The sequence below is a fragment of the Heterocephalus glaber genome, unplaced genomic scaffold (genome assembly GCF_053883595.1).
Source record: "Heterocephalus glaber isolate CG9 unplaced genomic scaffold, H.glaber_assembly_v1.0 deba00001447, whole genome shotgun sequence".
Lineage (NCBI taxonomy): Eukaryota > Metazoa > Chordata > Mammalia > Rodentia > Bathyergidae > Heterocephalus > Heterocephalus glaber.
The window spans coordinates 5490226-5628969 of NW_028258299.1; the positions used below are offsets into that span (position 1 = coordinate 5490226).

General features: G+C 55.4%; 3 protein-coding genes and 2 long non-coding RNA genes across 21 annotated transcripts; 2 read left to right on the forward strand and 3 right to left on the reverse strand.

Annotated features, from left to right (window-relative positions):
- Nucleotides 1–878: 878 nt before the first annotated feature.
- Nucleotides 879–24783, reverse strand: Slc2a5 (solute carrier family 2 member 5). 4 transcript variants are annotated; one of them, XM_087214605.1, is made up of 13 exons: nucleotides 24725–24783; nucleotides 21672–21752; nucleotides 10358–10456; nucleotides 10026–10186; nucleotides 7543–7667; nucleotides 5547–5699; nucleotides 3578–3703; nucleotides 3313–3500; nucleotides 3105–3215; nucleotides 2592–2693; nucleotides 1980–2055; nucleotides 1641–1768; nucleotides 879–1563 (listed from the first exon to the last, which is right to left on the reverse strand). In XM_087214605.1, exons 2-13 carry the CDS (start codon nucleotides 21705–21707, stop codon nucleotides 1360–1362), a joined length of 1509 nt encoding a protein of 502 aa, XP_087070731.1. In that variant the 5' UTR covers nucleotides 21708–21752; nucleotides 24725–24783; the 3' UTR covers nucleotides 879–1359. The 4 variants fall into 4 exon arrangements, with proteins under 4 accessions (XP_087070731.1, XP_087070732.1, XP_087070734.1 ...); XM_087214606.1 differs by lacking the exon at nucleotides 24725–24783 and having other exon boundaries at nucleotides 879–932; nucleotides 1333–1563; nucleotides 21672–21851; XM_087214608.1 differs by lacking the exon at nucleotides 10026–10186 and having other exon boundaries at nucleotides 24725–24743.
- An 8571-nt stretch (nucleotides 24784–33354) lies between these two features.
- On the reverse strand, nucleotides 33355–47754 carry Gpr157 (G protein-coupled receptor 157). 3 transcript variants are annotated; one of them, XM_004863924.3, is made up of 4 exons: nucleotides 47237–47754; nucleotides 38084–38297; nucleotides 36234–36431; nucleotides 33355–36081 (listed from the first exon to the last, which is right to left on the reverse strand). In XM_004863924.3, the coding sequence occupies exons 1-4, from the start codon at nucleotides 47617–47619 to the stop codon at nucleotides 35887–35889; spliced, it is 990 nt and encodes a 329-aa protein (XP_004863981.2). In that variant the 5' UTR covers nucleotides 47620–47754; the 3' UTR covers nucleotides 33355–35886. The 3 variants fall into 3 exon arrangements, with proteins under 3 accessions (XP_004863981.2, XP_021099212.2, XP_087070736.1); XM_021243553.2 differs by having other exon boundaries at nucleotides 33355–36115; XM_087214610.1 differs by having other exon boundaries at nucleotides 35687–36431.
- Nucleotides 47755–52759: 5005 nt separating this feature from the next.
- On the reverse strand, nucleotides 52760–86101 carry LOC101718530 (uncharacterized). Its single transcript, XR_015452521.1, has 3 exons — nucleotides 83518–86101; nucleotides 54911–59264; nucleotides 52760–54683 (listed from the first exon to the last, which is right to left on the reverse strand). It is a non-coding gene; the product is annotated as an uncharacterized LOC101718530 (long non-coding RNA).
- Nucleotides 72076–76700, forward strand: LOC147827374 (uncharacterized). Of its 3 annotated transcripts, none has more exons than XR_015452524.1 (3): nucleotides 72076–73191; nucleotides 73293–73511; nucleotides 75325–76700. It is a non-coding gene; the product is annotated as an uncharacterized LOC147827374 (long non-coding RNA). The 3 variants fall into 3 exon arrangements; XR_015452523.1 differs by having other exon boundaries at nucleotides 72076–72909; nucleotides 73091–73511; XR_015452522.1 differs by having other exon boundaries at nucleotides 72076–73511.
- An 18545-nt stretch (nucleotides 86102–104646) lies between the features above and the next one.
- On the forward strand, nucleotides 104647–128109 carry H6pd (hexose-6-phosphate dehydrogenase/glucose 1-dehydrogenase). 10 transcript variants are annotated; one of them, XM_004863661.4, is made up of 7 exons: nucleotides 106400–108754; nucleotides 108944–110046; nucleotides 112433–112514; nucleotides 113020–113656; nucleotides 114830–114947; nucleotides 125127–125396; nucleotides 126371–128109. In XM_004863661.4, exons 3-7 carry the CDS (start codon nucleotides 112489–112491, stop codon nucleotides 127732–127734), a joined length of 2415 nt encoding a protein of 804 aa, XP_004863718.1. In that variant the 5' UTR covers nucleotides 106400–108754; nucleotides 108944–110046; nucleotides 112433–112488; the 3' UTR covers nucleotides 127735–128109. The 10 variants fall into 10 exon arrangements, with proteins under 10 accessions (XP_004863720.1, XP_012920582.1, XP_004863719.1 ...); XM_013065128.3 differs by lacking the exons at nucleotides 106400–108754; nucleotides 108944–110046 and adding an exon at nucleotides 104684–104802; XM_087214611.1 differs by lacking the exon at nucleotides 112433–112514.
- The last annotated feature ends 10635 nt before the right edge of the window (nucleotides 128110–138744 follow it).

The window sequence follows — 138744 nt, forward strand, 5'->3', positions numbered from 1 at the left end:
TTGTCAAGACCCCAGCAGTTTTTTGTTGGGGGGGGCAGGGATCTCACCATATAATTTAGGCCGGCCTTGCAGCTGTGATGCCCCTGCCTCAGCTTCCCTAGTGCAGGGATTATAGGTGTGCACTGCCATGGCCGAAGCCTCAATGTTTCTTCCAACTCATCTCCCTCTCCAAGTCTCTCCCCTCTGGCCTGGCTGCCAGGCCTGAGGATTATCTTTATGACCAAGTTCAGGCGTAGTGGGACTCGCGGGACCCACAGAATCTGCTACAGCCCCCCAACTTCCTAGCTCCATTTTCTCACCACCTTATGTGGGGTCCCCTGGAACAGGAACATCCATTCTTCAGCTTCTGGCTGTTGCTCCACCCTGGCATGTGTGGGTAGTGGTCTCTCAATGTATTTTATTTGTGTGTTTGTGTTCAAGATTTGTTTTGAGACAGGGTCTCACTATGTAGTTCAGACTGGCCTCGAAGTCACTATGGAGCCCAGGTTGGCCTGGAACTTGTGGTGCTCCTGCCTCAGCCTCCCCAGTGCTGGGGTCACAGGTGTGGCCCACCCCACCCACTGTGCAAGTCCTCTTTAGGCATGCTCACTGCAACACTCACTCACAGGCCCCTTCCCTCTGGTCTCTAGCCTGTTCTGCCACATTGAACTAGGTAGGAGGCCTCTCCTCTTCCCTCCATCCAGCCTCACCGCTGGGCTGCTTGACATTGACCACACACCCGAGGTAACGACTCCCAGCTTTGCAGCCCACTGTGTGCCCACTCTGGCTTCCTCTGGGGCAAATTCCCAGTGTCTCCTCCACCCCGAGCACCTGGCCTTGTGCGGGAGCGGGACCACCCTCCCTCCTCGACCGCTCACACAGCAAGCGTGCATCTTGGCCCAAGTGGTCAGCTCCGTTTTATTGACTGCACCGGCAGGTCCATTTCCACGCGCCTGTAGGAATAGTGATTCCAACTCAGTCACTGTTCCCCAGGGACTGGTCCGCAGCTTTCTCTGTCATGTTCCTGACACCCCACTTTCCCGGAATGGGGTCAGATCAAAGCATGCATTCAGAGAAGGGCCGGTGTCACGGCTGAAACTGAATTCCTCCCCCAGCCCTGCGCTAGCTGCTTGGGTCAGAAAAGCCGCTGGTCTCCCGCAGGTGTGGCCAGCGGCTCTCCCCACACTCGGGGCTGGCAGCTGGCCATGCTGCAGGGGACGGTGGGCACTGAGGACAGCACAGCAGCCTGCCACACAGGCCCCATGGGGCAGGGCTGGCGGCCACATCCCAGCCCTGGATGTTGCAGACAACTGGACGTCAGGAAGCGAATCCCAGGAAAAAATGTGGACCGACCAGAAGCCAGGCTCGTCCCCGGCTCTGTCACTGCCGAGAGGCGGCCGGAGGGAAGTCGGCCAGCTCCTCCTTCTCGGCGTGGACCTGGGACACCTTGTTCATCTTGGCGAAGGTCTGGTTGATCTCGATGAAGGTCTTTTTCTTGGTCTCGGGGATGATCAGGGAGATGTAGATGGTGGTGAGCAGGCAGATCACCGCGAAGATGATGAAGCTGTAGGGGCCCAGGCCCTCCTGGGGGTGGGGAAGGAGGTGAGCGAGGCCCTGTGGCCCGGGGGCTGCGGGGAGAAGCTGGGACCCGGGGCCCTCACCTGGATGAACGGGAAGACGAGGCCCACGGTGAAGTTGGACAGCCAGTGCACGCTGCCCCCGACCATGAAGGCGGCCGGCCTCGAGGACTGCAGGAAGATCTCAGTGATGAGCAGCGCTGGGATGGGGCCTGGGGGAGCAGGGGGGGAGAGGCCGGTGAGCTCCGGACCCGGTGGCAGGGGATGGGGACGCGGGGGCTGGTGAAAGGCATTGGCAGTTCTCGGGGGCGCCCATGCCCTGGTGCAGGAGGGAGGAGGGAGAAGCCACTGCGAGGAGGTGCGTCCCCTCCCCAGAGCCCATGCGGGCCACCGGAGCCCTGAAGCCAGCTCCTGGTCACGCACTGGGCCCAACGGCATGTCCTATGACGTAGATGATGACGCAGGCGATGCTGACGTAGGGCATCCAGGACAGCTGGTCCTGTGGGGTGGCGGGGAGAGGCAAGCTGTGAGCGCCTGGCAAAGAAAGACCTGGTGGGGCCGGGGATTTAGCTCAGTGGTTCTAGCGCCTGCCTCGAAAGCGCAAGGTCCCAAGTTCGATCCCCGGTACCAAAAAAAAAACAAAAAGAAAGACACGGTGGGGAGCAAGGCAGTCTGTGACCCCAGCACTCCAGAGGCTGAGGCAGGAGGATCACCATGAGTTTGAGGCCAGCCGGAACTATATATATAGCAAGACTCTACCTCAAAAAACAAGACAGCAGGGGTGGGGACCTCAGGAGCCTTGGTCCCTGGGCGCCAGCTGCTGTGTGGGAGCAGGGCTGGCACCTGGTCCCTAATCAGTGGTGTCAGCTGAGAGGGGGCCGGGGGCTGGAGGGGACACGCAGGGTCCCGAGACATTTGCTGGGCTGTATTTGCTAAACCAGGTTCATTTCTGTGCCCTGTCCTTTTCTTTCCATCCAGTGCAGGTGGCCCAGGTCCCCTTCCAGGCGGGGCCCACCCGGCTCCTTCACTCCTCACCTGCAGCGCCAGGGCCACTGTGAGCACCACGCAGGCCAAGAGGCAGGTGGAGAAGCCAAGGAGGAGCAGCAGGCGCCGGCCCCAGAGCTCCACCACGAACACCTGGGTGGGGGAGGACAGAGGGCAGGAGTTAGTGCCCTGCCTGGGCAGTGTGAGGCAGCCCTCCCTGCCCTCCGAGGGTCCAGGGGCCGTGCGTCTCCCCACATACCTGCATGCACGTGCACACTCATTGCACGCCCACACACAAACCACAGCATTTCGGAGCTGCAGCTGCCAGTGCTTAAATGAGATTGGGCCCTAATCCCGCAGCCCTGAACTTTGGGATTCCCACGGATACACGGGCGTCGGGATGCTTTGGGGAGATTATGCCCACATGGAGGGGTGGCTCCCTGCACCCCGGGGACCAGGCCCAGGGCCCCTTCATTCCCCGCCTTCGTAGCCCGGTGCAGCTGGCAGCCCTGGCTTGAGGTGGGAGTGGAGCCAGCTGGAAGGCGGGCCTCGGGCGGCACTCACGGTGCAGACGGTCATGAGCACGTTGACGGCGCCTGTGCCGGCTGTCACGTACTGCACGTCATTGGCCCCGACGCCAGCGCTCAGGTAGATCTGGTCTGCGTAGTAGTAGATCTGGAAAGCAAAGCCCGGGCTGGCAGGGGCTCGGCCGCAGGGCGTGGTGGCCTGCAGTGGCCCACACTGGCCCTCGCTGGCCCGAGGGCAGCCCTACCGCGTTCACGCCCGACAGCTGCTGCCCGGCCATGAGCACCACGACGGAGATGAGCTGCCAGCGCAGGCTGCGCAGGCGGAACAGCATCCACACGGACACAGAGCCGGCCGCCTTCTCGGCCTGGTCCTCCTGCCAGATCTCCTCCATGTCCTCGGCCACATCGGCGCGGCCACGCAGCCTCCGCAGGGCTGGGGGCGCAGGCAAAGGCATCAGCCGGGCCCAGAGTGAGGACCGAGGACGGCCACCGCCCCTCAGCCCGCCGTACCCTTCCTGGTGGCATCTTCATCCCGCTTCTCAATCAGCAGGTACCTCGGGCTCTCAGGGAAGAAGGGCAGCAGGACCAGCTGCAGCGCCGCGGGGACCCCGGTCAGCCCCAGGAGGATGGGCCAGCCTGCAAGTAGGCGAAGCAGTCAGAGGACCTGGGCTCCGTGGGGCAGACTGCGCTCAGCAGGCATTTAGCTGAGGGGGGACAGACGGGGACGCCTAGGATGGACAAAGGGACAAGCCCAGGAGGGCATGGACACAGGGACGCCTCCACCTGTCGCCCAGGGTCCTCAGAGGACAGCTGGCAGGAGCCAGCGGCCAGGCACACCCCACCTGGTCTGGCTGTCCTACCCCAGCACACACGCAGAGAAACCTGTGCCCGGGCTGCCTGGACAGCTGAGACGGAAACAATGGGAAGATCCCCAGCATCCCACGTGGAGTGAACACGCAAGCCGGGGCGCGCTGAGAAGGTGGAATTGCACTCTGCCCCGGCAGCAAGGCTGCATCTCCCGAACGTGCCGTGTCAGGCTCAGGGAGAGGTTAAAGGAACCCCATCGTCACCATGGTGGGGAGACCGAGGCATAAGCTAGGAAGCCATGGCCGTGGATGTCCCACGGAGGTGGTGATTTCTCTTTTTATGCATTGCTCCTTTACTTTTGCTTTTCCATCCTCCCGTATGTGCTTATCGGGAAATACGCGCGCCATGTTTCACCATACAAATGGTCACATGCGAGAAGGAGCAATCGGCCCCTTCTCCGAGTGGCTGTGTCCACAGCTCCCCTGCTTTTTGTCTTGGAGCAGGTGCCCCTCTCGGGCACTGGCCTCACAGCCCATCATGAATCCACTCTCCCAGCGTCCTTACCTCAAGGTACCAAGACCAGTGCCACTTTACCCAGGACAATGTCCCTCGCCTGAGCCCACTTGGTTATTTGGGAGCAAAGCCGAGATTTGGGTCCAGGAAGATTGAACCTGGCTGCTCTGGACCGAAGGCTTTGCATCCAATTTAAGGTGGCCTCCGCCTGACCCCCGAGGACACCTCTGCTCTGATAGCAGATCCCACCTACTGACATGCAGGAGAAATAACCTGGGAATGCCCGCATTCAGAACTGTTAGGGTTTAAATCTACAGGTCCCCTAGAGCCTCGTGCACGGGGGGGTCTGGGGCTGTGACCCAATGATGAGGCCTCTGGCTGGCCTGTGGTTAGGAGGCACGGTTTATCCCCTTCCCGGCTTTCTTTCCTGCCCACCATGCCCTGGTCAGCTCTCCTCCGCCAGGCCCTTCTGCTGGGCCGATCTGTCCATCTCCTCTGCCCAGGCCTTGCTCTGAGCCCCCAGTCCCCAGGCGGCACCATCCTCCGTGTCACTGAAGTCCTGCTGGCTGGGAGCTCAAGACAGGAACCCAGACCACAGGCGTGGGGGCCCCACGCCCAAGGCAGGTGGTGTCCTGGGGGTACGGTCCTTGGCCAACTGCTGGGTTTAGACCCCAAGGAGACCTTGGACAAGTTGCCCACTTTCAGGCTCTGCACTGGCAAAACCGGCAAACAGCAGCCCGTGCTTTCCTGAGCCATGTGTCCGGAAGAGGGCGGCACCTGGCCGGTCGTGAGCTCTCAGCGGCTCTGACCGCTGTGATGACCACGGCTTGAGACAAGACAGAGAGGAGAGTTATGCAGTACAACGCCCGGCGGAGGTTCCCGTGCCCCTCCTGTGGGCCAGGCCTGGGCTCCGCTGGGCCGGACTCAGCCGCCCCTGTCTGGCCTGTGAGTGGGACCAGCATAGAGCCCCAGGTGGCAGCATGGCAGGGGAGCCCTGAGCCCAAGCCGGGGACACAGGTGGCTGCCACCACTGTGCCCCAGGTCCCTGCAGAGCCGACACTGAGCACCCCAAGGGAAGTCGGGCCTCCCGCCCACGCAAGCCCATCAGTCTGTCACACACCGGGTTCAGGGCCTGGGGTGCCGGGCATCCCCGACTCACCATTCTCACTTGCCAGGGCGTTCCGAAAACCGAACAGCTGGGCCACCAGGATGCCGACGGTGATGAAGAGCTGGGGCACCACCCCCAGGGCCCCCCGCAGGTTTTTGGGGGCCAGCTCCCCTAAGTACATGGGGACCACATTGGAAGACACACCTAGGAAGGGGACACAATCAGCGAAGGTCAGTGTGGTGGAGACTTCAAAGAATCACTTTGCAATCACCTTATTCGAGTCAGAACTTCCTCAAAAGGTTAGTGGAGGCCAAGCATGGTGGTGCTTGCCTGTAATCCCAGCACTCAGGAGGCTGAGGCAGGAAGACTGCTGAGTTTGAGGTCAGTCTGAACTACATAGTGAGACCCTGTCTCAAAAAACAAAAAAAATAAAAAGTCAATGGAGAAAATACTTTTTTTGAAACAGCCTCACTACGTAGTTCAGTTTGGCCTTTTGGCCTTGAACTCCCTATGTAGCCCAGGCTGGCCTCAAACTCTTGGCGATCCTCCTGCCTCAGCCTCCCCAGTGCTAGGATTATAGGCATGTGCCAATGCCGGCTGCGAATACCTCTTTTAATTCTTAGTCCCTTACACTTGCAGGAAAGAGAAATCAGACAGGGGAAGCTTCCTCCTGACTGGGAGCTCTTGGTTCTCCATGGGGTCACTGGGGAGCACAGTCCCTGCCAAACCTCAGGGCCTGAGAGAGACCACATGTGGCTGGAACTCTCCGGCAGCCTGCACTAAAAGCCCAGGGCCCAGCCGCTGGCTTCACCTGATAAACAGGGCCAGAGGCCATGTGCACATCTGGGCTCACACCCTGTCGTTCTCAGTCCACATTAGCGACCTGGGCAGATGCTCTGCAACACCTGCATTTCCTGCGGCAGCGGGACTACTGCTGAGTCCCCACCTCTTCAGTTGCTCAGTGTCCCCGGGACGCTGGGATCAGCCTCCTCAGGACAGGTGGGATCCGACTGACAGGCTCAGGAGAGCACTCGGGAGAGGGGCGGGGTCCTCAGGAGGCCCGGGGCGTCATTTTCCCAGAGTCTGGGTCAAGCTGAGGCTCAGAGAGACCTGGGGGTGGGGGCCAACGGGGGCTGTGACACCCAGGGGGCCCCAAGGGGACAGTTTGCATTGAGGGGAGGTTGGAGCACTGCTAGCAGGTGAGAATCTGCTGACATTTGGTGACACTGAGACAGGATGGATGGGAGGCTTTGCAATTCTTCCTGAGGACAGCTCTGGTTAATACTTTAGAAAAACCCTGGCCGTGGATGCTAACTCTGTGGGCAGCAGCCTCTAGCATGTCCAAAGTGCCACCCAGCAAAGGCTGGAACCCAAGGCCGGGTGTGGGCCAGTCTTCACCATTTAGCGAGGGACCCAGGTGGTTGCTTCTTTTTCTTCTCTTTTGTTCGTTCTTTCATTCTTTTTTCTTTCGTGGGCAGAGGATTGAACCCAGGGCCTTAGTGTTGAGCTATCGCCCCAGCCTTTTAAAAAATGTTTTATTTTGAGTCAGGGTCTTACTGAGTCACCAGGCTGGGCTTGAAGTTGTGAGCCTCTCTCTGGCCTCGGCCTCCCAGAGGGCTGGGATTACAGATGTGCACCACCACACCTGGCTGGTGGCCGCCTCTTAATGGCAGGTACTCCTGACCGACCAAGGACCTGTGCAAAGGTGCCGGAGCCCAGAGCCCTACCCTGTCTGCGCTGATGGGGACATCCCGGGCCCCCAGCCCGGTGCCGGGGCACAAGTGTCACTGCCAAGCGGCTTTTGAGGTTTAGATCCCTCTGAGCAGGAAAAGCCCTGCATTTCCGGCCAAGAAGCCGACAAGACACCAAAGCGGTGAACTGGGAGCATCTTGGAGGCCCGGTGGTTGCTCCCTTCCCGCCTGCCCTGACAGTGTGGTTGTTTATTTCACTGCCAAGTGAGCCGTCTGGCTTTACACAGACCTGGCTCCCTCCCTCCTCCTTGAGGGCCCTGAACAACCCAAGGCCAAGGCTGTGTGGCGTCACCCACCTGCACAGATGCCCACCAGGAGCCGGGAGACTATGATGAGCTCGAAGGACTTGGCTACCTTGCTGCACCCCATCAAGATTGCGGGCACGATGGAAAATATGTTGTTGAACAGCAGGGCCCCTTTCCTGCAGCGGAAAAGAGCAGTTGGTTCGGCTCAAAGATTCATTCATTCATTCATTCATTCATGGCAATGAGAGAGGGAAAGGCCCCTTATGAACACCGCAGAGGGGTATTAAAATCAAGCTGATTTGTGACCTCAGTGTAACCTTGAAATCCAAATGGGGTGAGGGCCTTAGAGAAAATACAGGCCAACCTCACTGTGTCATCACAGATGCAAAAACCCTAAGTGAAATCACAGCAGGTTGAATTCAACCTCAGATATAAAATCTTTAATGTATTTATCATATTAAAGTTTATTGTAGGGGCTGGGGATTTAGCTCAGTGGCACTGCACCTGCCTCATAAGTGCAAGGTCCTGAGTTCGCTCCCCAGTACCCCCCCTAAAATAAATAAACAGAGTTTATCGTGAGGGAGCCAAGCATGGTAACAGATGCCTGCAAACCCAGCTACTCAGGAGGCTGAGTCAGGAGGCTGCAAATTTGAGGACAGCTGGAAACAAAACCAGGAAAACATAAGGATTGTGCTGGCAGGGTGTGTAATACAGCACTGTCTCAACCAAAGCAGTGAAATAAATCAACATTTCGTACCACCACAATAAAAAAATACAGCCTTAACAAACTGTAGAGAAGCTTCTTTTTTGGTACCGGAGATCGAACTCGGGTCCTTCTGCTTGCGAGGCAGGCAGTGGAACCACTGAGCTAAATCCCCAGCCCCCTAGAGCAGCTTCTTTAAACTGATAAACAGCATCGATTAAAAACCTATAAAAAGCTCCCAAACAGCACCGGGTATGGCGGTGCTCACCTGCGACCCGGCATGTGGGAGCTGGGCATAACTTCAGACACAGAATTTGACACAAATTATTGGCATCATAAAATAAGGGATGGAAATGGCACCACAGCCAGGCGTGACGGTGCAAGCCTGTGACCTCAGCTACCAGGGAGGCTGAGGCAGGAGGAGGAAAGGTTAGAGGCCAGCCCGGGCAACTTAGCAGAACCCTGTCCCCAAAATATAAAACAGGGCTCGTCTTTAAGAAAACTGCAAACAGGGCGGGGGATGTGGCTCAGTGGTTCCGCCGCCTGCCTCGAAAGCGCAAGGTCCCAAGTTCGATCTCTGGTACCAAAAAACCAAAAAAAAACAAAAAAAGAAAACTGCAAACAACTGAACCAAACAACCTAATCTCTCAGGAAAAGCTCGGGGCCTCAGATCCCATCCAGAGCTGTGTAGTTTCATTCTTAGCCCTTTCTCCAGAAACGCACAGCCTAGGTTGGTTTGCTCTTTAGTAGGTTGAGGGATGGCGCCCAAGGGCCTTTACACTAAGCTACAACCTCAGTCCTTTTTTACGTTTTATTTCAAGACAGGGTCTTGCTATGCAGTCCAGGGCAGCATCGAGCTTGAAATCTTCCTGCCTCAGCCTCCCAGAGTGCTGGGATGACAGGTGGGCACCACCACGCCTGGTAAAGTCTCTTAACATTTCCAGAAATAGCAGCAAGGACACTGTCCAGAGCCTGGCTTCACAGGTCACAGTGAGGGGGACGACTCAGAACCACAGAATCTCGCACTGGGTCTTGCAGGGGTTCAGCTGGGGCTAAACTGTGGATTTCCTGGTCCTGGGGTGACTCAGGGCAGGGACGATCTTTGTGTCAGGTCGAGACAAGCATTTGGGGTGCTTGGCCACAACCTGGACTCTGACTGGTACCCTGGCCGTGCCTTCTGTAGCCAAGCAGGTCCAGATTTGCATTTGAGGAGGAAAATGCCTCCTGGCCCAGTGAGTCCCAGGTCTCTATTGGCACCTGCTGCTCCCCCACTTCCCGTGTCTCCAGGAGACGGGGTCCCAAGTTCTCCAAATGGCTTCTCAATGTCTGATCTTTTTTCTTTTTTGGTACCGGGGATCGAACCTGGGACCTTGTTCTTTCGAGGCAGGAGGTGGAACCACTGAGCTAAATCCCTGGCCCTGTCTGATCTTCTTATAAAGATCACAACAGAAAGTAAAAAATACCAGGATGGCTTTTGCCCTCAGATCATGATGAGGATTTCAGGGTTAGGCCAAAGCTTATAAACTGACATGGAAGCTGGTGCAGTGCCCCACATCTGTAATTCCAGGGCTCAGGAGGCTGAGCCAGGAGGATTGCAAGCTGGGGGCCAGCCGGAGCAGTAGTGTATCGAGACTCTGTCTCAAAAAAAAAAAAAAAAAAAAAGTAAAAAGGACTGGGGATGGAGCTCATGGCTGGAGCGCTTGCCTAGCATGTGTGGGGTCCCTAGGTTCAATGTCCAGGACTGCAAAACAGACAGACGAAAACCTCAACAAACACAAAAGAACCTTGAGGATGGGTTCTATGAATTCCGGGGTAAAAGCCCCTCCCTTACCTGCCGAATTTATTCACCAAGGGGCCGACCAGGAGGGAGCCGATGAAGCCCCCAAACGGGAACATGGACACGGTCACAGACCACAGGAGGGTCAGGGAGAAGGACGCCATGGGCTCCCCGGTGCGGGTGTAGTGAGTCTCATTGTAAAACTGCTTCATGAACTGGGGATGGAGAACACGCGGGCCAGCATCAGCCCACCGGGTTTTGCAGAAGTGACGGCGACAGTCGGTAGGAAGCCGACGTGGGGGTGTTGGTGGCTCCCGGGGGCACAGGCAGCAGCATCAGGAAGAGGGAAGCCCGTGCCTGTGCCCCCTCCCCGAGGCCAGACCTACCTCCGAAGGTGAGTTGACCGCGGACACGTTGTACCCATACTGGAAGGACGATCCGAAGGCGGCGATCAGGGTGGCCAGGGAGAGCACCAGTGTCAGCCTCTACGAGGGAGAGGGCCGTAGGTGGGGGGCAGCCAGGGCGCGCGGCCCGGGGCTCACTCTCATCCGGAGCGGAGACCCTGGACCTGGACTCCGAGGGGCTTCCGCCTCCCAGCCACGCCCTACCCCGGAAGGGCTTCTCCCGCCAGAGGTCTCCAAGCCTCCTGCATGGCCCGGGGCGGGGTGTGGGTCGCCCCAGTGAGAACCACTAGGCCCGACGGAAACCTAATCCAACACCCAGCGGGCGCAATTTAGAGACATGGGAGAACTTTCACGCTGGGGAGCCCGGCTTGGCCACATAGCAAGTTCAAGTCCGGCCTGGACAATGCCCTGAGATCCTGTCTCAAACAACAAAGCAGAAAAAAAAAAAAAAAAGAAAGGAAAAAGAGGGAGAAAACCTTAATTACTAGCACTATTGATTGATTCCCCTGAGCCCCTGGACTTTGGGTCCAACAGGCTGAAGCTACAGGAAGAAAAATTTGCAGGGCGGGGGATTTCGCTCAGTGGTTTTGCCGCCTGCTGCGCAAGCGCAAGGACCCGAGTTCGATCCCCAGTACCAAAAAAAAAAGTTGCAGTGGTCTCCAGGGAGCTTTAAACACTACACTGTGACCAAGGCCCAGACCCAGGAAGCCACTCCACGCCTACCTGAGAGGGAACGCACTTGTAAGGAGTGAGAACCAGGAGGAAAACACATAGGACAAGCTTTGCTCTTGGGCACAGGGGTCGCGTTTTGAACCTGCCCAAGGTCACTTCCGGCTTCTCTCTGGGCCTCAGTTTCCCCCTCTCCACAGGCTGGGCCGTCTGAGGCCTCCGTCGGGCGCCCCTTTCGCGAGGGACCCACGTGCTGCCTTCTGCCACCCCGGTACCCCTGCATCTACTGTGAGCCGAGGCCTCCCTGTCCTCTGCCGGGCGGTGTCCTCCTGCCCAATCAAGGGGCCCCGGGAGAGGTGGGCCCCCCAAGGGCAAAGCCGCCCCACACCACACCACACCCCCACAAACACACAAGCAGGCTGACAGCTGTGTAAGGGACGTGTCAATCTCTTGACTGTAGCGGTCACTGCAATCTGCATGTTTCTCAGAACATCAAGCTGTACACCGCGTGGCCATACACACTCTGTTGTTTGCTTTTGTTTCATTTTATTTTATTTGTGACAGGGTCTCACTATGCAGTGCAGGCTTGCCTTGAACTCACTGAGACCCTTCTGCCTCAGCCTCCTGAGTGCTGGGGTCCCAGGAGTCCAACATCATGCCTAGCAATTGAGACAAGATATTGCTATGTAGCCCAGGCTGGCCTTGAGCTTGTGGTGATCCTCCTGCCTCAGCCTCCCAACTGCTGAGCTCACAGCATGTGCACAGACACAATTTTTATATGTCAATGATCTCTCAATACATTGTTTTAAAAAAAGAAGGGACTCCTCTCTCTCGAGGGCTCATACTCTATTCCTGTAAGTGTGTACTTTTAAATTTCTACTAATAAATCCTTTTATGTCTCTTACGACGAATTCTGAAAATTCTTTTTCTGTGAAGGGAGTTGGTGAACATGCAACCTATTCAAGGTAGGAATGGTTCTAGGAACCTCCTCAGACACTGTCGGGTGACATTTTCTCTTGGCAAGCCAGCCAAGAGGCAAAAGAAGCCCCGGGACCACAGCTTGGACTGTCAAAACATGGTGTTCACCTGAGAAATTTCATGAACACCAAACCAGCACTACAAGCAATTCTAAACAATATCCTAGAAAAAAACAATAAAGGCCACAACTCCATGAGGCCCAACAGAGGGAAGCCACCAGGCAAGGTAAGACACTAAAGGGAAAGGAGGAAAAAATAGGAAATAAAAGTAAACATCATGACAAGGATAAATCAATATATGTCAATTGTAACTCTCAATGTTAATGGCCTCAATTCACCAATCAAAAGAAATAGACTGGAAGAATGGATTAAAAAGGAAAATGCAACAATATGCTGTATACAAGAAACACACCTAACTCAAAAAGAAACTCATAGACTGAAAGTAAAAGGATGGAAAACAGTTCTCCACGCCACAGGAACCCAGAAGAAAGCAGGGGTAGCAATCTTATTTGCAGGCAAAGTAGATTTCAAACCACAACTAATTAAGAGAGACAAAGATGGTCACTACATCCTTGTGAAGGGAACAATCCAAGAGGAAGAGATGACAATCCTAAATATCATATGCACCAAACACGAATGCCCCCAACTATACAAAACAAATATTAATAGACATGAAAAATCAAATAAACACTAACACAATTGTAGTGGGGGACCTCAATACCCCAGTATCACAAATAGATCATCTAGACAAAAAGTTAACAAGGAAATTCTAGAACTAAACCAAGCTATTGAACAAATGGACTTAATAGATGTTTACAGAGTGTTCCACCCCACAAAATCAGAATGCACATTCTTTTAGGCTGCACACAGGTCATTCTCCAGAATAGACCACATGCTAGCTCATAGGACACGTCTAAGTAAATGTAAAAGAACTGAAGTTACCCCATGTATATTATCAGACCATAGTGCAATAAAATTGGAGATCAATAACATAAGAAACTGCAAACCGGGCCGGGGATTTAGCTCAGTGGTTTCACTGCCTGGTGCGCAAGAGCAAGGACCTGAGTTTGATCCCCAGTACCAAAAAAAAAAAAAAAAAGTTTCATTGGGCTGGGGATTTAGCTCAGTGGTTTCGCCGACCACTGCACAAGCGCAAGGACCCAAGTTCAATCCCCAGTACCAAAAAAAAAAACAAAAACCAAAAAAAACCCCCCAAAAATCCCGCAAACCCCCAACAGACACATGGAAACTGAATAACACCCTCTTGAACAACCAATGGATCACAGAAGTAATTAAAGAAGAAATTAAACAGTTTCTACAAGTAAATGAAAATGCCACTACAACATACAGGAATCTATGGGACACAATGAAAGCAGTTCTACGTGGGAAATTCATAGCAGTGAATGCCCATATTAGGAAAACAGAAAACTCAGATAAATAACCTAATGCAGAACCTCAAGCTCCTAGAAAAAGAAGAGCATAACGAATCCAAAGCTTGTATAAGAGAGGAAGTTATAAAGATTAGGGCAGAAGTCAATGCAATGGAGACTAAGAGAACAATACAAAAAAATCAATGAATCAAAGAGTTGGTTTTTTGAAAGAATGAATAAAATCGGTAAACTTTTAGCCAACCTTGTCAAAAAAAGGAAAGAAAAGGCACAAATACATGCAATTAAGAATGAAAATGGTGAAGTCACAACAGATCCAACAGAAATCCAGAGGATCAATACCTACTTCAAGAACCTCTACTCCAATAAAATGGAAAACACAGAAGAAATGGGCAGATTCCTAGATACATACAAATTGCCAAAGTTAAATGAAGAAGATATAGAAATTCTAAACACCTCAATTACAATGAGTGAAATTGAAAATGTAATAAAATATTTACCAACAAAGAAAAGCCCAGGTCCGGATGGCTTCACTGCTGAATTTTACAAGACATTTAAAGAAGAACTAACACCATTACTCTTTAAACTCATCAAGGAAATTGAAAGGGAAGCAATACTTCCAAATTCATTCCTGGAAGTAAGTGTTACTTTGATTCCAAAACCAGGGAAAGACCTAACCCAAAAAGAGAACTACAGGCCAATCTCCCAAATGAACATAGATGCAAAAATCCTCAACAAGATACTGGCAAACAGAATACAGAGGGTCATCAAGAAGATCATACACCCTGACCAAGTCGGATTTATCCCAGGGATGCAAGGATGGTCCAACATTCATAAATCAATAAATGTAATACACCATATTAACAGAGTCAAGGACAAAAACCATATGATTATTTCAATAGATGCAGAAAAAGCATCTGACAAAATCCAGCACCCATTCATGATAAAAACCCCACAGAAAATTGGAATAGAAGGTCTTTATCTTAACCTGATTAAAAAAAAACAACCAACAGCCAACATCATACTAAATGGTCAAAAACTGAAAACTTTCACGCTAAAATCAGGAACAAGACAAGGATGTCCACTATCACCACTCCTGTTCAATATAGTTCTGGAAACATTAGCCACAGCAATTAGAAAAGAGAAAGAAATAAGAGGAATAAAGATAGGAAAAGAAGAAGTTAAACTGTCATTATTTGCTGACCATATGATACTTAACATAGAAGACCCAAAAAACTCCACCAGAAGACTTCTAGACTTAATTGACAGATTCAGTAGAGTAGCTGGATACAAGGTCAACACTCAAAAAACAATAGCTTTCTTGTACACAAATAACAGACTCACTGAGAGAGAGTTTAGGGAAACAGTTCCTTTTACAATAGCATCCAAAAAAATGAAATATCTAGGAATCAATCTAACAAAGGAAGCAGAAGACCTCTACACTGAAAACTACAGCTCTCTGAAAAAAGAGATTGAAGAGGATATAAGAAAATGGAAAGACATCCCTTGCTCCTGGGTAGGAAGAACCAATATAGTGAAAATGGCCATACTTCCAAAACTACTATATAGATTCAATGCAATACCAATTGAAATTTCAACAATATGCTTCACAGAACTAGAGAAAACAAGCCAAAAATTCATTTGGAACCATAAGAGACCTAGAATAGCTAAAGCAATTCTAAGCAACAGAGACATGGCTGAGGGTATCACAATCCCCAACTTGAAACTATAATACAAAGCTACTGTGATGAAAACAGCATGGTGCTGGCAAAGGAACAGACCTGAGGATCAGTGAAACACATTAGAAGATGCAGAAACAACTCCAGACATGCTCAGCCACCTCATCTTTGACAAAGGGTCCAACCACCCTCATTGGAGAAAAGATGGCATATTTAATAAATAGTGTTGGAAAAACTGGATTTCAACCTGCCAAAGATTAAAACTAGACCCATATCTATCACCATGCACTAAACTAAGATCAAAGTGGATTAAAGATCTAAATATTAAGACAGAAACACTAAACTTGCTGGAAGATAAGTTAGGTAGAACTCTTGAAGACATTGGGATAGGAAAAGACTTCATGAACAAAACCTCAGCAGCACAAGAACTAGCAGAAAGAATCAACTGAGAACTCATCTTATTAAAAAGCTTCTGCACTGCAAAAGAAACCACCAACAGAGCTAACAGACAACCTACAATATGGGAAAAAGTTTTTAGCAGCTGTACCTCAGACAAAGGACTACTATCTAGAATATATAAAGAATTGAAAAAAAACAGACCCCCCAAATTCAAAGACCCAATTAAAAAATGGGCATCTGAAATGAACAGACATTTCTCAGACAAAGAAGTAAAAGCAGCAATAAACATATGAAAAAATGTTCAATATCGCTGGTCATTCGAGAGATGCAGATGAAAACAACACTGAGATTCCACCTCAGCCCAGAAAGAACGGCTGCTATCAAGAAATCACCCAATAACAAATGCTGGCAGGGGTGTGGGGAGAAAGGAACCCTTCTCCATTGTTGGTGGGAGTGCAGACTGGTGCAACCACTGTGGAAGTTAGTGTGGTGATACCTCAAAGAACTAGGACTAGAGGTCCCATTTGATCCAGCTAGTCCCCTGCTGGGTATCTTCCCAAAAGAATTAAAAGAATTATACCACAGCGATATATGTGCACTCATGTTTATAGCGGCACAGTTTGAAATAGCTAAAGCTTGGAAACAGCCCAAGTGCCCATCAACTGGAAACTGGATAAAGAAAATGTGGTTTTTTTTACAAAATGGAGTACTACTCAGACATAAAGAACGAAAAACTAGAGTCATTTATAGCTAAATGGATGCATACTGAGGCCATACTCTTAAGTGAAATAAATAGGACACAAGTGTAAATACCAAATAGTTTCTCTGGTGTGAGAAACTGATAGTGTAAACAAGAGTTAAAATGATTAAAATGAATAATGGATAATTTGAAATAGGAAAAAAGGTCCAAAGATGAAGGAGTGAAGGGAGGGGAAGGGGAAAGGAAAAACCATGAGAAAAGAAAAAAAAAAAAAGGAAACAAAATCTATGTAAATAGGGAAGGGCGCAGAGGTAATGGGGAAAAAATAAGAATCGAGATACATCATGTACAGGTACAAGTACCCAATGATAAATGTAAACGAATTGTGTACCTAAAATGTACCAATAAAATTTTTAAAACCCCCCAAAAACATGGTGTTCATCATGTGTTGTGCGCACGTACCTACTCCCCATGATGGGGGTAACCATCATGTACTGCAATATGTACTAATAAAAATTTAAAATGAAATAAAAAATAAGGCCGGGGGTTTAGCCCAGTGGTGCCACTGCCTGCCTTGCAAGCACAGGGTCCTGAGTTTGATCTCCGATACAAAAAAAAAAAATACAGAAAATGTCCATCTTCCTTTGTCTCCTTTTTAGGTCAATCAGGGTGAGACCTTTAACCCCTGGCAGGATGAATGACCCTCCTCAGCCTGAAGCAGTTCTAAGAGGGACACCCCGCCCTTCTGCACCCTTTAAGAATGAGGGACTGGTGGGTGTGGTGGCACCCCCTGAAATCCCTGTACTTCTGAAGGCTGAGGCAGGACGATTACTGAGTTCCTTTGAGGCCAGACTTGGCTACAGAGTGAGTTCAAGGCCAGCCTGAACTACATAGTGAGACCCTGTAAAGACAGGTAGAAAAGAGACAAAGGAAATCATAACCAAAAAGTTATGCTTTTAAGAAGACTGCAACTCCTGGACACAAAGTCTTCCACAGTCATCCGTTGTCAGTATTCCCTAGGTGTGTCTATGCTTCTTTTCTTCTAGACCTGTTGTACCTCAAATCCTGTAAAGATACTTTAAGGCTCTAAAGAGCAGAAGCCTGATTTTTAAGATAAAGGAATAGACTGAGAGAATTCAAAGAATATTTTTAGATAAAACATCTTAGATCACCCATAAAAACATATGGTGTGTCCCAGGGATTCCACCTGTGAAGTGGGCCACTGTCTTCATGGGAATGGCCCATCCTTTTTCTTGTAACCAAGGCCAAGTCAGAACTCCCTACAGAGCCACAAATACTATAGATTTCCGCCACCAAAATCGTACACATTCCCCACTCCAAACTGGAGAGAGGGAGAGAGAGAGAGAGAGAGAGAGAGAGAGAGAGAGAGAGAGAGAGAGAGAGAGGCACAGTGACACTTGCCTGTAATCCCAGCAGTTTGGGAATCTGAGGCAGTATAATGGAAAGTTTGAGGCCAGTCTGGGCATCCACTGGCTCATCTCAAAAGTTTAAAAAATGCAGAGCTGGGAGTGTTGGTGCACACCTGTGATCCCAGCACTTGGGAGGCTGAGACAGGAGGATTGCTGTGAGTTGGAGGCCAGCCTGAGCTACATAGTGAGGTCAGGGCCACCCTGAACTACAAAGGGAGACCCTGCCTCAACCCTGCCACCCCCCCCAAAATATTTTTTTTAAATGCAAAGGGCTAGGATATAGTTCAGTGATAGCGCTAAGTTTGCCTAGTATGTGGGACGCTCTGGGTTCAAACCCAATACCACAAAAAGTGTGGGAAGGAAGGGAAAAAGAAAAGGAAAGAACAAGAAGAAAACAAGTAAAACTTGGCCCTTCTCATTAGACTGAGACAGTCTTCTTTCACCAAATGAAGCAACAAATGGCTGATTCATTAACAGCTCTGAACAAATTAACAGGGGCTCCCCCAGCAGGAAGTCCAGAGAGGGCACCCCACAGAGAAGCCCGAGGGCCCCACTACACCCTCAGGACTGCTGGGGTGCAGAAGTAGGGGGCAGGGGGCAGGGCATGAGGAAGGTCAGCTCCAGGGGGGACAAGTGGGTGCCTGTCCCCTCCCTGCCCCATGTCTGCTAGGTCACCCCAGATGCTGGATGCAGAACAGACGTGGGCAGCTGTCCGGAGCCATTCTACATAATTTTGGGGACAAAATCATTTCACAATTAAATTATGACTAGGAGCCGGGGATTTAGCTCAGTGGTGCCGCCGCCTGCCTCAAAAGTGCAAGGTCCAGAGTTCGATCCCTAGTACCAAAAAAAAAAAAAAAATCAAATTATGACTAGGCCTAGTCTTCCTGCCTACAGGCCAGCTACCACAGGCGAAAACATAACTGCATTTTTGCCTCCGGTCACAGCTGAGACCTCAATGGTCCCGTGATGCTGTGATGCTCAAGAGCAGGATTACAGCAGCTGAAGACATCCTGGTTCCTTGAGAACCCAGTAGCAGGAGAAAGGTTTCACCTGGGGAACAAATTTCTTATCAGCTTAACTCATCCCACCTACTGTTGTAAGAAGTCTTTGCTTGGGCCGGGGATTTAGCTCAGTGGTTTCGATGCTTGCTGCGCAAGCACACGGACCCAAGTTCAATCCCCGGTACCAAAAAAAGCCCCAAGAAGTCTTTGCTCAACTTACCTTAGTCAACATAAACTCGTCATCTGCATAAGATCCTTGTCAATCTAGGATTGCCACCACCCTCGAGAATCTGATACTTCCTCATCATCCTAGGATTACTGCCTCCCTCTGAATCATCCCTTACTCCCTATGAACCCAATAAATAGCGGCAAGCTCGGGGTGCTTTCATCTTTGCTGCCCAGAGCAACACTGACCAGGCCCAGAACCAGCTTCTCTAAATCTCCTTTTCTGTCTTAATTTTTTTTTTTTGGTACCGGGGATGGAACTCTGGTCCTTGCGCTTACGCAGCAGGCATTGAAACCACTGAGCTAAATCCCCGGCTCTGTCTTAATTCTTTAATTCACCTTGTGCTGTTGTGGCTCACAGAGGACCAGGACCCACTGCTGGGGTTCTAGTAACGTCCCCTTTCCCTGTTCACTACAGGCAGGCCAGCTGGGCGTGGTGGTGCACACTCATCATCACAGCACTCAGAAGGCTGAGGCAGGAGGGTCCCTGTGAGTTTAAGGCCAGCCTGAGCTACACAGGGACAAGAAGTGCAGGCTTTGAGGACTCTACAGAGTAAGCAAAGAGCTTGGCACCCCCATGAGGGGCGCGTAAATCGGAGCTACAGCAAGGGGCTGCTTCTCACCCGCCTGAATGGCAATTCCAGAGCATGGTGACTGAGAGCCTGGAGAGGATGGGGCAGGGCGGGGCCAGGCTGGAAGTCTGGCAGCCACTCCCAAAGTGAGGCAGCAAGTGACAAGCGATTCCGCTCCTAGGTGAGAGCCCTGGGGAGCAATGTGTGTCCATGCAAAACCCAAACACAGGTCTTTATAGCAGCAGCACTAAGACTCTCAGGTGGGAGCCACCAGCAGCTGATGTGTGGACAAATATGACAGGGCACGTGCCCACGACGGCCATAAAAAGATATGAAGTACTACCGGGTGTGGTGGCACACATCTGTAAGCTCAGCACTCTGGGAGGCTGAGGCAGGAATCAGAAAGTCTTAGAGATGATGAAAATCTCCTGAATTCACTATGGCGACAGTTGTCTACCTCTGAATATGCACTGAAATGTAGGTGTTCAATTGTCTCCAGCTTTACTGAGGAAAGAACAGCTAACACACACTGTAGACACAGACAGTCTATGACTTACAATCTGTCACCTTATCAGAAGGAAGCTACACAGTTCGGAGGGAATTTGGGATTTTGTTTTTTGAGCACTCAGGAGGCTGAGGCAGAAGGATCATCGTGAGTTCAAGGCCAGCCTGAACTACATATCCAGACCTGGTCTCAAGAAAATAAAAAAGCCCAAGGCGGCATCAGTAACCACAGCCCCGGGTCATCCCAAGGCTAGGTCTTATCCATCAGTCGGAACAGCCTCAGGGAAACTTTGCAGCCTGGCCTGGCCCCCCCTCACCCTCTTTCCAGGCCACCAATCTGCTTCCGTGAGTTCAGCTATTTTTAGATCCACAAACAAGTGAGATTATGCAACTCGAGTTCTTGGTGCCTGGCTGCTTTCACACAGCATATGCCCTCCTGGCTGCACCAACATAGGATTTTCTTCTCTCTTAAGGTGACAAGGTCTACACTTTACTTTTTTTCTTTTTTCTTGGTACCAGAGATTGAACTTGGGACCTTGCGCTTTCCTGGCAGGTGGTAGAACCACTGAGCTAAATCCCCATCCCAGGCACGGGGCTTTTCTTTTTGAGACAGGGTCCAGCTATGTAGCCCAGGCTGGCTGTGAACTCAGGGATCCTCCTGCCTCAGCCTCCCGAGTGCTGGGCTGATAGGCATGCGGCACCACACCAGGCACCAACCCCTTTTCAGTTGTGAAATCCAAACAAGATAATCCCAGGGACGGCTCTCCTGAACCTGAATGCAGTGACTGAAACGCTGGGTGTTTTGTCCCTCTTGTGATCAGCATCAGTGTGTTTCGTGGGAGAAGGCATAGGTGGATGCACCCTGTGCATCCTGTGACCCAGGGCAGCCCTGCCATGGGGAATCATCCCGCCACGTCTCGGTGCTCGGGCCCTGTGGCTGCAGAGCTTAGGGGCCAGTTCAGTGTGTCTGGGGCTCTGCACCCCCACCCATTATCATCTGTTCCAGTTGTCCCAGGGCCCAGGAGGTAGACGGCGATCGATTATTCTCATCCTACAGGCGAGAAAGCTAACATGCGGAAAAGCTAAATGCTTTGCTCAAGTCCCTCAGAGCCCAGGTGTGGGAGAGCAAATAGCTGCCCGTGGCAGTAGGCTCCTAGCTCCCCAAGGCAAGCAACTCTCCCTGCGTCTGAGTACAGAATGTCTCACACAAATGCGTGCTCCAAGCAGGGCGTGGTGGCGCACGCCTGTCATCCCAGCACTGGGGAGGCTGAGGCAGGAGGATCACTGTGAGTTCGAGGCCAGCCTGGGCTACATAGTGAGGTCAAGGCCAGCCTTAGCTGCACGGCAAGACCCTGTCTCAAAAAACAAAGGAACAACAACAACAAAAACGTGTACTCCAAGCAGATGCTGTTGTGGTGAATAAAACGCAAATTCTTCGAAAGTGTTAATAAGTTCAATTTTCCTTTTTTGGGGGGGACCGTTTCTCACTATGTCACCCAGGCTGGCCTTGAACTTGTGATCCTCCTGCCTCAGCCCCCTTCAATGCTGGGATGACAGCGTGCACTACCACGCCTTTCAACAGCTGTTCCAGTGGAACGATTCTCAAAGGCATTTGTTAGAAACTTCACCTCCACAGCCCAGCCCAGCCCAGTCCCCCCCGGGTCCTTCCCGGCCCTGAGCTGGCTCTGCTGCTCCCAGGAGGCCCTGCAGTGAGGCTGCCTCGGCTCCTTCCCCAGGCGGGGGGCTCACCCCTTTCTTCTTCTGTGGGTCGGGCGGCTGCTCCATCGTTGCTCTGGAAGAGTCGGACCAGCCTTCTCCAAGGGGGGCGCACTGGATGCCAAGAAGACGAGACGCACTTTGGCCTCAGGCATGCAGCCAATTGTATTTTTATAGCCAGTCCCAGTTTGAGTAACCCCTTCGGCACCCTCGCCTAGTGCTTTCAGTTCTGCCTTTAAACGACGAGCCCAGGCTCCGCTCCAGCCCACCCCGGGGCGGGGGGGGGAGGCAGGGGAGGTCTTCAGTGTGTTCCTTCCTGCTGGTGCCCCAGGCAGGCCCTGGGCCGTGGCTGCAGGGGTTCCAGGGGCAGGAACACACTCACTGCAGCAGCCGCTGTCTCGACCCCCAGGACCCCAGGGACTGGAGACCTGCAGACTGGGTCCCAGCCAGGAGGGTGCCCCCAACTCTCTAGTGGGGAGTCAGTTTTTGCCCAAGTGTAAACCTCCTTTAAAAAAAATTTTTTTTGGTACCAGGGATTGAACTCAGGTCCTTGCATTTGTAAGGCAGGCGGCAAAACCACTGAGCTAAATCCCTGGCCCCTAAACCCCCTTTTTTGGTACCAGGGATTGAACTCAGGGCCTGGAGCATGCTAAGCACCTGCTCTAACACGGAGCTATACCCTAGACTCAGGGAACAGATTTTGGGGTTTCTTATTTTTCCTTCTTTTTCTTTTGCAGTGCTGGGCATTGAACCCAGACCTCTGCACTGAGCTACATCTCCAGCCCTTGTAATTTATCTTGAGATAGGTTGCTAAGTTGCCCTGGCTGCCTCAAACTCAGAACCCTCCTGCTTCAGCCGCCTGGAGTGCAGGGATTACAGGTGGATGCCACCGCACCAGGCTGGCAGTCATCTTAATACTAATTTTCTTATTAAATGGCAACATGCCCAAACGGAAGTACTATGCAGGTTACAGGTCATTTTCCTTTATAAGGAGCCCGGGTGGCCTGGAGATAGGATTCTCTGTGCCCTCTTTGCTATCGAGAAGCAGTAAATCCCCGCACCCCTTTACGACCAGGGCAGGGAGAGTCAGCACCACTGGGCTCTGGGTCCGTCCACCCACAGCCAGGACACTGCCAGCCCCCGTGCAGGATGCGTGCTCAGCTGCCCCAGGCCACCATGGGCCAAGTGGCCGAATCCAGAGCAAAGTCCCCCTGCCCTGGTTTCTGACTTAAAGATGCCACCGCCCGCTTTATTTGCAGTGGCGCAAATCCAGCTCCTGAGTCCTTTCTTCTTCTCGTTCACCTCGAACAGCAGCTTCTGGGTGCCCACCCTGTGCAGGGCACCAGCTGCCAGCTCGGGATGGGGACCAGGGACCCCCGTGCAGGCGCTGTGAGGAGGACGCGGTGCAGGTGACTGTCCCTGCCTAGATGTCTCTGTCCACCAGTGTCTCTCACTGCCTGTCTTCTGTTCCAGCCCAAATATTGCAGATAGGTAAGTTAATTAGCTATCTTGGAGGCAGCTAAACAGAGCTGGCCCTAGAGGCGCCAACATGGAGGACAGTGGAGCCAACATGGAGGACAATCAAGACACAGTCACTGAAAGCCAGCATTGCAAAAGGAGAGGAAACTACCACACCCATGTAGGATAATTAAATAATTATCAGTGATCATATTCTAAATAGGTATCAATCACCTGGGTGGGGGACCAAGATCTTCCAAGAAAGATCCCAACCCACCCCGACCAACCAAAAATCCTTGCTCATTCCTGTAGGAGTGTTACGTGACTTGCTTCCCCATTGGATCCTCATTTTATCAATATTACCTAAGTGACTATGCTTGTAATCTTACTAGTTGACTATAGTTTTGTCCCACCGTGAACCCGCTGTTGGGAGCAATGCTACATAATTCTAGAGAAAAATCATTTGAGTAGGCCTAGTTCTCCTGCCTACAGGCCAGCTATGGCATTCCAGACATAACTGCATTTAGGCCTGGGTCACAACTGAGACCTCAGTGATCCCCAGATGCTGCAGTCTCCAGGACAGGACCACACCTTCGGGAGACACCCTGGGAGGAACCAAATCTCCATCTGCATAGTTCCTCATTGTTCTTAGATTTCCACTGCCCCCCAGTCTTTTTACACCTTGTTTATCCCAATGTGAAGTACTGAACTCTGCATTTCACTTGTTACCTCTGTTTCCCCACGTCCTGAATAAAAGGCGCTGCAAGCTGGGGGGCTTTTGTCTTTGCTGCCCAGAGCAGCGCTGATCAGACCCAAAGCTCAGCTTCTTCTCAGTCTCATTTTTCTCCCTTTCCTGTAATTCGCTGTGTGCTGCCGTGGCTCGTGTGCTGCCGTGGCTTGCAGGAGACTAGGACTTACTGCAGAGGTTCTGGTAACGTCCCCTTCCCCTGTTCCCTGCAACCTGCCTCACCTGACCTTGTCCCCATAAAACACCTTTGAGAAGCAGGGTGAATGGGCAGACCACTTTCCAGTCTCCCTTCTGTCTCTCTTAGAAGCTCTTTCTCTCAGTGAATGTTTCCTACTCTTAACTTCCGTTGTTCCCAGAATTCATTCTTCGGTTTTAGAGAACACAAACTCATGTTTTGGATACCTAGCAGGTCTGGAGTTACATCTCTTCCCCCTATATCACTAACACCAGGGTCTCCGGCTAAGGTGTGGGAAGGCCAGAGACTTCCAATGGTTTCACAGCATTTGGAAAATTCTCCAAAAGGAAACCACCTTAATGGGGGGAGGTCACCTACAAGGGGTGAAGGGAAGGGACGGGTTGTGCAAAGAAAGAAAACGGTCAGAGGTGGACCTGGGGGTGCGCATCTGTAATCCCAGCACTCTGGGAGGCTGAGGTAGGAGGATTGAAAGTTTGAGCCCAGCCTGGGCAACACAGGAACTTCGTGAGACCCTGTCTCGAAATTAGAAACAAAACAAAACTCCGAGACCCACTTCTTAGCTGACATCGCACACTTCCCGCTCCCTGATTCAAGCTGAGCCGCCCGGCCCTGCCTCTGTTTCCTCAGCTATGACGGGGAGGGCTAGGGACCCGCCCCAGGGGCAGAGGGATTGTCCTTCAATACCTAGTTCCTGCGGGTCGGGGAGCCTGGGCACTAAGCGGGCACTAACTAACGCCACCAACGACGGGAGCGCGCGGGGGCAGGGACCACGACATGGGCGGGGCACTTGCGGCCCTGTTACCTCTGCGCAGCGCGGTCCCTGGCCTCTCGGAGGCGGAGGCCCCCAGGTCACCACCAGGCTCCACGAGGGGCAGCGAGGACCTTGTGCTCCTTCAGGTTTCTGGGGCGGGTCCGGGACAGGGTTCCCCTGAGCCCCTGACCCTCTGGGCTCTGCCCTGACTTCTGGACTAGACAGAGGACCTGACCCCTGAGCCTCTTGTCATTTGGAGTTTGAAAGGATTGTAATGCTGGGCGTGGTGGCGCACATATTTAATCCCAGCACTTGGGAGGCTGAGGCGGGAGGATTGCAGCCAGATTGTCTCCAAAAAAAAAAGACAAAAGATAAAGGGACAATAATTGTCATCCTTGAGGACATAGCATAGCCCCCCCCCCCCAGGCGGAAACGTTGCCTTGGGCCAGAAAAGTCATTACAAATTTGGTGCCAGTGGAAAAAGGCCATCTAGTGGTAGCCCTGGATTTATTTATTTATTTTGTTTTTGAGGGAGAGTCTCCCTTTGTAGTTCAGGCTGGCCGAGACCTCACTATGTAGTCCAGGCTGGCCTCAAATTCCCAGAGATCCTCCTGCCTCAGCCTCCCAAGTGACCTCTCCAGCCCTGGATTCTAAGAAGCATCTGCACAGCGGCCTATGAGGGGCACAGACCCCCCCCCCCATTTTTGCCCCCAGACCCCTTGAGGCAATGGTCTACTGACCAACACCTGACAACATCCAGAAGATCCTTCCCTACTGAGGTCTATGCTCTCCCCCCATTCTACCTTGGCTCTGCCTGTAAGGTCAGAACCAGGCACAACTGACCAGCAAGGCAGGCCAAGTCTAAGCATCAGGCCCTGAGGTTATTGCCTTCTGGGTGCAGATAGGCCAAGGGCGAGAAGGCCGTTGGCACTGAGAGGAGGGTGTGAGTGGTCGATGGGCGGTTTAGGTAGGGGAGGGGCAACGGTGGAGAGGGTGGAACCTTTTAGAGTCCAGAGGGTATGGGCCTGGGGCTGGCTGATAAACAGGGCGGTGGTGGGCCAGGGATTTAGCTTAGTGGTTCCTCCACCTGCCTCCAAAGCTCGAGGTCCAGAGTTCCATCCCTGCTACCAAAAAAAAAATATTGGAACAGGGTGGAGGTGAGAGGAGCCCCCCTCCCCAGCTGCTGGCTTTTTGTTATCTCTGTGCTCCTGTGGAGGCCCACAAGAAAAGGGTCGGAACGTAGTTTCTCAGGACTTCTTCCAGCGTGACTGGGGACAGCCTGGGCATCCTGTGGGGAGAGTGGAGAGGAGTCTGTGTGTGTGTGTGTGTGTGTGTGTGTGTGTATGTGTGTGATTCAGTCCTGCAGTGAGGCAGCAGAGGCGTCAGGAGCGTGGTGACCTGGTCCTTCTCCGGGCTCAGCTGGAGGCTTTCCTGGGACTGCAGTGTAGCAGGCAGTCAGGAGGAGTCCTCTGGATGTTATGGATCAGATCCATTCCTGGATAAAATCTGTCAAAGATTTTATTACACACGGTCTAATCAGTGATAGTAGAAAGATTGGGAGTAGGGGCCCTAACATGGGGAGAAGCCAGGGTATCCAGCCTGCTTGGAAAACACTTCCTTAGCCGCTGACAGGACCACCTTGGGCCTCTCTACTCCTGTAAAGTGTGTGTGTGTAGGGGGCAGATTTTGTGGAGCGAAGTCACAGAGGGTTCCTTGGAACTGGAGATCCTGGATGCAGAGGAGCTGAATCCGGGATTTGATCTGAGGGTGGGGGGAAGGAGGTGTTCTGCCCAGGCCCGAAGAGATTCCAGCAAATGAGCCTGAGGGGAGTGAGTCGCTGTCTTTGGCTAAATCCGGATTGTGCCAGTTCAGCAGGGAGGGAGCTAACTGCAATGTTTTGTAAAGGTAACTGGGAACCCCAGGGTGCAGTGGCTGAGGTGCTATGGCCGGGCTTGGAGAGGGAGGGGCAAGGAAGGCTCTCAGGGTCAGTGGGCATAGGCAGGAGGAAAGGAGGTGTTTAAGATCTTTGCATCGATCAATCATGGAACAGGAGGAGAGGGCGAGAAGGAAGGAAAACAATTTGGTCTGTTTGGGGGAGGAGTTACAGAGTGCCCTGAAAACAGATGTCTTAGCTAGTTAAGAGAGGCTTTGAGGCTGGAAAGATGAAGGCAGACTGAGTGAAGGAAGTGAATAAAACAATAAGACACACAAAAGCAAGGGGTTTATACATCCTCTGAAATTTGGGCCAGTCTGACGGAAGCAGGGGGGAAGAGGAGTGGGGGAATGACTTGTGGTCTAAGGGGCTTGAGGGGCCCCCTTGGCTTAGTTTTAATAAAGTGGTTTTGTGAGCCTTGCAAAACCTGGAATCCAGAGACGGGAATAGCCGGTGGTTTTCGAGAAGAAGGTGTTGTTTGGAGATTGGGTTTGGGATCTGAGTAATTTCATGTGTGTGGTCAGGGGGAAGAATGGGGGGATGTGGAGAGGCAGTGATGTTGAGTGATGGGGGATTGAGATGCCCCAAACGCCTGGGTCACTGGAGGGAGAAGATTCGGGGGAGGAGGAGGGTGTAGCAGTGGCCAGTCTGGTGACGCTTAAAGCAGGGGCCTGGGTCCATTTTTTGGATCCCTAGAGGTTTTTTTGTTTGTTTGTTTTTGTTTTTGGCACCGGGGATCGAACTTGGGTCCTTGCGCTTGCAAGGCAGGCGACGGAACCACTGGGCTAAATCCCCAGACCCCTAGAGGTTTTATTTGGCCCTGATTGCCTTTCAGCCCTTCTGGTGGGTTTCTTACAGTGGACGGAAGCAGTTGTAAATCAAAAATATACTGCTGGCAGGCAGCCATATCACTGTTATTGAAATGCTTGATCGATCATTTCTTTTTTTGTTTTTTTTTGTTTTTGGTATCAAGGATTGAACTTGGGACCTTGCGCTTGCAAGGTAGGCATCGGAACCACTGAGCTAAATCCCTGGCCCTTTGATGGATCGTTTCTGATGGGCATCTGAGGGCCAGATTGAATTCTCTTGGAGCTTTCTGTGAATATCTGGGGCCGACTGAATAATACAATGCATCCTTAGAAGAAGTTGTCCTTCTGGACTCTCAGGGTTTAGAGCAGTAAACTTGTTGAGAGTGGAGGCTCGGTGAGACATAAAGTGGGCTGGATTTTTATCCTGCATTTGCATACTTTCCTTTAATTTGTCATAAAGTGATGGAAATCCATGCGGCTTGGCCTGGGGCCCGCTGTAGCTTCATCTTTTTAATTGGACTCAAGCTGCCTGTTTTTGTCATAGGATTGAACTAGGGACCCAGTCTGTCTGTTCTCGCTCCTCGGGAGAATGTAGAAGTGAGGACGACACTAGAAGCCAGGTTAAATCGTAAGATTGCGAGAGTGAAGCTTCTGAACATATTCAGTGGGGTCTATGAAGAAGGAACCCAAGCATCTTCTGAAAGTTTTCAGGTGCCAGGGGCCTCCATTGTTCAGACCACTGGTGGCCCCACCCCCAAGTTCCTCTGCTCTGTCCCCCTCTCAGGTGGGACTCTGGCTCCCCCCCACCTGGGCTGGGGGTGTGGACGCTCTGTGGCTGTGGATGCAAAGTGACCTTATACCCTGCTGCCCGGAGGGTGGGGCCGCCAGCTTGGCCATGACAGAGGCCACACTGGACAGAGCAAGGAGATGGAGGAGGCGGGGGCCTGACCGCAGAGAGCCCCATGCAGCCCAACCTCCCGGCTGGACTCGGTAGGAGAGTGAGTTCTCCTCCACCTTGCTTCTCTTCCTCCTCCTCCTCCACCTTCTGCTTCCTCCTCTTCTTGTGGTACTGGGGATTGGACCCAGGGCCTTTGCAGTGAGCTACATCCTCAGCTCTTTTTCTCTCTCTCTCTCTCTCTTTCTCTCTTTCAAGAAAAGCTCTTCCTAAGTTGCCAGGGCTGGCCTTGAACTTGGCAATCCTCCTGCCTCAGCCTCCATTAACATATACCTGAAAGTCTGCGGGGACAGAAAGCAGGGAGCTCCAACAGCTGAGTCTCTTGTACACTGGCGCCACTGGCTCTGCTGGATGCTTGGTGCTGGCCCTGTCAGGGGAGGTCGCTGGTGTGGGGCTGGCAAAGGGGTGGCTGTCAGCATGCTGAACACGAGTATGTGCCCATGTGTTCTCCTGCACATGCCTGGCCCTGTCAGGAGCTGGGAGGAAGCCTGCAGCGACGGCAGACACCGCAGAGCCTAGGACTCAGTGGTGCCCGGTTGCCCTCTCTCATCAGAGCTTCGGGCCAGGGAGGGAGCAGAAGACACTGGGGCTCCTGGGCTGTGACACTGCTGAGCCAGACTTTCTGGCTGTGTGCCAGGGGCTGAACCGAGGGCCGATGCTGCCAAGCTCAGCTCCTCTCAGAGACACCTGGCTCCGCCCTGCAGATCCCAGGCCAGTGACAGGCAAAAGCCTGGGGACCCTCACCTGACCTCGGCACCAGCCCATGGGGCTTCACTCGACCTTCTGTTTTGTTGTTGTTTGGGTTTTTTTTTTGGTACCAGGGATCGAACTCTGGTCCTTGCGCTTGCGAGGCAGGCAGGGAACCACTGAGCTAAATCCCTGGCCCAGGGTTTGGTTTTGTTTTGTTTTTGTTTTTTGAGGTAGCATCTTGTTATGTAGCCCAGGCTGGCTTTGAATTTGTAGCGATCCTCCTGCACAGCCTGGAGAGTGCTGGGATTACAGGCGTGCACCACCACCTTCGCAGGTTTTATCAAGACCGCAATTGCTTTTGTTTGGATTCAGATTAAAAAGACGCCTAGGGATCACCAACTCTGCCTCCCAATGCGTTCTTTTTCTGTGCCATGTGGTCAGTTCCTCTAGGACATCGAAGCAGAATGCCCTGCACGCACCTGGTGTCTGCCACTGCCTGGGCTGGCAGGAGGGGCAGGGGGCAGGAAGCCTCCAAAGGCCACCTCTTCTCCGGATTCGATAAGGGCCGTCATTAGCAGGTCACAAACAGGCCATTGCCTGTACCTTGCCTGGCACTCCTCTCCTGGGAGGGCAGGGATGGACACAGCCCCTCAGAAGCCTTATGCCCACCTGGGGCACCTCCCTCACCCTGTGCCCACCCACACCCACCAGGCACCTGGGCTGCAGGTAGGCAGGCACTTCCCCAGGCCCCGTTAGCGTCCTCGCTCTGATCCTGTGCCCTGGCATACTGGGGCTCTTATCCACACTTCTGCTAAGTGTGCCCAAGGCAGGGAGGCTCTGACCACACTGGGACACACCTGGTGTGCACCCTCCAAAGACATGATGGGGTTGTCGCGCTTTCTCTTCCCAAGAACAGAATTTGGCCCCACCTATGGGCATGTACAAGGGGCACAGGATGGGTACAAAAGGGCTCCCGGGGACCCACGAACCAAAAGCATGGACGTGAGGGAGTCAGGAAGGCTCCTGGGGACCCAGGTGGCACCTGTTGATTATACTTTACCCTGGATAGAATCTCTAGGGGTTTTTTTCTGTTGTTATGGTTTAGTTTTTTGTGGGGTAATTTTGCTGTTCTGTTTTGTTTTTTGGTACTGGAGATTGAAGACAGGACCTTTGCCCTGAGCTATGCCCCTAATCCTTTCTTATTTTTTATTTTGAGATAAGGTCTTGCTAAGTCACTAAATTGCATAGGCCGGCCTGGAATTTAAGATCCTCCTGCCTCAGTCTCCCAGAGCCTGGGGATTATAGTCATGTGTCACCACACCCAGGTCACCTGTTTGTTTTTATTTTATTTTAAATTTTTATTTATTTTGGTACCAGGGACGGAACTCGGCACCTTGTACTTTCGAGGAGGCAGGTGAGGTGCCACTGAGCTAAATCCCTGGCCCCACCTGTTTGTTTTTAAACTTCATTGTTTTAAAAATTGTGATTACAAAACACATAGCATAAACCTTACATCATCTGAGGCATTTTAGAGTGCATAGCTCAGGCCGGGAGCAGCTCCGTGGTAACGCTGCCTGTCAGCCCAGAGGCCCTGGGGTCCACCCCCAGCAGGCAGAGGGGTCTTGGGGTGCAGACTCTCAGGCTGCACCCCACCTGCTGAATCTGCACTTCCGCCAGTCCCTGAGGCTCCACTGTCTTTGGGGCTGGAGGAGCCTCACTCTCTGCCTGGCCGATGCTGCTAGGCTCCTCCCCGAGCACCAGCGCCAGGGCTCCCAATCTGTGTCCCACTCTGACTCACCCCAGGGCTCATTGGGTGCTCTGGGTGCTGGTGGGGCCGAAATAGCTTTGCGCCCCTGTGGGCAGAGAGGCCCTCTTGGATCTATCCTAGCCCACAGGAAGCCAGACCTGGCTGAGTAAATGCAGCGGGACCCACCACCTCTAACCTCATGACCTGTTCTGATCAGACTGCCTGGAGTCCCCTACCTCAGGAGGCTGATGCAGGAGGGTTGCTGAAGCCCAGGAGTTTGAGACCAACACAGTGAGACTCTGCTTCTTAAAAAAAAATTTATGCCTCTTGTGGTGGCGAACACCTGTAATCCCAGCACTCAGGAGACAGAGGCAGGATGAGTTCAAGGGTGGCCTGGGCTACATATGGAGACTGTCTCAAAAAAAACCAACCAAAAATCCAAGCAAAAGTAATCAGGCTGGGGTAGCTCAGTGGGAGAGCACTTCCCTAGCATGTTCAAGACCAGGGTTCCAGCCCCAGTACAGGGAAAATCAGTAAATAGCGATTTAAGAAACGAAAAAGGATCAAAGAAGGCAATCCTGTGTGGACATTTTCCAAACATAACTTTACAAGAGAATTTCTCGGCCCTCCAAACCGCCTCCTTCCTCCCCTGTACAGAAATGGCCGCTTAGGCCCCCAGCTCCTGGGGGTCCAGCGGGGGACCCAGCGGTCTCCCTGCAGGTGCAGACGTGGGTGTCACCACTCAGTCCTCTGTGCCTGCTGAGCCCCCCTGCTCCCCACCCCAGGACCTTGCCGTCCCTCTGAGGGAAGAGAAGGTCAGAAAGGGCCGGAAGGAGGTTTGCGCTGTCCCGGATCGTGGTGAGGGGAAGCTGCAGGAAGGTGTGTAGGCTAATTCTTCCTTCCCAGGGCTGACGCTGATCTGAGGCTGTGCCTGGGGACCCCGAAACAGGGCGAGGCTCTCTGCAGGGTGAGCAGGGAGCAGGACCTTCAGAGTCCCGCTGATGACACCAGACAAAGGGACGTCCGGTGTCCCAGGCATCGTGCCAGGCACAGGTCTCATTTCAGGGTCATTAGTGGCCCCGTGCAGGTGAAATGGAGGCGGAGAGGGCAACAGCACTGGCCCACAGGGCTGAATCAGGAATGGCGGGGCCAAGTGGGAGCCAGGGCCGCAGGCTTCGGGACGGCTGCTGCTCCTTTCCTACGGGAGTTGATCCATCCCTGGAGGCCTGCCCACCTTGACGCTTGCCTGCCTGCCTGCCTGCCTTCCTTGCTGGGAATCGAACCTAGGTCCTTGTACATGATAGGCAAGCCTCTGTCACTGAGCTACACTGCCAGCCCCTGAACCACACATTCGATCTTTTAAAATTTGATAGGGCTGTGATGTTCCGTGGCACAGCATGGCCAAAAGCCCTGGGTTTAACCCCAGCGCGGAATGAGTGGATGCATGAATGAATAGCATGGCGTCTCCCTCCCACTCTGAGAGCCCACTGAGGCCCCCTGGTGGTCCTGCTGCTGCTCACCCTGCCCAGCAACACCCGGCCTGGGGCTGTGCAGTCACAGAGCCCAGGAAAGGGGCAAATTCACAATGGAGTTGCAACTCCAGCCTTTGGAGGCTGAGGCAGGAGGACTGCAAGTTCAAGCCTAGCCCGGACAACTTGACGAAACCCTGTCTCAAAATAAAAAATAAAGGTCTGGGGACGTAGCTCTGCACCAAGGCCCTGGCTTAATTTCCAGCAATAGGGAAAGAAAAGCGCCATTTCCAGGAGCTAATGGAGTTTTCCTTTGACAAAACCCAGAAAATGCAACAAAAAACCCCACTAAGTTTGGGATCGCTGTGGTCAAAGTTCCGGGATGGAGGAGTTTAACAAAAATCTTCCCGAGGTGGGGCGGGGCCTGTGGACCGGGGTCCGGCTGCTGGGGCTGGGAGACCTTCAGGGAGACCCTCCTGTGCCAGCCGTCCCTGCGCACGCACAGAAGCTGCAGAGGCAGAGGCAGGGCCACCGCGAGTCGTGTCACGTGACGCCCAGAGGGGGCGGGGCGGCTCTCAGTCCCCGGCGCCCTGGACGTGGCCTGCTGGTCTACATTGGACTGAGGGCCCAGGAATCTGTGTTTTAATCCTCCCCTGCTCTTGCCCCTCGACTCCCCTCAGGAAACCCAGGAGGTCAAACGACCTCAGCCCTTTTTGATTTTGAGACAAGATCTCACTAAATCACCAAACTGCTCAACCTGGGTTTGAACTTGTGATCCTCCTGCCTCAGCCTCCCAGAGCACTTGGATGACAGCACCACTGCCCTGGGTTTCAGGACTCTGTCAACAGGGAGGGGTGAAGACGCCCCTCCAGCTCTCAGGGACACGGAAGGCTGTTGATGTCACCTCCATCACCCCGCCCAGCCCTCCCTACACCGATGGCAATCAGTTCACCACACACACAGAAGAAAAATAATTATTTATTTAAGTTAAAACAGCATGACTTTGGCCTCCACCCAGCCAGTCAGGCTTTTCACAATTCTGCATGTGCAAAAACTCACAGTTAGTCATGGCACAATTGGAAATTTGTAAAAACAAATATTTTTGCTGTGGAGATAGGAAGGATTCTGTCGGACATAGGAAGAATTCAGCCTCAGCCACATAATAGCCTTTATATATTAAAAAACAAAACAAAACAGGGGGCCAGGGATTTAGCTCAGTGGTTCCGCCTCCTGCCTCCCAAGCGCAAGAACCCAAGTTCCACCCCCAGTACCAAAAAAACCGCAAAACCAGGACAGTCCAAATACACACACGTGCACACACGGGCAGGAAGTGGCTGGGGAATGTTACTCCAGCAAGATCCAGAAAGTGCATACAAAGCGTGCCAGGCGGGAACACTGCTGCGGCCTGAGGACCCCTTAAGGCTGAGGTCACACCTGGGTGACCAGGGGACACAGCAGATGAACGTTAACATCGCCGCCCAGGGCCTGACCAGAGTGGGAATGGAACATGGCAGCCCTAGGTGGTTCTGATCAGAAGCCCGGCCCATCCTGGATGTTCAAAACTGACTTCCCTTCCCGTCATCCTCAGTTCTACTTTTATTTGTTTGTTTTTTTGAAATGGTCCTGCTGTGTAATTCAGGCTGGGCTCAAACATGTGGCGATCCTCCAGCCTCAGCCTCCTGAGTGCTGGAACTGGAGCCATGTGCCACCACACTGGGCTCATCCTCAAGTTCTGAACCAGAGTCCCCAGCAGCCACTGCACTGGTCACTGGCCAGACAGAGGGCAGAGGCTGTGAGGTGGCCGGGAGGGCGAGATCCGGTACCTGAGCCCGGACTCCCCCTGCAGGCCTCCTCCGGTACAGCTGGCTGGGGAAACCCTGTCTCTGAGCTGCCTCGGGGTTGTGCTGGTGGGCCAGGGCCAGGGCCCGAAGGCCGCCTCAGCGGAGCTCATTGTGACCTCATTCCTCATGGCTGGTACTGTGACTCAAACTGTGAATCATTTCCTCATTTCCCACAAGTTCTTCTTCTGTTCTATACAGCTGTGCCCAGATATTTGCTGTGACGTCTCTAAGGGGTTCCAGGGACCCCAACACGGGCTGCCCATGGCCAGGAATGGTCCTGTGGGGCAGCTCCTGGCATTGTCAGAACTCCAGGGGGTGCCGCGCACTGCTGACCTTCAGACACCCGCCTCGGAGGAAACCAGAAAGGAGCCTTTTGGAATCAGTCCTCTGAATGACTCCTTCTTGATACGAATTTTGGTTTTGAGAGCAAAACAGGAATTGATCACACGGTGGGGTTTTTGTTTTAAATTTAAGCCAGGGCCGATCCTTCCAGTTTGGTGGCGTCTAACGGACTTGGAGGGGACTGGCCCACTGGGTAAAGATGGGCTTTCCCTGGGTGAGCCAGGGTAACATTTTTACTTCCTGTCTCGAGAGTCTGGGAATAGCAGAATCTGTTTTCTGGAATGAGAGGGAAGGGTTGCTGGGAGACACAGTTGTTTCTCCAGTCCCTTCTAGGGGTGGGGGTATGGCTCAGCGGTGCAGCCCTCGGCTACCAAGCACTGGGCCCTGGGTCCCATCTCCAAAAAACAAAAACAAAACCCACTTTTAATCTTTGTTCTTTTAAATGTAAAAATTCACCCCAGGATCCAAGTTGCCATGTTCCCCCCAAAACCACCAGAAAGGCCTTTTTCTTTGGTGCTGGGGGCAGGAGCAGGTGCTGCACGGTGAGGTTCCACTCCCAGCCCAAGGCTGAGTCTGAAAAACTATGCCTCTGGGATAAAGTGTTTGGGTCACTCAGTAACTGCCCAGCGGATCCTCCTGACTTGCCTGTTCTGGGTGCGCTAGTGCTAAGAATGAGGGAATTGTCTGAAACAGCGTCCTGGGGACTCCCTGAGATGCCGCCGGCCCCAGCACCAGACCAGGGGAGCTGCGTTTTACGGGACGGGGAGAGCAAGACTGTGGGTTCTGGCCTGAGTGGAAACAAGTGCAGCCCACCTTGGGGACTGGCGACCCACAGCCAGAGTCCAGGGCCGCTGGGGACACAGACCCCGGGCCCTGCGCTGGGCTGTGCTCTTGGTGGCCGTCGCATGCAGCTGCAGCAGACAGATGTGTGGCTCCGTCGGGGAACCGGCCCCGCTGTTGACCAGCAATGCTGGCCCAAGAAGCTGGGCTCCCCAGGGACTGGACGCCCTGTCACCCAGGACTCTGCTCGAGACTACGGCTGGGGACCCATCCCTGGGACCCCTGACATTTAGTCACAGGGGGCACAGTGTGGGTCTCACGAACTGTAAACAGCGAATCATGGCCTTGGGACACTGCGGGTCTTGGACTAGAGGCTCCTCGTGGGACCCTGTGTCCCCAGCTCCCTGAGTCTCCTGCTGGCCTCTGGCAGATGAACCCCAAGGGCGAGAGACACCAGCGGTGGCCCGCGGCCCGCGGCGCCGGAGGTAGAAGAGGCTGAATCGGCGCGCTCCCTCAGGGGTGGACAGCGTCACTGGGGGAGTCCCGGGGGGTCTCCTGTCTTGGAGAACGTGGGTGCCTTGGGGGGGCCGGGGGGGCCGGGGGGCCCCGGGGCGGAGGGCTGGGGACAACAGCGACACAGGGAGCAGAGCCGCATGCGGACGGCGCGGGTGCCGAGGACGAACAGGATGCAGTTGGCCCCTCCCTGGAAGGTGTTCCCGACGCCCTGCGGGGACAGAGGGGAGGCTGGCGGCGGGCGGCTGCCGAGGCCCCAGAGAATCCAGCCTCAGCCGGGGACGCTGGCCTGTTCCGGGGCGCAGGGGACCGCTCCCTGCCCCCTGGCCCCAGGGACGCCCACCCCGGGCAGCGCACACCTACGTGCAGGACGACCAGCGCCGGCGAGCGCACCAGCGGGGAGCCCAGGAGCGTGAGGACGAAGCGCACGGTGCTCCAGGCGCGCAGGCAGATGAAGACGAGCGGGATGAGCAGCAGCTTCTTGTCGGCCACCGAGGCGTTGGCGCAGGGCTGCGGCCGGCGTGACTCGCAGATGGGCCGGTACTCGGACAGCGCCTCGTGCTACGTGCGCGGGGGGGGGGGCTGAGCCTGAGCCTGAGCCGGGGGATCGCACTGCCCGCCCCGCCTCCTGGGGCGCCCAGGTCACCTCTGCACCCACGCAGCAAGAGCCTGCGCCCCCAGAGGTGAACCGCGCCTGACAGGGAGGCCCGTGTCTGGACACTGAAGACCCAGTCCGGAGCACGCTCTGCCTCCCTGGTTCCCGGGCAGCAGTCCCGAGAGCTGGACGCCCCACCCGCACCCTAAACGGCTGGGGCTCGGAGGAGGGGCAGGGAGGTTGGAGAGCTGGGGCCGCAGCCTGGGCTGCTCTGCAAAGTGAAGGCCCCCCCCACTTCAGGCAGGGTCTTGCTATGTAGCCCAGGCTGGCCTTGAACTCATACCGATCCGTCTCCCTCAGTCTCCCAAGTGCTGGGATCGTAGGTATGCAGCGCTGCATCCTGCCCACATTTATCCTTAGCCCTCCTCCTAGCTCCAGGCGGGGAACAACCTCACATTGCCATCTCCCTGCTCGTCTTATTCCTTTTGTTTCTGAAAACACTGTCCAGGTTGTCAAAAGGGACTCGCCATCTCCTGTAGGCTCAGCGGGGCAGGGCCGGGGCTCCAGGCTCCCTGCCCTGCTCTAGGAAGGGCAGAAAGCAGAAGGACACACACGGCATCTCCAGAGGCTGGAGCTCCTGGGCCTTCACGTCGTGCAGGAGAGAGAAGAAAAGAGGGAGCAAGGCCCAGCAGGGACAGAGTAAAAGACCTTGGGAAGACACTGCAATAGCAGACCCACTGCCAAGTCCTGCCTCTCCAGCCAGAGGCAGCAGGCGGGGTGCGGATCAGCTGCACTACTGAGTCAAAAGCAGAGGCCAGACATGGTGGCCCACACCTGTGATCCCAGGACTGGGAAGGCTGAGGCAGGAGAATCGCTGTGAGTTCAGGGTCAGCCTGGGCTACATAGTGAGACCCTGTCTCAAAATTAAAATAATTTTAAAAAGCAACAGAGCACCAGAAGTCTCAAGAAGACATAGATGGGGGTTCAGGGCAGAGACCAGGGGCTCGAGGTCACAGAGGGCCATGAGGAGTGCCTTTGCTCTTGGAGCAACCCCAGCACTCCAAAGCCAAACCCCAAATCCCAGGGTGAACTAAAAGACAGGACAGGAACTCCGAGGGGGGTGTCTCTCTGGCCCCCAACCCTTGCCATGTTCAGTCTTTTAACATAATTATGCTTCTAACTCTATGGGGTGGGGCAGATCCCAGCCTGAGCCCTTGCTGTAAACCCCACCTGTCTGCCAGCCCTGCTGTGATTCCAACCACCCACTCCTGGGTCTGTTTCTTTTCTTCCCCCCCGACTCTGGGGATCGAACTCACGACCTTGAGCTTTCGAGGCAAGCGCGGCACCACTGAACATCCCCGTTTCTGATCGGAGGCATCATGGACTTAGCTAACTCCTAAGTGTAAGCAACACCGCGTCCTATCCACAGGGGGGCAGTAGAGGGCAGGGCCGAGAACCCGGGCTGGGGCCCCGGCTCAGTCCCCAGCGGCCTCTTGGGCTACCAAAGGGGGATACAGAATAGGACTCCGCCGAGGAGGAGCCGACCCTCGGGCTGAGCCGGTGTGCAGCGCGTGCTGGAGGCACTGCCGTCCCCGAGGGCGCACGGGCGGGCGCCTACCGCTCTGTCGATGTGCTTCCAGACCAGGAGGTACAGCACCGGCAGTGTGACGTAGGCCAGCAGCTCCCACAGCTTCCCCGTCAGCAGCATCCACAGCACGCGGTCCTCCGCCTCCAGATCCACCCAGCACCAGCCCACCGACACATCGGAGGCGTCGTAGCCGATCTTCTTGAGGGCAACAGCCACCACGGTGATGGTCATCGGTATGCCCCAGCTGAGGAGCGACAGGAAGAGGGACGTGCTGAGGTTGGGCCATTGCGTGAATTGAGGGGTGTGCTGAGCCCAGCTGGGAGGACGGGGTGGGGGGGGTCGGGTGTTTTCAGCTAAGGCGCTGCTCAGGGGTGTGGCGTAGTCAACTGAGCTGAAGGGGGCCCTCGGGCCACCTTGCTATCTGGGGACCAGAAGCTGCTGAGGAGGAGAGAGGTAGCAGCAGCGAGGGAGGAGGAGGAAGATCCAGCAACCTTGCAGAGCAGGCTGGACCGGAGTCACCTGCTTGTGGACATAGACAGGGATGACTGGTCATGTTTCACACCTGGCTAATCAGAGAAAATGAGTGTATGTGTGTTTGCATGCATGTACATGCACTCTAAAGTTTTAAAAGCATTTATTTATTTATTTATCAATTTGAGGTTCTTGCGATGTAGCCTAGCCTGGCCTTGAACTCATGGCGATCCTCCTGCCTCAGCCTCCCAAGTGCTGGGATTACAGTCCTGTGCCACCACGCTCGGCATATACTACAGACTTATCCTGCATTTCACTGATATCAAGGATGGGAAGCACACGTCTCTAAGCAACAACAAACTACAGAGCTCTGGCTGGTCCTCAGGATGCCGCTCATTTGTGCTGGACCCTGGTGTCCACAGGGACCTGTGGTTGAGCTCAGCAGAGGCCAGCAATCCCGTTCCTCGGCTGGTCCAGCTTCCTCTCTCCTTAACGCAGGGATGGAACGGAAATGCAGGAAACCCGGAATCAGACACATGCTGGACACCACCTGGGCCACCGGGCAGCTGTTTTGCTTAGTTGGGGATGAGTTTCCATGCTGGGAAAACACTTCCTCTCCCCTGCCCCTCTCTATTTTTAGGGGTCTCTGGGAAATAAACCCAAGGCCTCGTATATCCCAGGCAGCTCTACTGCTGAGTTGTATCCTCAGCCCTTTAATTTTACTTGGAGACAGGGTCTGCTGAGTAGCTTAGACTGGGCTCAAATTTTCCATCCTCCTGCCCCAGCCTCCTGAGCAGCTGAGATTACAGACCAAGAAATACCAAGCATGGTGTGCTCGGCTCACCATCATTTTATTTATTTTATTTTATAATACTTAGACTAGAGTACGGGTTCAGCAAACTGTAGCCCTCAGGCCAAATCAAGCCCAAGGTCTGTTTTTTGTTGTTGCTGTTTTGTTTTTAATTAATTTTTCTTTTTGGTACCATAGATTGAACTCGGGACCTTGTGCTTGCAATGCAGGTGGCGGCACCACTGAGCTAAATCCCTGGCCCCATAATTAATTATTATTTTCTGGTTTTGGTTTTTTCGTTTGAGACAAGAGTCGCACTCTGAAGAACACTACAGAGGTAGGTAGCCAAGGCTACTCTCAAATTTGAGATCTTCCTGCCTCAGCCTTCCCAGTACTGGCACTACAGGCCTACATCACATGGCCGGCTTTTTATTTTGTTCTTTTTTGGATTATTTAATTTTCTTTCATGGGCCGGGGATTTAGCTCAGTGGTTTCACCGCCTTCTGCGCATGCGCAAGGACCCGTGTTCGCTCTCCAGTACCAAAAAAAATTAAAAAGAAAATTTTTCTTTTTCTGGTACCGGGGATCGAACTCAGGACCTTGCGCTTTCGAGGCAGTTGGCGGAACCACTGAGCTAAATCCCTGGCCCAGGTTTTGTTTTGTTTTTGGTACCAGGGATCGAACTCCGGTCCTTGCACTTACCCAGCAGGCGGCGAAACCACTGAGCTAAATCCCCGGCCCTATTTTGTTCTTTTTTTTTGAGACAGGGTCTCCCTGCATACTCCAGGCTGGACTTGAACTCACTGTACGGCCCAGGCTGGCCTCAAATTCGAAGGAACCCATGTGCTCCAGCCTCCCAAGTTCTGGGATCACAGGCGTGCACCATCAGGCCCTCCCACGGCAGGTGTTTTACAATAAAGTTTTATTGCCACCCAGCTACCGCTCTCATTGCCCAAGGCTGTTGCAGTGGAGTTCGGCGGTGTCCACCAAGGAGGCAAAGTCCGAAAGGCCAGCAGAGTGAGTACCTGACCGTCACCGCAGTCTGGAGAGCCTGGGACAGACCACGCCCTGTGCGCCACTCCCGCGGTGGCAGCTCGGCCGGCCCAGGACGCCTGCGGCGGGGACAAAGTCTGACCACCCCGTAGCATTTCCGCCTCACAGTAAGAAACCTCGGGCACACGGCAGAGAATGTTAGGACCACCAGCTTGGAGTACTTGCCGCTTTTCTTTTAATGCGATTTCATTTTCAGCGACGGCGAGGTCTCACTGTTGGCTCACGAAATCCCCTAACCTGCGGCAGCTGGGTCTTCCAGACTTGCTCCAGGGCGCGCTGGAGAGAACAGGAAGGGGCTGACGGTGCCTGCGTCCCAACCGAAGGGCGAGGAGCAAGCTGGTGTCTGGGACCTCTGAGGGAGCCTAGAAGGTTCGCCGGAAGACATGCGCAGCGAAATTCCCGCTTCCGGACTTGGACCGGGACACTTCCGGTTCTGGCCCGTACCCCGCAGTGCAGTCAGATGTGACTCACTTGTCCGTGTGGAAGAGGCCAGGCAGTTACCGGGTCAGAGCCCAGAAGCTGCTGAGGCCCGAGGGGGCCCTGAGGCCCGGATGTGAGCAGTTCTGGTTCAGGACAGCGGCCTGCGTGGACCCCTGCGCCCCACATTTCACAGGAAGAGATGGGGCCTCGAGCTGACCTCAAATGCCCAGAGACCCTGAAATCTGCCTTGCAGCGGGCGTGAGAGGCAGGAAGAATGGCAGGGGGTCCGGTTCCTTCCCAGATGCTCCCACCAGGGGGGACGGGGGACTGGGGCGGGGGTCAAAGCAGTCGGCTGACGAGGTCCCTCCTCCCCAAACCTGTAACGCTGAGGCCGCGGGGATGCCAGGGCTGGGGGATCTGTCTGGAGGACTCTGGAGCCCCACACCAAGCAGGTCCCTGGGAAGGCAACACCCACTGCTTCTCCCAGACGCCAGGCCCGGGCCGGCTTCTTCCCCCTCTGAGGTGGTTACAGGCTGAACTGCAGGTCCCCTGAAGTTCTTCTGTTGAAATCCCAACCCTCAGAACCTGAGACTGTGACTGTATGGGAGACTGGGACTTCCAAGAAGTAATTAAATTAAAATGGGGTCATTAGCCAGGCAGGGGGGTGCAGGCCTGTAATCCCAGTGCTTGAGGCTGAGGCAGGAGAACTGCCATTGAGTTCACGGCCAGCCTGGGCTCCATAGCGATACCCTGTATCAGAATCTAAAACATAAAGTAAAATGAGTCCACTCGTGGGGGCCCCAATCCAGTAGGTCTGGCGTCCTCATAGAGATTAAGACACAGGGAGAAGACAGCCAGGTACAAGCCGAGGGGAGCGGCCTCTAGGACACCAGCCCTGCCACACCTGGACCTTGACTCAGCCTCCGAGCTGGGCAGGTAGATCCCTGCTGCCTGAGGGACTGTCCCCAAGCCTGCTCCTCCACTGGGCTCCGGCGGGGGCTCTGCCCAGGTTCCAAGGAGCAGGTTCTAGAGGGGAAGAGTGGGAACCCCCACCCCACTATATCCCAACTGGCAGGGCAGCTCAGGGAAGGGGAACCTGACCAGACACCAGTGGGATTTTCACAAGCGCTGCCCCACTCCTCAGAACTGGCTGCCCTTTAGTTTACAGCAACAGGATTTGGGAAAGAGGAACTAGAAGCACACACGGGCCACTCCGCACCTGACGCCCCAAGCTCCCAGCACACCTTGGGCATGTGGCTGTTCCCAGAGAGCAACGCCCAGGGTCCTCCAGCCCCGCTCTGCCCACCTGGGGACCTTGTGTGACCAGGCAGGGTGGGGGTCTCCTGAGGGCTCTGCTGGAAAGAGCCCTGCTGGGCTCCAGAGGCCTTGCCCCTTCCCTCGGGGCATGGGCTGCTTGGGTGTTGCAGCTTGGAGGACAGATCCCGGGCCAGTGCCGCAGTTCTCTGATACAGATACGGTGGCATCTCGGGAGGAGCGGAAGGGAGGGCCCAGCTGCAGGGAGCCAGTGACTGAGGCCGCTGCCCTGGGACAACGGACGCTCATTGTCCAGCGTGTGTGGGGCAGGGCCATGGGAGCATCCAGGGAGCCAGCCCCAGCTGGGGCCACACAAGGTCACTCTGCAGAGGGGGCAGTGGCCTTTCAAACACATGCGTCCTCAGCCTGGCCTCCGAGGAGCTTCCTCGCACCTGGGGCCCAGTCACTAGGCCTGGTGTAGTCTCAGGGGCGGCTCTGACTCCGCAGACCCGGTGTGCCAGGCTGGGCCCTGGGTGTCCTCTGCTTGGGCTCAGTGTCTAGTAGGGAAGGCCCAGCACAGCGCTGGCATCTGGGGACCCAGAGCAGAAGGTGGTGGGGCAGCTCCAGATGAAGTCTGGGGACCAAACCTACCCTTTATCCTGAGCTCACTCCTGTGGTAACTGATCCTCTCCACACATTAATCCATTCACCATGGTTCCAGCCCGGTCAACTCTCTTTTTGAACTCACTATGTAGCCCAGGTTGGCCTTGAACTCGTGGAGATCCTCCTGCCTCAGCCTCTCTAGTGCAGAGATCACAAGCGTGCATCGTCACGCCAGGGCCCAGTCAGCCAGCTCTTAATACAGCTCCGGTGGCAGTTACAGTTGCAGCAGGAATCTTGCGGGGGTGGGGTGGGGTGAGGACACTGCAGGGACAGCCCCAAGACCCAGCTCTGAGCTAGGCCTCAGAGAACCCTCCCTCTCAGCTCCTGTTTCCCCTTTTCGCTAAGCAGGGACTTCCTGCCCCCACGCAGGCACTGTGGTTGGCCTGGGGGGCGGGTGTCAGACTCTTCCTGGGAGCCCCAAACAAGCTCCAACTGGGTCTGCCCGCTGCCCGAGGGGTGTGGGAGGACCCTGCCCTCTGCCCCGTGCGATGAGCCACCCCCAAGCCCACGGCACGCAAGGGCCGAGGCCGGGCTCTTGGGGGGAGCTGGGCGGTCACCTCGCCCCCGCTGACCCGACCTGGACCCTGTGCTGGTATCGCTGGGTGGGTGGGTGGGGTTCTGCGGAGGAGGCAGGGACCTGGCTCCGCCCACTGCGGCTCCAGCCCCTCCCTCCAGTGGGGGAGGTGGAGGGTGTGCAGTAGACTCCAAAAGGATAAATAGTAGTGGGCAGGGAAGGAGCTGTCCGGGGGTCACCAGTGAGGCACAAAATCGAAGAGGCCACCAGTGAGAACAGGGTTCTGGGACCAGGAGTGCAGAACCTGAAACCGCGCAGGAGGAAGCAGCAAGCTGAGGCCCAGGCTGCACGAGGAGCCCCTGCTCTTTGAAAATGTCAGCCTTGGGCCGGGGATTTAGCGCCGTGGTTTCACTGCCTGCTGCTCAAGTGCAAGGACCCGCGTTCCAAAAAAAGAAAGAAAATGTCAGCCTTGGGGCTTGCTAGTACCTGGGGTCCTAGGTTCTGTCCCCAGCACCACAGGGGAAAAAAACACACCAAAAAAGTCAATGTTAAAAACTTATCTTCTGGTTTTTTGAGACAGGGTCTTGCTATGTAGTTCAGGATGGTCTTGAACTTGATATGTAGCCCAGCCTGGCCTCGACCTCAGCAATCCTCCTGCCTCAGCCTCTCAGGTGCTGGGACTATAGGTGTGTGCCACTGTGGCCGGGTACATGTGCCTTCTGGAAATACACAGAGAAGTGCTTAGAGGTGAGAGGCATCATGTCAGCTACTCCTCTGTGGCTCCAGAAAAAAATAACTGCAGAGGATAAAGCTAACATGGTACATGTTAGCATCTGGGAAATCTGGATAGCCAAACTAAATGGTTGTTGATTATTGTGTCTGTGTGGTGCTTGAGATGGAACCCAGGACCTCAAGTAGGAGTCCTACCACTGAGATACATCCCCAGCAATTATATCTGAAAATTTTTTTTTTTTGTACCAGGGATCGAACTCGGGACCTTGTGCTTTTGAGGCAGGTGGCAGAACCACTGAGCTAAATCCCCAGCCCTATATCTGAGTTTTTAAAAAAATGTCAAGACCTGGACTGGTGACGCACGCCTGTAATTGCAGCACTTGGAAGGCTGAGGCAGGAGGGTCACTGAGAGTTCAAGGCCCGCCTGGGCTACATAGTGAGTTTGAGGCCAGCCTAAACTGCACAGTGAGACCCCTGTTTAAAAAAAAAAATCAAGGCCAAGAGGCAAGATAGAATCATGAAAAGGGATAGACCTTGGAGAGGTCTGAAGGAGATTCTACCCCTGAGCCTCCCACTTAGTAGCTGAGAGGTCCTGGGCTGCCTCTGCCCACTGTGAATGCCGGTGACCGACCTGTCCTTCTGGCTGGGTGACCACTGATGTGTGGCTAAGGCATGGACAGCTCCTTGCAAGGCACTGGGCCAGGTGAGGATGAGTCAGGTGGAGGAAAGGAGCCCGTGAGGCGTTGAGAGGGCAACCGGGCCACACAGGGGTCTCCCGGGAACCTGTGCATGTGTGGGACTTTGCCCGCCTGTGCTTCCGGGCCTGGATCAGCGTTGGTGATGGCCCTTGTAACCACCACTCTGTCACGCATTCCTGCTTGACATCGGGCAGCCGGAGGCCTGTTGCGGGCCAAGGCGGGAGGGTCACAAGTTCAAGCACAGCCTGGGCAACTTAGTGAGCCCATCTCCAAGTAAGAACTAAAAATAAAAAAGGGCTAGGGATGTAGCTCAGTGCGAAGCCCCTGGGTTCCATCTTTGGTACTGGAAAAACAAAACCAAACAAATCTGACTTAGTTCAGAGTCAGTATTTCGTAGCTGCGTGACATTTCAGAAGGGAGCGTGGCCTCTGCCCTGCTGCTCCCACTAGGGCCCACACACTGCGTGCACTTTGATGGTCCCCTTACACTCTGCCTGGTAAATAGGATTACTGGATCGGGGGCACAAACCAAATACTTTCTACAAGGATTACTTCAACTTGCAGTGGCAGTAGCAGTGTAGAAAATACCAATTTCATGAGCATTTTTCACATTAATATTCTTACATTTTTCTTCTAATTTAATGAGAAAATGGTACCCTGTTATAATTTGCATTATTTTGATTATTAAAAGGGCTAAGCTTTTTCCTTTTTATTTATTTATTTTCTTGGTACTGGGGATTGAACTTGGGACCTTGCGCTTGTGAGGCAGGTGGCAGGTGGCGGAACCACTGAGCTAAATCCCCAGCTTTCCATGTATTTAATCAATTGCTTTTATTATTTTGCTGAATGTATCCTTTGGCCATTTTCCAGGATCTCTGTGTGTGTGTGTGTGTGTGTGTGTGTATGTGTGTGTGTGTGTGTGTGTGTGTGTGTGTTTGGTACCAGGGATCAAACACTTGACCTTTCGAGGCAGGCAAGGCGTCCCTGAGCTAAATCCCCATCCCCTCTTTGTGGGGTTTAAAAAAAAAAATTCTTAAGATTGTTTTATAAAATAGAGATAGCCACCTTTTCTGGTATCACATTTTAATATACTTTCCAGAGCCAGGTTGAGTGGTCCATGCCTGTAATTCCAGCACTGGGGAGGCCGAATCACTAAAGCCTGGGGTCAGCCTGAGCTGTGAAGTGAGTTCCAGGCCAGCCTGAACTACACAGCAAGATCTTGTGTCCAAAACCAAACCTAACCACAGCTCTCCCAGACTAGAAGTTGGAAGAAAAGACTGATGTCTAGTAGTCCGAAATGGTCAAAAAATGGATGCCTGCCCCCCCCGCCCCTCATGGCCCACATCAACAGATTCTTCATCAACAGTAACTGCTACTCCCTAGAATGAAACTGGAGGATCCTTAGCGAGGTCATTGGCCTCACAGCTGGGAGGTTCTGGGTCCAGGAATGAACCTGTTGGACAGGTTTGACTAGTTCCTTTGAGAGCAAGCAGCCTTCCCAAGGGCAAGCCTTCCCTAAGCATCCCAGAAAACCCTCCCCTGACCATCAGGGTCCCTGCTGAGAAGTGAACAGAAAGAACTCCCAGCTAGGATTTATTGGGAAATCTCTCTTCTAGAGGAACTGCTTCTCGAGTCAGTGATGACATAGTACATTGCAACAACGTTTTTTAAAGAGAAAGGGGGAAAGAGAAGGAGTCTTGACAAAGCAAGGTGCAGCTTGGGCTCTTCTATACCCAGGAATCCCCCGTTCAGAGGGTGCTGGGGTCCACCCCAGGGAACCAGGGAGCCGAGCTGGGGGCTGGGGAGGGAGGAATGCCAATCTGTCTCCACCCCTCTCACCGTCCCAATTGGGGCTACTATTTGAGTAAGCACAAAGATTTGGAATCAGACAGCTGAGACACAGGTCCCTTAGTTTCTCAGGGACCAAGTGGCCTCTGTCCAGTGGCCATCAGAGCCAGAGGTCAAGTGACTGCCAGCTTGAGGCCCCAGTGTGACACCCAGGTGACCCGTGGCTACCAAAGTGCTGACGCTCTGCTCAGTCCTTGGAGAGCACTCAAGTTTTTAATAGAAAGGACCTATAATTAGGGCAGCCAGGGTGCTCGGCTTTCAGGGGAGGAGAGGAGGAAGCAGCCCTAGGACTCCCGCCTTCCGGACAGCCAGAGCCTCCCACAGCCTGGAATCCACAGGCCCTGCCTAGGGCTCCCTTGCTGAGATGCCCTTCCAGACCCGCCCTTTGCCCCACACTTCAAAGCTCCTGAATTCTAGAGAACAAATCAAGATCACCTAGAACCTAGAAATGCAAGCGACTAGGGGTGGAGTGGCACACACCTGGAATCCTAGCACTGGGAGCTCTGGGGCCAGGGTGCCAGCCTGCGGCCAAGGCCTTCTCCCTGTGGGCAGCAGTGATGGCCAGGCGTGGAACAGGAGACTCGGGGCAGTGTCATCTCAGTGACTTCCGAGTGACCAGGGCCAGGCACGGGCTGAGCTCTGGTCCTCCTCGCTGGGGGCCGGGCTGGAGCCACAAGGGCTGCCCCTGCGGGATGGGGTGCGCGGGACCCGGGCCGGGACAGGGACGCGGGCGCCACCCACCTGACGCCGTGGAAGGCCCAGAGCAGGCGGTCGGCCCGGGGCCCGCGCGCCGCGCGCACGATGCTCAGGTACAGGTAGAGCGCGATGGCCATGGTCCAGAAGAAGGAGCTGGCGTTGGCGAAGGAGGACAGCGCGCCCTGCAGCACGCAGTCCCACGAGGGCCCTGTGAAGTCCCGCAGGGCCCCGTAGAAGTAGGAGGCGGCGGAGAGCAGGTCGGCCAGCGACAGGAAGAGCAGCAGGCGCCGCGCGGGGCTGCGCAGGTCGGGCCACAGGGCGTGCGTGGCCAGCAGCAGGCCACAGCCCAGCGCGGACAACACACACGACAGCAGCACGGCCACGCGCTCTGCCGGCAGCACCTGGGTGGGCGGCGCGGGCGGCGGCATGGTCGGCCGGGGCGGGCCCAGGCTCTGCACGGACAGGGACCAGGCCGGGCACCGTCCGATCCCTCGCCCGCCCGCCTGCTGGGTCGGGATCTGGGCAGCTCTGGGGCACCAGGTCCACGGCCCGCCCGCCCCGCCCCGCCCCCAGCAGCGAGAGCAGGGCAGCCCCGTCCCGCCCCGATCCCTGCCCCGCTCCGACCCCCCGCCCCGTGCAGACCACGCCCCCGAGTCCAGGCCACACCCACCAGGCCCCCGTGGCCCTGCCCTGCCTGGACTCTCCGCCCATCGCCACGCCCCGAGCCCAGACCACGCCCACCAAGCAGCCCCCGCCCCCTCTGTCCACAGCCCCTCCCCGAGTCCCCGACCCTGACCCCAGGCCACACCCACGCCACTAGCCACGCCCACACTCTCACTCCAGACCTCCACCTCCGTGGTCCCCCCACCCCCAGGGCTACCCTTGGTTTTGCCCGGTGCTAGGACATTCCGTACTGGGCGGAGGCTGAGGGCATTTCAGGGCTAGTGTTACCTTCCTCCCCTCCCGCCGGTTGGTGGAGGGTGAGGGCGTCAGCGACACTCCTGCCTTCCACTGTGCCCCCAAACAGCCCAGAGTACGGGCCGCGTTCCTGGGGGGTACTCGCAGTGCACTTTGCTGGGGGTGGTGGTGCACAACCCTAGTCCCAGCATTCGGGAGGCTGAGGCAGGAGGATCGCCGCTAGTTCAAGGCCAGCCTGGACTAATACCGAGACCCTGTCTAAAAAAAAATAATAAATCTGTGGATGTAGCTCAGTGGAGCTGCGCCTGCCTCTCAAGTGCAAGGTCCTGAGTTCGATCCTGGATACTGGGGGGAAAAAAAGAGACGATTCCCAATTTACATGTTTTTTGCTTATTTGAAAATTGTGGTATTTTTGGTTGAGACGTAGTTCTCAGACCACTCTTGGCCTCATTTTACTACAAATTTCTGTATGCACGAGTCCCTGCGTGCGTCACTGCTATCCAGGCCTGCACTGGCATTAACCACAAGCCTCCTCCTCGGCTCCCCCACCTCCCTCCCAGTCCCTGCTGCAGCTCAGGGCCTGCAAAGCTGGACGCCTGACCTCAGGGTCATGTGTCGCAGGGTCGGCAGCCTGTTCGCGGCGGGCTCACACTCAGTCGCTCGGGTGTGCATGAGAGTTGTCAGCTCCTGGGAGAAACCCTAGGCGTGGGTCTGCGGTCCCCAGCTACCTGCGGCCGCGATTCTCGAAAGGGCCGCAACATTCATCCTTCGCGCCAGTGCGTTTGAAGACCCCAGCCTCGCGGTGTTTGTTATGAGGCGTCCTCATTTGACAGCCGGGCTAGTGGGTGTGAAGCGGCTCCGCGTTTGTCTGAGGAGTAACGGTGTGACTGCCCTCCCGGGCTCGCCCGGCACCCGCGTCTCGTCTTTGGGGAAGCATCCTCGGCTCACCGGCCTGTTTGTAAATGCTTCTTGCTGTTGTTGAGCCGCATGTGTTCTTTACATATTCTGGAGACTGGGCCCCTAGAGGAGACAGGATTTGCAAACATTTTCTTCCGTTCTGCTGGTTGTCCTCAGCGGACAGCTTTTGCTTTTTGGGCCGAGGTCTGAGCTCTGCTCTCCAGCAAGACGCACACAGAGGGTTTCTGAGGGCTCCCGTGTGACCTGTTCCCCTCTCTGGCTGGTTGTGCTTTGGGTTCCTACCTAAGAAACCCTTGCCGCGTTGCTGCCTGTGAGGATTGTTAGCTTGTTTTCTTTCTTACTGGTACCGCTGTTCTAGTCAGTGGGTCACTTTTTCCCTCTCTTTCTTTTCCTTTTTTTTTTTTGTGGTGTTATTTCTTCTTAAATATCATTTTGGTTACTCCAGGGCCCCTGAAGTTCCATATCAATTTGAAGACCAGGTTTTCCATTTCCCCAAAAAGCTGGCTGGCAGTTTAGCAGCGACTGCTTTGATGCTGTAGATGGCTTCAGAGGAGAATGCTACCTTAATAAGATCAAACCTTCCTATCCAGCTGGGCACGGTGGTGCACTCCCATAATCCCAGGAGTCTAGGAGGATGAGGCAGGAGGAGGTTCACCATTTCCAGTCCAGACTGCTCAGTGTAATTCAGCTGGGTAATGCAGCAACGTAGCAAGTCCCCACCTCAAGATGAAAAATAGGAAGGGCTGAGAACAGAGCTGAGTGTGAAGGCCCTAGACGCCATCCCAGTACCGCTAAAAAATGAAGCTCTCCTTGCCCATTGCATGTGATGTCATTTTATTTATTTAGGTCAGAAAGTTTTTGCAAAGATTTTTATGTTTTGTTTTTCGTACCGGGGATCGAACTCGGGTCCTTGCGCTTGCACAGCAGTCGGTGAAACCACTGAGCTAAATCCCCGGCAAAGATTTTTATGTTTTGAGGTGTATTTTAGGTTTGATTTTGTATTTCATTCTGAGAAGGCAAATATTACCTTCGTGTATCTAACTTTGAAAAAAGCAATCTTAAGTAGCGGGGAATGGTGGCACATACCTGTCATCCCCAGTCCTCAGGAGGCCGAGGCAGGAGGATCTCTGCAAGTTTGAGGCCAGCCTGAGCAATCGGAACCCCAAAGGGCAAGATGATCCCAGTTGAAGCCCATCGTGGGTAACTTAGCAAGACCTGTCTCAAAATAAAAAATAAAGTGCCAGGGTTGGGGTGGGGGTGGCGCATACCTGTAATCCTAGCACTTAGGTGGCTGAGGCAGGAGGATCGTTGAGAATTTGAAGCCAGCCTGGGTGACATAGTGGGTTCAAGGCCAGCCAGAATTACACAGTAAGACCTTGGCTCAAAAAAATACAAATAAAAATAAAAAGTAAAAAGGGCTAAGGATGTCACCCCATGTAAAGGCTCTGGGTTCAATCATCAGTACTCCAAGTGTGTGTATGTGTGTGTAGTCACACTGTGTTCTCTTTTGTGTCTTTTATGTATGTGTGTGTGTAATGCTGGGAGTCAAACCCAGGGCCTCATGCAAGCTAGGCATGTTGTACCATGGTACGATATCCCCAGCTCACATCTTCTATTTAACATTACTTTTGTGAGAGTCATCCACGTTCTTACATATAGTTGTAGCCCATTCGTTTTCATGACTGTATAGTATTCCGTTCCACATACTATATGAATCCATCTTACTGGTTTTGGATATTTGAGGTTCCCCCCTCCAAGTTCAGGCTACTATACAAGTTGAGGCTACTATAAGCAATGCTGAAATAAGCATATAGTCTTTTTTAATTAGGAAAAAAAAAACCCTGGAAGCAATTCCCAGCAGCATCAGCAAATATATTTGTGGAGTTTGCAGAGACCCGAAGAACAGCCGGTCTCTTTCCAAGTCACTTCTCGTTGTTCAGAAGCCCCCTGCGCTCCTTCCAAGGGGACTGGGGCAATGTGGTGCTGAAGCCTCTCAGCTTTGTGTGAATAGTTAGAATCCTGGATTTCGCAACCAAGCCTGGAATTTGGCGCAGGGCTGGGCAAAGCTGTTGCCTGGAGTGGACCGACTGTCGCCAGGCCCCCGCCCCCGGCTCCGAGCTGCCCTCTCTCCCGCCTCATCCGGGCACTGGTAAGAGTTCGCCTCCAGAGCCCAGCTGCCCCCAGGCGCTGCTCCTCAGCTGAGGCCCTGCTTCCCGGGGCGTCTTCCCCTGCACCCGCGGCCTGGCTGCAGCCCGGGCCTCATCTGAACTCCCATCCCCTCCTCCTGTCCTCCAGTAGGGCGGGTGGCACCGGGAGGTCTCTGCTGAGTCCACCCCAGCGTCCGCGACAAGCTAGCACGGCTTCTAGAGCGAGCCGAGCCGGCGGGGCTTCCCTCCTGCGCGGGGAGGAGCCTGGGCCACCGCTGCCCTCCCGGGTCCGGCACTGGGGGCCACTTGGGGGCGCTGCTTCGCCCACCCGCCGACCCAGGTGCCTTGGGGAGGAAGAGGAAGCGCCCAAGTGGGGCCCCTCTCCTGCTCCTCCCACCCCAGCGCCCCCAGAGGAGATTGTGCAACCCCCACCCCCCAGCAAGTTCATGCGACCGTTGGGCCACAGACGGAAAGGCGGCCCTGTTTTGGGGGTGAGGGGCCTTGCTCTTCCCGGAGCCTAGTCTGGAGCCTGGCTCTTTCTACAAGAGCTCTGCTCTCTTGGTTTTGTGTTTGGTACTTTAAAAATATATTTTAAAATTTTGAGACAGGGTCTAAGCCACGAAGTCGCCCAGGCTAGGCTTGAACCTGAGATCCTCCTGCCTCAGCCTCCTGAGTGCTGGGATTAAGGCATTCACCACCACACTCAGCCCCCAGAAGAGATCTTACGATGCAGTGAAAGACTTGGGGTCCAGCCCTGCCCCTCTGTCCCACATCCATTTAACGGGCAGAATTCTAAAGATCCATCGGTCCCCACCAAACCAAGATTCCTAGGTCCACTCCTCAATCAAGGGCTAATTAATCTAGGTCCTAACTGGCTTTAACACCAGGGAGCAAGGAATCCAGCCCTGCTCTAGATGGCAGAGTTGGTGGCTGCGTTTAGGAGGCTGATCTGGAAGGATTTAAGGAGGGGCCCGCTGTTGGGGGAAGGCATCCGGAAGGTTCCAGAGGTCTGGGGTGAAGGACAGGGCTGCTGCTCATTGGAGGGAGGGGGTGGGGGTGACTGCACAGGCTGGGCAGGCGGGTTTGATCTGAGAGGAACCGGCAGTGGTCGACAGGAAGATGCTGCTTCAGGAGGGTGTGGTGCGCAGCCTGAAATCCCAGCACTCTCGAGGCTGAGGCAGGAGGATTCCTGAAAATTTGAGGCCAGGCCGGGCTACATAGTGAGTTCAAGGCCAGCCTGAACTGCATAGAGGCGATCCTGTCTCAAAAAAAAAAAAAAAAAAAGCTGCTTAGGCCACGAGACTTGATTAATCACCATTTTCAGCGCCAGGGATGGAACCTGGGGCCTTGCCCAGGCTAAGCACACGCTCTACCTCGGAGCTACACCTTCAGCCCTTTTTTTGGGGGGGGGACAGGCTCTTGCTAAGCTGTTCAGGCTGGCCTGCCTCAGCCTGCTGAGCAGCCAAGATTACAGGTGTGCACCAGCGGGTTCTTAAGTGCAAAATTCAGGAGGGTTTGTGGGTTCGAAGTATTGAGCAACGCTCAGTTACGGAAATCTCAGAAAGAAATACACAGAGACACAGAATTCGGATAAAATAATAAAATTTCTTCTCATGCGTGGACGGGAATGCCAGAAACCAGTCTGGTCAATATCCGCGCCCTTTGTTCGGCATTTCCCTTTTTATATCCTTTTTAGCCATTATCTCATCCCTTGTGGTCTTTGATGTGTAAGTACAATTCCAGTTCCTATTTACAAGTCACAGACACAAGACAGGCCATATACATTGTAAATTCACCCTGGCTTGGTAACTGTTAGGTTAATGAAGTTACTGGTTAGAGTCTGACAATCCTCACCTTAAACAAGGAGTTACAGGAAAAGCAAATCTTAAAAGAACACATTACTTATTTTGCTTCTACAACTACCTTAATATTCAATCTATTAAGTTTTCTAAAACTTTTCCGTATCATCATCACTATCTGTTTCCAGAAGGTTTTCACCACCTCCGACAGAAACCGCTTAAGCAATAACTCGCACTGCCCCAACCCCGGCCCAAGTCATCTCTAACCTGCTCCGAGTCTATGCGTTTGCCGACTCCAGGTATTTCATGGAGGGGATCCTAGGAGAGAATGGTCCTTTACATCACTTAGCTCCTGTCATTTTGCATCACATCGGAAAGCTTACCCTCACATCTATCGTTTATGCTTTTTTCTGCCCAAGTAATATTCCACTACACGAATAGACCATTTTATTTTTGTTGTTATTATTATTATTTGAGGCAGAGTCTTGCCTAAGTTACCCAGGCTGGGCCCAAACTTGTGATGCTCCTGTCTCAGTCTCCCACAGTGCTGGGATTACAGGCATATTTTACCACGTCTAGTTTAGGTTTTGTTTTTTACTTTACTTTTTGAGACAGAGTACGTTGAACTCACCATATAGCTCAGGCTGTCCTCCTGCCTCAGCCTCCTCAGGGCTGGGATCTGGCCCAAGCCTTGACTGTTGGTATGGGTTGGGGGAGGAGGTACAGGCTGTGGACACCTCTCCTCCCTTGAAGCCGTTCACAATCCCCCCGAGGACTGGGATTTCCTTGGCCTTATAAAAGGGGAGTGTGAGCTAACCTCAGCTGCAAAACCTGGTCCTAAAGCAAATCAGATTAAAAGAAACCTTTCAATAAAGAATTAGGTACCAGTGACGCACAAAACATGACTGTGTGTTACAGTGTCCTTGGTAGGAATGTCTTCCCTAAACTGGGAGCTGCTGCTAGGGTTGGGGTCTAAAATGCTCCCTGAGACCACACACTAAATAAAGGCTCGGCTGCAGCCCCCTATTGTGGTATGTGGTTGTAATCCCAGCACTTGGGAGGCTGAGGCAGGAGGATTGTAGATTGGTGTCCCCACTGCTTGAGCAATTTAGCGGGATCTTGTTTCAGAATAAAAAATAAAAGGTCCAGGAATGTAGCTCGGTGCAAAGGCCCTGGGGTCAATCCCCAGTGCTGCAACACAAACACAGGAATCAGCTAGTAAAGGTATGGTGGGCATTTCGGGAGTGATAAGGTTGCAAGAGTCCTACGTCTGAGCAGATGAATCCTCAACGGGTCCAGCATCGGCACCACTGGGAGGTGGCGGGGCCTTGCCCCAGGCAGTGGGTGCCTGGGTGTCCTCCCTCTGTCCCTCATTCAGCTTCTGACAGGACCTGGCCATCCACAGGCATCCCCACACGTGCAGGTGCCTCAGTGACCATCTGTGGCTGGAACAAGGGACTGTGGAGGAGCCGGGCGAGGTGCCAGCCTGGCACCCACCCCGGGGGGCGGCCTGGCTCCGTGGGTCACCGCCTTCTTTTCCTCTGGTTAGGGACGCAGGCAGTGCATCTTGTGTGCTTTCAGTTTTTCCTTCAGCAGCACCTGAGATTCTGTTAACAGGCATCACGAGCTGGGGTTGGATGTGCCTGGGGTCCCAGCTACTCAGGAGGCTGAGGCAGGAGGATCCCTTGGGCCCAAAAGCTTGGATCTAGCCTGGAAAACACAGTGAGACTCCACCTGAAACAGTGAGTGAGAGAGAGAGAGAGAGAGAGAGAGAGGGAGGCAGAGCAGAGAGAAAGAAAGGAAGAGAGAAGAAGAACAACAGGTACCACGGATATTTTCACATGGAAAGGCAGCTGTTGCAGATTCTGAAGATAAAATTAGTTCTCCCCACTACCTTGAGACCGAAGTCTCTCCCACCCAGTGCTCCTGGGTCTCACATGTGCTAAGAAGAGGCGCGCAGGCATCTACCCCTCATCTGGCTTTATCAGGCTCTTCATCGATCCGGTCACCAGAACCCGCTGGCTTTGGGACCCCACGTCCTCTCCTTGTTTGTGATGCAAGCGTCCATAGGCTGCGCCAGGCGGCCAGGGTCTGGGCAGTAGAACCAGGGTTAAGGGCTGACTTGCAGACAGGACAGATGAGCAAGCCGGAAGGGCTGGGGGCATGGCTCAGGGGTACAGCGCCTCAGCTCCCCAGCACAGAGCTGCAATAGAAAAATAAACCAGCCCTGGGCGCAGCGTGTGGTGACCACGCAGCGAGTCCAGGCTACCACCAGGAGGCGCTGCTTCCCCCGCGAGGGGACCCCATTTCCTTCCTGCAGAGTCTCTGATGGTGACAGCCCAACCTCAGATGGAAAGACACTGTTTAGCTATAAAAACACTCTTATGGAGAGGCACGCAGGACAGCACAGACCCGTAATCCCAGCCCTCTGGGAGGCTGAGGCAGGAGGATCCCAAGTCCCAGTCCATCCTGTCTTAAAATAAAGGGCTTGGGGGGGGGTGGTTTAGCTCAGTGTTTCCACTGTCTGCCTCGAAAGCACAAGGTCCTGAGTTCAATCCCCGGTACCAAAAAAAAAAAAAAAAAAAAGAATAAAGGGCTGGGGGATGTAGCTCAGTGTGAAGGCCCTGGTTTCAACCCCCAGTACCACAAAAACAGAAGGAAAACAACAACCTGCTTGTGAAGGTCCAGAAGGCCCCTGCTGTGGGCTGAGTGCCCGTCCTGTGCTTATGTCTTGCCATGTGGAACCTGAGTGTGGCCATCTGGATGCGGGGCCTATCGGGAGGAGACTAGGTTGCAGCAAGGTTATCAGGGTGGCCCTGGTTCAATGTGACTGTGCCCTCCTGGGAAGCACGCTGGCTGGGTGTGGGGGTTCACTCCTGGGATCAGAGCTCTGGGAAGCCGAGGCAGGAGGATCCCAAGTTCACACCCGGCTCTGGGGGACACATTCAAACTTTGGCAACCTCTGCTCGGCCATCGGTCCCCTCTGCCCAGAATGGGACGAGTCTGGCGTCTCTGCAGCTCCTGCGGTGTTGTTTCCGCTCTCCTCTGCCTTCCGAATCAGATTGCTCATTCAGGAATGAGTCGATGCTGACAGACTCTGCCTCAAAGCTACTAGAGGCAGGAACGGTGTAGTGGCGCAGGCCTGGGGTCCCAGCACTCAGGAGCCTGAGGCAGGAGGATCAATGTGAGTTCCAGGCCAGCCTGGGCTACACAGCGAGACCCTGTCTCAACAAAACCAAACCAAACAAGAAGAAAACAATCAAGGCAGGCAGGCTCATCTGTGACTTGTATTTCAGGTATGAAAATTAGATTGCAACAGGAGGGCTTGTTTTGAAATGACACAAGGGAGGGGAGGTCCCATCTGAACGGTGCTACAGAATTTTTTCCAGTACTGGGCTGAACCAGTCCACCCCCAACCCTTTTAAATGTTGACAGCGTCTTTGGAATAGCCAAACTGGCCTGGAACTTGCGATCCTCCTGCCTCAGCCTCTCCAGTAGCTGGGAATACAAGTGTGCCACCTCACCTAGAGTATTTGATACTTTACGTGGGCATTTCCGGTTCCGGCGAAGGAGGAAGGAAGGACTTCTTGAGTGGTCGCAGGTAATCCCTAGCCTTGGGGACGACAGAGGAGGTGGGACCAAGGCGAGTCCAGGTCTCCTCCTCCCAGGATGGTGAATCCGTGCGAGATCGAGCTTCTCACCCAGGGAGGAAGGCGGCTAACGAGACCGGCAGCTGCAAGAGAGAGGCAGCTGCCGCAGGGACAGGGACACAGGCGTCCGAGCTCTGGCCTCATTGCTTCCGAAAGCCGGAGCCACAGCCCATCTGAGCAGAGCAGGGCAGACTTGGGGCCCCTACTGCAGCCGGTGGAGAGCGGTCCCGGCACCCACGGACAGCTAGCGCAGGGCGCATGCGCTTCCACGTAGGCGGCTCCATCTGCCTCATTCCAACCACCGACCCTGCAAGGCCCGGGAGGGCTGTTAAGGGTCACGACCTGTTTTTTCAGTGTATAACGGCTGCAGTTTACAGATTATTTTGTGTGTCGGGAGACGTGTTTGGAAAACAGAAGAATTTGGTTTTAAATATTCCAAAAGCTGGATGTGGTGGTGGCACCACCTGTAATCCCAGCACTCCGGAGGCTGAGGCAGGAGGACTGCTGTGAGTTTGAGCCCAGCCTGGGTTACAAATAATGAGTTCAAGCCCAGGCTGGACTATGTAGCGAGACCCTGTCTCACAAAAACAAAAACAACCACAAACAAAAAAATACGTGCGTATTTACTCACCTTTGTTGTTTAGTAAGCACTTACTTGGAGTAATTCCAGGTTTGCAAGGAAGTTGCAGAGCAGTAGAGGGCATTCCCTTGGACCCTCACCGTCCTCTAAAGTTCACACCTTACACAACTGCCCTGCACCTGTCAAAATTAACTAACACTGGTGTTTACTTTTAGCTAGAGACTTGTCTGGATTTTACCAGCCTTTCTACTTATGTCCTTTTCTTGTTCCAGGATCTCACTCAGGATACCGTACTGCCTTTCATCAAATGTCAATTTGTACATTTTCATTTTTTAAACTCTTGGTGCCAGGGATTGAACCCAGGGCCTTCGGCACACTAAGCATACGCTCTACCACCGAGCTACACCAGCCCTGTTTATTTTAAAATCATCATGGATTAACCAGAAATTACAAAGCGTAGAGATCACTTTGTACGGACACCGGTACAAATCACAGTGTGGTGAATAGATGTGCAAATATATTCAAAATTCAAATAGAGATGGCTTTTATGAGTGTACGCCTGGAATCTGTAACAGTGTCTGCTCTGAGAAACTGGCTCATGCATGTAACATCCCTTGGCCATTCCCAGGGCCTTCACCCCTCTCTGCCTTACCTCTCCCCTCCCCCAGTTCAGGCTGGCCTTGAACTCCCAGCCAAGCAAAGCTCCTGCCTCAGCCTCCTGAGTGCTGGGATCACAGGTGTGTGCCACCACCACACCAGGCTGGATTCCTCACTAATCAGCAGGCATTTCTGCAGACCAGTCCTCTCGGAGAGGGGCACTTCCTCTTGGGTGTACGTTGGCGTAATTAGAAGCCAGGCTGGAGGGAGAAGGTTCTTGCCAGCGATTTCGCCTGAACCCATGTGACCAGGCCAGTGAAGTCGCAGCCAGAGCGTGGGCCCTTTAATTTGAAGCCCGGGCCCTGCGTGGCTGCCTCTGCCGGTGGGGGAGGCAGACATTGTTTCATTCTTTTCTTCTGCGGAAAACCGGGAAAAATGTCAAGACTGCAGCTCAGCCACCCTGCAGCTGCCATCAGAACTCTCTGAGGACCGTTCATGGGCGGTGGCTGTCGCCTGCATGCCAGGCATTGCAGCGCCCCGCTCCGGCCTACGCCTGCTGCCCAGGCTGGGCAGCCAAGGGGGCTTGTGGCTGAGCGGGCACTGGGCATGGGGAGCTAGTGAGCATCACCACAGAGGGGCCTCTCCAGAGCTCCTGAATACATAAGGAAAAGGAACAATTCCCAGCCGGGTGGGGGTGCACACCTGTAAATCCAGCACTCTGGAGGCTGAGGCAGGAGGATTGCTGTAAGCTCAAGGCCAGCATGGGCTACATAGTGAGATCCCATCTCAAAGAACCAAAAAGAAAGAGAAAAAAAGAAAGAAATCTATCCACCCAGGGCCTCACACATGCTTGGTGAGTGCCCCACCATTGAGCTACACCCCCAGGCCTCTTCAGAGGTTGGATCTGAGTTGTCCATGCTGCCCTCTAACACGGCATTCTCCTGCCTCAGCCTCCCGAGTAGGGACGATCAGAGGTGTGTACCATCATGGCCGGCTGCCTCTCCCATAATCATCTTTCTCTTTGGATTTCTGTTTCTTTCCCTGTAAGGTGGCTAACAGCAGACTCTTGTTCCTGATGTAGCACATTTAGAATGCTCAGCACAGAGCTTCGTACTCAGGGGGAGCCCCTAAGGGCTGGATGTTAGGATCCCAAACTTCTCCCAGCCAGAGGAAGCCTGAACCATCCCTGGCTCTTCTGCCCTCAGCACCCTAAAGAGGCTGCCAGGGCTGCTAGGGCTTGCATCCCCCAGCAGCCCTCACTCACCAGCAGGGCGAAGCACAGCATCCAACATCCCGGCGGCGTCTCTGTTGGTCTGGGCCCCTGCTTCTTCCCTCGTGGCCCACAACGTGCAGCACTTCTAGGGCAGTATACTTGCTGATTGCTTCCTGCACTGTTACTCACAACAACCAGCTAAGACACTGCCAAAGAAACACTCACAGCTGGCCGCTCCGTGAGCCCGGGAGCTGTGGGTATGAAGGAGATGGGGGAGGAGAGAGAGGGTGGAGGAGAAGCCCAGCCTGGCTGGCGAGAGGCTGACGTGGAGGGAGAAGGCTAGCACGTCCTGGAAGAGATCTGCAAACCCCTCATTTTGACGCCCAGGGGGGATTGAGAGGGGAAGCCGTCGACTCCTCCTGTCTCATCTTGGCACCTTCAGAGGAAGCTCTGCTGGAGAACCAGAACAGACAGGCAGAGGCCAAAAACCAAATTTCAGCCTGGCCCTGTAGAGCACACCTGTCATCCCAGCATTCAGGAGGCTGAGGCAGGAGGATCGCTTGAGCCCAGGAGTTTGAGACCAGCCTGAGCAATGTAGCAAGACCTTGTCTCAAAACATAACAAAAATCTGGGCATGGTGGCGCATCCCTGTGATCCTGGCACTCGGGAGGCTGAGACAGGAGGGTTGCCGTGAGTTCCAGGCCAGCCTGGGCTACATAGCAAGACCTTGTCTCAAACTGCACCCCACTCCCTGGAAAATAAATGTAGACGTCCTGATTCCTGGGAAAATGGGGGCCCTCCACCCATCGGAAGGGGAGACTGGCCTGAAACCGCCCCGTCCCCAAAGCAGGTCCCCTTGGGGTGTCTGGCACACCCAGCAGGTTCCTCTGGTGGGACACAGTGTGCTGGGTGCCTACAACTCACGGAGGACAAGCGGGTGTCCCAGGTCCTGGGGGACAGACTGTCCACGGGCGAGACATGGGCAATGAGAACGGCACCCGGTGCTGCCGGGGACAGGCACAGCGAGGGGACTGCGGCCTCATGGAGGGTGGGAAAGTGGGGTCCGGAAGGAGGGCACTGGGGGGCCCAGCTACTGAGGACATCGTGGGGACAAAATGAGCAAAGAGGGGGCAGGGAGGCTGGGAGAGGCCCAGGCCTTGAGGCCTCAGCAAGGAGCTGCTTCTATAGCAGGGGCACTGAGCAGCCATGGCATGTTGTAGGGGGCAGGTGTCTGCAGCATCCATCTCAAAATCCAGCTGGCTGCGTTGAGGGTCACAGAGAGAGGAGCTCTCTGGCCTGGATGCCTGATCTGTCCCTAGCTTCCCCAGCACCCTCCCAGTGTGGGGTCCTCACCTCGCTCTCTCTGTCTGTTTCCCCATCAGCATGGGCAAAGGGCAGATGCTCCTAGGTGACCAGCGCAGCCCCCCTGGAAGTCACTGGGATGTCTCTGATGCCAGGCTCCGGGCTGGGCCACAACAAGGAGGTTGCTGCAGGGTCCCTGAGGGAGGCTGAGGCAGCGGGGCTCAGGCACCATGTCTGGAAGCGAGGCCACACTCAGGAGAGCAGCCGGTGAGGCCGGGCTGCAGCTGCCTGGAGCCCTCCTCTGCCAGGAGCAGTGTCCGTCCTTTGGGAAGGGGACAGTGCTGAGAACGGCCTCGGGTGACCACCCACCTCCAGGTCCACAGTGACATCAAGATCTAGGAGAATTTGTCTGTCCTTGTGGTCCCCTGACCAGAAGACCTGGCCCAGTAGCTGGAAGTGGGCTCAGGGACCTCGTCCACACCTGCAGACCACTTCCATCCTGGCTGGGAAGGGGCTGAGATGAGCCTGCCTTGGGCATGGTGTTCTCAAGGACAGGCCCCTCACCTAGCACCTCTCAGAACCTGGGGATCCACTGGTTCCTAGGTGGGGCGTTAAGCTGCCAATTTTGGGGAGGTTTACCAAAAAAAATTAAAAAGAAAAAAAGTCTAGGAATCTTCCCAAAAGAGAGTCATCACATCACAGTGGCCCCTGCACACCCATGTTTATAGCAGTGCAATCCTAACAGCTAAATCTTGGAAGCAGCCAACAGCTGAATGATGAAGAAAACATGCTGCTTACACACAATGTGGTCCTACTCTGCCATAAAGAAAGATAAATGGGGGTCGTTTGTAGGAAAAAGGATGCACGTTGAGGCCATAACGTTAAGTGTGACAGATCAGACACGCACGCTTAAATATCCCGGGTTTCTCTTACACGAGAAACCCAAAGTATAAGACAGGAAGCAGGGAGAGAGAGCTTTGGGAAATGGAAGGGGACTGAGATGGAAGGAGGGCTGTGGGGAAGGTGACAAAGAAAGAAATGACGCGTCATGTGCGGGTGCCAGCTACCCCATGAGCAGGCCCGTGACGCAGCACAAACGCGAACTAAAGAAACGGCTCAGATGCCGAATGCCAGCAGCCCGGATGCTGTCCCTCGGACAGAGAAAGGCTGAGAGTGGAGATCGTGACCTTCTACAACTGCCCTGCAACAGAACTTGGACTAGAAGGGGGGCGGGGGGGTGCACCCAGAAGTCCCGGCCCTTGGGAGGCTGAGGCTGGAGGATTGTAAATTCAAGGCCAGCCTGGGTTATCTAGTGAGACCTTGTCTCAGAAAGCATTTTCCTGGGCCAGGGATTCAGCTCAGTGGTGCTGCCACCTGCCTCGCAAGCGCAAGGACCCGAATTTGATCCCTAGTACCAAAAAAAAAAGCATTTTCTTTTATTATTAAATAAGGGATTAAGGATTGTGCATTGGCATGCACAAGGACCTATATAGGCACATAATACCACACACACAGTTGGAAATCTGGAGAATGAAAATTTCCCATGTGAAGAGCCTTCTGGTGGCTGCCCGGGTCCGCAAGCCCTCCTGGCGCCCAGGTGCTGATGGGGTCAGGTAACCTGGGGGACACCAGCCCCGAGGCCTCAGGAAGGCAGCACGCCAAGCCCTCCCTTACCCCGGCTGGTCTGGGGCCGCTGGGATACAAGGGAGAGGTTTCCCATCCAACGGGGAGACCCCAGGAGAGCAAGGTGTGGGAGCAGGCTGAGGACAGAGAACCGGGTCACCTGGTGGCCTGAGTCCCTGGCTGTCGTCCATCAGGAAGCTGCTCCACTCTGAACTTCCTGCTCATAAAGTGAATGTTTAGGGGCGGGGTGGAAGGGTGGCTCGGGGGTTGAGCATTTGCCCAGAATTCAGGAGCCTCTGATTCCATCCCCGGCACAATGCTCAGAAGATGTAAGACTTTTTCTTTTTGAGACAGGGTCTCGCTCCGTGGGCCAGGCTGGTCTTGAACTACATCCTCCTGCCTCAGCCTCCCAAGTGCTGGGAGACTGAATTTTGTTTTGTGGTTACTGGGAATTGAGGCCAGGACCTTCACACTGAGCTACAGCCCCATCCCCAGTCCTTTTTACTTTTTTTGATACCGGGGATTGAACTTGGGTCCTTGCACTTGTGCAGCAGGTGGCAAAACCACTGAGCTAAATCCCCGGCCCTTATTTTTTTTTTTTTTTTTTTTTTTTTTTTTTAACAAGGTCTTGCTAAGTTGCGAAACTGCCAAGGCTGAGCTCCAGGTTTCGATCCTCCTGCCTCAACCTCTCAGAGTGCTGGGATTACAGGTGTGCACCACCATGCCCAGCTGATTTTAAACATCTTGAATGAGGTTTTCTTTTACTTGCAGCCAAAGGAATCCTACTGATCTCTCCCATAACCTAAGCAATTTGAACGTTACAAATTATGATGGAAAGGGGTGGGGCACTCAACCCAAAACGGCTCTGTCTTAGCTCCAGACAGGGGCATGGTCTCTCCCTGTGGCCACGCCACACCAGGACTCTGGGTCCACAGGTCCAGGTGGAACAGCAGCAGCGATTTCCTAACTTCAAACACTCCCAAAGGAGGCTGCCAACCAGTGTATGGTTGTGACACATCTGGAATTTGGAGGGAGCCCAGCCCCCTCACCCCGAACACAGCCAGCGCCTCTGTGAGGGAGCAGCCGTGTACCCTGACAGCACTCCCACCCGCTCACCACCCTACTCACAAACCCATCTGGTTCCTGGACTCGCCCGACCACTCTGCCACGAAGCAACCAGGCTCCAGTTGGTGCTCTGTCCCACACCTGTAATCTTAACACTCAGGAGGCTGAGGCAGGAGGACCTCCGCAAGTTCCAGGTCAGCCCAGGCTACACACATAGTGAGTTCAAGGCCGGCCTGGACCACATAGTGAGACCCTGTCTCAGAAAGAAATAAAACATAGCTCATGCTATAAAAACAAAGAGGATCCAGGCTCCATATACATTTTCCCTTTCCATACCAAGAAAGCGGAAAATCGAAAATGCTTTTCTAACACCCAGGCCACACTTCCACACACAAACACAGCAACTTCCTCCCTCAGCAAATTTCCCGCCCCTTGCTCAGCCTGCGGCCTTTTGCTCACGTCAGAGATGAGTGGCATGTTGGGCATCAAGGGAAGACAGGCCACCTGCTTGGCGGCCAGGGAGGCCGGCACTGCTGGGGACCGACTGGCTCCACCTGTCTGGCATCGTCTCACTGCCTCCTCGGCCTGGCACCGCTGCCAGGGCCGGGCTGGCTGCCCACACCCGGGCCCCTCCCCTGCGTCCCTGTCCTGACCTGTCCCCAGCCAGCCGGGCCCTGGACCTCCCTCCAGAGTCACCTGGGCTCTAACCCTAAAAAGCCCAGAGGGAAGGAACGCAGAGGGAGGGAGGACAAACCCCGGCCCCAGCCCAGCCAGCAGTCCTGGCCGAGGCCCCAGCCGCCAGGGTGAGGCCAGGTGGCACTGTGGGGTGGCCACCAGGGCTGAGAGCTGGGCCACCTGAGTTCAAGCGTGCAGTTCTGAGCTGGCCGGAGATGCAGAACAGAAACAGCGGGAGCCTGAGGGAACTGCGGGCACAGTGCCATCTCCCCAGCGAGGCTTCCGGGCGCCACCCTGGAGCAGAGCTCTGGGCCCCGCTGGGACACCAGGACCCACTTTCCCAGGGATGGGACTGAGATCCAGCCTGACCTCCTTCCTGCCGGGGACAGGTGGACAGATGGCCACGTGTGCCGGGTGTGGCTGGCCGGGTCTGCATTCCATCTTCAGAGCAAGGCTGGGCCCCATGCAAAGCCTGAGGCCTGGCCAGCTGCCCTAAGAGCAACCGGGGCCTGCCGGGCGGTGACCAGTAGGTCCATCTGGGCACCTGACCACCTGCTCATAAACAGCCGCCCCTGTCGGAGGCCACAGGAAAACCCCAGCCAGGCGCTGTCAAGGTCAGACGGCCCCAGCTCTCAGATCACCCGAGGGTCATGGGGCACAGGCTCAAACCAGCGAGGGGGCCCTCGGGGCACTCTGAGTGGTGATGGCACTGGTCCGTGGGGAGATAGCCACCTAGCTGCGCTGAGAAGCCAGCGAGGACTTCTGCTTCGGCGGGCCGGAAAGCACCTCGTGGATTTGTGTCCAGGTCCCATGATCCTCATCCGGGATGCCCCAAGTCTGATGGCTGCTCGGCTGCTCGTGATCAGGGCTGGGTGAGTCACCGACCCAAGCCAGCGATGAGGTCAGCTTTTAGGAAAGGAACAAAGAAAGCCACCGAGGGCCTGGGCGCCTGGGACGATGGGGGGCGCCTGGGACGATGGGGGACGCCAGATCCCTGACACAGGAGCTGCGGCCTTGTCTGGGGACAGGGCTGGGTGGGGTGCAGCTGTGTGCAGAACAGCAGCCACAGCGCACGGGACGTCCCCCCGCCCAGAACAGTCCGGCCTGGGGTCCACGGCCCCGTGACTGAGAGACCTCCTGCAGTGGGGTCCTGAGGCGTTGCCCATCATCACCAGTGTGACCCTGGGCCCAGAGGATGGAACAGCTCCTCCCCGAGCAGGACCAGGTTTCAGGGCCCTGTGTGTCTGGGGGCCCCCTGGGAAGAGACCCCAGGGTGGGGACTTGTCAGGCTGATCGTGGCCCCTCTGGCCCCCGGCTGAGGGCCCGAAAGCAAGGTCCAAGGGAAGCGAGAGGGCCAGAGAGAGGAGCTCAGCTGGCAGGAGCTGCGCTCTTGTCCTGTCCCTCCTGAGTTGCAGCCTCACCACCCATCTGCCGTCCCGAGAGGCCAGACCAGGACGGACGGACGGGAGGGACCGGATGCGCGCCCGCCTCTCAGCAGCCTGGCGGTGCCCAAGGGAAGTGGAGAGCCGAGTGACCTCGAGGAGCCGGGAGAGACCCGGCCACCACCCTGAGCCCCGCCTCACACTCCCTGGCGCCTTGCCCGGCCTGCCACTGTGCTCACTGGAAACCGGAAACCGTCCCCAAGTGGTGGGGAACAGAAATGTGCCCCGCCCATCAACTTCACCCAGTGAATCACCTGACTTCTGACCAGCATTTTATTTTAAAATTCTAGATCTAGGTGTGGCAGCTCACGCCTATAATCCTGGCACCTTTAGGAGGCTGAGGCAGGAGGATTGCTGTGAGTTGGAGGCCAGCCTGGGACACACAGAGTGACACTGTCTCAAAATAACAAATACTACAAATAAAATAAAATTCTAGAAGGAGTAAATTCTAATCAGGAAAAAAAAACAACCAAGAACAAGGCCCGGTATCTTGAGGACACATGTCTCACCTCAGCGCCTTGGGAAAATCCCTGGCATCCTGGCTGAGAAGGCATAGTAAGTGAGCCAGGTTGCCCGACTCCAGAAAACTGTCCCCGAAAGAGACCGGGAAAGGACAATGGACAGAGGGGAAGGGTTGACGGTGGCAGAGCTGGGGCCCCAGGGTGGAAATGGAGGCTGCTGGTCAGGACCACAGCGCGTAGAGCTGGTGATGAGGAGGAGTAGCACACACGGCAAAGCACCTGCGAACCCGGCCTCTCCCAGCCACCGGCCGCGGCCGCCCCATGAGGTCACCCTCCCTGCTGCCCTCGCTGGCTGCAGCACCCCTGCAACCTCTGGACCCCGCGTCGGCTTTCCCATGCACACCCTTGGTGACCGGGCCTCACGCCTGGCACCAACCTGGCTGCCTCAGCCCCTCCTGCGGGCACCAGGGGGCGCTGGCTCCCCTCAGGGCAGCTGCTTTGGATGACCCCATGGTCTCCTGTGGCACCCCACTTTCCCAGGCTCCCCGCTCCTTCGGGAGCACTGGAGACCCAGAGACCTGGGGCTGACCCTGGAGACAAGCTGCACACTGGCTGCTCTGAAGGTGTCCAGCCCCAGGGACGTCGAGTGTAAAATGAGAATGTAACTGGGCAGAGCCACACCACATTTCAGCCCCACGCAGTGGCGCCCGGTCCTCGCTGCTGATCGGTTCTGGGGATCGTGATGAGGACATGAGTGCCAAATAAACTGCTTCGGTTGGAAAGGGTGGGGAGTCGGGTGGGGAGCAGGCACCCACAAGTTCTGGCTTTTGCATCGAGTACCAAGCCAATAATGAGTACTGGGACAAATGTTCGAAAAATATGTCAAGTACCAAGTAATCCCAGCACTTGGGAGGCTGAGGCAGGAGGATCTCCATGAGCTTGAGGTAATGTCAAGGTAGCAAATTCGATGGGTTTGAAAGCAATGATGAAGCTATGGCTCCACCATAAGAGGATGTAAAGGAAGACTGAGGGGCTAACTTTACTGTATCTTCAAAAGAATGAAGATGTGTTATGTACATGGAGCCGACTCCCCATGATGAAAGCAATCACTATGCACTGCAAACGTGGACTCAGAAAAATGAAAAGTAAAGCATACACAGGGGCAGGCTGGCTGCAGCTCAGTGCCTGTGTGCTGGCTTAGCATGCACAAGGGCCTGGGCTCTGTCCTCAGACCAGAAAAACCAAGCAGCTGCAGGTGTCCGGAATGCTGCTTCCGGCTTCGGTTGTCTTGGAGAACAAGGAATCTGTAAGTCAGCCGCACTCGCTCCGGGGGTCTCCCAGGTTTAAACTGCTGCCTGGAACTGAAGAGCGAGCACAGTCCTGTCGGGACATCTGTCCTCAGCCTCTGCTCCGACCCCGATCGCTGTGCCACCCACCGCAGTGGCCAAAGACACCGGGACAAAATGTTCATCCAAGTCCTGGGGCCCGGGAAGGTGGCGCCCGCAGAGCCTGAGATGAGAACATCCTGGGCCCTACATCTAGTGACAAATGTCCTTGGAAAGAGGCAGAAAAGGATCGAGACAGGCAGAGACAGAGGTCGGAGCCAGGCGGCCGCAGCGCAGGAGGCAGCAACTCAGAGACGAGGCAGGGTCTGTCCCCGGGCTGGAGGGATTCTGGCCTTCTGGTCCCCATAACTCGAGACGATGAATGTCTGGGATTTTAAGCCACCCTGTCTGTAGCCATTGGTTACTTACAGCGGCACAGGAAACGCCTGCACTGCCAGAGTCAGAGCAAACTCATTCAGTGGTGCACCGGGGAGGAGGAATGAGAAGGTAGAGTGAGAGGGGCAGCCCGAACCCTGCTCCCTCTCTTCCCTGAAGGCCTGATCACCCCCGAGAGGCGGCTCCCCTCTCCCAACTTCACACTGAGCTGAGGTTCAATCGCAAGCAAATGACACAGCTGACATTAAACAAAAGCAAGACAGGAGGGCAACAGTGCTTCTCAATGAGTTCCAGCTCTTCTGCTGCTGCTGGGGTACAGGCACCCAGCCTCTGAACTCCATGGCATTAGCTTGTACATTACACATGGCACTAATCTAACCAGGGCTGGGATCCTCTCACCGTATAAGAATTCAGAAGCAGTGACTGGGAAGCAAAGAAGGGGTTTGCTGAAGTCAGCCTCATTGACAAGGCCAAGGAGAGAAATGAGAGGTGGAGAACAACAGAGCAACAGAAATACACTCTCGCCAGCAAAACACACTCGCCAACATGTGCAAAGGCCCTGTGGTCTGAGGCTGGAGTCTTCTGGCTATTGATCACACAGCATAGCACAGTGGCTCGGCTCATATTCAAAGGTAATATCAGTCTCAACAGGGAAAGTCAGAATTGAGTTTAATCTGCTCCAAGAAGCAAGGCGCTTTCTGAGGGAGAGCCGGAGGGGGGCTTCGCTTCTGTCTGCTCCTGATCCTGAGTTGAGGCTGTTTGTTTTTGCCGACGAACAGGTGACTCAGGAAGCTGTGTAGCCACCACGGCTTTAAAGACACCAAGACACTGTGTAGCCAGGATCACTTACGGATGAGAGTCCACGGGACTGACCTGCCAGGTGTCCTGAGACTGTTAAGCAGGTGACTTCCATCAACATTGGGCCTGTGGTTTGGGCTGAGATCACTATGGTAGGTGCCTCAGGCAAGTGTTTTAATTCACTGATTACCACTTGTCCAAAAAAAGAAAGAGGTTGGTGTGGTGCTGCACACCTGTAATCCTAGCATTTGGGAGGCTGAGGCAGGCGGATCGGTGAAAGTTTAAGGCCAGTTTGAGCTACTTATTTTTATTTATTTATTTGGTACCTGGGATCGAACTCCAGTCCTTGCACTTGCGCAGCAGGGGGCAAAACCACTGAGCTAAATCCCTGGCCCCCCAGTTTGAGCTACTTAGAGACCATGTCTCAGAACAAAAACAAGAACAAACAAACAACAACAGACAAGTAAACAAGGGTTTCCCAGGAATCTGCTTGGCTCTGAGAGGGTCCTGTCCAGAGGTGCTTTGTGCCCAGAAGACAAACCACCCACAAGAGGTGACTCCTTGTTCCACTTCCCGATGAGGTGGGGCACAGTGGCTGACACTTTATCCCCCCCTGACCCCACAGCACATGGAGGGAGCCCGCAGGGGCTGCCCATGCGCTTGCTCTCTCTCCTCCGAACATGCACACGCCGTTCCCTTCGCCTGCCTGTCCCTGCGCTGAACTCCAGAGTGATCCCCACACCTATGGGGAGGGAAGTCTCCTGTGATGTCCCAGATACAGCGTCCCACCCTCCCCTCTGCTCGCTCTGCCCCAGATGTGGGGGATGTGGTCGTGACTATGTCAGTGCCGGGCACAGTACTGACACAGCTTGTGAACCCAGGAATGCATGAATGAATGGATGGGTGGATGGGTGGGTGGATGGATGGGCGGATGAATGAATGAATGGATGGGTGAATGAATAAATGGATGAAAGAGTGGATGAATGGATGGACGGAAGAGTGGATGGATAGATGAATGAGTGCGTGAATGTAAGAATTACTGGTGGATGAATGAATGAGTGACTAGAGGGATCAATGAATGTGTGACTGACATTCCCCGCTGGGCCCTCTGCTGACTTTGCCTCAAGGGCCCCAGCTCCGGTTGACTTTTTTTTTTGGTACTGGGGATCGAACTCGGGACCTTGGGTTTTCGAGGCAGGTGGCATCCGGTTGACTTTTGTACAACCCCTGGGGCCCATTAACCACAGAGATGGTGACTGTCAGTCACTCCCTTCCAGGGTGCTCGGCCCTTTCTCACAGGCTGGCAGTTGCTGCCCTGACAAATAACCAGTGGGGCCGAAGAGCCACACAAGGAGTCACAATGTGGGGACAGAGCTCTGGTCACTGCCTCCCCCGTGCGGGACCTTCCCTTCCCTCGTGGAGGGCAGGGCCTGCCACTGCCTTCCAAGCACAGGATGCAGTGAAGGGCTGGACTCACCCCACCCTGTCCAAGCCCGTGAGACTCCTGACCTCAGAGGAGGCAACCGCTGTGCTGAGAGCCCTGGGCTGGGGGGTGAAGGGCTTTATTTTTTGGTACCAGGGATCGAACTCGGGACCTTGCGCTTGCAAGGCAGGCAGCGGAACCACTGAGCTAAATCCCCAGCCCTGGCAAAGGGTTTTGGACAGTAGCGCTGCCCACTGCCAGCCGGGAGCCACCAGTTATGCGAGTGGTCGCGGGTGAGGTCTCTTCCCTGGCTGAGGACCCCTGACCCACAGACACGGCGAGATGACACACGTGTGTGCTCCAAGCTCTGAGCACATACAGATTAACGCAATGACAATTGCACGACAATGATGACAACGTCCCAGAGGACCTTCACGCCCACTGTGGCTCCCACATGACGCTGGCACCTCCAGCTTGACAGCAATGACAATGACGGCTACAGACTGAGTGGCATCACACAGCCAAACACTGGTGCCGAGTGACCCAACCCAGCCAAGCCTCAGTTTCCCTCCTGGGTAAAAATGGGCACAGCTTCGGGGGCCTCAGAGCTGGGTGATGGGAGCAGAGGGGTGATGTTTTCCAAATGCTGGGCACAGCACTGGGCACAGGTGAGAGCTCCACACGACGCACCTTATTCCAAAACAAGAAAATAGGTCAAGAGAACAAGACTCGCCCAGCCTGGCTGAGGGACCTTCTCACTCCCACTAATGGTTTTCACATTTCTCTGCTTCCTTAGACACAACTAACGAAGTGAATTCGGCACATACTGAGGGAGAAGTGGAGGTGTCAGCCTGCAGCACAGTAACGAAGCCTAAAGGGAAACGGTTCCCACGATGAACATCATTAGCGCTTGCTCGCAGTCAGAGCCTCGTTTAGAGAGAAAGTGTGAGTCTGTCAGGGGGAGTGGGGAGAGGCGGGAAGTGTTTCCCTTTTTAATTCAGGGTGGAAGGATGTGGTTTAGGACTGGTTCCAAAGGAAGCCAGGCACAGTGGTGCATGCCTGTAATGCCAGCCCTTGGGAGGCTGAGGCAGGAGGATTGCTGAAACTTCGAGGCCAGGCTGCATTACATAGCGAGACCCTGTCTTGAATGCATAAATGGAAGGATGAATGAATGGGAATGTAGCTCACTTCAAAGGCCCTGGGTTCATACTCTGGCCAGCCCTTTCTCCCCGGTGGCTGTTCTGGCTCCTCTGCCACTGTCCCCTGTAGTGGATGTTGAAACACCACTTTCCTGGCAAGGGCTCTGTGAACTGAGGCAGGAGGGTCTCCCACCCACGCCAGCCCGGCACCACCTACCTGTCCAAGGTATCCAGCCCACAGCGGGGGAATGGGAGCAGGTGCGTTCAGAAGTGGCTCAGTTCCATCAAAATGGATCCCCAGCCTAGAGGTGCAGCTCAGCGGCACTCTGCATGCGTGATACCTCAGGTTCAACCCCCAGCATGGCAGAAAGAAAAAAGGACACCTTTCCTGGCACATTCAGGGCGGTATGGCCGTGGACACCACCCTGTGCAAACCCTTCCTTTCTTTTTGGCATCAGCTCAGGCACTTTACTTGCTTTACATATTTGCAGTACTAGTTTTGAAAATATGAAAGCACCAATTTTTAGGAAGGGGAAGAATTTTTGCAATGTAAGAAAAAACAAATAAAAACACCCAGACCTCTCTGATTCTATCAGCACAGAGGACTGCACGGCTCTTCTGGTTTTTTTTGGTACTGGGGATCAGACTCGGGACCTTGCACTTGCCAGGTAGGTCCCGGAACCACTGAGCCAAATCCCCAGCCCAATTTTTTTTTGGTACCGGGGATCGAACTCAGGTTCTTTCGTTTGCAAGGTACGCGGTGGAACCACTGAGCTAAATCCTTGGCCTGGCTCTTCTGATTTAGGGAAAGGTAGCAAGGTGCCTCTGTCACGGATGCCACCTAAGAGCTGCCTGGCAGGCCGTTCCGCAGGTGATGCTCCAGTCTGACTACTCATACAGCGACCCCGAGAAGTAGGTCCTATCGCAAGCCCAACTCCACAGATGAGGAGCGAAAACCCATAGTAAGCTCTGTTTCCAAATCCACACAGCCGGTGACAGAGATGGGCTGGGAGGTGGGTCCGGAACTACAGAGAGGTCCTGGCCAGAATGCTGGGGGCCTGGGAGGGCCGGGAGCGGCCTCAGGGATGGATGGAAATGGCGTCAGTCACGGGCACAGTGCCAGCTCCCAAAGCCTGCACTGGAGAGCAGCCTCTGATCTGACCTCATCCTTGCTTCCGTGGGACACTCAGTACTGAGCACCATGCTGCGTCCCTGTCCCTTTTCAAACACAGCCAGCCCAGGGCCTTTGCACATACTGACCCTTCGCCCTACAAAGCCGTCCTCCTCCTCTCTGTTCAGGTTTCTCCTAATGACTCACCGCACACCGCACACAGCCAGCACTCAGTAAATATTTGCCGACCTCGTTATTTTCTCAGGCACGATTTGATCTCCGTGAACCAGAGGCCATGTGTCCCGTAGCTGAGGACAGCATTTCCTTCACCTAGGAGAGCCTTAGGGGGCTGTGGCCAGGATGCTATTTCAGGAGGGCCTGGGGCCGCCTGATTTGAGCATCAGGGGCTTGGGCAGAGTTAAGTGCAGTCCTCATGGCTGCCAGGGCTGTGAGCTAGGGGACCCCAGAGAAAGCTAGATAGGAGAGCAGAGCAGGCTGGGGAGTCAGGAAGGGGCTGCTAGCTACATGGCAGCAGATGCCAATGGCCCCAGGGCACCCCTGCTGCTGCCCCTGCAGGCCCCAGGTTCAAGGGCAGTGCCGGAAAGTACAGCTCCTCCCAGCTCAGCCTAGGGCACTACAACCCAGCAGGAGGGAGAGGCTCAGGGCAGTGGCCTTTGTCCCAGAGGTCTCAGAACCGGAGGCAGAGGCAGAGTTGGACCTACACAACTTGGAGTGTCACTCTGCCCCAGGCTCTAGGGGCCCGGTGCCCACGCGTCAGAAGCTGCGGGCTCTGGCTTTGCTGCAGAGCCCTGCCCCGTGGGCCACCTGACGTAGAAATGGGGACAGTATCCAACCAGTGGCGCCTGAGTGCTGCCGGCCAGGCCCACCCTAACCTGCAGGGACCACCCTCCGGGGTCTCCCTCCTGACCGCGGCTATCAGGCTGGCCAGCAGGGGGCACTCACGTTCCCCTTGGGGACAGGAGGAGGGAAGCCCCTCTGTCCCTGCTTTAGAACAAGACCCCCAAAGACCTGACCCCTACATAGCGCTACTTCAGTGACCAAAGCAATTTCCCCACCCACGAGACTTCTCGGCACGACCCCGCGTGGCCAGGGCCAATGTCCCCCCCACTTGCAAGGTGAGGAAGGAAACCGGGGAGGTCGAGGCATTTGCTCAGCTCCGGGGCTGGGGAGCTTCGTGGGAAAGGCAGGGTCCCTACTTCCCATGCTGGCTCCGGCTGCGCGTCCTCACATCCACAACGGAGCCAGGGAAAACGAGCCAGCCCCGCGACACCGTCCAAAAGAATCCTTTTTCTCCAGAGATTATGAAATCAGAGAGCATCTCGTGCTTCTCGGAAGCTCTTTCCCTGAGACACGGAGGCCACAGGGCTGACGAGGAGGCTCCTTACGAGGACTCAAAGGTTGGTGCACACGCACCGAGCACACGCGCGTTTACCTGGGCCCCAGGCGCAGAGAGCGGGTCGCACCGCGTCCGGTTGATCCTGCCCGGGCTCGATTGCAGGACTCGGCTTGGCCTCCAAGAGCCCTCGATCCGCACGCTCACGTCGCCGAGGCCCAGCCGGGGCGGAAGACAAGCCCAGGCAAGCCCGGCGGGGCCGCGCTCAGGCTCCAGCGCCAGGCTCGCGTCTCCAAGGCCGGCGAGCCGACCGGAGGGGCTGGGCTTGCCCCGACCGACGGCGCGGCCGCGTCCCCTCCCTCGGAAGCGCACAGCAGAGACCAGGTGAGGGGGGCGGGACCCCGAGGGCGGCGCAGCGTGGTGCGCGGTCGCGCGGGGGCGCAGGGGCGCACGGCGGGGCGGCCGGGTCCCACCGCGCCGGCCGGGTCCCACCGCGCCGGGCACAGGGCGCGGGCCGAGCCTTCTCCCTGTCGCCGCCCGTCGCGGGTGGCGCTTTCAGGGCGGGAGCGCGTTGTTCGCGCAGCGCCCTCGCCCCCTGCCGCCGGCTCCCGGGCTCCCTCGCCCTCCGCGTCAGCGCGAGCCTGTTCGAGAGACCGAGGCTCGAGCGGGCCGGGGAGAAACAAACGAAACCCACCGGCTGGCTGCTCCGGGGCAGGATCCCGAGGCTGGACCCGGCGCCTCTCCGACAGCGCCTCGCTGGAGAGCTCGGGGTCCCCGGAGCCCGGGCCGAAAGAAAAGGGAAGGAGCGTCCAGGGCCTGGACCGGGCACCCTGCGCCCGCGCCCCGAGTTCCGGCGGCGCTGCGGACCCTGCGCTGGGCTAGCGGGGTGCGGGGCTCGGGCTTCCATCCTGGCCTCGAAGTGTCCGGGAAACGGGGGGCTCCAGCCCGGAGGCGCGCGCCTCGCATTGCTCCCTGTTCCCACGCTGTCCCGCGCGCACGCGCGCTGCCCGACGCACCGGGGTGGGGGGAGTCACAGCGGGACATCCCTGAGGACGCCGCCCACTGCTGTGGGGAAGGGGGCGTCCCGCCTGCCATCAGGTCCCCAACCCTTACAGGGTCCATGCAGTCCGACCCAGGGAGCCTCCCTGGCGAAGCTGCTCTTGGGCCCACTGCGCCCGGCACTAAGTGGACAGAGTCTCGGTAAGTCCCCTTGGAAGTGCTTCTGCTTGGAGCTCCGTACAGGACGGAAGTCGCAGCAGGAGCAGCAAACCGTCTTGGCGGCGGGAGCACCGAGACACACACACCTCTGCCTTCCCGTGTGGAGACCGCGCTGTGCAGAGCCGGGTCCCCTCCACGAGCGCCAGGCTGCGGTCGAAGCTGGCCTCGGTGTTGGCAGATAGCGGGAGTGTCATTCCTCCTGCACTGGGGCAAAGCGAGTCCTTGGGCGGACAGGGAAGCAAACGCTGCCCAGGCGTGTGGTCACCTTGGCCTGGGGGAGCAAGGGGAGGCCAGGCATGAGTGCCCCCCTCTGCAAATGGGGTTCCCCAGGCTAAGAGGGGTGCAGCTGCGGAAGGGCTGGACTGCTGTCTGTCCCGAAGGGGCCTAGAGGAGCAGTCAGGAGTCCGCGTGCGGGTGCTGGCACAGGCCTGGCCTCCCTTCCCCACACCAGCGGAGGGGGGCAGGGGCAAAGCCGCTCATCCCTGGCACCCCCGGGGGGCCTGACATTGGAGGGCCGGCGAGACTCAGGAGGGTCGGCCTGGAGGGCCTGGAGGAGGCACAGGGCAAGCAAAGGGCCTGCTTTCGTGCCCCCTCGGCGGGTTCTGGTCCCGACTCCCCTGTGACCTTGGACAGTCCTCACAGGCATCTCCGGCAACCTTCATGAGTCTGAGAGGAGCGCTGGCCGTGCCCCATTTACAGATAAGGAAACTGAGGACCGCAGAGGGAAAACTGCCACCATCACAGGCAGGACCAGGCTCCAGATCCGTGCCTGGGAGACCCCAAGCTCTGATTTCCTAAGCTCCTGCATCTTGCCTCCACCTAGCACGTTTGCCTGAGCGCGGGTCCTTGTCTACACTGACAGCATCCAGCTCATAAACACTGTGGAAAAAATGAACGGATGGATTAATGGACAGCAGCCCCCTCCGCCGTGGCCATGAGGCCTTCCTGAGCTCTTTTTTTTTTCTTATTTTCCTTTTAGAGTCACCAGGACGCCCTGCCCTGGACAGTTGACACTTTAGACGCCAGACTGCCAACAAGAGAACTGAAATAACCTGATTCTTACCCGCTTTTCTACCCACAGAGGCCCATCAATCCAGGTCTCCTTTTCTGCCTCCTTTACGAAGGATTTTGTGAACAGGGCCATTTGCAAAACACAGCCTGAGATCCCCAGCCCACCTGTGATTCCCTGTAGATCCAGGCGGTACCCGATCCACCACCTGCAGCTTACACCTCCCCGCCAGGCTGCAAGGGGGCCTGGACAGGTGTCACCGTGTTCCTGGGTGTGGCCACCATGGACCCTGGGAAGCCTCAGTGTCTCCAGCTTTCTCATGGAGACCCAGAGTCGGTGGTGCCACCTGCTTGGCCTCCCACTCTGAGATGATCTTTTCAACACTTTGTAAGTGCTCAGGAGACTTCCAGATGCAAGCCCAGGAGTACTGAGCTCCATGGGGCTGTGACGTCCAACAGTGAGAATTTACGAAGGAGGATGGATACACCCTGAATTAGGGAGCGGTAATGGTCGCATCCCTTTGTGAATGTCCTGAAGCCTACTGAAGTGTACACTTTAAATGCTGAAGTTTATAGTAAGTTGATCTTGGCTCAAAAGAGAAAAAAGGCCGAGCAGGATGGTGCACACCTGGAACCACAAAACACTGGGAGGATCACAAGTTCAAGCCCAGTGTGGGCATTTTAGTGACTTAGAAGACCTGGACTAGACATAAAGAATGAAAAAATGGCTGAAGATGTAGCTTAGGGTGAAGACCCTGGGCTCAATCCCCAGAACTGAAGAAGAGGGGAGACAGAGAGAGAAAAGGGGGAGAGAAGAGAGGGGGAGAGTGGCAAAGGCCAGAAGTAGAAACACTCCAGCACTTGGGAGGCTGAGTCAGGCGGGTCAGGAATTTGAGGCCAGCCTGCACTTCATGATGAGATCCTGTCTCAAAAACAGAGAGAAGAAAGCTACCACTCCTGGCCTTCCTTCCTGGCTAGAAATACATGGCAGGAACCCAAGGGGTCACCCAAAGCCCACTGCTTCCCCTCGCTGAGAAGAGCTCCCCCTAGTGGTGGGTCAGGGAACTCAAGCATCCTGTGAGAGCCGAGGGGTGGCGTAGCCCCAAGGGGCAGGAAGTCCAGGGGGCCCAGCCACCCACTCCTGGACAGGACTGCGTCTGGGGTCCTGCAGAGAGAGGCGCTGGGGAGGGGCTTTCTCCACTAAGGTCCGGCCTCAGAGAACTCCTGGGTTAGAGGGGGTCTTGGGTGTCCGCCTGCCATGGTTTTCAAGGCTTTGCCCCTGAATAAGGAAGCCCAGGTTGAGGAGCTGGGGAAGAAATCGCCACCAGAATAAAAATAGCAAACAAATCTAAGAAGTCGAAATTCTGCAGGAAGGGGAGGGCTGGTTTGTTTGTTTTTTGTACCGAACTTGGGTCCTTGCGCTTGCGCAGCAGGCGCCAGAACCACTGAGCTACATCCCCGGGCCTGAGGACTGGTTTTGAGGGTGCCTCGTGGGTGTGCTGACTGGGCACTTCGGCCCGTGCACTGCAGAGCCCTGCTAATTTCCCATTACTACAGTGGCCCTGTAGCTCACCTATCAGAGCCATTTTCTAACTCAGGACAGGGGGCCAGCTTACTCGGAGGAGATATTCCTTGAGCCCCCAATTAATATGAAGATGACAATTACTTAATCCATGCAACGTGTTGCTTAACTTCTATTTGTGGGTACTGGCTATGGGGTGTGCACTGCTCTGTGTCCCACACTGTACCACATTCAGCTCCCTATCGCTCCCTCTGTGGGGTTCCTGGGATTAAGCCCACTGAGCAGATGGTAAACTGAGTCAGGGACGCTCTGGTCTCATGTCCCGTCTAAAAGGTCATTCAGACTAGGCGTGGTGGCACACTCCTGTGATCCCAGCACTCAGGACGCTGAGGCAGGAAGGTCACTAGGAGTTCGAGGCCAGCCTGAACTACATAGTGAGACCCTGTCTCAAAAACAATAAATAAATAAATAAATAAAAATAAATAAATAGTCGTACAGCCTTCTGAGCAGCAGCCCTGGGATTTGGACCTGAGAGGTGGCCAGTTTCCCACCCCATGGTGCACTGCATGACACCCACAGTGCCATCTGACAGAAGCCCTGGCCACGGGGGAAACCCCTCTAGTTTTATTGAAATGTATGAAAATTCCCTGACCTTCAGCCCAGAGAAGTGAGAGGTGCCCAGTCTGTCTGAGGTATGGATACTTTCTTTTATTTTCTTATGGGAGGAGGTTCAGACAGGGTCTCCCTGTGCAGCCCAGACTGGCCTTGAACTTTCAGCGATCCTCCTGCCTCAGCCTCCCTAGTCCTGGGATCACCGGTGTGCGCCACCACGCCTGGCTCTCACCTGGGACAGGGCCAGTTTCCTTGTGACATCCAGACTGATGGAGAACCCAGGCTCTGTCCTAAGGGTTATGGGGAGGATGTTGTCCCCGTCCAAGGATCCCCCTGAAAGAACCCCGGGCCACAGCTCACCCCAAGGCTCACAGTCAGTGTCCAAGAGGCACCCACTACCCACAGGCAGTTTAGGAATTAATTCATGAAATAGAACTTACAACTCAGTTCCTCCTGGTAGCCCTGCTACCAGTGGCTGCCTCTTGGATTGTGCTTTGGTTATAGCGCAACAGTCTCCAGAAGCCTCAGAAAGCGCAAAGAACTGGCCCTCAACTCCCCCAGCCTCCTGTCTTACTACACTGCCCCTGCCTGTCTCAGAGTGTAACAGGCTGGTGCCACCACAGGGCCTTTGCACTTGCGGCTCCCCTGGCCTGGATCACTCATTTCCCAGACACCCCCAGGGTTGGCTCCCTCCTCCCTCCTGGTCTCTCCTCAAATGCCACTGATCCAGGCCCCTCCATGCTCTGTTCTTGCTTTACTGTCAAACACCTGTGTGTGTCTGTGTCCCCCCACCCTGGCCTCCAGGACATGAACGTCTCTGTCCACTTCTGAATCTCAGCCTCTGAGACAGTCGCCGCCCGCACCTGCTGAACTGGACTGGCTGTTGCTGCTGCCTAAGCTCGCGCCTTTGACCCCCTTCTCCCTGGCCCCACTGCGCCTCCTCCTCCCAGCAGCAAATGTCCATCCACCTGCATCAGGGACTCAGGCTGCACTCGAAGGTTCCGGTGCCTCTGAGCCCAGGGTTCCTTAGGAGAAAAACCGCTTTCTGTTCTTCAGGGGGATTCGAGCTGCTCCATCTCGGTAGCATCCTTCTCCAGTGCTGTGTTCAAAGGACTTGCTCCTGTCGCCTGAGGCCTGGTGTCCTCCTGCCTGCCCTTCCCAGGGGATCAGACAGACCAGGGCGTGGGGGCCACCTTTGCGGCCACCTCACTCACCACCAACAGCTGCCACATGGAAGTGGGAAGCAGAGGCTGTGACAGCTGAGTGACTTCCTGTCATCCCAGCACTTGGGAGGCTGAGGCAGGAGGATCTCTGGGAGTTTGAGGCCAGCCTGGGCTACATGGTGAGACCCTGTCTCCAAATAAATAAATGAATAAATAGGCAAGAAGGAAAGGGAGCCCTGTGCCAGGAGGGACTTGGGTGCCCAACAGAAGGGAGGAGCCACCCCTGGGGTTCAGAGCCTGGAGTGCAGAGAGGCTGTGGGCGGAGGAGCCTCACAGGGCAGAGACCCGGTTACGCCCACTGCCCAGCCGCTGTGACATCACATCCAGGACAGCAGAGCCAAGAGAAAGAGCCAGCCAGGAAGCACCGGGCCCCACAGTCGTCAACAGTCCGTGCCCGGGGACCTTGGCTCACGACCCCAGCGGACGCCTCTCCCCTCTACCCCGCCTGGATGGGGCAGTGTCAGGGAGCTGAGTCCGCACCCCTTGCGTGAAGTAAGCTGCAGCTTAGCCTCACTCGCGTCTCTCTGTTAACAGGGGCGATGCTCACAAGGCCCTCAGAAAAGCCTACATGGCCGGGTGTGGTGGTGCACAACTGTGATCCCACCACTCGGGAAGCTGAGGCAGGAGGATCACCAGGAGCTTGAGGCCAGCCTGGGCCACACAGCGATACCCTGTCTCAAAAAAAAAAAGTCTAGGGCCGGGGATTTAGCTCAGTGCTTCCGGTGCCTGCCTTGCAAACGCAAGGTCCCGAGTTCGATCCCCGGTACCAAAAAAGAAAAAAAAAGGTCTATGTTGAAAGCCACCAGACCCAGCGGGAAAAGAGGCAAAGGGGCAACTCGTGGGCCTTCCTGGCGGGAGCTGGGTGCTCCGAGAAGGCAGCTGCTTTGGATCTCCAGGGCCTCAGGAGCAGAGCAGTTCTGAAGACTACACCAGTCCCGAGGCCGGTGCCCATCAAGGAGGGCTGAGGGACACCAGGTGGTGGCTCACAGTCCCCTCGCCTGCCCTCCCTGGGCACGAGGGGCTCAGCGAGCTCCTTGGCCGCCCTGACCGCTTTGCTCCTTTGGGGTCCCCGGGACCCAGGGATGAGCGACGGGGAGCCTCACAGTTTTCATACCCGCCCGACCCTCCCTTTGGAAGAAAAGCCAAGACAGACCAGCTCCTCGCAATGGCTGCTGTGAGGTCAGCAGGATGCATTACACAGAGGGCCCGGACCTTGGCGGGACCACCCATGACAGCCCGGTGCAGGGTCTTTCAGAGCACACGGGGCACGTGGGGCACCACCACCCTCAGGATTTCACCGAAGGGAGAGACGCTGAGACGGCGCTCATGCTCTGTAAACTCCCGTACGAAAAGCGGAATGCCCTTCTCCCTAGCACACAGCCCATTTCCGACATCACTGTGCTGGGTGAGGCTGCACGGACCCCGGCCCACCCCGCCCCGCACACACCCTGCAGTGAGAACTCGAGTGACCTGCGCAGGAATCTGAGCCCCGCACGGGACGGCCACCTAGCAAGGCCCCTAACCCTGAACCCTGGGTCACAGCACAGCACGAGCTTCCGTCCTGGTCCAGGACGAGGACCCGAAAGGAAGGAGGAAAGGCAGGTGCTGAGCCAGCTCTGACCCCGAGAGGCGAGGCTTCGGCCCTACTGTCCAGCAGGGAGGTGCTGCTGATGGACTGATTGATCAATTGATTTTTGTGGCCCTGGGGATGGAACCCAGGGCCTTCACACTGAGCTACATCCCCAGCACCTTTATGTTTTTATTTTGAGACTAAGCTACTAAATCGCTCAGGCTGGGCTTGAATTTAAGGTCCTCTTGTCGCAGCCTCTCAGAGCGCTGGGATGACAGGTGTGCGCCTCTGAGCCTGGCTGATGCTGTTGATTTTTTAAAAGGTACATAGACTTTGTCCTTTTCAGACATTTTTACAGCTCAGATTCTCTTGTGGATGGATGCCAGGTGTGTGCACACGCGTGTGTGTCTGTGTGTGCGTGTGCATGTGTGCATGTGTGTGCATGCATGTGTGTGCGCTGCTGGGCATTAAACCCAGGCCTCGCACACGGTAGGGAAGTGCTCTACCACTGAGCTACACCCCCGCCTCCAATAAATTCTTCTTCGGTTGAACTGAATAGTTAAGCAGGCACTACCAAGAATTCTGTGGGGGACAAAATAATTTGACATCGTTAGGGTCAGAGAACTAACTTTCACTGTTGGTTCCCGGGAGATGGCCCTGGCTCAGCTGCTGGCGGGGCCTGTGCCTGTTAAACTCACTGGACACCACACAGAGCCCAGCCAGGGTCTGGCTGCTTCCCTGGCCTGTGGCTCTCATGCTCACATGCCACGCTGCACTGCAGCCACGCCAGCCCGAACTGGAGGATGGGGGGGGGGGGCGACGGGCGACTGCGGAGCAGAACACCAAGAGGTCTACAAAGCAGCAAGTTCACAAGACCGACGGAAATGGGCCATCTCCTGGAAAGGCACAGGATCCACTTCCCGGGAGCTGAAGGTCGCCCAGACGTACTCAATCAGCGACAATATTGGGGAGGAAAGAGGAACTCACCTATAATCCCAGCGCTCTGGGAGGCCGAGGCAGGAGGATCACAAGTTTGAAGCCAGCCTGGGTAATTTAGTGACTTAGCAAGTCCCTGTCTCAGAATAAAAAGTATATATAAAAAAGGGCTGGGCATGTAGCTCAGTGTGAGTTGGGAGGCCGTCTGTGGCCGCCCTGCTCCAGGACGGTCAGCCCTCCTGGGGGACACTGCAACACTGCAAGCCTCTCAGATAACAGCTGTGTCTTCCTAGAGTGGAGGATGGGACTAACCCAAGGAGTGAGAACAAACCGAGAAAGTCGAAGCACGCACCTCTTTTCAAAAACGAAAAGCGGGGAGGACCCGGAGATGACACAGATACTGTATGGCACCAGAATGTCTAAGTAAATTCCCTCTTCTTATGAATCGAAGCATAATCTTGAAAAACTTTCCTGCCTGAACTCACGGGACCAAATAAAACCCCAAGCCAGGTCCAGTAGCGGCAGTCCGGGTTTCCTCCCTGCGTCCTCGGGAGCCCTCTGCTGGCGAAAGTCTGGATTACAGCGCTAATCACCGCCCAGGGAGCCGCCTGCCTCCAGCGGACCCAGCTGTGCAGAACTGCAAAGGTGGGGACTATAAAGAAGCCCAGTGGTTTCTCCCTTGGCTCTCTGCCCAGTGAGAGTTGTAAAGCAGAGGTGCCGCAAACCAGATCAAAGGCAGCGTTCAGTTTCTGGAGCCGCCCTGCCTGCTGTCTGGTCGGCTTGACCCATGATTCTTAGGGCTCCAGGTCCAAGTCTCCTCCTGGCCCCCAGCCTCCTTACCTCGTCCTATTTCACCAGAGTCAGGGCGCCCGCTGGGTCCAGCGCTGATGATCTCGTCCTAAGCCCCTAGGCCAGGAGGGAACTTTTCTCGGGGAATTCCAGGTCAGCCCTGGGTGAGCTTCCTGTGGCCTTGGGAAAGTCAGCTCTATCCCGGCTCAGCTTTGGCTTGGAGCAGATCCTTTGCAAGCAGCTTCCACCTCTGACCTGGGTGTGTGCGGCTCTACCTTGCCATGGGCATCAGGGTTAAAGTTGAAGTGCATAAAGGAAAGGCAGGACCTGTTCCTTCTGCAGATCTGCTAAGAATGAGGACAGCAGAGAAACTGCTGACTCTGCACGGAGGGAAACAAAAAATGCTCGGTGCGGGGCGGGGGATTTAGCTTAGTGGTTCCACTGCCTGCCTCACAAGCACAAGGACCCAGGTTCGATCCCCAGTACCAAAAAAAAAAAATGCTTGGTGGGAAGGGCGAGGGTCTGGCGCTGGAGCCCTGAAACCCCGCCCACACTCTCAGCCTTTCCCTGTGCCCCTGCCCGGCCCCTGACATCCCCTCTCTCCAGAGTCTGGGAACTGCCACCTTGCTGGTGAGCCAGGGAAGAAGCAGCCTATTTGGCCCCAACTTTTCCTTCTACTCCAGTCCCCAGGGGAGCCGCAGTGCTTAGCCGGCCACTTGGCCCTGCCTGGAGGATGAGCCCATCTCTCCCCACGTCCTTGGCAGGGAGCTGGCAGCCGCAGTGCTGTACCATCCCGGGCAAGTGAGAGGGCTCCTGGTGTCACAAGCCCAAGCAGGGCCCCCAACGGGTGACATCAGCTGGAGCAGGGTCACTGCCCCACTCCCCTTGGGCCCTGCAGCTCCTGCCCTTCCTCCTCTCCAGCCTCCTCCTCCTGCCGGTGCAATGCAGGTTCAGAGGGCAGCTCTCAAGGTGGAGAGCTTGACCCAAAGCCCTGGGGTGGGGTGGGGCAAGCAGCCACCGGCCTGGAAGCTCATCCGGCAGAAGTTTCGCGTCCCCGACTGGCTCACAAGCGTGCACGGCAAAAGTCACTTTCCGTCTTGCTGGAGACAGGGCTTTGGCCCAGAATGAGCCCCCCCAGGAGGAGCCAGCCAGCAATGTCGTGCCCCGGGCATGGTTTGAGTCCATTCAGGGCAGAAGGTGCTTCAGGACCCCCGGGCTGTCCTCCCTGTCCCCAGGTCCTTGGCTCCAGCCACCTAAGCCCAGCACACTGTCCTGGGGATCAGCAGCATCTGGACCCCATCCACGTTTTCTGGCCCTGCTTCCCCTACATCCAAGTTCAACCTTCCCAGAATTAACTGCATGACATCCAGGGAAAAGCTTCCCCCACCTCTTTGGAGACTCTGTCTCCATAAGGTGCCCCAGAAAAGCCAAGTGGCAGCATTCAAGAATGGGGTCCCAGAAGGTCCTTGGCCCTCAGCCCCAGGCTGCCTGAGTCAGGAGTCTCTTCCTTACCTCCAGCCAGCAAGGCAGCCTTGTCCTCCATGCTGGAGTCCGGGGTTCGGGACAGGAGATGGGAAGCCAGGGGAGGGGCACAGCGTGCTCCGAAGCCTTCCTGTCACTCCCAAGGGTCCGTCCTGGTCTCGGCTGGAGTTTCCCAACAGCACCCCGGCCCTTGGTGGGCGTTTGGTCTGAGGCGCCTGTGGAAATGGTCCATCCAAGGATGCACAAGCTCTGGGTCCAAGTTTGTCCTTCTTCCCCCTGGGGAGGGCTGCTCACTGCCCCAGCCCTCAACTCCAGAGAAGTATTGTCCTCAGGAAAAGGTGGTCTAAATAAAGCCAGGGACTCACTCCCTGCACCAATCAGCAGCGCCGCTGCCGGTCGGGTCAGAACGCCGGCTGCGCAGCCGCCGGGAGGTGGCCGTCGGGACGCGCGGGCGCAGGCAGAGCAGTGGTGCAGGGTCTCCGCATCGCGCCGCGGCTGCAGCCCCGCCGCCCTCAGCAATGCTGACTTGGCCCGAGCAGGCGGGCGGGCGGGAGGGGGAGGCCTGCAGCAGCCTAGGCTCCAATGGCCCTGCGCAAGGAGTGCCTGGTAGCCAGGGCAGCCAGGGCCCTGAGTCAGCGCTGCTGCACTGGGAGGTGTCGATGCGAGCCTGGGAGCCAGACCCGGGGCTACCTTGGGCCACATGGTGCATCCTTCTGCACCTCTTCATGCAACCCCCACCGAGCTCACAAGCAGCGCCGGCTCCTCGCGCCCAGAAACATGACAGCCCTGTCATGCACCCAGCTCTGGAGTCCTTGAGGGATGGAAGGATGGAGCATTCATTTCCAAGCCCAGCACAGAACTCACAGCTGTAACAGATCGGACCTGTGCCCTGAGCTGTCTGCTGCAAGGGGATGAGGTGTCCGGCGTAGTCTCCCCTTGTATTTCCTGCCTGAGAAGGCCTGCAAAATGCTGGCCCCATGTCCTGGGTCACTTCCCAGAGTGACTTCCTGTCCTGTTGCCCAAGAGGTGAAGGTGGCCAGGTCTGCAGGGCGGAGTGGATGCTGGGCTCATGTCACCTTGCTGCTGCATCTCTTAGCCCTGCTGCCCTGACATGGTCACCTTGCCCAGCCAGGGCTGGCCCGAGGGCAGGAGCCTCTCGCAGTGGACAGCAGCTGCTGTCCCTGCAGTGTCAGGCTGCCAGGCTGGAGCCACCTGCTCCCACACAGCGCATCTGTGGTGTTTCTGTCTCACTTGACCTCCCAGAGGGTGGTCAGAGGTCAGTGGACGTGGCAGCTCGCTGGGGGCCAGCAGCGGTGTCTGCTTTGCTGCTGGCCTCAGCAGGCCTTCCCTTAGCTACTTCCAGCTGGGAAAAATGCTCATCTGTCACCAGGCTGCAGGAGACACACGTAGAGGGGTGTCTGCCTGACGTACCCTCTCATCTCCAGCTCCCCATGTGAGGTCCCAGACAGCTCTAGCCTTGGATGAGGGGGAAACTGCAAGCCCAGGGCCATGCGGCCCATTGAGGCAGCTTCCAGGGCTGGGAGAGAGGAGCAGGGGGCACTGGTGTGAGGCCGGAGGGTGCACAAGTCCCACCTCAGTGTCACACGGTGCTGACCTCAAATGACCCACTGCGGGGGGGACCATCATGACACCTTTGGGAGCACCGAGCTCAAAACCAACTGCACCCAAGCACGTTCATCTGGAAAATTAAAGTTGCTGCAGATGAATGGGGAGAAGTCAAAGATGGTTTTAAATATACAGGAAATGTGTTAGAAAATGGAGCCAGAGAAAGGCTGGGAGGGAATTCCTAATTTTGGGGGAGCTGTGGTGTGCAGTCTGAGACCCCCCTCAAATCTGTGTCTCCCAAACACCTGCAGTGTGGGGAAAAGCCCCTCACACCCGAGGAGCATCAGTATCGGCAGCCCCTGCAGAGCACAGGTGGGTTCCACAGGCCTGGCGCTGTCTCCCCAGAGCCCAGTGTGCAGGGCACCCTGAAGTCACCCCACCTGCCAGCCCGCCAGGACCCCCAGCCACTCCCAGGGCTTGCATTTGTGTCTGACAAGACTGCTGCACCACTTGGGAGCAGATGTATCAAGAGGCCTGGAGTATTTTGGTCAAAAGGTCCTTTTGCTTCCCTTCGGGAGGAGTCACAGGAGCTGAATCCTGCAGTCTTGGGTCTACCCGGCAGATGTCCGCCTTGGCAGCCCGTGGCGTGACCCACAGTGCAGACCTGGAGCTCGCACTGTGCCATGGGGTGAGTCTGGGGTGCCACGCCAGGAGCGGGCACCCACAGACGCAGCTGCTTTTGGGGAGCTCTGGTTGGGGACAGGAGGAGCCCCTCAGGCTGCTTGTGTGGTGCCCCTGAAAGCAAGCACCTCCACCTCGCACCCCCGCACCATGTGCAGCCCTTGCTACCGAGCAGGGGTTTCATCTGGTTCTAAAATGCTGCAGCCTTGGCCCCTGGGGCCACAAATCATCTGGTTTCGAATTTCCCTCCAAATCTCATCTCAGTAAATCCAGGGGTGGGGGTGGGGAGGAAGAGAGAGAGAGAGAGCCTCAGTGAAGCCATACTCGTATCCCCGGGACTCCAGCCTGGCTGAGCCTCAGACCAGCCTTCTCCAGCCCGATCCCGGCAGCTAAAGAGCCAGTTAGCCAGACACAGGCCAGACACTCGGCACGAGGTGGTGGCAGGATGACAAGCACCGCGCTGGACTCATCAGTAAGTCTGCGGGGTCAGTGCCCCCCGCGTGTGGGAGAGAGAAAGTCCCCAAAGTGAGCTTCCTGCTGGGCTTGGGATTTGCGGGGAGCTGAGCGCTCCCCAGCCCCAGGTACTCGGCAAGCAAGCTGACCCGAGAGCGGGCACCCCCTTCCTCCTCCTCCTGTCTCCTCCCAGCGCTGCTGCCACCGCTGCGGCTCTGTCTGCAGTCACTTGAAGGAGAAAGATTTCGCAGTATGGCATTCTTAAAGCGGCACTGTCCAAATTCTCCTTCCAACCTCAGTGTCCCCGGCACCGCCAACTTACCGGGGTCCTCAGAGAGGGTGGGTGGGCGAGGAGACTGGGCTGGAGGGGTGGCTGGGTCAGACTCTGAGACTCAGCAAGGGTAAAGAGGAGGGAGACTGCACCTCGAGCGCCTCTGCAGCGAAACCAGGTTGCGGGGACTGCAGCGGGACTGCAATGGAGTAGATTTTTTTTTTTTTAAATCATAAAACCCCACCATGATTCCCTCCATAAACTTATATTCTTTGCAGCTTAATTAAAACACCAGGTGCAAACACGAAACGAACACGAGAAAGAACCTCCCTCCTTTTTTTTTTTCCAAAAAGAGTTGAAACAGCATTTTAAAATGATTTTTAAAGGTACTCCCTCCCCGAGCAACTGACTCAGCTTTCTCGCCGCGGTGTTGTTGAAAGCCATGCAGGAAAGAGCCAGGCTGGATGGAGTGCACGGAACAGGAGTTTCTGCAAAGTGCAGGGGGAGGACTGGGTTTCCCGGTGAAGACTGCCTTCTTAAACCCGAAGGAAAGGGGACCCGCCCGCCTCTGCCTGGGGAATGCGGAAACTAGCTGACCCGGCACCCAGAAACCAACACACCCCTCCCAGAAAGTTACCTCTCTCTACAGCCGGCAGCTGCTGTCCTGCCTGCCCGGATGCTGGCTACTCGCAGGCAGGCTGTGCTGGAGAGGCAGGACCCAAAATCAGAAGTGTCAGCTGGGTCCCCGCACGGAAAGGGTGCCAGGAGCCAGCGCTGCAGGCGGCGGCGGGCTGGCCCTCCCCTCCCCCAGTTTGATTTAAGCCCCGACTTTGCAGGGTGCCCACTCCTGTGACAGCACCACAGAGCTGTCTCCCTCCACACACCCCTCCCCCAGCCGGGTCCAAGCTCTGCTCCACTTCCCACATTTGCTCACCTGAAGGTCCTTTTGTTGCAAAAACAAAAGGAGACCGAGATTCTGCAGAATCCTAAATTTGGGAGAAGGTGGGATTTGTGCAGAAGTTGAAGAATTGCACCTTGGTACACAGGAAAAGGCAGGGGCAAACCCGTTTGGCTTCAGACAAGTGGACTATTGCTTTCTTCCACAAGGACAGAACTTGGCCAGGGGTGGGAAAGAAAAATGCCTCCCTGTGCCCCGGCAAATTTACAACATGGGGAAACCTCTGTTTTTTGAGTTCCCCGGAGAAAACCCCACTTCAAAATGCACGTGCGTGGAAGGGGCAGGGCCGCCGTGTCGGGTTTGCCAACTCCTAAAGTTCCTGGCCCTGCCTCTGGGTGAGCGGGGATCATCTGACATGCAGACAGGAATGGCATCGGGAAAGTTCCCCAGAGAAAGGCATTTGAGGTGCAGCTGTGGCGGAAGCAGCTCATCCTGGTGGAATCCACAGGGACATGCAGTGCGGAGCTGGGAGAGGGGAGAGGAAGGCAGGCAATCCCAGGTTCTAGTTCAGAACAACCTCAGAGTCTGCAGAAGGACGACAGAGGAGAAAGTGGGCGTGCGCGCATGTGTGTATGTGTGTGTGTGTGTGTACACCCATCTCAGGAGAGGGGCTAAAGCTGCCTTTCTAAATAAATTGTTCAGAAAGACCAATTGCATCCATTACACATGCATTTCATTACTGAAGACACCAGGAGAGGGACTTGAGGGACGAGAGGCCTGGATAGCCATGTCCGCTGCAGGGCACCATGGTCACATGGGCGCCGCAGGTCCAGGCTGGGCTGGCTACCCTGCCCACCTTCCTGTCTCCTGCTTTGACCACACAGCAGCTCTGCACTATGTGGGGGGACAGAGCCGAGGACCAGGTGCCGTCCGCTGTCCCCTCTCCCTCTCCTGTCACACCCTCCCGGGTGGTGGCAGTCTGGATAGCCTGCAGACCCCAGGGGCGTTGGCATGGAGGGGACCCCGGAGAGCACATAGCCAAATCCGCCCACTTCACAGACAGGAAAATGGAGCCTGAGCAACAACAGGACCTCACCAGAGACCACCTGGCTCGGAAGAGGTGGCCCTGGGATTACGAATCAGGTCTTCACAGCTGGGCCTGGTGGCTCACGCCTGTAATCTTGGCACTTGGGAGGCTGAGGCAGGAGGACTGCCTGAGTTCCAGGCCAGCCTAGGCTGTATAGTGAGACCCTATCTTAAAAAATAAAAAGAATTTGGGCCTTTAGGGTCTTGGTGTGATCTGGCATCTGTCATTAGACCCTTTGGGTTAGTCAGCTGCCTCTGCCACTTCTTCATGTGACCTTGACAGTCACCTCTCTGCTGTGCCACTGACCCCATCCCCTAGCACCAGAAGACATCCGGACAGAAGCCAAGGAACCCCAACTCTCTGAAATCAGGAAAGACACCAAGCAGCTGCTTCGTGGCCAGAGCCAAGACCAGACCCAAGGCAGCCCAGGGACACATTGGTGAAGATCCCTGTGATTCTGAGATCCAAGATGTCATCTGGATTAGTTTCTTTGGGTGTCCTAACAAATTATCACAGATACAGTGGTTAACACAGTGAAAATGTCTCATCTCCAGCGGCTGAAAGGCTCCCGGGGTGTTTGCAAGCCTTGGTGTTCTCCCACCTCTGTCTCTGCCTCCTCCGTGTCCTCTCCCCGCACCTTTTTTATTCTTATAAAGAAACATTGGAGCTTTGCTGGGGATTTAGCTCGGTGGTTCCAGTGCCTGCCTTGAAAGTGTAAGGTCCTGAGTTTGATTCCCTGTACCAAAAAAAGACACATTGGATTTAGGGCCACCCCAATCCACAATGATCTCATCTTCAGATGCTTAATTTCCCCCCGAGATCCTTCATCTAATTGTATCTACAAAAGACTCTTTTTCCAAGGAGGGTCACATTCACAGATGCCAAATGGACATATTTTTTGGGGGCCATGATTCAACCCCCTACATCCTCCAATGGAAATGTTCTTATGAGGACCACGGGAATGAACTGGGGTTGCCCAATTCTGGCTCGGGCTTTAGCAGGGCCTAACACGGGCTCCTTTGCTTACAAGAAGTTCATGGCTGTAGGCTTCTTAGTTTCTCTCTAGCACTCTCTGCATTGCTTAATCCTTACACTGGCCTGGAAAGCCACCCCACATTTCATAGCTGAGGAAGCCGAAGCACAGACTGCTCAGGGTGGCAGCTCTCGAGAGGCAGGATCAAGGCTCTGTGGCCCCAGGATTTATACTCTTAACTGTGCTTTCGCTTAATCATGCTGGGGTTGCTGATTCTTGTGTCTCATCTTCGTGCCATTGATTTTCCGATTGACCCACACCTGATTTGTGTCTACCAGGACTTTTTGGGTGCCTGGGGATGCGTGCCCTGGGCTGACCCCACTCTGGGCACCCCCTTGGCATACGTACTCAGTGCCCCACCAGCGCTAGGGAGGGGTTATTTGTGCAGATCAGCGCCAAGGTCACCCTGAGAAGGGCAGCCCCGAAATGGACGGGAAGCAAGCGTTCATTTTTAAATCAAAAAGAAATTGAAACTTCGGGACAACAGTCGTCCTTTGGACAGGGTTGCCTTTTCAGGTCCTTGCATCTGACCCCCCATTTCCCATGCTATGTTTTGACAAACCCGGGAACCAACCGTTCCTGCTCTCCCAGAGCAAGTTCTAACATGTGTGGAAATTTCTTCCTAGTTCTGAAATCCTCGGAGCTTTGGCCCTGTCAACTTAGACCTTGATAAAAGAAATACTGTGTGCAGCCCCGCCTCCCCCCCCCCCCCCGCAGCACCTGAAAGGCAGGCAGACCCGCTGTTCCTTATGTGGGGACAGCACCTAAGAATCCCACTCTCTCTTTTCTTTCCGGTAACAACGAGAGAGAACTAGGTTAAATCCCGGATGGTGTGCTGTCTGGAAGCTGCTCTAAAATACTAGCTCCCGAGTCAACCCCGGGGGCTTCCCCTCTTTCGGGGGAGGCAGAACCCGGGAAAGGCTGTGGGCCAGGCCCAGCTGAGCCTCGGGAGAGTCCCTGGAGGTTTAGAGCGAAACATCTGGACGGGCCTGGGGGCAGCAGGCGTAACTCTTTCCGGATGAGTAAAGCCCTCTCCGGTGACTGCAGTGGGCCCAGCCTCCCCTCTGCCAACACGGAGTCCCAGTGGCCCAGGAGGGGAGCAAGATGGCCTTGCTGGGCATGAGGCGATAAAAGCCTTCTGGGCCTGAGTCACGGTGATAACTCGCGGTGTGCAGTTGGTTCCGCTCTGAGTAACACTTGTGGGGACACTGGGTTGACGAGGGAAATGCACTGTGGGATTAGTCAGAACCTCTCCACCCCAAACAGCTGAGATGTTTATTCTGCCTGCCTCTGCCTCCTCAACTGCGGGGTGGCTCCATCCGTGCAGGTTTTTCTCATCTGGTCATTTTATGGTGTTTATCGAGCACATATTACTCAAAGAGTGGAGGCGAGACACAAATTCCATCCACCCCGGGCAAAGACTTTGCTGTGTCCGTCCCCTCTTCCCTGAAGCAGACTGAGCTTAGTCTGCCCCCCACAGCTGTCAGTGTATTTTGCTGAGGTCCCGGGGGGGTCACCTGGAGTCCGGGGATACTCTTCCCCAGGTGGCCGTGTTTAACAGAAGAATGAAGACTTGTGAACTGCAAAGGACCAAGGAATGCACTTTCAGGGCCTTGCAGCCAAACTAGGAATGGTTTTCACTGTTGGGAGCCTTTTGGGTCCCCTCCAGGCAGGCCTGAGCCCTGCGCCCACTGCTTAGGATCCACTTCTGCCCGGGAGTGGAAGCTGCATGACAGCCCCCGGTCACAGCTGTGTGGTGGTCCCTGCGATGCCCCTGCATGGCCCTCACTGTCCTTTTGTGGTTCTATACCCCTCCTGCTCTGTGCCTCACCTTGGGATAAGACCCAGAGGCCTCCCCACAGCCATGAGGCCGAAAGGTCTGCCCAGTGCCCCCTGCCTGCCCACAGCCTTCTCTGAGCCACAGCCTGTCCTCCTACTCAGCTCCAGCAGCGCTCCCTCCTTTGGGGTCATTAAAATGCCTCTGTCACCAGGTGTGGTGCCTCAGTGGGCACATCTATAATCTCAATACTCAGGAGGCTGAGGCAGGAGGACTGCTGCAATTTCAAGACCAACCCGGGCTACACAGTGAATTCCAGGCCAGCCTGAACTACATAGGAGGAACTTGTCTCGAAAAAGCCACCCAAATTAATGGTTCCCACAGCCTGGCATCTGGTGCTGTCCGGGCCCTTGGCTGGGCTGTTAGTGTCCCATGTTTCTGTCTCCTCTGGAGATGACAACTCCAGGGGGTGCTCCCCGTGTGCCCGGGACAGTGCCTGGTGTCCAGGATGGACAGCAGCATCCTATGGACACTGTAGACCTCAAGGATGAATGGCTGCTGTCTTCCCATGGCCTTCGGTTTCCACACTTGTCTGCCACACAGCAGTGGCTGAGACCCTGGACATCCACCCCTCCCCAAGCTGAAGCAGGGCTGTCCTGTCCCAGCCCTGCTCCCTGACAGTGGGTGGCGGTGGTACCACGGTGTGACCCTGTCCTAATCTCCTCTTCAAGGACACCCTGAATCCTATTGGATCAGGCCCACCCTAGTGATCGCCTTTAATCTAATTACCTCTGTGAAACACCGGTCTCCAGATGCAGCCATAGGCTGGGGGACCAGGCCTCCGGCTGCTGTGTGTGTGCTTGAGGGCACAGAGCACACCTGAGCCCGTGACAGCGCCCTGCACCCTCCGGCTGCCCTCCGACTTCGGGGCCTGGCTCCTGCCCTCCCCGTGACCACATCACCACTGCTTATGTGTGGCTCCTGGAGGGCTCTGCTAGTTCCTCTTTACCTGGCCTGGCCACCACGCCACAATCACTTCAGTTTGCCAAGTGCCGAGTGAGCGCCCGCAGCGCCTAGCAAACCCTTTGACCTTCAAGCCCCAGGTCAACCACAAGGCCTTGTGTGAAACAGGAGGAGCTGAGCTCGCACAGGTCATGTGACCGCTTGAGGACACAGCTAACCTGAAGGGGGCTCGGAGCTGATCCCTGCTGCAGCCCGTGTACCCACAGATTACCAGGGTACCTCAGAAATGAGTGGGGGCTCGGGGCGGAGCGCTGGCCTAGCAGGTGCACAGAGCGCTGGGTTCCATCCCCAGCACCAAAATATAGACAGACAGTCGGATGGACGGACAGACAGGTAGATGGGCAGACCAGCATGCTTATAGCAGTCTATGGGGGAATCTACAGACTGACAACCAAGACAGAGACAGAAACATTAAAAAGAGCAAAAGAAGGCTAAAATCGTGGAAGTCGTAGCGAGGTGTGATGCCACACGTCTGTAACCCCAGCACTCAGGAGGCTGAGGAAAGAAGACCACAGGTTTGAAGCCAGCCTGGGCTCCATAGTGAGTTCAAGTCCAGCCTGAACTGCATAGTGAGACTCTGTCTCAAAATAAATAAATAAAAAATCATAATATTTTTAAAAATCTGAAATTCCAATGTGACTGGTATCTTGTGTTTTATCTAACCACTGCAGGTTTACTATGTGCTTGGTTTAAGAAGACCAGTGAGCATAGAATGCATTCTAGAGATTGTCTTCCAAAGCCGGTAAAGTGGAATTGACTGGCACCTGGTAACAACAGGGAGAGTGACAGAGATGGAAACAAAGTTTTAGGCAGAATGCAAGCTTGTTGCTCTTTCACTTAGAAACATCCCAGAGGTCAGAAATCTCTGGTTGTTATGGTGACTCTTCAGCATCATCAGGGACCCTGGCTCCTCCTACTTTCCTGTCATCCTCAGCGGGCAACTTCATTCTCCTAGTCACCTCATGAACCGTAAGAGTCACCAGCTCTCCAGCCATCACATCAGCATCCCTGGCAAGAACCAAGCATAAAGAGGAAGAAGAATGTGAAGAAGGCCCATGCCAGCCATTGTTCCCTTTGCATCAGCCACCTGCTAACTTCTGCTTATATGTCACCAGCTGGAGCTTGGTCACACGGCCATATCCAGCCTTGAGAGAAGTGTGCAAATGCAGGGTCACTATGTGGCCTTGCCACACCAGATGCAGCCAAGGGTCTGTTACTGAGGATGAGGGGGAGGGGTGGACATGCAGCCTCGGTGGCACACGACGGCCTCTGCCTCGACAACAGGAAACCCAGCCTTTGTCGTGGAGGAGAACAAGGTCTGCTTTTGAAAAACATAGGCAAGGGCCAGGGATTTAGCTCAGTGGTTTTGCTGCCTGCTGTGTAAGCACAAGGACCCGAGTTCGATCCCTAGTACCCAAAACCCCCAGGCAATTTAAATGTGTCTGCTATTCTGTTTTATTGACTGTGCTCATGACAGTGCTAAGCCACCAAGGAGACACTGTCTTATAACAGAAGAGTAATAAAGTACAGCAGCAAATTGAGTTTTTTATATAACAGATCTAATTAAAGGAATGTTTTAAAGGAGAAGAGTAAATTCCTTAAAGAATAAGTTCTTGGCCTGGGTGGCTCTCCCTACATCAGCCTTAGGGTGTTATTTTTTTATTTTGGTGTCTTGAGCCAGGGCCTTGCTATGTACTTCAGGCTGGTCTTGAACTCACTATATATATAGGCTGGCCTCAAACGCTGGATGAGCCTCCTGCCTCACCCTCAGTCTCCAAGGGCTGGGATTAAGGTGTGTGCCACCACTCCTGGCTAGCCTGTGATTTTTTTTGGTAATGGGCATTGAACTCGGGACCTTGTGCTTTCGAGGCAGGCACCAGAACCACTGAGCTAAATCCCTGGCCCTAAGGCTTTGATTTAAATGAGGTTTTGCCAGGTCCTTCATGTGCCATGCATGATGCCAGGACTCGGGGGAGATGGCAGGTGAGGGGTGCCTCTCTGTGCTGGCTCAGCAAGGGGATACGGAGCTCAGGAGGGCACCAGCCCCTGGTAATCAGGTTGGCAATGAAGTAGGCCCCGAGGGGTCATTAACATTGCAGATGAAACTCACCCCAGAGAAGGACACCTGCCTCACTGACGCTGACGCGTCCTGAGAGCTGTGCAGCTCTTTACTAACCACTGGAGCAGCTACGCGATTCCCAAGCATTGTCCTGGGCCTCCGGGGCTGCTTCAGTGCTTCACATGAGTCCCCAGAGTTCTCTGGACAGCCGCTCACCTTTTAGAGTTTTTGTGAAGCAAAATTCTGTTTTCTGTTTTTGTTTTTGGTGCTGGGGCTGGAGCTCAGGGCCCGGAACACACGAAGCGTGTGCTCTGCCACTGAGCTACACCCCTTGCCCCCAAACTCTTAAAATACCTGGAAAAGGAGCTGGGCACCGTGGTGCACACCTATAATCCCAGCACTCTGGGAGGCCGAGGTGGGCGGATCTCATATTGGAGCCCACCCTGGGCAACCTAGTGTCACAAAAGAAGAATAGAAAGAGCTGGGGATGTAGCTCAGTGTGGAGGACCTGAGTTCAATCTCTAGTACTGCAAAGAGAGGGAAGGAAGGAAGAAGGAAGGGAAGAAGCGCAAGGGGGAGGGAGGGAAGGATTGCCATGAGTTTAAGGCCAGCCTGGGCTACATAGTAAAACCCTGTCTCCAAAAAACAAAACCAAAACAAAAGAAAGAAATCCTTGTTTTGCACACAGTCTTTTGGTCATCAGAACTATGTGGAAGGGAACATCAAAATGGGACACAGCTCCACGCCATCGAGGGCACTCAGACTTCAGACCCCAGGAGCCCCAGCCCCAGAGGGAGGCATGGGCAACCCTGGCAGACTTGCCAGGGCCGCTTGGCATCCAACAGCTCAACATCCACTGCGAGGTAGAAACGGGATCCGACACATTTGGTTTGGTTTTTTTTGATTTTTGGTAACAGGGATCAAATTTGGGGTCCTTGCGCTTGCGCAGCAGGTGGCGAAGCCAATGAGCTAAATCCCCGGCCCGATCTAACACATTTGGGGCTGGAGGGAGGAGGTTAGTGATGAGGGCTCAGGTTCTCTCCTGTGTCGCCCCCGTGGTGGGGGGGCAGGAGGGGTCACCTTGGAGAGAAGTCAGAGCATGGGGACAGGGTGGGTGTGAAGGGCAACAGCCAGAGGAATGATTCGTCCCTCTGCCCCTGCCCTGCCCGAGATGGGGACTTCAGGACCTGGTGTGGTCCAGGGGAGTCTCCGATCTTCCCAAGGGGACCAGGAGGGCGGGGACAGCTCTGGGGTTTCACCCCTCACCCCCAGGAGTTGGGGTGGCGCTACAGAGAGACAGAGTGGGGGGAGCAGCTGCAGTGAGGCCCTCAGGTTGAAGGGGCCTGGAGACGAGCTTTAGAAACCTGCCGCCCCAGAGAGTGGCCTCGTGTCCCTGCCTGTGTCTCTGTCCCTCCCTGCCGCAAGCTGAGAAGAGGTCACCAGGAGGTGGGAGGCCCAGGACCCCGCTCACAGCTGCCTCCGTCAGAAGCTGGGGAGACGGTGAACTTCGGGGTTCTGCCTCTTCTGGGGGGCTGGACATTTTAACCCCTGACTGGACGGAGAAGCCATCATGCCATCGAGGGCCGCGTCAGAGCAGTGGAGCAGGCTCCCCGACAGTGGGGAGATAAAGCTGTTTGTTTTGCACCCTGAATCCCCTTGTGCAGCAAAAGCTTGAAAAGTCCTGCTGGGCTCCTGCCCCAGTGCAATGCACACTTGGCACACGCACGCGTTGGCCTCCGTTCACACTCCTGCCTCCTCCGAGGCCCTGTTTTCCCAGCTGGTTCTCCAAGCTGCGAGCTCATCAGCCCTCTATTTGTGACTCAATTCCTCCAAGCACCCAGGAGCCTCCTTCGGGCAGCAAGCATCACCCAGCGTCCCAGAACTAAGGACAGGTAGGGAGCGCCTCTGGCCTGGACTCGTCCCTGGGGTTTCATCCGCCTTTCATGTTGGATCCGGGACCCAAATGCATCCAGTGGCCTCTATGCGGGAAGGGACAGCGCCTGACCTGTGCTCACACAAGAGTCAGCTTTTGCCATAAACTGGGACAGGTCCTGGCCAGGCCCTGAGAGGGACCCGGAAATGGAGACTCTGGGATTCGGGACATGGACATGGCTGCTGATAGGGCTCAGTCTATCCTCTGATAGGGCTCAGCCACAGCTACAAAGGGTCCCCATGCCTGACCCACCCTGGACAGATGCAGAAGCCAAGTCCGCTGCCACACTCCTGGCACTGGGAGGCTGAGGCAGGAGGATCACTGTGAGTTCAAGGCCAGCCTGAACTACACAGGGAGACCCTGTCTCAAGGAACCAAACCAAAGAAAGCAAGCAGGCCAGCCGCCGGCAGGACTGGGTGGTGCTTGGGCTCCTAACCTGGGGGGATAGGACAGCCAGGGCCCCCAGGTTAAATAACATGGCACAAACCTCAGCTTCTCCCTCCCAGGATGCTGCCCTCAATGTGTATTTTTTTTAAAGCAATCTTTAAGAATTTTGGTAAAATGGGGGGATTTAGGTCAGTGGCAAGCAAAAGGTCCTGAGTTCAATTCCCAGGACCAGAAAAAAAAAAAAGAATTTTGGTGAAACATCCCAACAACCATTTATCACTTGATGATTTTTAAGCATATAATTAAGAGGCACTGTGAAGTTACAGTGTTGGGCTAGTGTCATCACTATCCTTCCCCAGAACTTTTTCACCTTCTCAAACAGAAACTCCATACCCATTCAACACTAATGTCCGCTCCCCACTGCCCAGCCCCTGTGCTTGGTCTCTGTCCAACCACACTGGGTTCCTTCCCTCCCTCCTGCCGCAGGGCCTTTGCACGTGCGGCCCCTGCCTGCAGACCTCTTCTGATGGCTTTTGTACAGCCAGCCCCCTCCCTCTCGTGTCATCAGATGTCACTGTCTGGAGAGGTCCTGGCCAGCCACTCTTCTCCCACCCTCGGTTTTACTGCTGGTGGCACTTGTCCCACTGTAATCGCTCACTCACTGTTTATCAGCCCCCCGTCCCCCACGCTCGCCCAGGTGCCAGGGAACACACACTCCTGAGAACAGGGCCCTGTCTGCTGGGGCCCCTGACCCCAGCATGGCTGTGCTGTTGGGCAGACACACGGGGGATCTTACCTGTGTGTCCGGGTCAGGAGCGGTTCAAGGCCTGATGCGTGAGGGGTTGTCCTCAGCCGTGACCCTATAGCTGCTGGGAACGGCCATCTCAGCAGAGGCTTCCCAAGCCCTGGCCCCGGCCCAGGCCAGTGCAGTGTGAGCGATGGGAGCTGCCGTGTCTCGTGAGGTCCTGCTGCCACCATCGCATCTCTCCAGCGGGTGCCCTGTCCTTCTGGGCCCCAGGCTTGTCTCTGCGTGGCTGCGCCAGGCTGCATCTCCACTTGGCTCTGGGACCCGATGCAGCGCTCGCTGCAGTGCCGGCTGGGGCGGCTGCCAGCACTTTTGTCTTTGCACTTCCTCTGCCGGCCGGGAGCTGGTCCTGCGTCTGCCTTGTGAAGCTTAAGGCCAGGAGTGGCTGGTGACCTTGAGGACAGGTGCTGCTTGCTGCATCGCTGAAGACCCCTGTCCTGCTGCCACTGGGAAAGCTGCTCCTGGGCCCACTCCTTTGTCCCCTGTGCCCCTTCCCCTGGAGTCACAAGGGGTCTCAAGGGGAAAGGGGACCCGAGCACCTGAACCTGGTGGCTCTGGGTCCCCAGCCAGTGCCTCATTCACCAGAAAGTTCTCTCAGGGTCTTTTATTTGGCCCCCTGAGTCTGTCTTTCTGGATGGTGGGTGCTTTGGTCAGATGGCATTCCTAGTGCATCAGGTGACAGTTCCACAGCACATGGGGACAACTGGGTGTACGCCGGCAACACAAGGGAGCTAGAGTCCCTGCCTCTCGCCATGTACAAAAAGCCACTAACTGGGCTGGGGATTTAGCTCAGTGGTTTCATCGCCTGCTGCGCAAGCCATCCCCGGTACCAAAAAAAAAAGTCAAGTGTCAAAAAGCCACTAACTGTGGGGCTGAGGGTGACTGGGAGGCAGAGCGCTGGCCTGGGTTTCATCTCCAGCATCATGAAAACAAACAAGCAAGACAAACTGAAATGTAAGAGCCCAACTGTTAATGTCTAAGGAGAAAATGCAAGCATAAATTATGGCATCGGATCAGCTAAAGCCTCCTTAGCTATGAAGCCAAGTGTACCAGCAGCCAAAGAACAAACATGAACTGGGCACCATGAGGATTAAAAGCTTTGACACCCTGAGGGACACCATCCCTACTGACCATGAAAAGACAACCCGAGGAACGGAGAAAATTCATACAGCTGGTAGGAACTTGTGTTTAGTATACATAAAGAACTCCAACAACTCAATAAAAAATGACACACAGGGCTGGGGATTTAGCTCAGTGGCACTGCGCCTGCCTCGCAAGCACAAGGTCCTGAGTTTGATCCCTGGTACCAAAAAAAAAAGACAATTCAATTGAAAAATGATCAAAGAATTGGACTAGATCTTTCTCCAACAAAGATGTACAGATGGCAAATATACATGTGGGAAGAGGCCCATCATCATTAGCTGTCAGGGAAATGCAAATCAGAATGGCAATTAGGCCCCTTTCATGCATACTAGGTTGGGATAATCAGAAAGTCAGATAATAACAAGTGCTGGTGAGAGTATGGGGGAAATGGGAACCCCTTTGCTCTGCTGGTGGGAAGACAGAGGTGCAGCCAATTTGGAAAACAGAGTGGTGGCTCCCAGAGGGTTAACCTAGACCCCACTTCTTCTCTTTTTTTTTTTGGTACTGGGGCTTGAACTCAGGACCTTGCGCTTGCAAGGTCGGCAGTGGAACCACTGAGCTAAATGCCTGGCCCCTCTTTCTTATTTTTTTTTGAGACAGGGTCTCAATATATATCTCAGGCTGACCTTGGAGTCACTATGTAGCCCAGGGTGGCCTTCAACTTGAGGCAGTCCTCCTGCCTCAGCCTCCTGAGTGCTGGGATTACTGGCATGTGTTACCACACCTGGCTTTGGCCCACTCTTGAGTATTTACACCAACCCAATGCAACCAAACCAACCCAACCCAAATGTGGATTAACAGATGAATAGATCAGCAAAATGGTACACCTGTGCAATCAGATATTATTTAGCAGTACAAAGGAATGAAGTGCTGATGCATGCTAACATGGATGAGCCTTGAACACATTACACAGATACAGAACAAGCAAATTCATAGGAAAATTGGAAATAGATGAGCAGTTTCCAGGAGTGTGAAGGTTGGAAGAGAAGGGCAGTGGCTGGTTATGGGGATGGGGTTTCTCCTTGGGGTCAGAAAACTCAAGTGTGGTGAAAACACTGTGACAGTCCTAGAAACTGTGGGGCTGTACATTTAAATAGATGAACTGTGGAGTGAATTATGCATCTATAAAGCTGCTCTGAAAATTATGCATAAAGATCCTGCATAGCCCAGAGGGATGGAGAATCTGCAAACTTATGATTCATGGCAGGCAGAGTAATGAGTCTCTGGATGTGTCCAGCCCTGGATGCCCTCTCTGATCATTACCTTATGTGGCAAAGGGACTTTTCAGAAGTGACCAAGGGTGTGGACTCTTTGCAGGACCTTTTCTCAGATTACAAGACTGCCCCAAGCTACCCACGAGAGTTTCTGAAAGCCCAGACCCTTCCCCAGCGAGTCAGAGAGCTGTCTCTGGACTAGGCGGGGGCACTGCAGCACCCGGCCCTCCATGGTGACCCGGGAGATGGGAGAAGGCCTTGGCCATGGAATCTCCAAGGCTCCCAAATCAACAAGAGGATGGGGTTTTCTGTCCTAAAATCACAAGTTCTGAGCTCCTCCTTGAGCAACATGGTTGAAATCCAGACACAGGCAAGTGCAGGGACTGCAGTACTGATTATGCCCAAAGCAGGCTGTAAGCAGAGCAGGCTGTGAAGAGCTAACCCCACAATCAGCTTGTTTTGGGAAATGAGTCCGCCTGAAGCCTACGTGCTGAAGTCAGAGTAACTCCCACCCAAATTTCTTTCCCTCAACTAAAGCCTTCTAACTAGAAGGACAATGTTCTAATTATAACCATATATTTTGTCTATTCTGTTCCTAATTTGAGAACAATTTGTCTTGTCCTTTATGAGGCTTGCTGACATTAATTTCTATAGAAACAGCACAATTGTGCATCCTCACACGTAGTTCTGCCCTTGCATGTAGCTCGTCTTTACCCCAATTGATTACTAATAAAAATCAGTGGCTGGGCTGGGGATTTAGCCCAGTGGTTTTGCTGCCTGCTGTGTAGGCACAAGGACTCGAGTTTGATCCCCCGTACCAAAAAAATAAAAAAATAAAAATAAAAATCAGTGGCTTGGACTGGTCGGCGCCTTTGTCAGTTACATCAGCATTGGTTGTCCCTGGCGACCTGCTTTCTTCTCTCTTTAGTTCTGTCTTTTAGATTTTTTTCTCAGGCTTGCATCGTACACTGAGCAGGAGACTGGTGCCTACTGTAGAGGTTCCCAGTTACATCTCAGGGGTTTCCAGTAGGCAAGAAAGTGGAGCTGGACATGGTGGCCTATGCTGGTAAACTCAGCATTCTTGGAGGCTGAGGCAGGAGGATCCCAAATTTGAACCCAGCCTGGGTGACTTAGTGAGGGCCTCTTTCAAAGTAAAAAAGGCTTGGGGATGTGGTTCAGCGGGAAGGTGCTGGATCTAATGCTTAAGAAGAAGAGGAGGAGGAGGGGGAGTGGAGTAGGAGAAAGGAGGGAGAGGGAGGGAGGGGGAGGAGGGGAGGGAAGAAGGAGAAAGTCTTCTTCCCACAGAAGCTCAGTCCCACTGACCCCTTATTCAGCCCAGCGAGACCCAAGTCAGACTTTTGACCTCCACAACATGAGATAAAAAATTTCTGTTGTTTCACTGTGGTAAATTGTGTTGATGTTGAAAAAAATTCTGAGATAAAGAAAATAGTTTATTCCGAGCCCAAATCAGAGCAACCATGCCCCTGGGACCCAAAGTCAAGAGACCCAGGAAGACATCGCTCCCTGTGAAGATGACACAGGCTTTAACAGTAGGTGGGTCATCAAGCAGGTGGCTACAGAGAGTGTTGGGCCAGGCGTGGTGGCACACACACACCTATGATCCCAGCACTCCGGGAGGCTGAGGCAGGAGGATGAAAATTCAAGCCCAGCCTGGGCAAGTTAGTAAGACTTTTCCTCAAAACAAAAATTACAAAGGGCTGAGGATGTAGCTCAGTACACAATCCCCAGGACCCTCCAAAATAAAATAAAATAAAAATGTAAGCCAGACACAGAGGCCAGATAGCTATCAAAAGGGAACAAAGATAGAATTCAATACCACCTTGACTCCCAGTTCATCTCCTTTCTGCACAAAGTCTCAATGCTCCAATCAGCGAAATCCCAACAATCCGGAGGCCCCTGAATACAAACCCAGTCTCTGTGGAGAACTTCAGTTCCCAAGTGTTATACAGCCTCAGTGGAACACTGAGATCCCTCGCTACTTTGTGCAGCTGTTGTTAAAAGAGGAAAACAGTTCTGAGGTCTCTGGAGTCTGGAGATGAGAACCTGTAACACTGTTCCATCCCCCCAGCCTGGGACAGCCGAGGAGGCAGGAGTGGAGGAGCCGAGGCAGGGAGCAGGCCCGAAAATAGCAGCTGCCGGGGTTTATTTTGAACCCGCAGACATCAGTGAGTCATTCGTGGCTCTGAGTCTCACGTTCCAGGGCTGCAGAGCGTGCTGAGTTAGCCCTGACTTCTGCCTCCCCCAAGGTTAGGGGCTAGGAGGAAAAGCCCGAAATAATCAGCTTCATAGGAGAGCCCAGGGCTTCCTTATCGAGTCACAGGAACTCCTCCCATCAGCCTTTTCTGGCTTCCCTTATGGATTTTTGGGCGCCCCTGGTCCCTTGTGATGTGGCCTGGGGTGTCCAGGAGCCCCGGTTCACACAGAAATGAGAAAAGGTTCAGACAGGAGAAGGGCAGTACTGGGTGTTTGTTTATTGATTTACTTTTCCACTACTAGGGATTGAACCGGGGCCTTCATGCTGAGCTATAGCCCCAGCCATTCACACTCTTTTTAACAAATTGAGACAGGCTCTGGGTAAGTTGTTAAGTTGCCCAGGCTGGGCTCAAACTTACAATCCTCCTGCTTTAGCCTCCTGGAGCACTGGGATGAATGGATGCGGTTTTGGGTGTTGGTTTTGGGGTTCTGTACTCTCGAGCCTAGATGACTGGGCTTTATTTATTTATTTATTTTTTGGTCCTGGGGAATCAAACTTGGGTGCTTGCACTGGCGCAGCAGGCCACGGTGAAACCACTGAGCTAAATCCCTGGCCTGATGACTGGGGTTTAGCAGGACCAAATAGTCTCACAGTGGAAAGAAAACAAAGCAATGGAGGCAGGATGTGACCGAGACGTAGACAGGCGAGGAGGGAGACAGAACGGAAGCATCTCCCAGCAGGGTGGGAGCGGAGACAGCAGTGGCTGAACAGGGGTGACACGGGGCTCATGCTGTCCTCAGCCCCCACCCCACTGCCACGGTCAAGGTGGGTGAGGTGGGTGCGTGGGCATTTTCTTGGTATGCTGGTTACAAGTGAGTTGCTCTGCAGATATCTGAAAAAATACCTTCAAGGTCACAGAAGGTCATCTGCGGTGGCTGCAGAGATCTGGATGTGTCCTTCTACTCCTCTCAGCCTCTGGGGAGCTGTCCACCCCACCCACTGCTTTCCTGGCCCTGGCTCTTGCAGTGCCGTTTCATAGGGTTACAGGACGCAGGAAGAGCTCCGAGTTCTGGCATCACCCGGTTGCAGTTAGGTGACCCCTGCCCTGCACCTCTTGTCCCCTTCCAACTGTGGAGGTGGCCCAGAGGGTGGCCCTTCCTTCCCCACCCGGCCCCAGATGGCACTCAGCACTACCTAAGCCTTCCAGAGGCTGGGCTGCCCCCTGCAGTCCCCCAGAGGGCCCCCGGGGTTTGGGGGGTGGGGAGCTGCTGGCATTGCCTAGCATCCTGTGTGCTTCCCCTGCCCGGTGGCTCCGCTCAGTCCCAGCTGCCACTGCCAAGTTCTTCCTGCTGTCCTCTGAGGCTGCCCCCCTGAGAGGAGCCACCCTGAAATTCCACACCGTGGCCCATTTCTGCTCTCCTGAGTGGCCCAGTGGTCTCGGGCACAGGTGGCCATGCAGTCCCAGACCTTGGGCTGGGCATGGGGCTGGGGCACCCGTGTCCAGGAGGTGGCCCCGAGCAGCCTAGCTGGCCAGGGCAGCAGAGGTCCTGCCTTCATTAGGCCAGGCCATCACTTGGGCTATGCTGTGAAAGGGGCCACCCGGGAAAGAGGCGACATCCAGAGCACTGACAGAGCTGCAGGGCCAGAAGAGTGGGCATGGGGTCGGACAGGGTGGGGGTCACCTACTCCTATGGCACCATAATGGAGAGGGACAGGTGGGGACAGGAATTACCATGTGCTGATTGCTGGGAGGGCTGCTGACCCTGTTCCTCCATTTATATATACTTGTCACCACCCAGGGAACCCCTTGCCCGCACCAGGGGTTGAACCCAGACGGTCACTCCAAGGTACACCCTCCTTAACTGTTATTTATTTATATATATATTTATTTATTTTTTGAGACAGGATTTCACGATGTAGTTCAGGGTGGCCTTGAGCTCACTATGTAGCCCAGGCTGGTTTCTAACTCACAGCGATTCCCCTGCCTCTGCCTCCTGACTGCTGGGATTATAGGCGCGGGCCACCACACCTGGCAACTTTTTTTTTTGAGACAGGGTCTGGCCCAGGATGGGCCTGAATTTGTGATTCTCCTGCCTCAGCCTCCCAGAGGGCTAAGATTACAGGCCTGTCTGTTAACGTCCCACAGGTACAAGCCTCCATTCCTCAGCCTTTGTCCTGCCAGTCACCTCTAGGGGAGGTATTCCCACCGCACCCGCTGTTCAGAGGTGGGCAGTCTCCCCGACACAGGGACTATGAGTGTGAGATCGAGGCCGTCTGGTGGGGCCGTGGCAAGAGTGCGCCCCGACCCTTGAATACCACGCCTGGGAGTTGGCGATGGGATGCACCGGGCCGCACATCCCACGGATGGGGGTTAGGATTAGGGCGGGAGAGGTCAGATGACCTGTGCCAGTCCCTGAGCAGGACCCAGAAACCAGGCCACGGGGCTCCTCCTCGACAGAGCCAGGTGCCTCGGCATCTCTGGGAGCGTGTGCCGTTCCCGGAACAGCGGCGAGGACGGAGCACCCAGAGGTGGGAGCAGCATAGCGAGGCCTCGCCCTCCCCGGTGACGTCACACCAAGGCGTGGTAGAGCCGCCAAACCCCGCCCCTCCACGCGCCCCCGGCTGGCGGCCGCTGCGCGCGCGCGCGTCCTTCGCCGCGGGCCACGGCGCGCGCCCGGGGCCCCAAGGCCGGGCACGCTGGGTCCCGACGCGGGCCACACTTGGTCGCGCGCACCCCGAGGAAGAGGCGGCGCGGGCCTCCGCGGATGAAGTAAGCTGCACCCCGATCGCTCGCTGGGCCGCGACCCCGCGCGCCCGGCCTCCTTGCGCTTAGTACGGGGTCGCCACCCGCCGAGCCCAGCCGGGGGCGTCCCTAGGGGGCGACCGGGGCCCTTCCGGGGTCACCCGAGGTCCCCGCACGCCCCTTTGCTAGGCTTCCTGCAATGACGTCCAAAGATGGAGCTCTGTGCTTCCCCCGGGCTTTGGCCCTCGGTTGCAGACAGCGTTTCCGATACGATACGCAGGTCCAGGGAGTGGCTTCCGGGAGGTCTGCAGGGCTGAGCCAGAAATAGGGTCCTGGACACGCCAGAAGGGCGGGATCTCTGCCCTGCTTCTTCCCGGGATAGGTAGCAGAGGACCGGAGAGTGGTGTGGAACGGGCACTTTTTAAGTTCTAGTCTGCATTCTGCAGCGATGGCTGGCCGGTGGGATTCCCAGCTCAGGAGGCGAATCTGTTGGGAAATTTGGGGAACACCAGATAGAAGTGCTGTTCTTGGCGGCAGCAGAGCTCCGCTTTCAGACAGCTCGTGGTGTAGGGGTTTCTTTGAAACACAAGACTGCTCAACACAAAACTGCACTTGTACGAAATTTGTTTTTATCTAAAGACTGGAGTTTACTAAGTTACTGTCTGGACGGTTTGGGACCATTTCAAAGGGAAATGGAAGGGAATCTTTATCATCTGTGGCCTGGTCGCTACTCCATCTATTTATGGAATCTGAACAAGGCAAAATGTCATCGGCTGGCGCCAGCCCCTATCCCAAGCACGCGGACCTGGCCAGGAGCAGGTGTCTGGTGTTGCTTTTCTCTGTCCTGAGTCGGGGGTCAGGTGACAGTGGCTCAGGAGATCTGTCGGCACCGTGTCCCGCCAAAGCGTTTTTGGGTGCATCTTGATCTGGTTTGTTCTGGCCAGACCTTAAGAGGGGTAAATCGTCCCCATTTCACAGCTGGAGAAAGCGGCCCAGAGCAATGAAGCTCAGGGGGCAGGGCCACCAGAGAGGTTTCCCCTTTGTACTTTTTATTCTCCTGGCCACATGATAAACCTCTAAGGACTGAGGTTGGGACATTTCAGTCACGCCAACATTGTCCCCCTTTTGCATTTTATTGGCATGGTGGGAAGATGCAGGTAAGCTGTCACGAGCCATCCCTTGTCATTTTTGGTGAGGTGAGATGCTCACACGATTTTCTAGTTGTTCCAAGAAGCTGGCAGGAAGTGCCTTGGTTCGCGGTGCTAGCTTTCCATGCTGGAAGCTAACATTTCTGAGTGCTTCCTGTCTGCCAGGCATTTGCTCAGTGCCTTACCAGGATTATCTCCGTGTGTGCCTGTAACCCAGCGGTTTTCCTGTTCTGTGGCAGAGGTACGGAGAGGTTAAATAACTTGTCTGAGGCCACCTGGCTGCTGAACTTGGTCTCTAGAAACTGTCTCCAGAGCCTCCTGGGTTTTATGGGGTGAACTCAGGCTTCCGCACGCAGTCTTCCTCTAAAGCCCGAAGCAGGGAGTGTGAGTGGCTGGCCAAGTGGACAGGAGGTGGGCACCCCTTAGCAGCCGCAAGTGTTCCAGGCATCTTGACGTCCCCGGAGCAGGGCTGCTCCCAGCCGGCTGGCGCAAGTGACAGAGCTGGTCCAGGCCCAGCCGCTGTAGCTCCTGTCTTGAGGAGAAGCAGAACTGTTGTCTAAGACAATGTGTTCAGTTTCACCTGTGGGGGCAGAGCCGCCGCACACTTCACAGGTGGTTTGTTAGCAGAGGAACCAGACTGCTTATATTCTAACCTTGTCCCCTCCGAGCTGTCTGGCCGGCAGCAGGTTATTTTACCTCTCTGTACCTTCAGTTCCCCTCTCCTTGCGCTAAACGTGGGGTTGATTTTAGTAGCGGCCTCACAGAGTTGTGAGAATTGAGCGGTGTGATTCATGTCAAAGTGTCGGCCTCGTGTTGGGCGTCTGGTGGAACCCTCTATAAATAGCTCTTAGTATTAATAGTGTTAGAGCGAGTCGTAAGCAGCTGCTGGGCTGCAGTGCTTGGATCCCCCTTCCTGCTCTTCCCCGTGCCTTCATTCCCATGGGGGCCCTCATATACAAGGTGACAGTGGGATTCAATTTATTTATTTGTGCAAATGAAATTTATTTCTTTATTTTTCTCCAGCAAATGTTTATAGAAAGCCTTCTCTGTGCCAGGCCCTGGAGATATTGCAGTGGGCAAAACAGACAAGAGCTCCCGTCCTCATTGAACTTCCTTTCTTGGGGGGCAAGAGGGCACACAGTTAGCAAGATAAATGGAATCACCAGCGTATATGTGTCTCAGAGATCAGTAACAGGGGAAGGGCATGGAGAGTGTGAGATGTAGGGGCAGAGTCACAGTGCAGCAGAGTGGCCTGAGAGCCTCACAGAGCAGGTGCTATTTCAACCAAGAGCTGAAGCCCGTGAGGCATGGACCGTGTGGACGTCAGTGGGGGGAGGTAGGCCAGGCAGAGGGTACAACAGGTGCAAAGGCCCTGAGGCAGGAGCATGGGCAGCTGGGTCCTACAGAGAGGCAGCATAGTAGGAGGTGGGTCAGAGAAGTGACTGGTGGGAGGCCAGGACACATGGACCCTTCGGACCTCTGAACAGAGGAGTGATAGAGTCCGACCCATGGTAGGAGGGATCCCCCTGACTGTGGTGCTGAGGCTGAACTATAGATGCAGGGCAGTTGGGGCGGGGCGGAAGTTGGAAAAGCAGCTGCTTTCTAGGTGCAGTTTGAAGACAGAAGCCATCAGGTTTGCCCCAGGGTTAGGGGCCTAAACACCCGGAAGGGTGGAGCTGCTGTTTGCTGAGAATCGGGGGAACTTTGTGTGAGCCAGGGCGGGGAGTGAATCAGCTCAGTTTTGACGCAGTTAAATCTGGTGGGCGTCCAACTAACATGGTCGATAGTCCCAGGCCAGAGCTCAGGGGGAAAGTCCAGCCTGGCACACCCACGCAGCTGTGCCCTGGTGAATGTTTATCAGTGGGCTCTGCGGGGCGGGGGCCGGGAGTGGGGAAATAGTCCCACACCAGCCAAACTCAGGCGCACCCGGTAGACCGTCTTTACCTTCCAGCTGCAGTAGCTGTGGGTAATGTCAGGGCGAAGATGACAGGGAAGAGTTGTTACATGATGAGGAGGTCCTGAGTTTTGTTCATTACTTGTTTTTGGTAATTTTTGCGGGAAGGGAGTTGAGACAGGATCTCGCTATGCAGTTCAGCCTGGCCGTGGACTCACTATGTAGCTCAGGTTGGCCGTGAACCTGTGGCGATCCTCCTGCCTCAGCCTCCAGAGTGCTGGGATTACAGCTGTGCACCACCACGCCCAGCTACTTTTGTTTTAACATAAATTATTTAATTATACATTTGTATAATTTCATTTTTAAGAATGGCTATTTAACAACTGGCTTCAAAAATTCCTGACAATCTATCAATCAAATCTTGTACGTTGGTACACAGTGGTTCTGGCACATCCTTGGTTCTGGTGAGCCACAGTTGGTCCCTAAAGAGGTGTGGGCCACAGGGCATAGCTCACTGGTCGGGAGAGCTGTCTTAGCATGCACGAGACCTGGGTTTAACCCTCAGTTAAATGAGGGAATGAGGGCTCTTCCCATGTCCTTTTTTAAAGAACATACTAACAGGCTGCTGTGATTCGGAGAACGCGTCCCTCCTCCTGCCCCCTACACCAGAGGCGGCATTGCAGAGGCGCTGTGGGGGCTGGGAGGGAAACACAGGGGACACCAGTGGCACCCCACCCTTCTCCCCTGCACCGTCCTCCTGCCCTGTGTGAGCCTGGCACAGCCTCGGAACGGCTCCACCTGTGCTGATGGGTAGCTGCTCTGCTGGGAGACCTGGCTGGCACTGGGCGTGTGTCCTCTCCTACTTGGGCAGAAGCAAGGACCAGAGCCAGCTTGGGGCCCCCCCTTCTGCGATGGTATCGAAGCCCTTATCGAACAAGTGAGTCTGCCCCAGCTTGGCCCCAGACTGGAGGTGGGCAGCCCTGGGTTTGGGGACTGGCCGCCGGCACTCACAGTTCATCCCGACTCCGGGGGAGCAGCCAGAGCCTCTCACAGCTACCCGGGAGCCCCCACTGCCCCACACCCTGCCACACTTCGGGCAGGTACATCGCTAGCTGGTTTCTTGCAGGACTGATGCAAATGGGAATGTGCCCTCCTCTCCCAAGTCTTAACTTTTGAAGGCCACTGGCAGCCAGCTACTTGATCATAATGTATCACCCTGTTTTCCCAGCCCTCAAAGCAACCCCCTGCAGCTCAGGAAGGCAGAAGCACCTCGATGATTGCAAGATGGGGGCCCTTTTCCTTGGAAAACATAGGATGAGTGGCAGTAAAATATCCCCGCTGCACTCACTCCTTTCCTAGGAGAAGGTGTTGAGGCCCCACTGGGTTAATGACTCATTCAAGGTTACGTGGTGTCCCTGGCCTGGACAGGAAGGACCACACTTTTTAGTTCCCAATCCAGTACCCTGTCCTTGTCCTCCACTGTGTCAGACTTCTCACTAAAGGTTTTCGTGTCAATTTCTTAATTTAAAAAAGAGAGGAAAAAATTCATCGTCGGATCAGTTATTAGATGGCTGCTTCTGGGCTTTTTTGGCGAACTTCAAGTCTTCAGTTTTGGTAGATTTATTTTATCTCCCTGTCAGAGCAGGTGAGACAGCCGGGGAGAAGTAAGGCCTGAAAGGGTCCAGCCTCGCAGTGTGAGGGAGGCAGTGTGGATCACAGAAGAAAGCCGGTGCTCTGTCTTCCCAGGACCTCGCCTCTGCCTTACGTGTAATTGGTTCAATTTGTGAACGCTGTGTAATGATTTTATCACATGCACCATCCCGTTCCTCCACACAGCCTTCCCTCCTTCTGGTTGGTGGCATCGGTCCTGTTTCACAGATGGAGAAACCAGGACTCAAGCTGACCAGTTTTCCTGAGGGTTTAGCAGTGTGGAGCCCAAGGCCTGAGGCCCCAAGATTGCATGCTGCTATTGCCTAAGGAAGCCGCTTACTGCAGCGAGCCAGGCTCGGGGTTTGCCACTTCACAGTGCATTTCCTCCCAGTTTCTTCCTTTGCACACGCTGACTACTTGCTCAACACGGGGCTTATTATTTGACTCAGTTGTTTCAGAGGATTGGGTCAAGAAAACCAGCCAAGGCTGTTTGGAAATAAGCCATATGTGGACCTGCCCTGCACCTGCTGAATCACAGCTGCATTTTCTGGGTGATGTGAGTAGAGGACGGAGGACCAGGTGTGTGCCTTTGCCCCCCACCCCTCAGCCCTGGGGATTGAATCCAGGGCCTCTCGAATGCTAGGCAGGTGCTCTGTCTCTGAGTTGCATCCCCAGCCTTTTAAAAAAAAAATTCCTATTTTTACTTTGAGACAGGGTCTCCCTAAGTTGCCCAGGCTGGCCTCTAACTTGGAATCCTCTTGCCTCAGTCTCCAAAGTAGCTGGGATCACAGTTGTGCGGCACCATGCCCCATTCAGATGTGTTCATGTTGGTTCCGATGCCCTGTTCAGCACTCTGGAAGCTTGGTGCTCAAAGTGTGCTTCTTGGACCAGGTCCCTTCCCTGAGCTTCTGTTTCAGAATCAGCATTTTATTTTTTATTTTTGAGGGGAGCACTGGGAATTTAACTCAGGAGCTTGTGGTTGCCAGGCAGGCCCGGTGCCACTGAGCTACGTCCCCCACCCCAGAATCTGCATTTTAGAATATCCCAGGAAATTCAAATACATATTGAAAGTTTGAGCAACATTGTTCAGGGTAAAACATTGGTAATAAAAACACACACACACACACACAAACCCTACCTATACTGCTGATTATGCTGATTTAGGACAGAGCTGTTGAGCAACCAGAGTAAGCAACCGTGTTGAAATAGCTGGTACTTGAGCCAGGCACAGTGGCACAGCCTGTAATCCCAGCACTGGGGAGGCTGAGGCAGGAGGATCACCGTGAGTTTGAGGCCAGCCTGGGCTACATAGTGAGTTTAGAGGCAGCCTGTACTACAAAGGGAGACCCTGTCTCGAAAGAAAGAAAGAAAGAAAGAAAGAAAGAAAGAAAGAAAGAAAGAAAGAAAGAAAGAGAAATAGCTGGTTCTGTGTGTGCTTACAGGAAGGCTGGGGACATACAAGATAAAGGTGACTGCCTGGGCCAGGGATGGGTGGGGAGGATTTTGGCCTTTGGAGCAGGAACTGGGTTAATTAGAGGGCAGAGGCTCTGTGGGCCTGGCGCCATCCATCCAGGCTTTCCTTGGGGGTGGGGTGCTGGCCTTGGGCTCCCCCACCTGCCCACCCGCTCCTCCCTTGTGCCAGGTGCATCCGGAGCCCTGGCTCCCAGGATCTGATTAGGAGTTTGAGACGAAGCTGCCAGCTGGCACCTTGCTGTTCTCTAGGCTGTTCTCTGGGCTTCAGATTTCTCCCTGCCACTCTGCTCTCCCGAACTGACCTTGCAGCTTTTCCTCCCCTCTGGGCAGGGGGATTTCCAGTGGAGAAAAACACGGGAGGGCCAAGGACAGGGACCGGGGAGCAGGAAGTAGAATGGTCCTGGGGTCTGTCTGCATTTGGGAGCAAGAGCAGCTGAGGAGAGCGAGAGAGGAAACACGGAGGCGCCTGGGAGGGCCCTACGATCGGGGCGATGTCAGCTGTCCAGTGGACTCCAGTGTGGACACCTACCGGGCCTTCGTCTTGGCTTGGCCGTGACTAGGGCCACCTTGGGCAGATGGAGCAGGGGAAGGGAATTCGGGCCCTCTGTGCAGGCATGGTGGGCAGCAAGCTGGCGTTTCATAAGTCCAGTTTTCCTGTCTAACCTCAGTTTCCCTATCTGTATGACAGCCTGCTGTGGCTGTTGCAGGTCCTGTCCACCCTCTGCCAGGTGGTGAGGCTGGCATAGAATGATGCCGTCAGTCACCCTGGTTTCTCCTTCACTCTCCTACCCCAGATGTGGCCCTGTTTCCACCATCTACTTCCGATGGCCATGGTGCCAGGCACGATGCCTTCTCTCCCGTCTTCCTTCTGTTCCTTCCCCAAAGCCCAGCCTCCATGGGGAAGGAGAGACCTGGGGGTCAGGGGGAACAGATCCACACATGGACCCTGCACAGAGGCCAGAGAAAGCAAAAACTTGAGCGTTTGTGACCTGCTCAGAACTGGCACTGCTTGGAATCAGGCTGAAAGCAGGTGGCATGGCAGGTTTGTTCCCAGGGGCTCCAGGCATGGGACTGCCTGGGAGCCGAGGAGCTCATCAGTCCCTGCACCCCACTTTCTCACTGTGGGAGCTTCATCCAGCTAAGCCTTAGCTTTTCCATCTGCAAAAGGGGCGACTGGAATGGAATCTGCTCTGTGTGATTCTTCAGGGCTCTCTTGTGGGTGTGGGGAGACCTAACGCACCGCAGTAGGGGTTCCATGTCGGGCACACAGGACACCTAGACATTTGCTGCCATCGTCACTGTTCCATCAGAACCTCTGCCATTACTTGGCGCTTCAAAGGTGGCAGACGCTGGCCCAAACATATTCTAAACATTAACTTGTGCTAGAGAAATGGAGATGCAGCCAGGTTGAATAACTGTCCAATATGAAGGAGTCAGATAGGGATTTACAGTCAGGCAGTGAGTCCCATAGTCTGTTCTTTCCCTTTTGCAGTGCTGAGGTTCGAGCCTAGAACCTTTGCCCGGGCCACAACCCCGGACCCAGGATCCATGCTTAATCCCTACACTGAGCCCTTGTGAGTAGTGATTTTGTGTGTGGAGTCCAGTAGACACGGGCCAGAGCCAAGCAAGGGGTGAGAAGAGGTCATCCTCATGCCACTCAGCCATCCCCTGAGACCACCACTCCTGGGCTAGGGTCACCTGCCTGGTCCACCCTTGTGGATGACACTGGCTGAGGTCACACAGTGGATGCTCCAGCCTCAGCCTCCTTGGAAGCGTCTCGGGTGGCTTTGCCACTGCCCAGGCTCTTGGCAGCAGAATGACCTGTCTCTACTGCGTGGCCCATGACTTTTCCAGGCATAATTCCTGTTTTCGGGGCAGGCTTCCTACTGCTGACTGCCTGGCACAGATGCCTCGCGGCCCAGGAGGGAGGGGAAACCACGGGCCTGTAACGTTTTCCCAGGAAACCTGAGTCTGGCTCTCACCAGGCAGGAAATATTCGATACCCTAGACGTCTGTTTGCTTCCCATGCCAGCCAGCTGAGCGCGTCTGAACCCTTGTCTGTTTTTCCCGTGCACCCAGGCACCCAGGCCTTTGGAAGATGCTCACGGTGGCCATGTGCGTGGCCCTCGTGGGCTGCCTGCAGGCCCAGGAGCTCCGGGGACACGTCTCCATCGTCCTGCTGGGAGCGACCGGGGACCTGGCTAAGAAGTACTTGTGGCAGGGACTGTTCCAGCTCTACCTGGACGAGGTGGGGAAGGACCATAGTTTTAGCTTCCATGGGGCTGCTCTGACGGCACCCGAGCAGGGCTGGAAGCTGATGGCCAAGGCCCTGGAATCCCTCTCCTGCCCCAGTGACATGGCACCTAGTCACTGTGCTGAACTCAAGGATCAGTTCCTGCGCCTGAGCCAGTACCGCCAGCTGAAGACAGCCGAAGACTATCGGACACTGAGCAAGGACATTGAGGCACAGGTCAAGCAAGAGGACCTCCGGGAGGCTGGCAGGATTTTCTACTTCTCCGTGCCACCCTTTGCCTATGTGGACATTGCCCGCAACATCAACAGCAGCTGCCGGCCAGGCCCGGGTGCCTGGCTGCGGGTTGTCTTTGAGAAACCCTTTGGCCATGACCACCTCTCTGCCCAGCAGCTGGCCACTGAACTTGGGAGCTTTTTCCAGGAGGAGGAGATGTACCGGGTGGACCATTACCTGGGCAAGCAGGTGAGCTGCAGCTGGGAGCCTGCAGGTGCCAGGGGACCTCGTCAGCAGGGCCCACCACTTATTGTAGAATCAGGAGGGCCCCAGGCCTTGTGGATGCTGAACCCCACAATCTTTCCACAGATGGACACGAAGAGGGAGGGAGCAGAAAGCCAGGGGCCCCCCAGTTCTTGTCTGTGTGTCCAGCCTCCTGTTCTCTGTGTATCCCTGTCCCCATTCTTCCTGGCCAGAATCTGGGCTGTAATTCTCAGCGTTGCCTTGCCTTCTCTACGGAGGTGGCCCAGGGCCATGGCTTCCCATTGAGGAGCCTTGGGATTCAGAATTAGCTTCCTTATCTTGTACCCATCTGCCTTTTTCAGAATCCCTTTCTTCCTAAATTCTGTTTTAAGCCAGATGGCTGGTAACAAGATCTTGAAACTGATTGGGTGCACTGGGCACCCTAAGCCCACGAAGCTCAGCCAAGCCCCAAGGCAGGAGCCTGGGGCATCTCCTGGGGCTGACAGGTCCATGGCCAGGGCACTCAGCCCAGCAGCCTGAGCAGAGGGCTCATGGCAGCTATGCTCTTGGGTCCACAGACTACTGAGCTGGCCATGAGTCGGCCCCAGGTATTACGTGCGGCAGGCTTGGCTTTCCATCCAGCCCGGGCAGTTGCCATAGTAACAGTCCCAAAGAGTAGTCTCTGGCCATGGCCAGTCCTGGTGAGGTTTTCACTTGTTAACTTCAAAAGGAGAGGAAATACCAAGTGCATTCCTTGGGTAGCTTTTCTTGCTACATTTTTGGCATTGAAATACCTTTCTTTTATTAAAAGTTGGTAGTCAGAGGACAGAGGTAATTCTCAAATGTTCTTTGTGGCTAGTAACTGTTCAAGTCGCTTCTGTTTGTGGCATCTTTTTTTGTTTTGTTTTGTTTGAGGCAGGGTGTCACTGGAGTCCAGGCTGGTCTTGAACTTGCAGCAGTCTTCCTGTCTTAGCCTCCCAAGTGCTAGGATTACAGGTGTGCGCCACCAAGCCTGGTCCTGTGGCATCTTTACTGGACTGTGAAACCCTGGAGTGCAGGAGCTCTTCCGAGAGTGCTTGGCCCCACTGAGCAGGGATGGCGGCCTAAAGCCTGGGAGCCAGCACTCCTGGGTCCCCCAGTCCCAGCAGAGCTGCGAGTGATGCTCTTCCTCCCTGGCAGGCTGTGGCTCAGATCCTGCCCTTCCGAGACCAGAACCGCAAGGCCCTGGATGGCCTCTGGAACCGGCACCATGTGGAGCGGGTGGAGATCATCATGAAGGAGACCGTGGATGCAGAAGGTGCGTGAGTGGCCCACATGCTGTGGTGTCAGGCACAGTGTGGGCCCTGTGGGCTGGAGCGGGAGGCTCTGCTGGTGCATGGTTGGCCTCCCGGGCCTGCTGTGTGCCCTGCTCTGCAGCCAGCCAGTCTGCAGGGTGCCTGCTGGAAGAACTCACGTTGTCACTGCTACCCATAGGGGCGTTTGGTGTGGTGACACGCACCTGGCGTGGACACCCAAATGGGTGGCCAGCCGCAAGGGCTGGACTCTGGCCTGGGTTTAGGCGAGAGCGATGGACACCACCAGAGCCATGCGAGGGCTTTGCACACCTCTAGTTGCTCGAGGCAGGCTTTGCCTAGGGATTCTCTGTTTCCTCCTCTCCCCAGCCCTCCCGTGTGCTGTCCTAGCACTATGGAAGCCTTTATTGACTCACAGTGCAGCAGACTCCCTGCCCGGCCCTTCGCTGTGCTGTCCTTGTCATTCCCTGTCCTCTGTCTCTCCCCACCAGCTTTGGTTGCAGGAGGGCACGCACCTCAGCGGTGCTGGTTAAATAGCGAATGAACAGTGCCCCCTGGGGTCCGGGCCCCTGTTCTTAGCCCTGGGTCTGCCTCCAGCAGGGTGACCTGGGCGAGTCACTTCCTTGGCTGTGGCCTGAGCACGTTTTGTAGGTGACAGCAGCTAAGGTCACCTTGAGCTCTGGAATGGTATCACAGTTTTGTTTTGTTTTGTTTTTTTGGTACCTGGCTGGGATCGAACTTGCGACCTTGTGCTTGTGAGGCAGGCGCCGGAACCACTGAGCTAAATCCCCAGCCTGGTATCACAGTTTTTGAGCTATGACCGCGTTAAAAGCATTGGTTCTTACCCAATAATAATAATGATAATGATAATAAATAGTAGCTATTTCTTATTGTGTTCTTCATTTCCCCCGTTGTGATATGAGGTAGGAATGATAAGGAAAAGGTTTTGGTGATGTGTATTTAGTGCTAGAAGCACTATGGAGAGTCAGGGGCTGCACAGGAGAAGTGGGGACCCAGCCTCTGCCCTCCCCTGGTCGCCCGAAGGTTAACGGGGTGGGGGCAGCTCCAGCACAGGGGTTGCAGGCAGGCCGTGCTGCGAGAGGCAGGACTTCCAGCCCGGCCTTGAAGGACACCTCCCAGGGGGCGTGGGTGGAGGTGACACTGCCACCCCATCTGCACCTCTTTCCACTGCCTCGATTGGCCCTGTCACTGGCAAGCCTGGAAGACCAGTTTCCTATCCTCCCACCTTTATGGGAGCAACTTCCTGTGCCCATCGTGAGTGGGAAAAAGCCAAGAGGTCAGGAGGTCTGGGGGCACTGCTAGCTCTGAGCTCTGCCACCCTGGCACTCACTTCCTTCTGGCTACTGCATGGCACTTGGGTTCTCTGTGGGGCTGGAGCTGGGGGCTCGGCAGCCTGGACGCCTGGTTGTTCTGGCAAAGGTGCCTCTGGCTTTTGGAGAAAGACAGAGGTCTCGACAGAGACACAGGCAGAGCCTGAGCAGAACTGCTGGCCCAGGTGAGCCTGTGGTGGGAGGAGCTTGGGTTTGAACCCCAGCATTTGCCTGACTGGCTGTTCCTGCCCCTGAGGGAGAAGCCCCCAGGCTCTGTCTGCAAGGCCTTGGCAGCAAGTGGGTCTCACTGCTCCTGGGCCCCTAAATGATGCTTCCCACTCAGTGGGGCTCTGCACCCTCAGCCAGGGCTCCACTCGCTTGCTCGTTCATCCCTGGGGTTTAGCCAGCAAAGGTGGGGCCCAAAAGGGATGAGCCAAGTTTCTGTTTAGGCTGGGCCTGCAGCTGTGCTGGGCTTGGGTGTCCCCGGTTGGCTGAGAGCTTGTTTGGAGGTTCTAGCAGGGGACCAAAGGTCCTCGTATACCCTTGACCGAGGAAACGGTTGTCTTCCACCGAGTGCACAGCTTCGGGAGGGGCGCATGTGGAGCACTGAGGGAGGAAGGGGACCCCACCTGGCCAGCCAGATCAGCCAGATCAACCCTGGCCATCAGTGGGGCGACAGATGTCACAGCCAGACCACCCTCAGTTGTATGTGCAGGCCCAGAGCAAGTGGTAACAGGGCGACTGTCAGGGCTCACATCTCAGCAAGAGGGCTTGGGACACAGGGCACTTTGGCAACAGAGCGAGTGCGCGTGCTCTTTTCTTCCCATGTGCCTGCCTGAAGGACGAGTTTTGTATTTTTTTTGTTTTTGGTACGGGGGATCGAACTCAGGACTTTGCGCTAGCAAGGCAGGCGCCGGAGCCACTGAGCTAAATCCCTGGCCCTGAAGGACGAGTTTTGTCCCAAGAAGGTCCCCGTGCAGTTCTGGAGATGCGAACACAGCTCGCACTGTCGCCTTGTCCTGCTTTGGCTCTAGTTCAGGCCGGGGAGAGAGGACTGGCCACCTGCACAGGCCCAGGGTGTGCCCTGGGGATGGGGTAGGAGGCCGGTGGGACTGGGGAGACCCCTCTGGCTGCAGGGCGCTGGCTTAGGGGGCAGGTGCAACTGGGTGGGCTCAGCCTGGGCTGCTGCTTCCTGGGGAGGATTCGAGTCCCCCAGCTGTCCCTCTCCACGGGCCCTGCCAGGCATTGCTGGGTCCCCACTTGTCCCCTGCAGGTGTGCAGCCCTGACTGGCCCAGCTGCTCCCGTGTTGAGCGGGACGGGAGGGGCTGCAGGCCAGGCTGGGATGCGGAACTGTCCTCGTCCAACCTGGCTGCAGCCCTGGGAGAGGGACTTGGGACCTGCAAGGTCATTTGGAAGTCTTTCCAAGCCCCGTACACCCACATCCAAACGGGTGACAGCAGCTTCCCTGGCTCCTGCCCCTCTGCATTTTTGTTTTTTTTTTTTCCTTTTGCTGCAGCCTCTGGATGAGGAGGAGATGGTTGCAGAGTCTGGGCGGGCTCCTGCTCCCCTGGGTGGGGTGGAGGAGGAGGAAGCCATCCCTCAGTACCAGCTCCCAGCAGTCTGTCCCCGGGCTGCTCCTGGCAGTCCCAGCACCCAAGAGCCCCAGATGCCCTGGGCCCCTGGCCAGGTTCTCCTGGTGCAGTAGCAGGGGCCATAGGCATGACCGTGACCTGTATGTGGCCACGAGCTGGCTGGCCCTCAGCATGCAGAAAAGGCTCTGCAGACTGGAGGAGGAGCCTGGTCTTTCGTGACAGAGATTTGGCCCCTGGGCTCAGGGTGCTTTCTCTGCTGCCCCAGTTTCCCTTCTGGGCAGAAGCCTTCCCAGGTGGGAGGCTTCCTGAGGATGTCCCCGCTGGGGAGACTCCCTGTCCCCACCGAGGGGAGAGGAGCGTGATCGGGGTCACCCTTGAGCACTGGGCTGACTGCTCCGTGCCTCTTACCCAGGGACCGAGGCAGCAGGGCCCTCCAAGTCCACACCAGCCATACTGCCCCCAGCCCGGGTGCCAGGAGACGTGCTCTGCAGGGCCAGCAATTTCCCAGCCCATCTGCCGCTGTCTTCGGGCTGAGCTCGGGCAGCGCCAGCCCCCTGCATGGTAAGCTGGCGCCAGCTAGCAGCTGAGCCTCTCCCCTTGGCCTGGGTCTCTATTTTTAGTGATCCCAGAAGATATTGGCAGGGATTGCAGCTGCTTTTAGTTGTTTTTCTTCTCTTTTCTTTTTTTTAAAGTATCTGTTTTTACTGGGAAAACCCAGATCTCGTAGCAGGGAAGCAGTGAGGGGCGGGGTTCCCACTCCAATTGAAGGTGGTGACCTTGGTACAGTGCTGAGACCCCCTAGCACCCAGGGGGATGACTTTGAGGATTAAATCAGACATCTGGGGAACTTCTTCACAAATGGAAATGTTGTCCTCCTTCCAGATGTGCAGGGAGAGGCACCTGCAGTGTCCTTACATCTGTGTTCTGTGAGCTGGGATAGATTAGGATATAAAGACCTGTAATTGGCCTGTAATACTCTATGTGTCCATCCTTACCTAGTATTTCTCTCACATATGCACACATGTATGTGTTTAAATCTTCATGTATTGACAATCAGCTTAATACATCTTTTAATCGCTCATTTCTGTTCAGTTTTTTCAGTGTCCCAGAATAAATTCTCTCATTTATTCTGTGATATAAATTCTGTCATTAGGCATTTTGATTGTTGCTCGTATTTGGTATTTTAAATGGTGTTTCCTCGGTTTTTGTAAAAATTGAGATAAAATTCACATACCATAAACATTCACCCTTTAAAAAGTGGGACTCAGTGATTTTTAGTATGTTTACAAAGTTGTACAGCCAGCATCTAATTCTACAACATTTATGAGCATTAAAACTTTGTTTTTGTCCCTTGAAGCACATGTCTGCAGTGGTATCGGTAGGACAGAGGGTCAAGGACGCTCTCCAGCTCTTCGGCCATCTCATAGGACCCAGCGGTGACTGAGGGGCCCCTGGCTTTCCCCTGGGACCTCAGACACGCTCTGGACCCAAGTTCACGGGGCTCTCTTTCTCTGTCCAAACTGCTTGGACATTTTTCTGTTCTTTACAAATACTGCTGGGCTTTAGCCCTCAACCTTATGGAAACGAGGGGCCGATGCAGATCAGTTTTAGGAAAAAATCAGCCCACAGGACTGGTGGTGACAGCAATGAGCTGCACCCTGTGCTCGACTGCTGGCCACCACCTCGTCCCTGCACTTGAACTGGAAAAGGTGAGAGCAGAGCCGTGAACCCAGAGGCTGTCTGCTGAGCACAGGCGCTGCCTGCAGCTGGAATCAAAGGAGCTCTGCTCGACCCAGCGGGTAGCAAACCCACCCAGGCAGGCGGCAGGCGGGCTGCAGGCTTCTCCCCAGTGGGGAGGCTTGGACTAAAAATAGCAAAGGGCCACTTAGGGATTCACTAAATTAATGAATAGTAAGCAGATAATAGGGCTTTTAAGGACTCCGTGGCATTCTCTGCATCTAAAACTCATCTGTTTCTAAAGCTCTGTCCTCTTTATGCTTAAGTCTGCTGTGAGCCATTGATTGTGTAAAACACATTTTTTTCCTTATTTGAATATGTCTGAAGTTGGATTTGACACCAAGAGGGTGACTTGGGTAGATTGGTGGCCCATTTCTTTCTTGCTTTTTTTCTTTTCTTTTCAGTCCTGGGGGCCAAACCCGGGACCATGTTCATGTGTGGCAAGTGTGCTGCCACTGAGCTACACCTTCCCGCCCGCCCATCTCTCTAGTGGGTATAAATAGCTGCTTTCACCATGGAGCGTATTTCGGGCTTGGTGGGATCCAGTTCACACCACCTTTGGTGTTTTCTCCAAGCCCTGTCTTACAGCTGTGCTGACCTTTGCAGTTCCTTTAGTTAAACAGCGCATCATCAAAAGTATCAACTCCTTTCCTAACGTTTGTTTGATGGTGGTCCTGGAGTTGAACCCAGGGCCTCACACATGCTAGGCAAACTCGGGGCCTGGAGCTGCATCCCCAGTGCATCTTTTTCTCCGTGCTTTATTTCCAGATGGTCAATGTGCCCTGGGTTGCCTGGCTGGTAGCCTCTCTCCTGCCAGCCCTCTAATAGTGAAGTACCAACTGGCTTCCTCATGCGTGCCAGGGCCCCTGCCCAGCCCCGTGTCTGTATGAACCCCTAACCCTAACAGCAACACCGTGAGAGGTGCAGTGTCTATTCCTTTTCTGTACGTGTGCTGGTGTCGCTTGCCTGAGACCCGGCCAGAGACTGCGGAGCTGTCCTCAGCCCCAGCCACACACGTACCCTGGATCATGGTCAGTGCTGCACTCCTGGCTCCTGCCCATCCCCAACCGTTTTTTTTTTTTTCGTATCGGGGATCGAACTCAGGACCTTGTGCTTGTGAGGCAGGCGGCGGCGAGCGGTTCTTATTCATCCACTAAATTGTGCCTTTGCACTTCCCAGGTCCTTCACTGCTCTGGCCTTTGTCACTTCCTTTGAATGCAGCAAGCACTGTCTCAAAGTGGATTTCATTACCCAGGCCCCATCTCTGTCCCATTGTCTTGCAGATTGCAGACAACTTGGACCTCCTGGGCCACCTCTCTGGTGGCTCCAACCTCCCTACTCTTAGAACTTCTTAAACACCACGTCGTTTGATCCACCCAGGGAAAGAGTGTCACCCAGGGGTTTCTCATATTCACAGCTGTCCATACAGCACCAGAATCCATCTTAGAACACGTTCTTCATCCTCTAAAGAAGCAGGCTTGTCCTCTCAGTGGCCACAGCCACCCACCCACATTATGCCTCTGGGTTTGCTTATTCTGGACATTTCGTACGTGGATCATGCACTGTGTGGCCTTTGCCTGTGGCTGATGTCACTTAGCATGATATTTTCAAAGCACATCCCCACTGCAGCGTGGATCAGTACTTCATGCCTTCTTATTCTTGAATAATATTTTATGGTGGGGATATACACGTGCAGTATTGCTTATCTGAAGTGCTTGGAAGCAAAAGAGTTTTGGTGTTTTTTTTGGTACCGGGGATCGAACTCGGGTCCTTGCGCTTGTGCAGCAGGTGGCAAAACCACTGAGCTAAATCCCCGGCCCAACAAAAGTGTTTTGCATTTTTCTTCCCCTGGTTTTGGGATACTTGCATATACGTAATGAGATGTCTTGGGGATGAGACCCAGAACTAAACACAGCCTTCATTTATGTTTCAGATACATCTGATATACCAAATGGAAGTTTTTTGTTTGTTTTGTTTTGTTTCTTTGAGATAGGGTTTCACTGTTATTTCAGCCTAGCCCTGAACTCACAGTGATCCTCCTGCCTCAGCCTCCCAAGTACTGGGATTACAGGTGTGCACTTCCTTCTCTGGGAATAAACTTCATTTAACTGCTGGAAGTCAAGAGCTTCTCATAGCTCCCCTCTAGGCTCGTTGCATCTGTTCTCAGTTGCTGTGCTTCTGCCAGCCAGGCTACCATGTTATCCCCAAGCCACCCTCGGAGGCTTCTGCTGCTCGCCCCGGACAAGGCTTGGGGCAGAGTCACACACACACATTTCTCTAAGACACAGTTTTTTTAAAAAAATAAATTGGGCCGGGTATTTAGCTCAGTGGTTTCATTGCCTGCTGCGCAAGCACAAGCCCAAGGACCCGAGTTCGATCCCCAGTACCAAAAACAAAACAAAACAAAAGAACACACAAAAAAATAAATCAGGGCCGGGGCTTTAGCTCAGTGGTTTCATCACCTGCTGTGCAAGTGTAAGGACCCGAGTTCGATCCCCAGTACCAAAAAAAAAAATCTGAGTTATCTGCATACATTTAAAAATTAAACAGAGACTGGGGCCAGAGCTCCATGTAGGGCGCTGCCTAGCATGAGCAAGGCCCTGGGTTCCAGCCCCAGCACCACAAGGAAAAAGACAAAAAAAGGAAGAAAATTAAAGACTACACTGAAGAAACCACTGTTCACTCCTGCTGACCAAGGAAAGATTTGGTCCCTGGGCCTGTGAGGCACTCGGGGCTGCAGCTGAGGCAAGTTTAACCTCAGCTCCGGGGACAAATCCTCACCCTTTACCTGCTGTGCCACTGGAGCCTCTGACCTCTGACCTTTACCCGCACCCTCCTTCCAGGACCCAGCACAGCTTGTGCTCCGAGTCGTGCTGCCCAGCCTCATGCTGAGCTTAGTATCAGGAGGTGTTTTGGCGGTAAGAACTGCAGGCTCTGGACTCACCTGTCTGGGTTCAAATCCCGTCTTTACTGTTTACCAGCAGTGTGACTGTGGGTATGTCACCACCCACTCTGAACCTTCGTTTCTTTATATTGCCAAGTGGGGGCAATAGTGGAATCTGCTTTTATGTTATTGTTTTGAGGAATCCATGGGCTGAAATTCTTTATTTGTTGGTATTTTCAGGTTTTTTTTTTTTTTTTTTTGGTATCAGAGATTGAACTCAGGTCCTTGTGCTTGCAGGGCAGGCAGTGGAACCACTGAGCTAAATCCCCGGCCCTATTAGTACCTGTTTTTGTCACACAAAGACTGCATCCCTTGTAGGGAGTTGGCACACGTGCATGACACACCTTTATTCTGTTTTCTTCCCTTGTATGTTGATATCATCGTCTTCCCACCATGTCTTCTCAGGACCCCAGGGGGACGGGGAGCCCCGCTGGTACTGTGGGGCTGATTGTCCCCCATATCTCAGGGCTTGGCGGCCCCAGCCAGAGCCACCCTTCACACTCTGGTGAAGAGCAAAGCAGCTGTGCTGTCCAGCAAGTAGGCTGTGTGGGGCCTCATTTCTCGCCCACAGTGCCAGTGCCTCTGCCGGGAACGGACCACAGGGCTGAATTCAGGGCAGGTTGTTCCGCTGGCCCAGCCTGGTTCTGTCACTGTGCGGCTGGCTGGAGGGTCAGGGCAGGTGCCGAGGACCCAGGATGTCCCCCCGAGGGGTGCTCTGGCCCTGAGGTGTATAAAACTGTGCCGTGACCAACCCCAGTGCACTTCTTACTTGCTTATTCATTTATTTTGCAGTGTCGTGAGGGAGCCCAGGGCCTCTGTGCAGGGCCCTCCTGCACACCAGGCAATTCCCAGCCACAGGGCTGCATCTCCAGCCACCCCACCCCGCCCTGCTCCCCCAGAACATTTTCCTCCTGTGCATCTCTTCCTGCATTTCCTCCCGTTTCCTTTCCTTTTCGAGGCCTGAATTCCTCTTTCTTTCTGTGTCTGATTCCTTAAACGAGCCACTGTTTAATTTTGATGGGGAGTCTTGTGCTGTGTGTGTCCAGGTACAGATTTTTCTGTCCCTCTTGATCTTTTTTCCCCCCGGGTGCTGCGGACCAAATCCAGGGCCTCACACATGCTAGGTGTTCACTGCTATTGAGCCGCTGAGCTACACCCCGCCCCAGCCACTGACTTCAGATCTGTCTTTTGCTCACGGATGCATCTCTTCTGAGTCTGTAAAATCCACCGGCTGAATTTCTGATTGCCAGTGATACTTCACTTACTAGAGTTCTGTTTATTTTGGCCACATCTGTTTATTCTGGCTCCCTGAAGATTTGGGTTTTTTTGGTTTTTTTGGGTACCGGGGATTGAACTCAGGTCCTTGCTTCCAAGGCAGGCGGCAGAACCACTGAGCTAAATCCCCGGCCCTAGATTCAGTTTTACTTGACCAGTGGTCATGCCTCTTTCTCGTGGCGTGATGTGTCAGGGCCTATGTGGGTCTGTTCTCTCTGCTGTCCACTGCAGGAATGCAGCTCTGGCTTAGACACTAGGAATGCGGTGACGATGCCATGGCTGCCCCTATGGGGCGCTGAATTAAGGTCAGATGGGCCTGGTGAAGACAGGGCCTGCAGGAGGGCCAGAGCTCCTGGGAGCTGGGACCTTGAGGGGGTGTGGACAGCAGCTGCTGAGAAGGCTGGCAGTGTGTCCTAGCTGACACTGGCACAGCATCCCGTGATTGTGGTGGATGGTGACTCTTCCTGCCTTGATGTCCGCTTTCTCGGTGGGTGACATGGTGCCCGGGCTGGGTGTCTCCAAGCCGGGGCAGCTGTGGCACGCTGAGGGAGGTGGCATGTTTGAGCCCTGAGTTCCGAGGGTGCTGTCTGCATTGGAATCATGGACCGTGTGGCGGGGTGGCCCTGCCCTCCCGGCCCCATGCCCGGACTCCTTCCTCCTGGCAGAGCAGGGACAAGCAGGTGGCTGCCGTGTGCACCTGCTGGTTGAGCAGGGTGCTGTGTGGCAGGGGCAGCGTTGTACCAGGGGCAGTGGGCAATGCTGGCTGTGCTCTGTGCCCTCCAGTGTTGCTTCCTCTGACCTCCCATCACCTTGTCAAGAGCTGCTGAAATTTCATCTCCTTTTTCCTCCTTCCTGTTTCCCCACTCCGGGCACAAGTGCGCGTGGGTCCTGGGCTGGCCTTCATCAGCCCCACTTACTGGCAGGACACAGAAGCCAAGTCACTCGCCCGAGATCTCACACCAGGCAGCGGTGGGATTTTGTGCCCAGCTGTCCCTGTGATGCCTTTGCTGACCCCTGCAGGCCGGGGCCAGGGAGGAGGGTGAGAGGCTGGCCACTGCCTGCCAGTTCTATCTGAGACGAGACCCTTCCCATGCTGATCCCCAAGAGGCCCAAGGACTGTCGCTTTCTCTTGGGGGCATTTTCGCGAAGGGCAGTGGCCCCACGACTCCCCCCACTTCTCCCGTGGTTTGCTTTGTCATCCCGTCTGGGTCTGGGGTCTTAGGACTGCAGATGCCAGGACCAGTGTGTGGGCGGGGTCTTGTGGCACCTCGGGAACCCTCTCGATGACGCCCCCTCCCACCCAGGTCGCATCAGCTTCTACGAGGAGTACGGCGTCATCCGAGATGTCCTGCAGAACCACCTGACCGAGATCCTCATGCTGGTGGCCATGGAGCTGCCGCTCAATGTCAGCAGCTCGGCGGCCGTGCTGCAGCACAAGCTCGAAGCCTTCCGTGGCCTGAGGGGCCTGAACAAGGGCAGCGCCGTGGTGGGCCAGTACCAGGCCTATAGCGCGCAGGCACGCAGGGAGCTGCAGAAGCCCGAGGGCTTCCACAGCCTGACTCCCACCTTCGCAGGTGCGCCCCAGGGTGGGGCCTTTGGGGTGCGGGCTGCCGGTAGATGCAGCCATCCAACCTGGCCCCTGTGCTTCCAGGTGGAGGGGGTCGAGGTGGGACTGGCACTAGGGTGGTCAGGGCACTGTCACCTTCCTCCGCCCCTGTGGTTATCTACAGCTTGGGAGGCACCTGCTGGCCCTCTCTGGGCAACTGGCGTCCAGCTGGTGCTCTCACGCCTGCCTCTGTCCGGGCCAGCCCTGTGGATGCTCCCTGGAGGCTTTTGCCTATGAGGACAGAGCCGGGCTGGCCCTGGCGGGGTTTGTGTCTGGCCTCCCAAGTAGGTGGAAACTGCCCGGCTACAGCTCGAGACGCTGTGGGCAGATGCCCTCAGAGCCGCCTTCTGGATGGTTCCGGAGCTCTGGGAGAGGGTGGTGACCACTCGCAGGAGCAGTAGCTGCGCACGGAGCCCGTAAGATGTATCAGGCACTCGTACAGGCTACTGCCGTCCTCACGCCCAGATCCACAGGGCAGGGGCCGGCGTCACATCCTGCGGGCGAGGAGTCAAGAGGCTCGTGAGGCTGACACTAAGCCAGGCTTGGAACGTGGACATGGGTCTGGCTCCTGACACCATCACGCACGCGCACTCACGTGCACCCTACGCATGCCTCTTGCAGTCTCTTCCCTGCACCCGGCCCCTCCCCACCTGACACCTGACCTTGCTTCAGGCATCCTGAGTGTTGCAAAGCAGGAGGATCCCCCACCTGTTTCCCTGCAGGGGATGGGACTCCTTGAGTTTCCAGGTTGCAGCCTGCCAGCCCAGTTGGAGCAGGGGTTTCAGGGGCCCTCGGGGATCTGATGTCCCAGCCACAGTTGGGAAAGGGAGATACCAAAGAGGTGCAGGGCCCGGGGGTGGGGGGAGGCTAACAGGAGCCCCGACAGGGCCCTGGGGTGTATGGCAGGCTGGGACGTCATGCTCCGCTCTCTCCCTGTCCCAGGTGTCCTCGTGCATGTGGACAGCCTGCGCTGGGAGGGTGTGCCCTTCACCCTGATGTCTGGCAAGGCCCTGGACGAGAGAGTGGGCTATGTGCGGGTCCTGTTCAAAAACCAGGCGTTCTGCATCCAGCACGAGAGGCACTGGGCCCCAGAGCAGAGCCCGTGTCTGCCCCGGCAGATCATCTTCCACATCGGACATGGCGAGCTGAGCCACCCAGCCATCCTGGTCAGCCGGAACCTGTTCAGGCCCTCCCTGCCTGCACACAGCTGGGCGGAAGTGCAGGAGAGGCCCGGGCTCCGAGTGTTGGGTCGCCCCCTGTCTGATTTCTATGCCTACAGCCCCTTGAGGGAGCGAGACGCCTACTCCATCCTCCTGTCCCACATCTTCCACGGCCGGAAAGAATCCTTCATCACCACAGAGAACTTGCTGGCTTCCTGGGATTTCTGGACCCCGTTGCTGGACAGCCTGGCCCATGAGGTCCCGCGCCTCTACCCGGGGGGAGCAGACACCGGCTGTCTGTTGGACCTGGAGTTAAATGGGGGCCACCTGTCCTTCTCCCAGCAGCAGCCCGAGCAGCTGGTCCCAGGGCCGGGGTCGGCCCCCAAGCCCAGTGACTTCCAGGTCCTCAGGGCCAGGTACCGAGAGAGCCCGCTGATCTCGGCCTGGCCTGAGGAGCTGATCTCCAGGCTGGCCAGCGACATTGAGGCCTCTGCCCTGCAGGCCGTGCAGCACTTCGGCAAGTTCCACCTGGCGCTGTCGGGTGGCTCCAGCCCCATCGCCCTGTTCCAGCAGCTGGCCATGGGCCACTACAGCTTCCCCTGGGCCCACACACACCTCTGGCTGGTGGACGAGCGCTGCGTCCCGCTGTCGGACCCTGACTCCAACTTCCAGGGCCTGCAGGCTCACCTGCTGCAGCACATCCGCTTGCCCTACTACAATATCCACCCCATGCCGGTGCACCTGCACCAGCGGCTGTGCGCGGAAGAGGACCAGGGTGCCCAGACCTATGCCGGGGAGATCTCGGCCCTGGTGGCCAACAGCAGCTTCGACCTGGTGCTGCTGGGCATGGGCACCGATGGGCACACGGCCTCCCTCTTCCCGCAGTCGCCCACGGGCCTGGACGGCGAGCAGCTGGTGGTGCTGACGCAGAGCCCCTTCAGGCCGCACCAGCGCATGAGCCTCAGCCTGCCGCTCATCAACAGGGCCAAGAAGGTGGCCGTCCTGGTCATGGGCCGGACAAAGCGTGACATCACCATGCTGGTGAGCCGTGTGGGCCAGGAGCCCAGGAAGTGGCCCATCTCAGGCGTGCTTCCCAGCTCCGGCCAGCTGGTTTGGTACATGGACTACGAAGCCTTCCTGGGGTGACAGGGCGTCCTTGCTTGCTCACTCCTGGGTCTCTCGAACCTGCCACCCCCCTCCCTCCTAGTGCCCCACCTGCCTCCTGGTGCCCGCTCCCAGGGTCCCTGCTCTCTGGACGCTGAGGTGAGGCCCCAGGCCCGTGGGTGGTCGCTCCTGCTGGGTGTCGGTGGGAGGACACAGAAACGGACATGGAGCCTGGCTCTTGGGAGATCTGACTCGGGTCAGGAGAGAAGCTAAGACGCTCCCTGCAGGATCCACCAGCAAAATACCAGGAACAGGCTGGGGGGTGCAGCTCAGCGGAAGAGCACTTGCCTGGCACGTGTGGGGCCCTGGGTTCTATCCCCGGCACTGCCAAAAAATAAAAATTGAAAAAAGAAAGAAGGACGAGGAGAAGGCCCCGCGTTCAGAAGTAGGAACGTGGGGGCCTGGGTTGATGGGGAATTGGCCTGGGAGAGGCTGGCCTGGAACTGTCTCCGTGCAGAAGAGGGGCCTGAGTTGGTAACGGGAAGGGCCTGGAGACCCCCGTGGGTGCAGTGCTCGTGAGCTGCTCAGCCCGCCTCCCCAGCCGCCCCGGGTCAGGCTCGGCACACACCGCCCGCCCTCTGCTCCTCTCTCCAGCACCTCCACCTGCTCTGCCCCGGGTCCTCTGAGTTTCCTGTCCCTCCCTTCCCTGTCCCTTGCTGTCCCCCAGCCAGTCCTTCTGCAGAGAGGTAACTGAGATGTCAAAAAAGGCACCCTGAGACTTCTGACTGGCGTCAGGGGCTCCTTTTCTCTGTCAAGAGCCTCGAGGTCTGGGGCAGGGGCCTGGCTCCCCACCTTCTCCACCTGCTGCTTCTGCTGAAGGTCTTGCTCTGGGAAACACAGGGTGCACAGAAATGGCATCCTGGGACCCCAAATTCTAGAGGGTGATTACATCTTGGAGCTACCCGGTGAAAGCACTGGTTTTATCAGAAAGCTCTACCAATCATCCTCTGATGGGGAAGATGCGACATCAGGTGACACCAGGCCTTCGGTATCTCTGATCCACTTGAGAGCCAGGCCCCTGCTAGGTGGCTGCAGCTCTTGGGCCTTTCTGAGGGCTCAGGTGGCCAACAGGACAGCGCAGCCAGCCCTCCTCTGACTGCCTCCTGGGCAGCCTGGGCCTTGAGCTGGTGACTTCCATCTGTGGGTCCCTCTGGCCCCCTCCCTCATCCCTGTCTGAGACCCTGGGGAAGGAGGTAGCAGCCCCTCTGTCACCCCGGATGGGGTCCCCCCTCCCTGGAAGCTGTGGGCCGGCGTCATCTATTTTTCTGAACCTCCCAGAAGAGGCTCTGAAATTGTTTTTAAGGAAGCCAATAACAAAAAGCACAACTCCCAAGACCCAGGGCTTGGAATGGTTGAGCCAGGTCTGTGTGACTGTCCCCCGCCTGTGTCCCGCTGCTCAAAGTCCTAGTGAATTGCGGTTTTTATTTGGTGAGGAGCAGCTACTTTGGATTGTTTACACTTTCTTCCAGGCCATGCACGTGTGTGGGGGCCTAGCCCGGGCTCCTTGTGAAAGGCAGCCTTGTTCACATCCTGCTTACCCTGGTCCCCAGGACGTCTCTATACCGAGAAAGCTTCCCTGGCAGAGCTGAACCCAGGCCCAGGCGGGGAGGAGACACAGGGCGGTGTCTGGGAAGTTCCGCCACTGGCCACCCGGGGGCGCCCACGCACTGCCACCTGACTGGCCGTGGGGTACCTGTCCTGTGGTCAGCCCGCCAGGGTCCTGGGCCCCACCCCTCGCCTATCTGTCCTCTAGGGACACATCTCTGTGGCAGCAACGGCGGGGTCGCTGTGGAAAAGGCTGGACAGGCATTGCGTAATACTGAGTCGCTGCCGGGCCTGAGCCTTGGGTGTCCTGTTCTTAAGTGGAGGACCCCTGGTCCTCCGCCCCGGGTCGGGAGGAGAGGGGCTGGAACCAAGACCACCTCACAGGTGCTGTGCCAGCCTTGTGGACCATGACCTGCAACGAGAACCACGCTTCACACTGCCAGTCAGGCATACCTGGGTCTAAATCTGCGTCTTCAAGTTTCACAAAGGGCGTTCCTCCTCACATCTTGATTTTCTATTTTTCATTAAAAAATGCTGTTTGCGGGCCGGGGATTTAGTTCAGTGGTTTCACTGCCTGCTGCGCAAGCACAAGGACCTGAGTTCGATCTCTGGTACAAAAAAAAAAAAATGCTGTTTGCAACCCACTAAAGTGAGCTGGTGCAGAGTTTGAAAAATAACAACAGCCCTTGGGCTGGGATTTAGCTCAGTGGTTCTGCCGCCTGGCTAGCAAGCACAAGGTCATGAGTTCAATCCCCGGTACCAAAAAAAAAATAGCATTGTGAATAACAACAGCCCTTGTCCAGCTTTCTACCTGGCCTGGCTGCCGAGGGAAGGCTCCAGGCCACGGCGGGGACAGAATGCAGCCTCCTCATCCAACCCGGCCGCCTCTGTCTCCAGCCTGGGCCAGGGGATCTGGAACCCCGGGTGGGAGCATCCCATCTGCACACCACAGCAAATGGCACAGGGGCCCCTCTTGAGGGACCTGGCCTATGAGCACCCCAGGGGCGACAAGTTATCCCCAGCTGTGGTGGGGAACGAATCGAGGGGCTTTCTAGGCTGTCTCGAGCTAGACTCTGATTTTGGGTCTGGGGGCAAATGCTTCCGCCAACTGCAAGTCAAACAGTCTCACCTTGTTGGTTTTCCCCGCTTTTTGCTGCGCTGTAGGAAACATTGTTTTTCCTCTAGGGCCCCACATTAGCAGCATAATGCCAGCTTCCTCCGGCCTGGACCGATACTTCCTATGCTTCAGTGTCCCTTCAGGGGGGCTCTCTTTTCTCGCTTCCTTCCTGCTTCCTTCCTGTCTTTCTGGGGATGGTGGGATGGAGCAAGGCAGGGAGCTCCCTGGAGGACCTCATGGGGCTGCTTCCGAGAATGCAGCTTTCAGGCTGAACGGCCACGAGGATCCACTGACCCTGACCCTGCAGTGGCCTCGTCGCCTGCTCTCTCTTCAACTTCCCGGCAGCTGCTCTGCACCTGGAGGCCACAGCCTGCATAGGTAATACTTGAGGCAGCACAGTGGCTCTGCTGGGGACATTGCTAGAGCCTGAATGGGCACCTGAACCAGGGCAGTTGGGGGATCTTACTGGCACCGCACTGCTTTGGAGCCTGAGGACTTTAATTCCGGGGAAGGCGGCAGGAGCCTGAAGCAGCACATGTTCTTGGGGGAAGCTCACATCCAGGTCCTCAGCCAGCACTCAAGGTGGGGCCCAGGGAGAGACTCTGAGGACACCAACTCGACAGTGCCAGCCCCTAGCCACTGGGGCAGTGACTGCTCCTGTGCAGTGTCCCCTCCAGCCAGCGCAGGGAGTGACATGCATCTGTGTGCAGATGTGTGTGCCTGGGCATGACCCTGAATGGACAGGGTGATCTCCAACTCAGATGAATTACACTTCTGCTTACGCCTTGATTCCCAAGGTGCAGCTGGGTGTGCAGCCCTCGCCTTGTCCCAAGGTGTTTCCTGCTGCTGGGGGAGGGACAGGCACCTGGACTTGTGGGAAGGCCAGATGCATATGGACACTGCATCCATGGAGTGGTTTGTGTCCTTTGCCTGCAGAAACCTGGAAGGGCTGGGTAGGAGATGTTATGCAGCGCGCGTGCAACAGGAAAGATGCCTGAGGTGCTGGTAACCAAAGACCCCCTTGCCTCGGTTTCTCTGGGGTATAATGCAGGTAATTGGCTCCTCCCAGCCCTGTCCCTGGGAAGAGCCCGGTAGGAGCCATCACCAGCCCAAGGGAGCGGGCTTGGCCCCTTGCGAAGGTCTCGGGTCTTGTTGCCCCTGGATCGCATTGTCTTTGCTCTCTGCCCCTCCCTGGGCAGCCTGGACTCGGGTCTCTGTCCAGGAACAGCAACAGCCACCTACTGCCAAGCAGCCAGAACGTGCTGGGATTTTTCTCAGACAGGGAAACTACCCCTGGTTTTTATGGAAATGTAGATGCCTACAATGATAAGACACTGAGAACAAATGCCTTTTTAAAACAGTTTTTAAAGTGCCTTTTTGTATGTCAGATGTAACATTTATTTTTTTGAACAATAAAATTGTTTTGCCAAAAGCCACGCTTTGGCTGGTTCTTTGGGAGTTGGAGCAGAGCAGGATGCAGGCCTGGGCCCTGCTGTTGTCCTGGAGAAAGGAAGTGTGGGGAGGAAGTGCCCCTCACCTTCCCCACAGCCCACTGGACACCAAGGTGATCACCCTGAAGGTACCAGGGAGATGTCAGGAGGGGCGTCTTTCAGTGCCAGAAGCCATCGCCAAATCAAACTTGGGGTTGGGAGTAGAGTCTGGTGTAGGAGTCAGAGACCAGCTGGATGTCACAGCACGTGACCCAAGCCGACTTGGTGACATCATGAGGTGGCAGCAGGAGCCATGTGCCTATCCCAAACGGGGGAGCCTCGGGCAGGGACCCTGAGGCCAAGGGAGTGGGAAAGGCAGGGAGATTGCCAGTGCCATTTCTTGGGCACAGGCGACGTCCAGAGCTGGCCAGATGGCAAGGGTCACACTGTGAGGGGTGGAACCCTCCCCACGACAAAGCAGGACCTCAGGTGACAGAGAGGCAGACGGTGCACCGGATAGGTCACAGCCTCCCCTCTACCCACATCTGCACTTCCTGTCCACACACAGCGAGGCCTGCGGTCCCCAGGGGCACTGTCCCCACCGAGGTGTCCCTTACTTTCTCCAGCTCCTGGCCTCCGGTCTGTCTCCCTCTGGGAGGGACCCTCGGGTGTCTTCTGAAGAAATGTCAAGGTGACCCAGGGCGCTTCCCAACCCCCAGCACTGCCCCATGATGAGGGCAAAGATCCCAGTCGGGCACATCAGGGCCAGGCGCCCTGGCCACAGGTGCAGGGAGTGGGGGCAGCTGGTGGCCCAGGCTGGTGTGGGATCTCTGTCCCCATCCTGGGGTTGGTCTGTGGCTGCATCAGCTGGGTGCCCTTGGCCCCCAGCCCAAGTTAGACCCATCTATGGGGGCAGGTGAGGTGGCCCATGGTTCAGGGTCCCCCGGCCCGGGCTCTCTCCTTTGGAGCCCCAGTTCTAGCCCCACCCACTGGCCCAAAGGCCACGCCCACCCCAGCTCCCCGCTGGGCCTCCCCGGTGGCTGTCCTCCTTCTGAGTCCCAAGGCTGGGGTCAGCTGACCCACGCTCCTGGACCTTTCTCCCTGGAGCTGATGGAAAAAGGACCCCCTGCACCTTGACTCAGAGTGGTCATGCGTCGCCAGGAAAGCAGCCCAGGGGTCTCCTTGCTCCCCGGAAAATGGATCCCAGGGGCAGAAGCCAGGCAGACACGAGGCCACAGGGTTCAGCCACCCGCGGTGGCCAAGGCTCGCTCCACCCACACCTTCCCTGTCATCCTTGTGAAAGAGCCTCAGATAGCACCATGGGCAGCCAGGGACAGACTGCTCTCTCCTGAAAGGCAAGGATGGGGGAGCCCAGGGACAGCATCGGCACTACCTGGGGTCAGGAAGGCTTCCCAGAGGGGGAAACTGGGGTTATCTTGAAGGAGGAGTGGACACTAGGCAGGAGAAGGGGGCCACGGGAGAGGATTCCAGGGCAGGGGCCAGAAGCAGCTGGTCTTGGGGCCTGAGTTGCTGGACAGGATGGGCCCCGGGGTGTGGCTCTGGCCGCTAAGGCTGATGGAGGATGGGCCTCAAAACCTGGAAGGTTATCCAGAGCCCTTGGAGGTCATCCTGGGTCTGTCCCAGCCGCTCAAGCTGACCACCCCCTTGGCTCAGAGAGACCTAAAGCCACAGGACCAGGGCGGCTTCATCTCTGGAACAAAAACAGCCTCTGAGAGTGGAAGGGAAAGATTGCTTCTGCCCTAAAACAAACCTGGAGCAGACGCCAAATCCCATCCATTCAGCTATAAAAGACAGACTTCAGGATATTCCCACTGGAGTGGACGGGGTGACTTGGGATCCCTGCCTGGCAGTGGGGATTCTCACTGGCTTTCTCCCCGAGGAGGGCTCCAGCAGGGGTGGCTGCTGAATGAATGGTCAGCAAGATGGGGGTGGCCAAGCTGGATGCCAGTCTGCCCTCCATCCATCCATTGATCCATCAGCCCATCGGTCCATCCATCTATCATCCTTAATGCATCCATCCATTGATCCATCAATTCACCCATCAGTCCATCATCCTTCCATCCATCCATCCATCCATCATCGTCCACCCATCCAGTGAGCTCAGACACAGTGGTGGATCCTGGATCCTGGCCGTGGTCAGACAGGCGGGCTTCTCCTTTTCCATAGCAAACTGTGATTTGCCTGTAACATGCTTCCCACCCCAGTTAGGGACAAAGGACTCCTGCCATCCCTATGGCCTGCCCCCCAGTCCACAGCTGGCACCTAATAAGTGAGAGAGCCGGGTCTTTCTGTGCCACCTCAGGCATTACCTTCCTGGGGTTTGTGCAGTCACTGAGGCTCCTCCAGCCGCCCTGGGCTCTGCCCACACACTGGCCCACCTGACCCCGAATGGTGCTAACAGCCTTTGCCTTTCAAACCCTGCCAGTGCCAACTGCTCACAGGCCTTTCCACCCTCTGCAGGGCACAGGTCGCTTGCTCTTGGTGCATTGCAGGAACCTGGCCAGAGACCCTGTAAGTTTGTGAGTTGGCCTCTGGAGTCGGGAAGATCTGAGTCCAAATGTGGGCCTGCTGCTCAGTGTGGGCAACTCGGGGCAACGTCCCTGCTGTGAGTGACACCCTCCTGCCTCGTGGGAATAATCACCCCAAGCGGGGTCTCATTTGGGGGCCCACAGCCTGCTCCAGGGGTCCCCGCTAGGACCTGGGCATGCTCAGCAGGGGCACAGCGGGGCTCTGGCCACTTCTCCCGGGAGAGAGGGCTGCAATTTGGGAGTTGAGTAGATGCTCCTGGCCGACTTCACATCGCTGCATGGGTTATCGGGTGCCTGCTGTGTGCCGGGCACTGTGTTGGCCTTGGGAGAAACCAGGCAGCAGGACCAGCGGCTCCCGGCTTAGGGACAAGGGATGGACAGGGGCTTAGGGTGACAGGCTGCCGGGCGGGACCGTGCTGGGCCAGGTGGGCTGCACAGGTGAGATTCCATCCCGTGGAGGCCAACAGCTGGGGGCAGATACTGAGGAAGGCCACACTGCCAGCATGGGTCCAGCCTGTCCTCTCTGCCCTGGTGGAGGTACCCATCTCGGTGATTCCTGCCACAAACCCAGAGGCTGGGGGGATCCGGCCGCAACCACCCGAGGCCAGTGACCAGGCACAGCCGCCGCCCTCCTCCGCTCCAGAGCCCCCGAGGGAGCAGAGCCTGTCTCTGGGCCTTGGCTGCAGCCCCACACACCTCCCCACCACCCTGGAGCCAGGCCTGGCCCTGCTGAGCTGCAGAGTGGCCTGTGCCTCTCATGTCACCCACCCTGGCAGGCACAGAGTCCCCGTGAGGCCTGGACCCAAGGCGCACAGGCTGATAGCCCTGAGCTGGCCTCGGTGCCCCCCCAGGTGCGGCTCCTGGACGGAGTTCAGCCCCCTCATGCCAGCGCCTGGTGGTCTGGTGTCCAAGCAAGACCCAGGGCCAGAAGGAGCCCCATTTCAAATTGGCACCAATTTCCTGAAAGTTTCTTGGGGAGCTCTGGGCAAAGCCATAGGTCCGGTGCGATAAAAGCAGACACCACACTTACAGCAGATGACAGCTTCTCTCCTGAGCCGGCCAGGGAGGCCCAAGGCCTGGGTCCCCTCCTGCCCTCTCTGTCCCTGCAGACGGGCTCAGCCGCCATGTGGCCACACAGCAGACCCTCTGCCAAACGAGCAACTTTGTAGCTGGCACCTAAAAATACAACTTATGTTTTTTCTTTAAATAGAAAGGAACTTCAGCTGTTCCCCCCAGGCCTCAGGCTCCTGGTCCCCCAGTGGGCGTCCTGGGGCCTCACCCAGACTCAGTGGCCTCACTCGGACTTGGGAGCTGGAGCAGTGTCGGGGGGACAAGGTTGGGTTCTGCTGCTCCTGAGAGGCCTATGAAGGGGGCAGGCTCTGGGCTGCCTGCCATGTGACCCACACAGTATTCCAAGCCCCATGTAACCAGAGAGGGGGCGTCTCTCAAAGCCTAGGGTCTCCATGCACAAACTAATCTGAGCCAAGGGGGTGGAGGATCAGGCAACCAGTAAGACCGGAAGCAGGGGCCGGGCATGCTGGTGCACGGCTGTAATCCTACTACCCGGGAGGGTGAGGCAGGAGGATCACCATGAGTTCAAGGCCAACCAGAACTACATAGCAAGACCCTGTCTCAAAAAAATATAAATAAATAAATAGAATCAGAGTGCTACAAGAAAGACCCAGCAGTCTCCCATCTTACTCCTTCCATGCCCAATCACTATACCCAGGAATTACTTCAATTCTTTTTAGCTGTCCTGTTAGTTACTGCCATGTTTCTCAGTAGCCTATTTATATTTATTCACAATGTTTTCATTTTTGACACTATCTAAATGCTCCAAATCTAAGTGGATACATAGAAAAATGGTCAAAGATCCTGACTTTGGCCAGGAATGATGGCACAGGCCTGTAATCCCAGCACTTGGGAGGCTGAGGCAGGAGGATTGCCCAGAGTTCAAGCCCAGCTGAGGCTACATAGTGAGACTCTGTCTCAACAAAAAGGTCGGCTTGAGTCCATATTCAGGTAAATAAATGAAAGTTTGATTAGGAAGAAGATGGTACATAGTTTCAAAGTGCCTACTCAGAAAGTACTAATTCATTACACGGGGAAGGCGAGTAACTTTGTCCTAGAAAAGCCAGCAGGTGTCACCTTGTAATCCCTCACTAGTAGTGGGACAAATTGAGACCATGCGCCCCCTAGTGGGTTCCCCTAGTGGGAACCCAGCATCAGCTCTGATTTTCTGTCGGAGACAAACCAGGCCCTGAATAGGACACCAAACCAGGCTGAGCGCATCCGCAGAGGGAGTGGCAGAGAGCAAAGGTCTACTCCTGGGGGCCTCAGCACCCCGATCCTCTGCACTGTGCCGAGCATGGGTTCAGGTCCTTTGGAATCCCAAGCCTCAGTGTCTGCAGGAAGGTGAGAGGGGAGCCAGGGTCACCTCGGGCTCCCCCTGTGGAAGGGGACAGGTTGGAGTCACAGTGAGCCTGGGGCAGAGGTGGGGAGGCCCAGGGGGCTCTGGCCAAGGGGTCACCAGCGGCTGCCCACTGCCACCCCATCTTCAGACGCGTGCCTGAAGCAGCAAGCCCAGGCTGGAAGGGGCCCGAGCCCCCTTGGCCACTCTGCCATTCTGCAAAATCACAATCAAAACAACAGACTGCTGTGGGGCTGGGGCTGAGCTGGGGCTTGGTCTGGAACAGGGGAGGATGCCCCAGGGTGACTCTGAGTTCGCCTGGGGTCGGTGTCACAGTGACACTTTGCACACATTTCTGCTTCTAGTCTTGAAGTTCAGTTCTGAAGCCCTAAGGAGAATTTCTGGCATTTGACGTCAGCCAGTCTTGAGGCCCCGAGCCAGCCATTTGGTGCTGCCTGCCTCAGTTTCCTTGTCTGGCCACCCTAAGGGCCTAGGCACTGCAGACCTTCATGGCACCCCCTGGAGACACCATCCTGAAAGCCGAGAGGGAGCCGCCAAGCAAGGGGCAGCCTCCTCTTTCCTCTGCTCAGCGCCCCTTTGTTCCACAGGACTGCGTTTGCTCAAGAGATTGTGCGAGGTTAGAGGACAGCAGGAGGTGAGGTCACTAAGAGGATGTTTACTGACCCCGCTCCTCCCAGACCTGGGCATAGGCCTCAGCCACACACCTTGCTTTGGGCCCTGGGAAAGGCACACATCGGACTCAGGGAGGCCTGGGATGCATGTGCATCCCTGGCTTCTTGTCTTGTGCCCCGACCAGGGCCAGGAGCACCATCAGCTCAGGGTCCAGGGCATCCTCTAGGAGCCCGTCTGTGAGCTGGGCCTGGATACCAGCCATCCCAAGCTGCTTTGCAAAAATGTGAGAACAAGGGTTTGTGTTCACACGCACCAAGTCTAGGGTGTTTGTTACACGGAGGTAACTGAATGGTACAAAGATCTACTATGGGCCTTGGGGTTCAGTGGGAAGCCAGCTGTCTGGTGAGAGGAGACTGAATCAAATCAGACACGATTGGCCACTGTGACAAGCACAGAGGTGGGAATCCAGGCAGGAAAGGTGGGAGCCTGGGAGGAGGGGAGATCTTGGCAGGAAGTGCTGGGGACCACAGTCAGGGCAGGGGGAGCCCAGAAGTTTGAGGAGAGGAAGGGCAAGGGATGGAGGAGGGCGTGCTATGTGGGGCTGGGGACTTGAACTCACTGTGTGGCCAGGCTGGCCTCGGATTCACAGCAATCCTCCTGCCTCAGCCTCCCAAGTGCTAGGATTATAGGTGTGCACCACCACATTCAGCAATCTGTCTTCTTTGGCTTGTGGATGTGTTGCTTCACTCTCCACCTCTCTCTCCACTGCATGGTCTCCGTGTCCATGTCCAAACCTCCTCCCTCATACAGCGACACTTGCCCTTGGATCAGGTCCCACCCTAACCTGGTATGACCTCATCTTAACTTCATGTCTACAAAGACCCTATTTCCAAGGAATATCATGGCCATGGCTGTGGGGGGACAGGAAGTTTGGGGGCCACCGATCAACCCACACCACGTATGGCAGTGGTTGGAGTCACTTAAGGGGTAAAGCGAACAGAACCCATTTGAGGGCTCAGGGCGTCCTGCCGCACCCCAGCCTGGCCCAGGGCTGCTCCCCAGCAGTGGCTGCCCGTTTCCCGGTCGTGTGGTCGGGCTCGTCACAGACTCTCCCAGGCTCTGTTCGGCTATTGCTCCTCCCGAGTCTGAAAGGCGGCGGTTAGCCTTTTCAGCGTTGTTTGATTCTCCGGGTGCCCTGGGCTCAGGGCCTGTCCAATTCCAGTCAACACAGCTGGTAACCCTGGGTTCAAAGCCTGCCTCTGCCACTTATGGGGTGATTGGGAAATCTCCTTAACCATCTCCTTAATC

Coding starts and splice junctions, on each gene's coding strand:
- Slc2a5 (XM_087214605.1), bottom strand. CDS start 21,707: ATGGAGCAGCCGCCCGACCCACAGAAGAAGAAAGGG. Junction 3,216..3,312: donor AGCTGTCGGGCGTGAACGCG/GTAGGGCTGCCC, acceptor TTTGCTTTCCAG/ATCTACTACTACGCAGACCA. Junction 1,564..1,640: donor TCGTCTTCCCGTTCATCCAG/GTGAGGGCCCCG, acceptor CCCCACCCCCAG/GAGGGCCTGGGCCCCTACAG.
- Gpr157 (XM_021243553.2), bottom strand. CDS start 47,619: ATGCCGCCGCCCGCGCCGCCCACCCAGGTGCTGCCGGCAGAGCGCGTG. Junction 38,298..47,236: donor TGGGCCTTCCACGGCGTCAG/GTGGGTGGCGCC, acceptor GTCGCTCCTCAG/CTGGGGCATACCGATGACCA. Junction 36,116..36,233: donor CGGCGCTGGTCGTCCTGCAC/GTAGGTGTGCGC, acceptor GGGCCTCGGCAG/CCGCCCGCCGCCAGCCTCCC.
- H6pd (XM_087214611.1), top strand. CDS start 109,778: ATGCTGCTATTGCCTAAGGAAGCCGCTTACTGCAGCGAGCCAGGCTCG. Junction 110,047..113,019: donor AGTAGAGGACGGAGGACCAG/GTGTGTGCCTTT, acceptor CCGTGCACCCAG/GCACCCAGGCCTTTGGAAGA. Junction 113,657..114,829: donor ACCATTACCTGGGCAAGCAG/GTGAGCTGCAGC, acceptor CCTCCCTGGCAG/GCTGTGGCTCAGATCCTGCC.